The sequence below is a fragment of the Strongylocentrotus purpuratus genome, unplaced genomic scaffold (assembly GCF_000002235.5).
Source record: "Strongylocentrotus purpuratus isolate Spur 01 unplaced genomic scaffold, Spur_5.0 spur5_scaffold_14, whole genome shotgun sequence".
Lineage (NCBI taxonomy): Eukaryota > Metazoa > Echinodermata > Echinoidea > Camarodonta > Strongylocentrotidae > Strongylocentrotus > Strongylocentrotus purpuratus.
The window spans coordinates 27,438,761-27,565,198 of record NW_022145599.1 but is presented as its reverse complement, the minus strand read 5'-3'; the positions used below and the strand labels follow the sequence as shown (position 1 = coordinate 27,565,198).

General features: G+C 37.3%; 5 protein-coding genes and 1 long non-coding RNA gene across 6 annotated transcripts; 2 read left to right on the top strand and 4 right to left on the bottom strand.

Moving 5' to 3' along the window:
- Positions 1–6,514: 6,514 nt before the first annotated feature.
- Positions 6,515–36,911, bottom strand: LOC100888117. The gene is made up of 6 exons (XM_030984620.1): positions 36,735–36,911; positions 30,360–30,523; positions 26,556–26,645; positions 20,599–20,689; positions 11,634–11,768; positions 6,515–10,978 (listed from the first exon to the last, which is right to left on the bottom strand). Exons 2-6 carry the CDS (start codon positions 30,486–30,488, stop codon positions 10,098–10,100), a joined length of 1,326 nt encoding a protein of 441 aa, XP_030840480.1. The 5' UTR covers positions 30,489–30,523; positions 36,735–36,911; the 3' UTR covers positions 6,515–10,097.
- A 6,874-nt stretch (positions 36,912–43,785) lies between these two features.
- On the top strand, positions 43,786–46,837 carry LOC580629 (cytochrome c oxidase subunit 6B1). The gene is made up of 3 exons (XM_780676.5): positions 43,786–43,917; positions 44,995–45,195; positions 46,142–46,837. Exons 2-3 carry the CDS (start codon positions 45,001–45,003, stop codon positions 46,193–46,195), a joined length of 249 nt encoding a protein of 82 aa, XP_785769.2. The 5' UTR covers positions 43,786–43,917; positions 44,995–45,000; the 3' UTR covers positions 46,196–46,837.
- Positions 46,838–48,198: 1,361 nt separating this feature from the next.
- Positions 48,199–85,849, bottom strand: LOC580565 (protein KIAA0556). The gene is made up of 29 exons (XM_030985184.1): positions 85,752–85,849; positions 85,033–85,217; positions 84,364–84,596; positions 83,403–83,568; positions 80,609–80,836; positions 79,963–80,100; positions 78,537–79,425; positions 77,503–77,656; positions 76,112–76,186; positions 75,404–75,447; positions 73,534–73,740; positions 72,756–72,977; positions 71,461–71,542; positions 70,869–71,010; positions 70,001–70,198; positions 69,202–69,296; positions 68,960–69,002; positions 68,479–68,629; positions 66,734–66,940; positions 65,787–65,964; positions 56,138–56,303; positions 55,577–55,755; positions 54,630–54,694; positions 54,116–54,226; positions 53,505–53,644; positions 53,057–53,158; positions 52,192–52,352; positions 51,394–51,494; positions 48,199–50,605 (listed from the first exon to the last, which is right to left on the bottom strand). The coding sequence occupies exons 2-29, from the start codon at positions 85,108–85,110 to the stop codon at positions 50,553–50,555; spliced, it is 4,608 nt and encodes a 1,535-aa protein (XP_030841044.1). The 5' UTR covers positions 85,111–85,217; positions 85,752–85,849; the 3' UTR covers positions 48,199–50,552.
- Positions 85,850–87,852: 2,003 nt separating this feature from the next.
- On the bottom strand, positions 87,853–94,935 carry LOC105441939 (protein KIAA0556-like). Its single transcript, XM_030985183.1, has 10 exons — positions 94,776–94,935; positions 93,844–93,908; positions 92,753–92,823; positions 91,725–91,882; positions 90,828–90,937; positions 89,959–90,022; positions 89,033–89,220; positions 88,590–88,808; positions 87,958–88,014; positions 87,853–87,870 (listed from the first exon to the last, which is right to left on the bottom strand). The coding sequence occupies exons 1-10, from the start codon at positions 94,837–94,839 to the stop codon at positions 87,853–87,855; spliced, it is 1,014 nt and encodes a 337-aa protein (XP_030841043.1). The 5' UTR covers positions 94,840–94,935.
- Positions 94,936–103,414: 8,479 nt separating this feature from the next.
- LOC575786 lies at positions 103,415–122,467 on the top strand. Its single transcript, XM_030984619.1, has 13 exons — positions 103,415–103,518; positions 108,623–108,965; positions 110,324–110,572; positions 111,727–111,836; positions 112,629–112,720; positions 113,288–113,317; positions 113,999–114,094; positions 114,789–114,896; positions 116,781–116,807; positions 117,922–118,034; positions 119,520–119,664; positions 120,233–120,478; positions 120,921–122,467. The coding sequence occupies exons 2-13, from the start codon at positions 108,633–108,635 to the stop codon at positions 121,037–121,039; spliced, it is 1,668 nt and encodes a 555-aa protein (XP_030840479.1). The 5' UTR covers positions 103,415–103,518; positions 108,623–108,632; the 3' UTR covers positions 121,040–122,467.
- LOC115923596 lies at positions 112,376–115,254 on the bottom strand. The gene is made up of 2 exons (XR_004063986.1): positions 114,772–115,254; positions 112,376–114,086 (listed from the first exon to the last, which is right to left on the bottom strand). It is a non-coding gene; the product is annotated as an uncharacterized LOC115923596 (long non-coding RNA).
- Positions 122,468–126,438: the final 3,971 nt, after the last annotated feature.

The following is a 126,438-nucleotide window of genomic DNA, read 5'->3' as shown; positions in this document are numbered from 1 at the left end:
TATAGGATCTTCTGTATTTTTTTCGGTAGGGGTGGGGGGGGGGGGGGGGGGGGGGGGGGTGGTCACCAGTATTCCTAGATGGGTGAATTGCCATAAGCATTTGAGTGAGGATAATGGAGGAGAGAGGTAGTTTTTTTTTTAGTTTGCCCGTCTTCCTGTATAGTTCTCTCTCGCTCTCTTTCTATCTGGAGGTCTCTGTAAGAAGGAAAACAATTCATTTGAACCTCAATAGAGGGGATTACTCATCAAGGTAGAGTATCATAATTCGTGTGAGGACTCAGTGATGCGGTGCTTTATATTCACTTTTTATGTCAAAGCTTTAAAAATGATGTTGCCCGTTTTCATTCGGTATCATTTCCAGCTCATAATGCTACCCCCAAAAGACGGGAATGGGTCAATTCATGGAAAATATATTACTGTTTAGCTCCATCTACGAGAGATGTAAGATATTAGTAACGCCCTTCTTCTCTTTCTACCTCTCTCTCTCTCTTGGACACATTTCTCTCACCCGTCTCTAAATCCAGTCTGTAGTACATTTGCACTTGCCCCCTTCTCTATCTCTCTCTCTCTCTCTTGCTCTCTTTCTGTCCCTCCTTTTCTCTCGCTTTCTGTCCCTCCTTCTCTATCTCTCTCTCCACACACTCTCACATTCAATACATGTTTATCTTCTGCCACCCCCACCCACCCCCCCCCCTTAAAAAAGGAGCCCTGCTTATGTGGATCTTCCTTAAAATCAATCTACTAATGGCTCAATTTGATTTGCTATTTTCGGGAATATGGTACATTCCTATGAAATATGTTTTGTTCACTGAAGAAGAAAAATACAAATACAAATAACTACATAAATGTACTCAAAATCAGAGATACAAGTATAGATTCGACTTTCGTTCGAAATAAGAAAATCCTCAAACTAATGAATAATACAAATTATTTTCAAGACACCGTAAATGTGGATATGATGTTTTTTTATTACCAACATTTTGAATGGAGATACTTTACAGATTACATCAACATTCATAATGGAAATTATAGTTCACTAGTATACAGAATTTGAAATGTTAAGTTGGAACATCAGTGTCTCATACATACCACCACCAGTGGACTATTCAGAGTCAGTAAATACATATCATGTGTGTTTGGAGCCAGAGGGAGTCAAGTTTGAGTTCAATATATGTGTTACTGCCTCCTGGCTCCAAACAGACGGTATATGTAAAATGTAGATCATGAAGATGTAAAGGAAACTTATGGAAATGATAAAATGAATGAAAAATAGAAAGCAACAATGACAAGAAGCATCAAATGAATGTGAAAGAAACTTATTAAATCTAACACTACATTTGACCATCATTTACCGGATATACATTTTACATATATCCACAAGACGTATCCATTTTCTAGATAAAAGCAAACTTTACAAGTTCAAGCATGCAAAAACTCAACTGTACATCCTGTATTTGTGCACTCTCATTTCCATTGAAAATAGTATCGACTCTAAATGAAGTGCAGAAATATTTCAACCCATTAAGGTGCAGTAACACTTTCTAGTTTCAAGATGTTCTCATTGAATGTTGGCATCTAGTATGTTATGAATAGCAACATAATACATGTGCAGAAAGACAAACAGCCAATCACAAACTTGAATCCATTTCTGTTGCAGTTCATCATGATTATAATTTTGAATAAGAAAGTTATGAACATTTGAATAAAAATAACTCATTAAGATCTTTAAATTGGATATTGGTTATGGAATTTTCAATCACTCTTTTCATATGATTGCACCCCCCCCCCCCCCCCTAACACAGGTTCCTACGGTTTGTATGCACTTAACTGTTTAAAGAATGCAAAAAGGGTCAATTTGAAGAGGAAAAATTGATCCATTCAGATCATACAAAAATTTGGATCCTTTTGAAAATGCATCATACTCTAAGAACATGGCATGATCACTTCGAGAAGATGCAGAACATGGTAAACAAAACCCTTATATCCAGTCTTTTACTGAAAATAGATACCAATTTCAATGTTGGTTGTACTCTTGTAAAGAAAGTCCTTGAATACTGCTACATGCCATGACTACTAACATGCTCATCCCATCCAAAATGTCCTCCCACATGATGCATCTATAACCATCTATTCTGCATCTGAAGTGTTTGAGAGCATGCTCCTAGAGTAATTACTGAGTGCAGACCACTCTATGTTCGAACCTCTGTAAATATTTGCTCTGTGACATGTTCATTACATTAAACACCACACAAGTGTAATACATGTTCACTCAAACATACTGCAATATGCAATGTTGTTATCGGAAATGCAAGTTCCAGACAAGAACAAAAACAAGGACTGTTGTCACTTTCCTACTGTAGAAAGACATCAATGTTTTTGGGGAAAAAAATGTAAATTCAGTTCAACATGTGTTTCTTACATAAAGAGGAAAGAAAGGGAATGTGCTTACTTTATGTACAATGTAAGGAATCTGATTAAAGAAAGAAAATATAATGCATGCACATATTCCCTGAACAAAACAAATATTGACGAGCTTCATCCTCCATCATCTCTTCCACCCTTCCCTATCCCCTCGGCCTATCCTTCCCCTTCCCCTTTCCTACACCTCCCCTTCCTCCTCCTCCTCCTCCTCCTCCTCCTCCTCTTCATTCCCCTCATGGAGTACAGTGCAACCTCATAAAAAAGAAACTCCTGTTATATATAACAAACAAAATGTTATTATACAGAAAGCCTATACATTATAACAAGGTCACGTGCCTGGTTCCAATGAGTTTGCTATAACAAGGTTCCCCTGTATTAATTCAAGTTAATCATATAATGCTAGATTTAGAGGTCATACACGACACTGGTAGTCGCACTCTAAGTAATTGCTATTTGGCAAAATATTCATGAAGGTATACTTTCAAAAAGGCTGTCAAACTTTCTCAAGGTAGCTGTATAATACATGTGCATTCTTTCCACACACAACCATGATTGTTCATGACTTCCCAAATGCTGAATTCATTATAATCAAGGCCCCATCTTATAAAGAATTGTGGTTGATTACAAATTTAAAAATCAATTACAAGTCCTCCAATCAATGGCAAGTTTGCATTCTTTTATCTCTCATGTACACAATTGCGATTAATATCAACTCTTTTAAAGAGAAGGTTGAGTTCTGGGAAGAGGTGACAAATAATTTGTGAGCATTACTCATTCTTATTATGCAAGTGTGGAAGAACATCAGTTAAGACATGTTCCTTGAAAAGCATGGCTCTTCAAATGCCTTCATATTCTAAATATGCATGTAACATCGTAAAAATCGGGGGCCGGCTTTTTACGCCACGTGTTCGTGTAGTCCCGTATACATCTTTCTGTGCAAGTGTTTGTAACTTTACCAAGACTTGGCCACATTTCTTATCATTTTGATGATTCCACAACCTTGCATTACACACAAATTCTTATATGCTAGATGATCAACCTTTTCTGGTCCGTTCCACACCGTTTCTTTCACAATGCAATTGCATGACCAGAACTCAACTTCATCTTTAAGACAGGGCCCAAATCTGTAAATAAACATGTGAAAATGAATTACAAAAAGGGCTCACAATATGTTCTACCTAGTGACACTTCAAGCAGTAACTTCTAGCAAATTTCTTATTGTAAAAATCAAGTGTTTTCAAAGAGAGGAAAAATTTGATCACAATAAAAACTCAATACCTACCAATCATAGAAATCATATTCTCTGTAGCAAATATAGTTTCATGTCTTTGCAACATGCTAATGTCTGTATGCATGTATTATGTAATTTTCAAAAATAGATATATTATATATATATTTCTATTAAAGCCAACAACTGGATGGAACCACTTTCAATATCTAACAACATACATGTATACATATACAGCTAACAACTGAATTATTCATACAGTAACCAAGTTTTGTAAGTTTTTAAGTACAGGTATGTGAAAAATTGATTTGTCTAGAGTAATGTTTCTTGAGAATGTGACCTATTAAAGCTTACATCTTAAAGTATTCAACAAAGGCCATAATTCAACAAGCCCACCTTTCATTCTTGAATTGCAAAAAACTAAAAACTAAAAAAAATTACAAGGGGTATGGATAATATAGTCGTTAACTGTATGTGCTTGGTACATCATTCTTCTGCTGAGTAACAGAAGGGCATCAACTCCATTTAAAGTGAGAGAACGTCATTCTGGCTCTCAACAGATGGGATGCTTTCTCATTTTCTTTTTGGTTTCTAGAAATGCATCATACAGTGTTAACTATTCTTTTACAGAAATGTGCAGTTCATACAAAAATATCAAAGAGATGCTCAAACTTTATGTCAGTGAGGTGAAAATTTAAAGTCATTTGCAGAAGTTTGATCTACTTATCAAGAATTACCAAGAGTCTAGTTTCTTTGACAGAGCTTCTTTGATTCTTACAAAAATATGGAGTGAAATATAATCTTATCACATAATGAAAAATCCCAATTTAATACTTTCTTCATACAAATTGGCAATTTCAAAACTTTACTTGGCTTATGTCCCTGTATATTTTTTTCAGATGCATGACTTTGAAAGTTTGAATGTGAAAAATTACATTAAAAAACAAAAGCAAACAAACTATCAGTGTTGACAATCTGAGGAAGAAAGTTGATTGATTTGTAGCCCTTACAAAACACCTGTTCTGGAAGGAGTAAAAAGATTGCCATTTGTGAGGAACCTCCTTGATAGCGAAGACTCCATGATTGAACACTTGAGCCTCATATTGCAATGCCTTTCGCCTCAGAATTGTCACATCGATCGATCACTCAATGTTGAAACCCTCCTGAACCCCAAATGATGCTACTGAATTTCAAACAAGCTTTTAGTAGGGATTTTAAAATTCATGATAACCACTCTACATTTTAAACGTACCAGTGACCTAATGGGGGAAGAAATAAATATCATTCATAGAAATGACAGACAGTAACGAGGGCGATTCTCTGGGTCTGATGTCTTGTAACCAGTTATTTCTCTTAAAAAAAAAAAAAAATCTCCAAATGATTATTGACTCAAGGTCATATCTCATATACATATATAACTACTATTAATAAGTGGACCTACCAAGAAATTTTTACTTCTGGATGAAATAGACATACCGGTATATCACACTGAAAACATTGCAAAGACTCACCCAAAACTTTCTTACAGCATGCAAATTTCCTTTTTGTGTAAAACAGGGAAAAATGGTCTAAACACTACTTTGCTAGGGGTAAATACAAAAAGACTGAGGTCTTGATACTGCTTTGCAAAGATTTTGTAAAGCTACATGTATTTACATTTTTCCCTAGCACGGCAAATCCCCTAATAACATATAACAGAGAACCATACTAAACACTCTTCATACACTAAATGTATTTTAACCAGATTAAAAACTAAATGTAAACTAGAAAGACAGCATGGGGAGTGTTTCACACAGACTAAGATCAACTTCATGGTAGGATGTTCATGCTGTTTGCTCTCACCATTATGATCTTTAGATAATATTTCTTTCCTTCAATAGGCTAATGAATTATCAAAAAATGTAAATTCTGTAGATTTGTGACCATGATTTGTACGTCCCTTGAGAGACAAACAGTGGCATGAATGGCATGAATGGCCTGCCATATTTAAGTCTAACTTAAAGTCGATCTTAGTCTTTGTGAAGGACTCCCCTGGTCTACTATCTGTGCTAAACTAGCTTCTTGTTATTATAGTGACTCTACTATAATGTGGAATTCACCTGTATTATTGCATATGAAATTCAATCCTGTGATTACTGTTAATTGATTTATTAATTGTATTTACACGTTTGTATCATACAACAATATATATGTACACAAGCATATCAAGCAATACTTTTAATATTTTGAAATAAAAACATCTATTGCAAATGCAAGAGCCTTAAAACCAATGAGGATTAATGATTTGAAAAGTTGAATTCCTCAGATGATTATGAAATGAAGTTCAATCATGCATATGTTTGTTCTCTCAAACATGGGCATTGTGTACTCTCAATAAAGAGCAACATATCTGATGTTTCTTCATTAATCTAAGGCTGCGTTCATGCTTGATTTTGACGGCCAGAATCAGGCATCTGTTACGCGTTTAGTTTAAAACACGGTTGCGTCTTAGCTCACTTTTGTAGAATCACCGAAAAACGGTGATCACGATCGCCGATCGTAAACTCACAAAAAGATGCGTTTACAATTTGTAAACGCGTTTAAATGGGGTCAACGCACTGACCTCTAGTGGGTCTACGTAGCATGCACAGTGAAGGTTTGCGAATCCAGCTGGAAGACCAATTAAGGCCACACACTGAGAATTGCCTGGGGGAGCCAGAGAAGTAAGCATGAACACTACATCGTGGAACTGCGATCACGATGAGCGTTTACGATGAGCGTTTCAGATCGCTCATTCTGCCTTCAAAATTTAAGCATGAACGCAGCCTAAGAGAAAGACAAATTCCTCTGAGACAAAATTGTAAACTCATGACATTGATGTTATGGTCAGCCCGCCTATATCTCTTCCATCTTGTCTATAATTACGGTACATATAACCAACCCTCAGAATCAGCATATCATGTCTGTTTCTCATGCAGCATTGAAAATTAGATGCATCAGATGGGGCAGATCTAGGATTTATCAAAGATGGAGGAGGGGGGCACAGTTCCAAAAAAGGGTATCATAATTTTCATGTGCTAATTTACTTTTAAAAAATCAAAGCAAAAAAAATAAAACAAAAAGAAGAAAGACAAATAGATTACCTCTATCTAATGCATTGGATTTCAAATTAAAAAGGGGACACTTTTTCTTGGATGGAATGGAGGGGGGGGGGGGAGGCTTACAGTATGTCCATTGGGGTTTAAAGGGGATGGGGAAATGGATGAGTTGTGCCCTTTTAATCCACTTAATAGCATCAGTATCAAATAACTTGTCTTGTATTCATTGTCCCAGATACATGCACATGTCCAAGGATCAGATTGTCTGTTCACAGACAAAAGGGTGTTAAATCGGTGTTACATCTGAGAGTTATTGCCCTTCCGGCTCCAATTGGATGAATAATACACTGAGTAAAGCAGGAATAATTCACTGATGTCAGAGAGGTATGTGATGCTGATTGGAATACATAATGTATATAATGCCCACATAACAGCATTGAAACATCAATAAAGTAAAGTATGTCAGAATGAAATGTTCTCTGTCTATGATCACAGGAAAGAAGCAAGCCACATGTACATGTATATACTTATATTCTGTTTATAATATGGTAGATTGCATTGTGGCACATCAGATATCACTTATCTCTCTTTTTCTTCCTGACAAAATTCTGAAATCAACCTCCAGGGACTTGAGCAATTCTAATCAAAGGAATGACTTGGGAATTTAGAATTGATTAAGGCCATCGATGGGTGACTCTGAAGGACATCTTTAATGCATTAGAATTTTCATAACTAGTCCAGCACGACGATAGATTTCAATGAAAAATTCATGATTGTTTAGGAGGGTAGGAAGCAAGGTTGCAAGTGATGAGGCAATCAGGTAAAACATATTCAAGGAGAAAAACCAAGGATGCGGAAAAAGTAACGCATGAAATGACAGGATATAAATGTACATCATATTCATAAGGCTTAATAGGGACTTTTCGATTTGCACGTTCACTAGTGGACTGCGACGTATGTGGTCACTTTTAAAGCAGTGCGCATGCGCATTGACGAGCTCATCGTTTGTAGCAGAATTCTCGAACGAGTTCGCCCTTGTTTTGCCGTCGTTCGCAAGCTGTGACGATACATGTTCGTAAGCAATCTTTTGTAGGCACAAAACATCACGTTAAAGTCACAAAATGGACCCAATTGACCTAATTAAAGAACCGGAGAGTGGTGGAAGCATGAATTTTCTTAAATTAACACATTTTTGTGTCTGTAATTTCCCTCAAATCAAAATTGTTACAGAATGATTCATAAAATGAACACATTTTATTTGTGCATCGCCAATCTGCTGCAGCATAATTTTCGAGATCAGTCCCAGGCACCGAATTTGGTGTGTTGAATCTTTAGCTTTTCGATTGAATTTCGCGCTCACTAAGCAGCATAATTTTTTAGAACAGTGCCAGGCACCGAATTTGGTGTTATATCTTAAGCTATTCGATTGAGTTTCGCGCTCACTAAGCGAGCGTTGTAGTTGTGTAAAATCGAAAAGGTAACGAACAACTGTCAGCGTGCCTCGTCAACCCTGCTTAAAAATGAGTCCCTAATGTTTCATCGTGGTGGTGGTAAACGTAGTATGATCAAACTGATTAGAAAAGTATTTCTGTATATTAACGAAAGAAATCAAATTCATACAAACTATGAGTTAAAGATTACTCTTGACTTGCGTTAGTAGAAGACAAATTTTTAACATAGGAAAACCTATAGGAATGTATGAGGGAATTAACTTCTTCTACGCCACAAAAATCTCTAGATAATTCCAAAAAGAGATTTCAAGAATCAACTTTCAAATTCAATTCTTTCATTAAGTTTTCAATTGGGCCTAAAGCATTTTCTATGGGAGTATAATGAAATATCATTTTTGTTCAAAAAATGAGAAAACAGGACCTTAATATGGACATGCATGACAACCATCAAATTTAAGTTTTGGATAACAAAAAGGTTAGAGTTTATTTCATCTAGTTTCTACATGCAAGCAATGGCATGTCAAATGAGAATTGAATCTTCTACAGCCAAGTATAGACTGTCATATATCTCTTCAAAATATCTAAATAACAATACTATAATTCTATCGTTTGGAATTGTCTTGAGATAAAACAGATAAGGGAACCTGTTGTGCGTCAATAGTGCAATTAGCAATTCAACACCGCCAAGAGCCAGGATGATAAATTGACATTAACATAAAAATCCTCTTAGAATGTCTCTCCGTCTGTTAGCAAATCTGCCCCTTGGGAGAAATAAAGCAAACTATGAAAGAGATTATTCTCAAGAGAAAGATGAAAAGGAGCTCTTCATGATTTTTTGTTGATTTATTTTTTGAAAATTATATCAAAATGAAAATGCAGATCCAAATTGAAGTGATTGGCTGAAAATGGACAAGCGACCAGGCATCTGTTTTGCTGGTCAGCACTTCTAGTGACCAGTCATTAGCAATTTTTTTTGTGACCTGGTGGTTGATCATCCAGCTAATACTTAGTACTTGACACTAGCTAATATATGAAATATGGGATGAGGGTGATCTATAAATTGACTTACTAACCATAAAGAAACTTATGAAAACAATTGAAGAAAAATAGGTACAAGTGGTGGTATAATATTTTTTTTAAAGGGAGAGAAGAAAAAAAAATTGGTTTAAAATTGAAAGCTTCATGGGCTGCTCACTCACGGAGGTAGGAAATGGGATTACATGTAAGTATCTTTAATAAGTATCTGTTTTATCTGGATTTACATGAGTATACAGCTATCAAACATTTGATATTCATAATACATTCTCTCTTTTCAATAGTCCGAACCTAAGCACCTCCTTTAAAACTACATTACAAATACTTTAAAAAGGGTGGCGTGCAATTGTGGGTGACATAAATTTGTATTTAGTGATTTCTGTTTCATGACTCCTATCAGCATTTCATAATGCAGTTGGTTTGTTTACTTGACTAGAGATGCAAACAAGTTCAACCTTCTGAGTTTCATCAGTGCCTCCGCATGGTAGGAATGTAATATGGCAAGGTATTTATCCACATTAGCTACTTCCAAACAAGACAGATTTGCCACTCTTGAACAAACAGGTACTTGGTTATAAGGAATTCCTCGAAAGCGTTAAGCGACCCCATTGGTAACCTAACTAGCTCATGAGGAGTGCTCTGAGCACCTAGGGCAAGGTGGTCTAATAATCCAATATTATTTCTTATCTCTATCATTAGAGAATTTCCCTAAGTTCACATAAGCACAAGTATGTAGTGTTCTTCCTGAAATTCATTACAGTCTCAACTCAACTTGCTCAAGAAAGTCAATTTTCATTTCTTACTTGGCCAATACCATCAATACAGTTACAGACTTTCTACAAGTTACGTAGAAATCAGCCATGTGGCACTCTTCCTGAAATACAATCAAGTCTCCACTGGTTCGGGGAAGTCAAATTTAAACCCTTCCTTGGCCGCAAGTTCTATCTTAGGACTCTCTGTCAGGAGAGCCTCCTTAGGAGATGTCTTTGAATCGCTCTGTTGGATATCCTCATTCTGTTTCTGCTGCTGTTGCTTCCGCTTACCCCTGTTGCGCTTGCGACTGGCCCTCTTGGTGGGGGTGCCCCCGCTGCTGCTGGTGCTATCACTGGCGCGGTTGTCCAAACCTCTCATCATGTGGTGAGACTCTAGTCCATCGGACTTTGGAGGATGGGCAGCGAAGGGACGGCTTCCTCCCAGAACATCCATGTCCTCTTCCTTGATCTCAAAGTTGAAAGAGAAGAGAGACGCGCAAGAGGAGAAAGTGGAAGATACCTGACTATGGTTTGTATCATCGGTATCCGTCGGAGTCCTACTCGGTATATTCTCCTTCTCGTTCTCCTCCTCCTCCATCTCTCTCTCCTTCTTCAATCTTTTCAATGAGTGCAGTGCCATTTTGTTGTCAATGAGAGGTTGTTCATCATGCTGGAAAGCTGCACTCTGTGAGTCATCCCCTGCATCCCTTGCAACATGCGCATCCTCTGATTTGCATAGATGCATATCCATCGTTTCAAGTTCTAAGCTCTTCATCAATATGTCCTCCTCCTCTTCCTCAACTGGCCCATCACTTTCTACTTTATGGGCTCCTTGTTCATTTGTTTCCGTCTCGCTTTCTTCATTCCCCATCTCAGGGATGACAGGTTGGATGTTGCAATATCTTGGACCACCATATGAAGAAGGTGACATTGACGATGAAGCTTTTCTGAAGAACGTCGCTGAGCTCAATTTCTCGCATTCTACAGGTGCAAAGCTCTTACCTTTCACCATATCTAAGAAAATGAAGAAGTAAATGAAAAGAAAAAAAGGGTTAGATACCACCTCACCACACCAGCCCTAACATGAAAACTGCCAATATGATAATAGTAACATTTTCTTTGCTGCTCCAGAAGTTCTATTTTTATCATTCATAAACAAATTGATCTGTTATATTATGTTAAAAAGTTCTGAAATTGTTCCTGGCCAAAACTTGTTTATGTAATAACAAGAGGATTACTTGACCTTATGAAAGGTAAATTAATCAATGAGGGCCTACAACACTACTCCGGAGTCCATGCCATGTGCAATTGTATACCAAAACAAACAAAACTATGTCAGACTTCTTGCCATAAGAAGCTTGTTGATTATACTAATCAAAATGGAACTTGAAAAAGACATACTGCAGGGAGGTAGGTGAAGGGCCCAGAGATTTGACCATCATATATCCCCTAAAATAATGACAACTGTATAAAAAATGTTTTGCTTGTTTGTCAGACCACCTAAAAATAATGCTTCAACTCACGTTCAAATTTTGCAGATTTTTAATCTTTTAAAGTATTTTTGTATTCCTACCCCCCCCCCTCCCTCCTCCCTCAATGCTACAATTTATATGCATTGTATTGCAGACAGGTTTGCGGAAAGATTGAAATGTAGTGTCAAATGATGTACCTTCTGAGTGTTTCTTCTCCTCCTGCTGCATCCTGGCTCGGTAGTTCCCAAAAGATGCCCTCATCACCTGCCGCTTCCGGGCCATCGGTGCCTTGGAGGACTTCAAGATCTTCAGTAATCGCACTGCCTCAGGAGCTACAGCCGGGAATGGACAAACGAGAGAAAATCATCAAAGAATGAATGGAAGAACATCACTTTCATGTGCCATACAATTAATTTCCATATGCCACATTATATTTATCATGAGATAGATATATACCAAAGGCTTCAAGATTATTTTACTTTTTTCCAGTGCAAGATTAATCTACACAGGGGGGTGTTTCACAAAGATCCTAAGTTGAACTTATTTTTAAGTTGGACTTAAAAATTATGGAAAGCCGTTATGAATCTATGAAAATATTTTGTAATGTTATTTCAAAAGGCATAAAATGTTGATTCAAATCATTCATATTTTCTATTATCAAGGAGATTTCATGTTCTTGATGTGGAATTTATAAAAAGTCTAAAATACTTGAATTTTTTGCTTTTTAATACATTTAATTTTAAGGCTACAAATGGCTCTCCATAATATTTAAGTCCAACTAAGAGTTAAGTTTGACTTAGGATCTTTGTGAAACACCCCCTGGTGTTATAAGGGTTGCCATGGAGGTAATCAAGACTGGAAATGGGTAGTTTTTCAAAGCCATTGTGTTGCACAAAGCAATCCTTCTGTCATTTAGTGTCTCTTGTTTTCAGTGTGCAAAACTGCATATGTGGTAAACGAGGGCCCATGCAGAGATGTGAAGAAAGCAACCGAAGTGTTAATATTTGATGTTGAATACTTCACACCATGCAGCCTTTGTTTCAATGCATTTTACTGAAGGAGCAACAGTGATATCATTTTTATAAAGGTTAATTATTGGTGATGTTCAGTTATGTTTACAGTAATGCGAAACTGCATACATGAACATGTGTATGTTTAAGCCCAATTTAAGTGGCAAGGCTATTCCTAGACATTTGATTAATACTGGAATTGAAGGTATATCATCTGTATTTTGTCCATGGCACAGTTTCTCAGGTGACTAAGTTTCAATAGTTATGTTAGATAATGACACCGCTAATTAAAACAAAATGTACATGTATATGTAGATAGAATAATGTAGATCACATCAGGCTAATTTTTAGCAAAGAAATTTCAGGAAAGCATGTACAGTTGTACAACCAATTATTCAATGAATTCATAAACAATTTTATATTTTACTTCTTTTAATTATAATTCATCAGGACTAACCATACATGTTTATATTACACTGCAGCTCCAGAACAACTGACTAGACTCAAGTGTTATAAACAGAGCTGCCAACCTCTGAAACCAAAATCAGTAATCTGAAAGCTAAAAATCAGTAATTTTGGATGGAAATCAGTAATTTCAAGCGCGGCGCTTTCAACATCAAGAAGACTGCATTTGCACGTACATTGTAGAGCTGCACACAACACCACAACACAAACTACTAGTACCATGGTAATAGCATCACTCTGAATGACAGGACTTGAAGTAAAAACAAGAACATTCTGTTTATAACATCATTTTAAGTGCTATAAAAAAAACAATGGTTATTAGAGGATTGATGTATCATTACCCTGTTTCACTTACGTGTGTATATTCACTTCAGGTTTTTACAATTGCAATTTTACTGTCAGGGAAGGCATTTTTGACAAGTTGTGAAAGGTGGTCTGCTGCTGAAAACGCGATGTTGTGCTCTATCAAAAATTGAGTAAACTTCACTTCGGCGTTCGTGACAGAATTGTCCTTTGCGACGAAAAACTGGGCGATGTCATGACTGCGGGAATTGGAACTTGCCTCCGCCGCTGCAGTCCGGTGCTTCACCGACTTCAGATGTACCTGGATATCGTTCGAACCGCCATGACCAATTCCAAAATCGGATGAGCAATGTGTACAACAGGCACTGTTTGTATTCCTTTTCGACGGAACAATGCATTACCATTTCACCTGAGAAGGTTTGCAGTTTTTTAGAACGCTTCTTCGATGAAGTTGAAGTCATTTTTCTCCGTCGGTTACTCGAAGTTTGACGCGACCACGGCCGACCTGCTGCACATGCGGTAGTGTAACACTCGGCCAATGCATATTTCGCCTAGATAAATATCGTGCCACTTGTTTCAGCACATCCACCATGCATGCGCTTTCGTATCGGTCAAAACTTTGTGTGTCAGCTCATTCAAAATTTATTCGTGTATCATATTTTGTTATCAACAATGAAAAGGGGTATATGAATAAAATGAAATGAATAAACATGATCCAACAAATAATGTGAAATAAAACACAATGACAATAATTGTTGAATATAAATTCAAGTTTAATCAAGGAAGTACATTCATTTTCCTTATGACAATTATCATCATCATCATCATCATCATCATCATCATCTTCATCATTAGTCGAGTCGTACTTTTATTATCATAACAATGAGAACCCATCACTAAGGGGAAAAAAATTGTAGACCTGCTATAAACTACACATGGACATGGTACCGTACGGGTTGGTTTGCAAGGTGGCTAAATGGACTTGTGACGAGTTTGCCGTCTCCCCGATATATATTGCATGCTGAAAGCTAGCACACGCAGCCCATATGGGCAGGGCGGTGTGCATATCTTTCGATGGTAGCTACATGTGTGTGCAGTGGTCGTGGCTGAGGCGCGGATGATATTTCCGTGCGCTCAAAAGTTAACCACCGGGCCAGGGCCGGGAAGTATCGCGATCATTACCGCTAAAACACTCGCATATGCATAATGCATGTGTTAATACATAGGCATGTCCAGAAATCGGGGAATCCGTAATTTTTGAAGGGGTTTCCGTGCTTCCGTAATTGCCGTTGATTTCCGTACCAATTACGGAAAATCCGTACTAGTTGGCAGCTCTGTATAAACACACTTGATTAAAATGCCAAGGTCATCAACTCAATTTAATTGCTCATCGCCCGATCATGGTCACTTGACAGACCATTGAATTATAAAATATATTCCATTATAAAATGTACCAGAACATACAAGTCTTCTTGTTGATTACACTGTATATTATCTATTATAAAATCTAGTGTTTCCAAAAAATTGCATTTTGTTATTTTCATATGATTGTCAATAACTCAACTACTGTATGTAGATGCATACTGCATACAGTGTACATTGTGTGCAAATGGAAACTATTCAATAATGACACAAACATACATCTGTAAAGTAATTATCAATGAGGTTAGTGGGTGTAGTGGCTATATGATCAAAGCACTTACATACATGTACATGAGTGCAGATACTGTCACTGTAAGCCCATTTTTAATAGGGCAATATATCATAATTATGATAATAACAGAATTATGTCTTTGTGTAGCGAGCTAGCACATGGATACAAAGATTGATGGATGAATATGGAAATTATATATTACCCTAGCTTTTAGCTCTGGTAGCCACCATTAGCTCAGACTGCACAGTGCATACCGAGGAATAAATCTTGCTATGCATCTATACGCATGCCCACACACACATTCATTAACTACTAGGAGTCCAGAACGAGAGAAAGAGAGAAATATCGATAGGTAAAATGAAGTGTCTAGGGGCGCGTTCATGCTTGATTTTGACGGCCAGAATCAGGCATCTGTTACGCGTTTAGTTTAAAACACGCTTGCGTTCATGCTCACTTTTGTAGAATCACCGAAAAACGGCGATCACGATCGCCGATCGTAAACTCACAAAAAGATGCGTTTACAATTTGTAAACGCGTTTAAATGGGGTCAACGCACTGACCTCTAGTGGGTCTACGTAGCATGCGCACACAGGTTTGCGAATCCAGCTGAAGGCCACCCAAGGAGAATTGCCTGGAGAAGTAAGCATGAACACTACATCGTGGAACTGCGATCACGATGAGCGTTTACGATGAGCGTTTCAGATCGCTCATTCTGCCTTCAAAATTTAAGCATGAACGCAGCCTAGGATGTAGAGACGGAGACTGAGGTAATTTGACCCGCATCCTCTTGATTGAAAGTCAAGTGAATCAACCATTAAATATCTGTGCCAAAGTGCTTGCAAGCAGGTTAGTCCACAGACTCCATCTACAAGGAGTTTAAAGGAAACCTTATCCTGAAGAATAAGTTTACATAAAGGTTGGTATGCTGGAAGATGAGATTTATTCCTGCCTTTTGATGCACAATAATCATTACGAAGAGATATACTGTACATATGACAACATTTTGGGCATGATGCCAATAACATGACATGAGCGCAACTATTTTCTTGGTAATGTGAAGTACTGTACCAGGAGAACTTGTACATGTATCATGCGCCAAGCTTTAGTTGGAATTTTGGAAAGGCTTAGGTAATTAATTAAAATAACAAAACCTTTACTTTTCATTAATGAGGGAAAATCATAGCACACAAAGTTAAATTATATTTGGTGGAAATTATATAACAGGGGAAAAAATGTAACTCATTTACTGAAAAATACTAAAATATAGCAGTTGATAAATTTATTTCATTTGTATATGCAAAACCTTCCACCCAGAAGAGCAACAACTTATTACAGTTGTACTATAGTACAAAAGATAATAGCAGGTGAATGAAATACTTAATCACCTTTTGAGAGCACGCATTTACACTCCAAAAATAAGTGAAATTTTGCTGGTGTTTCTGCTATGCAACTTCCTACATAACATCCGGAATGCAAGTAATATTGGCGAATTTTCCTTGCAGCGTAAATGCAGCTAAAGTTCTTCCCATTCACCTCATTACTGTCTATTCACATTTCCTTCATACATCTTTAAGCAGAGCTCTTTACAAAATCCATTACCTCTTTTTTCTTATTAGTTCGAGGTCCATTTTACCTTGAGAATGGCATTTAATGTACATGTGGGAAAACCGAATGTGCTGAACCTGAGTGCATAGAATATTTCATTTATGAAGTTCTCCGGAAGAGAGCATCTTTTTATCACTTTACTCAACAAGAATAATGTCACCGACCATTCTTTCCACATTTCCTGCACTTCCCCTGCCATCTTATCAGGCAATTAAATGGCACTCTAGAGCTATAATGAATATTTGATAAAGTATCATTAAAAGCATATTCCGAATGAATAATTTAAGTGACTAGGACTTTCCATTTCCATAAAAACACAATAGCGACAAGCCGTGTACATGTATGTATGGATAGGGTATATATTGGAAGCTAGGATGCAGTTTTAGAACACTTGACTGAAAATGCAAAGGTTGTGGGTTTGAGTCCCAGTAAGGCAAAAATCCCTTTTTCAAGACAATCTTTGCCACTCTTGACCCAGATAAATGGGTACTTGGTAAATTTATTACGAGTTGGAATTTATCAATAAAATACTGATTATTTCATGATACACAATTCAGTATCAAATAATGTGCCTGCAAGCTCTTAAATTTTGCAACTAAATCAAAAAGGTGAAAATGTTATTAAAAAATATATAGAATAATTTTGTTTTAATCCATCAAAATATAGGGTGTTGATACTGGAGATTCAAAATGTAGTGTACAAATTGTACATCTTTAGCCAAGCTCATATTGTGGGCCGACATGTACATGAATTAAAAAACCAAAGAAAAACGTGTAAATCAGCATTTTCAAAAATGGCATCTAGCTAACAACATCCCCCCCCCCCCCTTTTGAGTGAGAAAAATTGGGAAATAATAGGGAATAATAGATAAAATGAGGGGAAAATCAGGAAAATCAGGAAAAAATCAGGAATTGGGAAACCGATTTAAATCAGGTTTTTATCAGGCCTGACATTTGTGTATATGTACAGCACTAGAGTACCGTAAGCAAATGCACCTTCACTATCTTGTATCATGTACAAAATGTACATGCACCTCCACCGTGCATAATACTTGAACTGGTTTAAGCAGCCTCACTGCTCATCATAATTGAAACCGATGCCACAGTTGTCCCAAGATGAAACTCAAAGCTGGAAAAATATTCATTCCAGATATTAAAGGTACTGTTTAACAATGCCAAGTCTGAGAAACATGTTCCCTACGTGTGTTATCAGCGTCTGTGATATGGTTTAATATTGAAGCCCTTCAAAATGATCATGAAATGCCTTTTGAGTGATCGGTTTTAAAATACTCATTTTTCCCAATAGACTGTAGTGTTATACAGGTGTAACAACCGTTGGGAAAAAGTTTTTTTTTAGATTTCGAATTCCAATCATAAATATCTTGATAATCAGACAGGCGAACGGCTTGTAAACATCATGGGATTCCTGACTGACCTAAAGATTTATAATTATGTTAGCAGCATGAGCTAAATCCAGGATTTTGTTTAGAATCTGAGACAAAGATACCCAATCACTTTAAGTACTGTACATGTAGCCTACAAATGAAGTCTGATTCCTCTATAGGTTTCCTCCTGGGGATGGCTTGTGATGAGCTACAATCCTCTACTTTAAAGATAAGGTTGGCTTCTGGTCATGTGATCGCATTGTGAAAAGAACTGCGTGAAAGCGATTGGAAAAGGTTGATCATCTAGCAGATGAGAATTGATATATAGGCCTACATTTTAATGTGCAGTTTTGGAATCATCAAATGATAGGAAATTAACTCGGTTTAGCTGAAAGCAACATATATTGTACACAGAAATGTGCCATAACATAACTTAGAAATCTTAACATTGTTTTGATCACATATATCATATTTCTTGGATACCATTACAATTTTCATAACTACATCTATTCAGTAATTGCAAAGCGTGGGCTTAAAAATCTTGTGCAGTTGTGCTGTATACCAAATGCTGTATTTTTCATCTGAAGTTTCTGAACCCATCTCAAAATTCAAACAAGAACTTAAGCTTTCAAGAACTGCTGTACATCTTTCCCCTCCCTAGCATCCTTTCCCTCGAGACATAGATTTAAACAAAATTGCTGAAAACAAGTGTTCCTTTGCTATTTTCAGTCCCTAATACCTCGCAGACATCAAACAACCGCGAGCACTCATGTAGCCATGTGCCGGTACTGTGCATGCAGCTAAGAAACGTGATCACTATTGATATTGATCACGTAAGGAGGCACACACATAAGGAGGCCTGTCTTCATCAACTCACGATTGCCAAATAGCCCGCTATTTCTGATTTAATTAGGAAATCCTGAAGTTACAAATTGCGTCTTCATCAGCTCGAGATTTGACCCCAAAACTTGAAACTCGAGCTCAAGAAATTAGCTCAGCGTTCGTGAATAGTGCGAGTCTTTGGGCTGGTGAAGGCGCACCGGACAAATAGCGGGATATTTTGCAAACTAGCCCGAGATATCTTGGGATGATCATCTCGACCAAATATCCCACTACACTTAATTGCAAGTTCAGGCTGATGAAGACTCAAATTTACTGGATGATTTGTGATCAGGATAGTTCAAATAGTGTGATATTTGGCAATCTCGAGCTGATGAAAACAGGCTTATTTAGACACGACCAATAGAGCACTGTGCATGCCTTGAGAGGTGCTATGACTGTATTCTTACGTAAAACAAAATCAATTGTGGCCGGAGAAGTAATTAAATTGAACCTTACTCCAGGCAAACCTAATTTGCTTAATGGATTTTTGCTTCTGCTAGAGCGTTTCAATAAAGTTAGCGATCTTTACAGTTATACATGTAATATGACCATGTCAAATACAACGACTATGCTAGTATGCATACACGTATTGATATTTTGTTGAGAGTACCGGTAACTAAATTGCTGTTTTAGTTTTACCTCTTTAATAAAAGAGAGACAGGTTTACAATACATCACAACATCTTTAATAATATCTCAGATAAAATTTGCTTGCAGCCTTGCACTACTGCCATACTTTCTAACATTACAAAAATTTAAAAATACTGTACATTCACATTTTTTTTTCTTTCTCCTTCTCCTTGTCCTTCTTAGAAAAGGTTTTGACTTGTTATTGGTTTGCAATTACTTTGGGAGCACCGTTGGTCTCATACCAGAAATCCTAGGTTCTATCCTTATTTGATGATTAAATGGACATCCTGGGAATGGGATACAGTAAGTTATTTCATCCAAATTTGCCACTCTCAACCCAAGAATACATGCATTACATGCAAGTGATACTGGACAATGTACCAATCACCTGAACAAAAATAATTTGTGTACAGCTAGACTGTATAAAATCAACCTAAATAAAACTCTTCACCCAGCATTCTGACAGCAAACAGAAAAGAAGTATGAATACATTTTAACACTTTAATAATAATTAGAGAGTCATCAGGATGAGCAGTGTTGTTCTTACTGGTGTGATGTGGTCAGGAAGACCATATTGTGACCATACATGTACATGTACATGTATGATCATACTACAAGGGCTGAAGAAAGCATCTCCCCATAAATACATGTATGTCAACAACCTGCAAGAATGTACTTTACCGTTGGGAAATCATGCAGGCCCCTAATGAACCCTGGGAAGAAAGCTGTCTAGGTGATAATGGGCCGATGGCGGTTGTCTAGTTTGCAGGCACATATACATGTACCTCAAGACGCTCATAGCCATCATACATGTAGGTCTGATCTTCATGTATCCATACTCTTAAGACTAGCCCTGATTGGTAATAGGATCAGGTACTGTCTCTGGTGATACAATAACCATTGAAATTGGGCTGGCCTCAAGGCACTACATACTGAATATGGAATATTGTTGAAGTGTTAGATAGGGTCTGCACCTGCAGACAGGATTACCCATAGGGTATCTGTCCCAGTCTCATCCCATCATCTGTTCATAGCCAAAAGGGCATTTACTCTGTGTTACAGTATATGTGGTAACGCCCTTCTGGCTCCAAACAGACAGTATCGTCTGGTGCAAGCTAGGAGGGCATTAACTCTTTGTAAAATGATAAGAGTTACCGCCCTATTGGCTCTCGGCGGATGATACCAGAGTAATTCTAGAGTTTAATTAAAAGGTGAGGAGGGAAAGTCTACCTTTCTGTGAGCCGGCTTTCTTATTATCCAAGCCCATCTCTAGCTGTTGTATACACCAGCACAACTCCTTCTGAAATTTACAGGCTGCAGTCTGTAGGCAGAATGAAAAGAGAGAGAAAAAGATGAACAATCCACTTTACTGTATTTGTTTTAATAATCAATGTTTCATTTTCTGGCCTTAAAGTCTTTAACTGTTGGGAGCCCCAAATTAGCCTTTGCTAATAATTTGCTGGCAAAATTTCACTTAAATTGCATCTAATGTGAAAGAAGATGACATTTGAGAAATTACTTCTGCAAAGATCCCCCCCCCCCCACCCCCCAAAAAAAAATAAAGAAAAAAGAAAAAAGAAAGAATGTGTCTGAAGACAAATATTGATAAAAAGAATACATAATTTGTGTTTTCTCTGTTGTACACAGAAAACCTAAATTTTGTATTCGATCGTTAATATTCGAATTCAAACACATTTGTTTTGAAATCCCTTGCAGAAATGTTTCTTAAATGACATCTTCTTTCACATTATGATACAATTTGAGTGAAATTTGCCAGCAAATTTGTTGGGCTCCCAACACTTTAGAAGGCCTTTAAGAAATGTACAACCTGTATCTCTCCATTCGATATTTTCAACACATAATTATATCAAGCATACATGTAGTTATGTGAATTGCCAGTTATTGACAAAAATGCACTTCCGGTATAATTAAAGTGCACTTACATCAGACATCTCAATTATTAGTGCAGAAAATAGATTCACACCCAATTTCATGTTTTTATTATCAATGTTTCATTTTCTGGCCCTAATGGAAATGTGTCTCTCCATTTGATATGTTCCAACACATACCGGTACTAATTTCAAACATAGTTAAGTGAATTGCCAATTATTGGCATAAATTGCACTTAACTTCAAACATATGAGTAAACTCTCATAAAATCTCAATTATCTGCGCAGAAAATGGATTCACAGCCAATTTTATGAAAATTGCATTGCAAAATAGAGGATTTAAATTAGTGCTGTAGTCAAACGTTTAACCGTCCGGTATCCGACTGCCCATGGCGGATTCCGTTTTCAATTGGACGTTTTCGTTTTTGTCGTTTTTTTATAATTTTTTTTTTTTTTTTTTTTTTTTAAAGTTTAGATTTATGCCCCTCCACCTGGCACTATGCCTGGCAATGTCTCCCAGCTCAGTAATCTGTGTGTTGACTCACCACTCTGAAACTAGAACAACACTCCAATTTGTATGTCATCTTGGTTTGAAAGTATCTTTGTAATAGATCTCAATATGTAGTTTATAATAATATTCATCCAATTTTTATACAAGGCATACCACAAGATTCTATCCTAGGTCCTCTGTTTTAATTTACATTAATGATCTTACACATTCTTCTAAAAATGACATTGTTACTATTATTTGTGACAAGTTCGCAAGCACAAATCGGCGCCTTCCCGCTTTTTCACACGGACCTGGCTTTTTTTAAAAACCGAAAACCGTCCGGTTTTGACTGGCGGTTAAACGGAATTGGAGATATCCGTGATGTTACAGCACTAATTTAAATTTGTCAAACATCGTAATGTACATCAATAATAATTAATATAATGTAGCAACCAGGATGTGCTCTGAAAAGTTAAGTATCTTATTGTCTAATCATACATTGTTCAGACAATCAAATTTATTGTATAGATCTAGCTAGGTAGCTTACAAACTGTACCTCTCTAATATTTTAGTATTAGTATTTTATTTTGTCGTAGTCTGAAAACAAACATTTGAATATTATTTAGAGCAAAAGCTTGATCACGGACAGCGTCTATATTGCTAGTGTAAACACTAGATTTTCTTAAATGTAAATAGTGCTCATCAAGAGCCTGCAATGATATAACTGGTTACACTGAGCAATGCCCATGACAAGCTGACGCCAAAAATACGGTGTAAACTGACCTTCCCAAACTATTTACAGTATATCTTACAAAGTTCTTATCCAGTGTTTACCCCTTTCTCACAACATACATGTAGCCCAACACAATAAATTTCCCTTAGTGTGAATGCCATATGATTGACCATGAAGGATTAAAATTGATGTCAACTTCAGCTCATAGATTGTCACAAATTAAAATACACTTCCCTTTGATGCTAGCGAGAAGGAGAAGGAGAAGAACAGATAGAATTAATGGATCTACAACCAAAAAAGATGAAAAGATACAAGGAGTTCTTCCATTCAAGTTCAAATCCAGTGTGTACCCCATTCTCACTAGATAGTCTAAAATGATTCTCTATATGAGTTTAAATTTTTTCGCTAGTGTGAATGCCATGTGATTAACCATGAAGTATCTAAATTGATGTCAACATCAGCTTGTAGACTGTCACAAATTAAAGATACTCTTCGCTATGATGCAAGCGATAACGAAAAGAGTACCGGTATAGATAATGGATCTACGAAAAAAAGATGAAAAGTTACAAGGTGTTGCATTCGAAAGTGATACAAATGAAAGACATGGCATGGAAAACTGGAAATGGGTTAGTAAATGAGGATGAAAATGGAAATGAAGGAAGTGTCAGTTGTAATGGGTGTCATCATATCTCTACTTTGTATCAACATGAACCCATCGACTACTGCATTCTCCCATTTCCAAAGGCTTTATACAGGAACTACCAAGTTCAGTAGGCAATGACTTTTCTTCTATTCATAGCTCTTTTACACACACATACATAGATGCATGGAAAAACTCCTCTTTCTAGTTACTCATCTTAAAGGTAAAGACCAGTATTGGAAACGCCCCAATTTCAAAAAATGAAATGGAAGCTCTCATTACCAATCATGTGAAAGAATATGTTTTGACTAATACATATATTTGGTAAATTTGTTTCTCTCATGGTCTGTGAGAGATATAGGGTAGTCCCATATACATCTTTCTGTGTATAGTGCTTGTAACTTTACGAAGAATGGGCCAAATTTCTTATCATTTTGATGATTCCAGAACCTTGCAGATGCTAGATGCTAGATGATCAACCTTTTCTGATCTATTCCACAACGTTTCTTTCACAATGCAATCGCATGACCATAACTGGTCTTTACCTTTAAGTATTGTAGTCCAGGCTCTCTTTTTTGCACGATGCTACTCATTTTTTGTATCAAGTAATCACTTTCTCTGAAGTAGAATTCATTGAAAATGTCATGCCTTCTTGTTCATCTCCAATCTATTACATGTACGTACATGTATTGATTACTTTTTTTTCTGTCTCATGGCAATTCTGAAATCATTTATTTTTCATGTAATACATAATGTAAGACAGCTTTTATTCACGTCACGAAACTTAAAATAGTTTTTTTCTCAATCAATGTGTGATAGTATTAAGGATAAGACAGTCATTTCTTTACACTCTCCCTAATTCTTTACCCTCAGGAACTTAGATAATGTACAGAAAAAGAACCTCGCTCACTCTCTCTCTCTCCCAATTGTTTGCAGTAGTTCAATTTAATTCACCCTTTCTGTCGAATTTAATACAATGAACACTACATGTACGTCAGAATAACTACTGAATCAAAAATGTTCAATTTAATTCACCCTTTCTGTCGAATTTAATACAATGAACACTACATGTACGTCAGAATAACTACTGAATCAAAAATGTAACTAAACCCCCAATGGAATAGTTGCAGAATGTACGTACTATCCACATTGATAATCCATTTAATTTACAATATCACCAAGCCCTTTTTATCCATCAACGGCACAAATTATCGGGCATAAGGTTGTTTTCCTGATTAATGAAAAGAAAACTAGTGCATACAAATGCAACGTCTATAACTCAGTAATTTGTGTGTTGTTGTATTACGCACGCACATGGCAAACAACGCTTTTCGACTTTGTGGTTTAAATGATCCACAGTGAGGTATAAAAGGCAGAACTTGAGATGAAACTTGTCGCCTGTCCTCAAGAAGGCCATTACTTCCATCATCTACATGTACATTCTTAAATAAAACCCTCATGAAAATAACAGCTTACATTTAATATAGATCTGAAATTTAGATGCAAATTCTGAGCAAAAGTGCAAGAAAAGAGTTTACCTATGTTGAGCTGAAGACACATGTTTTTCAGTTTTTTAATCAACCAGTCATTATTTCCTGAGAAGATTACAGTATGTATACCCCTGGTACATGTTTCATGCCTCTAGACTCTAGTAATGCATCCACAAAATAATATTACACATCAATAATTCATTCATTAGATCTAGGAGGGTGGTTAATATTGCAGCCAAAGTACGAAGAGGGTCAATTTCAAACATCTGCAGACAACCTCCATTCCTTTCAAGTAGAATTATAAGGTGTTTTGACATGTTCAGACTGATGGATGTTTGTGACATTCAAATACATTTACATACACCTGTACATGTATTAACACATACTCTTGTGATACCAATTAATTTCTTTCAATTCAGGTTCTTTTAAAGATGAGTCTTGATTGTTTTAAAACTTTGCAACAGGTGCAAAAACAGAGCAACATCTAATGTTGTACCCTAAACTACATGTAATTCTCGCTACCCCAAATAGCGATTCTGCCGAGATCCGGGGAAAATCCTGAAAACGCGCATTGCATTATGGGATAGCTTTTCGACATTACAGCTTCCTGTGCAGGCGCTATATTACTAGGCGCGATAGCGCAAACGTAAAACACAACGTGTATGCACCGAATATGTCGTCTGCTCGGTCTTGTTTTTTTTCCGCAAATATTTCAACGTTTATTTGAACATTTCATTCATTGTTTTTTGCGTCTTTTGACATCAGTGACGATGGTTTTCTTTTGTGAGGCTGCACAGTGCTGGGCTCATGATTCCAAGCGTAAGAACCCTGATTTTAGCGTGCGTGAAAACTCTGCACAGCGAACACAGGCGCTAGCGCCAGCGGGATGGGACTCTATACCGGAAGTTGTAGTGACGACCCGAGAGAGTGAAAATTACCTCGTCTCGCGAATTTCGAGATGAAGCATGTTTCTTGTCATAATCAAGTGCAAATATATGAGGAGTAAACTGTCTCTGAATTCATGTATTTCTGTAAATCTAACATGAAAATAAATTTCAATGTTTTTTAAACATTATCTACAAATTAAGTTTATAAATCAGGATTGTTAACTTCCTGATGAGACAGGGTTCGTACCAAGACACATTTAATATACTATTTTTGTCTTCTCCAGTCACTTTAGAAAACAGACATGTTGATGTTGTACAAACATGTACAGTATACATGTATGAATTAGTAGACCTTTCTAACTACCTTGTTCAGTGTTCACATCTGAGTGCAGTTCAAAGAGGCTTAGAATATTCCATTTGTTTGAAATGGTTGCTAAGGACCAGCACTGCTATTAGAGCAGATGGAGTTCATATTAAATGCCACTGATGAAGTCTTAATGTACATGCAGGGGACTCAAATAAAATTATGAAATATCCCCGTCTCATACATGTAGTGCACCAATGGAAAAGGTTTATGAGAATGGTTGGCATGGAAAAGAATGGCATCCATCATAATTGAAGAAGAAAAAAAGACTTATTTGAAAAATGCAAAAACTTTACTGCAAGAATATGATTAAAAAAACAGTATGTTGAAATTGCGATAATATAGTAGGATGAGGCACCCATGTCTGAACTTACAAAAGACAAAGTTTAAAGATCGACATTCTTTGAGACAAATAAACTTTTAAATAAAGGAGTACTCTCCAATCTATACAGTATACATACATTGGGGTATACTTTAAAAACCAGAAAATTTTGGGCATATATGCAAGTGGTAAAGATTCATGATGAAATGTCCTGCCACAAAGTGGATGATCACAACCGAAGCAACACTAACATTTTGTGATTTTCACAAAAGTTCTTTGCAGTTGCAATTCATTGTTGTTTACAATTTACAAAAGTTTCTCATGTCTTGCATGAAACCTTCTACTTTGACAGCAAATAGTTGAACATCTTACCTCTTCCATCTTGGGTTCTTCCGCTCCTTCTTTCTCTGGGCTTGGTGATTTCTGTCCCGTCCTTCTCTTATTATCTCTCTCTATAGCATCCTACATGTACATGGGAGAAAAAGGGTGAAAGCCACAGAACTTTTATTTTTGGACAGAATATTATGTGAATGTCAAATTTTGCTCATTATTCCTTTGAAAACTCCCATTTGCTACAAGTTATCATTAATTTCCATGACTCTGCTTTTATAATCATTTCCTTGTGGTTTTACTCAAGATATAGCATTCTGTTACATACAGTGTATCCTCCAATTAAAATGAATAACTTTCTCAGTAAGCAAAAAGTGTCAAGAAAGTTATATTTTAGTTTTTTTTTAATTGTGAATTTCTATCATTTAATATTCAATTCAATTCAAATTATTCAATTCATTTCATTCATTTCCATTTTCAATAAAAACAATAATACAATGATAAGCATTTGCAATATATAAGAAAATGAAAATAGGGAACTAAAAAATAAGGCCAAATGGCCTTGTGGAGGCATAGTTCCCCCGAAGCAGAAACACACTTTAATGTGTATCCATCTACAATTCTACATATTTAATGCTTTTACATGTACGTACATGTACATCAATCAACATGTACATGTACATAACTTCTACACCAAGGACAAATATGCAGTCTATAAATTCAACATTTTCACAAACATCATAACATCATACTTTCATTTTATCAAACAATTCCTCTAAAGAGATCCCTCCACAGGATAATCAAGTTTGTCAAAGGGTGCGTTTCATACACGTATGTATATCCCTGAAGATGATTACATTATGAAGTCAATGCACATTGATGAGCTAGACCACACCTGCATGAACATGGCTGATTAGGCGATATCTGTAAATTGCCAGACATGTAATTTCAATTCGATTCAGCACTTACAGTAAGTCTGCATTAATAGAGCATACAGTATCCATCAATAAATGTAGCACAGAAATTGTATTTTGATTTTCACTTTTCTGAAACCTTGCTAACTGGTCTTAATTAAGTTAGGATTATTTTGTCACCCCCCCCCCCCCCTCCCCTTCAAATGGAAATGACCCAAACTCCCGAAGGGTACCAATCACTAAAATATATTTTGAAAGACATGTTTGAGATTCGGATCCATTCCAATATATTATAAATATAAGCTTCAATATTACATCTGTATTTGTGTAAAGGTAAATATGACTTGTTAATAAACTTTAGTAAACATACATGTACATAAAATATAGGCATGAACACAAGCAAAATTTATCTTAGTTTCACTTTATATAAAATGTGTTAATCATGGGTGTCGATCCCGGGGGGATGGGGGGGGGGGGGATATATCCCCCCCAATATTTCAGGTGGGGGGAATGGCCTGTACAATCATCCCCCCCAATAATTCACCATAAAAAATTTTAAAAAATGAAGAGAAAAATTAATGATGAGAGCCCGATGAGAGTAGCTAATGGTTATTTCTCGCAAGATAACCATCGATATACACATTTTGCTATCTCAATTTCATTATACATACATATATACAAAGTAATTGAGACAACTGTATATGAGACAAGAATAAATTGAATTCTCGCTCAGGAATTGATGAATTTATTCAATTTGTTAAATCAACAGCATCATAGAAATGCAGTGCGCCAAATGCAAATTAGACGCAGCATCAAAAAGCAATGAGCTAAATGTTAATCGCGAAGTGCAAAAGTAGCAATCTGCAATGCACATCAGACAATCCTGGACAGTGTAAACATAGATGAACTCTGTGACGAATTGGTGATGAGATAGGAGACAAGGAGAACGATTTTCGGACATTAGTATAACTTATAAGATAGTTCACTAGTTGTTATGTTGTTTCCGTTCACCCTTTTTAAAATTCACGTCATTGTATCTTTATTTTTATTTTTTTCACTCATTTTATTTCCTGATATTTCCTAAAACATTTTTCATTTTTGGAGAAAGATTATTATGTCACAACTTATTTTTGTTTTATTGAAAAGCTGATGTAGGCCTATGTCACTGTCGTACTGGTGGGGGGGGGGGGGGGGCGCTAGCCCAAATAAAATCCAACCATGACTTATTTTCGATTTCATACAAGTAATTTATAAATGTTCGTGATATCACATGATTTTCAACAAAATTCGCGTTTCTCCATTTCTGTTGCAAACTGACACATTCCCAAATAGCCAGGAAGAGCATATATTTTGTATAGTCACTAATGGGCATAATTAGTGGCCGTTAATACTAACAGTAATATACAAAGAAGCTATTGCGACAAGCACTGCCGGGAGATAACATGCTACCCACCACTCGGGCTGTGCATGCAAAGATTTGCGAACGTTCCATACGTACATCATGTGGGGAAACTGAATTCAGACAAGGATTAATATAGAGAACAGTACAACGAATCGTCTTCTTTCTCTAATAATTTAGTGAAACGGCAAAGCTTCCGCGCTTTGCACGGAAGGGGGGCAACTGAATTCAGACTAGGATTAAGAGTAGTAATCAAATGAAACGTCAAAGTACACGATACAACGAATCGTCTTCTTTTACTAATAATTTAACGAAACGTGAAAGCTTCCGCGCTACGCGTGGGATGGGCGAAATTGATTTCAGACATGGATTAAGAGTAATAATCAAATGAAATGCAAAAGCTTCCGCGCTTTGCGCGGGAGGGGGAAACTGAATTCAGACAAGGACAAGATACAACGAATCGTCTTCCTCCTCTAATAACTTAATGAAACGGTAAAGCTTCCGCGCTTTGCGCGGGATGGGCGAAAATGAATACAGACAAGGATTAAGAGTAATAATTCATTGAAACGTCACAGCTTCCACGCATCGCGCAGTAGGGGAGAAAATAAATTCAGACAAGGAGACAATACAACGAATCGTCTTCTTCAGTCTCTAATAATGTAATAAAATGTGAAAACTTCCGCGCTTCGCGCAGGAATGGGCGAAATTGAATTCAGACAATGATTAAGAGTCGAGAATGGTACATCGAATCGTCTTCTTTCTTAAATAATCTATAATGAAACGTCAGAGCTTCCGCGCTAAGGGCGGAGGAAGGGGAACTTGATTAAAACAAGGATTAAAAGTCAAGAACGGCCAACGAATCATCTTCATTCTCTAATAATTTAGTGAAACGACAAAGCTTCTGCGCTTCGCGGGGGAGGGGGGAAACTCCCCCTCCCTGGAACTAACCCACTAGGGAGCGTGTTTCGCGTGCTCACTACCGCCCCCCCCCCCCCTAAAATGAAATCCTGGCTACGTGCTTGGGATGGGGTGCAACGTACTGCCACATGCTTCTACCTCTTGGTGGCTTTGATCCATTGCCGAAAATATTTTGAAACCTATCATCCCCCCCAACCACGGATACAAATCGACACCCTTGGTGTTAATAGTATTGATATGAAAATAATTTTGTTTCTCTATTTTTTATGCCTTTAATTCTTAACAATTCAGTGTCCTAAATTTTATTCGAGGTTGATTTTATGTCTTATAACAATATTCAACATTCTTTCATTTTTGTAATTAATACCCTTTAAAGTGAGTCTCCAGTTTAGACAACAATACAGTATATGACCCACCCCCCCCCCCTTAATAAAAAACCTTTGGAGGAAAAATGGGATCTACCGGTATGTCAAATTTTGTCAAACGTTTCATTGCAAGATTACTGTTCAAACAATTCATCACTGCTTTGTTTGAAACATTAAAAGAAAATTTCATGCATGTGAAAATTCGATTATAAAGTGACCCAAAGAACAAAGGTCAAATGTCAAAACCTACCAATCTTCTCATCTCCTTCTCTTCCCTCAGCTTGACCTTGTGAGCATCTCGTTTCCTCTGCACCCTCTCTCCTAGTTGGTTGTCCTTGGCGTCATGTATGGCATAGGCCCAGCGCATCATAGGATTCATGTTACGTTGCGTTCAGGACTTCCACACAGTTTTGGCTGTATCATAATAAAAATGGCACGAAAAGAGTTGTTTCAGATCATGCATTTTCTTTCTTGTATTGTATGGATCAATTGATTAAACTTATCTGGAACCAAGTGGTTCATGATTTTGATAGTTAGGCCCCTACTGAAAATTTGGGCATTCTCGTGATATAAGCCACCGGTGGACTATTTCCCCAGGACACTATTTTCGCTGAAAATGTGTCCTACTACGGAGAGTAAACGAATGAGTAACCGACTTACACTCTCGAAAGCCTATTGGCGGAAAGTTGAGACATGAGCGAAACTTTCTCTTATTCCGCGCGTCAGTCGCGCATCTCTCTAGCTCTGAAAACGTGCACGTGCACCATGACTTGTTAACTGTCTTATATTGATCGTGAAATAAGCCACCCCTGTGTACAAGTCTATGGAGCGATCTCCATAGACTTCTACACAGAGGTGGCTTATTTCACGATCAATATAAGGGATGACCGGATATGAAACTGTCTATATGTTGGTCGTGAAATAAGCCACCTCTGTGTACAAGTCTATGGAGCGATCTCCATAGACTTGTACACAGAGGTGGCTTAATTCACGACCAATATAAGACAGTTTTATAAGACAGTTTTAATAAGATTTATGATATCTATAAGCTACTTCAACAATAGGTAACTGTCTGAAAGCGGCAGTGTGGTCTTGAAGAGGAGGGAAATGAGGGGTAGATAATATCAACGGGTTAATTGCCTATTCAGTTTATGAAAACTAAGGGGTGGCTTATTTCACGACTAGGGCGTTATATCACTCGATTTGGGCATGTTGCTTCTTTAGAATAGTCTGCGGTGACGACGGAATAAAGTGATTTAAACAGGTCAATTACCTTCAGTTTTTCAAACTAAGTCTGGCTTATTTCACGACAAATAATATGATCATCAAATAATCCACCTCCATGTACAAGTCTATGGAGCGATCTCCATAGACTTGTACACAGAGGTGGCTTAATTCACGACCAAATATAGAGAGTTTTAATAAGATTCATATGATATTTACAAGCTACTTCAACAATAGCTAACTGTCTGAAAGTGGCAGTGTGGTCTTGAAGAGGAGGGAAATGAGGGGTAGATGGAATAAACAGGTTAATTACCTTCAGTTTATCAAACTAAGGGGTGGCTTATTTCACGATTAGGGCGTTATCACTCGATTCGGTCGTGGTGGATGACGGAATAAAATGCTTTGATGATACATAATATGGGACTAAAACATGGTGATTTAGAGCTTTATTTCGTCATGCATACTTTGGTGACTTGCACATTAATGAAATAAAGTTGAGCTAATAATATGGGATTAAAACATGGTGATTTAGAGCTTTATTTCGTCATGCATGCGTTGGTGACTTGCACATTAACGAAATAAAGTTGGGCTAATAATATGGGATTAAAACATGGTGATTTAGAGCTTTATTTCGTCATGCATGCGTTGGTGACTTGCACATTAACGAAATAAAGTTGAGATACTTCAATATTAAATATAGTCTGTATAATCAATTAATTCCGTTCTAAGGAAACTATCATTTTACACTGCACTGATTTAGTTAATCCGCCGCGGCGCTGCAACTAGAACACAATGACGGAATAAAGCCGGGTATCTCTCGCCAAATGAGTCACTTCGCCAGTGTTTGTAAACAATAATGTGAATCACTTTATTTTTTCCGTCCTGCTGTCCTGCTTTGGAACAATACCAAATGACGAAATAAATCGATATTAATGGCATATGGTTGGTAACATAATTGATCTAGAGCTTTATTTCGTCATGACTTTTTTGTGTGCATATTATATCGTGACTCCCACAATGACGAAATACGGCGAGTGACTTTATCAGAGGCCGTCTGATTTACACAATCTTGATTTATTTCGTCACAATTGGAAGAGTTGAACTTCCTACCTGTGGCATCATCTTAAGGTGACATGTCGGCACGTGCATCATGATCAATCGGCTCGCCCATTGGCGGAAACGAAGCATGCGCAGTCTTTTCAAATGCAATATCTAGATGGAACCGTAGATCGGCACGTGCCGCACTGGCGCGTGCCTGTTCAAGCTGTCAGTCATAGTAAATTTCACTGCTTTGCGAGCCATGCTGTCAATCATATAGTGAATTTCACCGCTGCGGCATGCGCCGAAATACTGCGTTGTCAATTCCCTTTCAAAAGGAATTGACTTAATATGTAAATTACAATTCCACACCTTATATTGATACAAGACGCGTGCAGTCATGTACAACACAAATAAATATATGCATAATAAGTAGGGGTGGTTATTAAGGCCCATGCTTTCAAAGTACAGTTTGACATTGACAAATAGGCTCATTTTCTCCATCGGATTCATACGAGGATTATAATATATTTCATACCAATTACCATGCCTTTAACTAGGAATCGAGAGATTTATCTTTTATGGACCGACATACAGGACATTATTGGGGATGCTAGGCGTTGGCCAGTGCTAATTCGAAGACATTTTTGGACTAAAAATTTGAAGCATTGGAATCGAATCTTGGTCGCGGCATTTGTGCATGTGAATGGATTGAATCCTCTCGTATTTATGGAATGGGCGAATCTAATAGGACTTTGTAGAGACAGAGCTAGTGTTCGGCATTTTGAAGCCCTCTTTAGACTTTTTGAAGGTGGAAGAAATTACAGACTGTATGCTTGGAATAATTCCACAGGACGGTACGAATATTTAGATGGGCGACCTCGGTATTACTAACAATAAGGTAAGTGCATTAAACTAAACACCCCCGTAATATAATAGATATGTCTAGATCTAACTGTAGGCTCAATCTTTAAATGACCAATGAGCGATGCGTAATTTCATATTATGCAAATTAAATGTCAATGATGAAAAATTCCTTCAATCAGCTTTGGACAGCCAACAGGTAGGTCAGCTAATTTTACAACACATGGCCTTGAAGTGAATTATTCGTGATCCGGCACCCACAGTCACTAGACTTCACATTCTCTGTCAACATGTCGTGGAGCAAGAAGCTACAAGACCCGACTGCGGGGGATTTCTCGCATTGGCGAAATCCCTTTGATTTCTACAGACTATTAGATATAGAGGATGGAAAGTTGTACAAGTGGCTTGAAGACCACCGCCTCATCGCTTCGGCAATGAACTGTCAAGTGTGCACAAGACCTTGCAAAAGTGTTGGAAACAGTTCAAAGAAAGGTGGCAGGGTATGGCGATGCAAGGGGTCCGTCACATGGAAGCACGAGAAGACATACTCGGTCCACAAACATTCTATTTTTGAAGGGACACACTTCGATGTGCGGGACATCTTAGTCTTTGTCCGTGAATGGATCTTGCAATCCTCCCTCCACCGATGTGCCATTCAATCTGGACTCGACTACAAGCGCACATCGGTGGATTGGGCCAATTTCCTGCGTGACCTATGTAGGAAATTTGTCGACGGCCTATATTATGGAGGCACGGAAATGATGTTTCGTGGAGAGGTAGAGATTGATGAGAGTTTGTTTGGCCGTCGATGCAAGTACCACCGAGGCGATCCAAGAGGGGGCTCAAAAGTATGGATTTTCGGAATGGTGGAGAGGGCCACAAGACGTATCATCCTCTACCCTGTCGACAGGAGAGACGAGGCTACCCTCATTCCCCTCATCGAGAGACATGTGGAAAAGGGCACCACCATCTACACAGACGGGTGGAGAGCCTACTCCACTTTGAACGATAGAGGATACCGGCATTTTTCCGTAGAACACACTCATGCCTATGTGCAGGTCTACAGAGAGGTAGCGACGGGCGAGGAAAAGACCGTTCACACCAATACCATAGAGGGTAGTTGGAAACACGCAAAAGATCACTTCCGGCGCATTAATGGCACCAGCATCGGAAACTTCGAGGGGCACTTGAGTGAGATCCTTTGGCATAATCGCGTGGCGGTAGCAGGAAGTAATATGATCGAAGCATTCTTCTCGCTGATCATCGAATACTACACGTTGTCACGCAAGCCATCCCTGTGTGTCCGTGATCCACTCTTTGACTCCTGGTCGGCACGACACAAGCAAGACAAGGTCATCAGGGAGGAACAGACCCTGGATGAGCCTGCGGTACCGATTCAACCAGAGCATCAACCAGAGCATCAACCAGAGCATCAACCAGAGCATCAACCAGAGCATCAACCAGAGCAGCCAATCGGTGATCCACATGACCACGGGATACTTCCTGAGCCCGACATCGAGTTCGACGTCGCCACGACTTCGCATGCACATTTCCCGTCAAACTCACCAGATGCCCATCGATCGAAGCGACGCGACTCTGCATCACCCCCACACCGCATCCTCAAATCAAGGAAGGCTGGAAGCCCAACAAGCAAAGCCAAAGGAGGGAAGAAGAAATCCACCAAAGCAACCAGCAGACGCAGCACTCTCTGTCATCCACCAGGTTTTGAGCCGAAGTACACAAAGGGCAAAGTGACTGAGCCTCGTCCATGGAGCTACTCAAAGTCCGACTTCGTCTTCGAGTTGTCGTCGGACAGCGACTTCCAGTAACCGGCGTCAACGGAAATAACATCATCGACTAATTCCATGTTGTTATATCCACGAAATTGAATTTGATTGAGTTGCAGCGACAATAATGATTAATCATCCGTAATCGACGTTGACTTCGTTTGCCAGTGTGTTCACGTGTTCTAACAATTAGCCAACTCTGCGTTTTGAGGAGTGCCATGTTTTCATCCTTTTCGTCGTTTTTTACCTTATGGATTATTGACATATATCTTGATGCCCACACATTTTGTGACGATGAATCAGAACAGCACATCGCGGTGATGACGTCCCCGCCAGTTTGACAACATATTGTTCGTGGAGTAAAAAAGTAAGTATATTTCTACGGAGCTTTGTTACCATTTTCCAGTTCTAATTTATGTGCTTTATTTCGTCACTGCCAAGATTTTGTCTTAAAGTAAAGTATTCAGCGTCCCATCTCTCTTTATTTACTTAATTGCACACTCATTTCATTATTATCGAAACAAATTCGACGAAATCAATGATGATGCACTAAATTGATTGCCAAGCAAATATTTCTTCTTGAATTATATCTCTGTATCCCAATTAGAACTCAAAATATATTCAGAGAAAACGCTTATTTCGATAAAGTAAGGGCACACATCTTTTTGTGCCATCTACCATGCTATTCCCTCGTCCAGCAAAAAAAAAAGAATAGGCCTACACTTCGCCACCAAAGTTATCTGAATAACCTGAACCCTTTGATGATTACCGTATGTTTTACACATTATGTGCAATCCACTCACTAACGTGATCACAGTGAATCCACCTCTGTGTACAAATCTACATAGCGTCCTCTACAGACGTGAATGCAGAGGTGGCTTATTTCACGACCAATCATAGAGAGTTTTGAATGAGATCTATGATATTTATTAGCTATTTTAAGAATAGGGAACTGTCTCATATTGTTTGGTAAATAATATTAATAATATTTTATGATCAATTATACTTTATAGAGAGTTTTTTAAGAGATCTACGAGTATGAAATTCATTAACTACTTCAAGAATAGGTAACTGTCTTATATTGGTCGTGAATTAAGCCACCTCTGTGTATAAGTCTATGGAGCGATCTTCATAGACTTCTACACAGAGGTGGCTTATTTCACGACCAATAATAGAGAGTTTTCCATGGATATACATATCTAACAGTAATATGAGATTGAGATATGTATTGGTCTCCAGCGAATGCTGTGTATGTGTCGTGTGAAATTGTGTCCTGCCCAGTAATTATTTGTATCAATGCGAAATCGTGTGGTGGAAAGAAGTCCCCGCGTGCGAATGTCTGTTTGAGAAGTTTCGCATCGATAACAAAAGATTTTGCACCATATCCTTTGAAAATCACTGAAGCCGTCATTTCTTTTGATTGTGTCCGTGAATTTAGGTAGGAGTTCGATTAGGTCCCCAGTGGCTTATATCACGAGATGGCCAAAATTTGAAAATTGTAATACTTTCAATGAAAAAAATTAATTCTTACTCTTCCAAAGAGCCTTCCACTTCCAGGATAGTTTATCTATACCACCATGCAGGGCCGTGTCGTCTTCACAGACTTCCGTACACATCCTATTCAGACTGATTTACCTGTCTTGTTTAATACAAACAACAGTAGATCTATCTCGTACTCGGTTCATGCGCAAAAAAATAAATGACATTCTTACCGGCTACAAGCAATTTTTCTCTATTGATGCCACATCGTGTTGACTTTCATCCATCTAACAAGAAATGGCGTCAAAGTAAGAAGAATCTATATCTACATGAGGATGCAGTTCAGCAGCAGCAGTCACCATGGAACCTCCTCCCCCACGATAGCTCCAGTCTGTCGCTGTGCTCAAGGAGTATCATGCATGCATTATATTACTTATGGCATGGTATCTCGCATGTACCTGTATGGCGCACGAGATCGAGAGCGGCGCGCGCGAAGTGGGAAGAGCTGGTGGTGAGGGGTGCATGGTAATGGGTAGTCCAGCCTCTGTCCAGCCTCTGTACCGTTTTCGTTTAGCGCACCAAATCAGCTGATAAAATAACACACCCTCAACGTTGAAAGTAGACCTAGCCATTCCTCTAAATCTGGGTCCTGAATACGGTCCAGACGAATCTGCCATTCTCCCCCGGAATTCCGGGGGAGATTAACTCCGCCCACAAAGCTATACACGTTCGATGTACGCTGATTGGACGAAAAACCTGACAATCACTTTGGTGCATTACGTAATGCTCCGCCGCCGTCACGAAGCTACTATTCTCATTATAAGGATTTCATACTTATTTAAAACATTTAGGGTGGAGTGTTTATTACGTTAATGCATTTTAAATTTGTATATGATTAAAAAATCCTCTGTTTGTTGAAAGAAATAAAAGTTTAAAGATTGTGGAACAAAACATGAACTGACTATTGCAAATTAAAAACAAACTGAACTATAAATACTGACGTCCCGACGCCTGATATCGAGTTTACACAAACTGTGCTCTTCGAGTTGGCTTTATCGAGTTGGTTTTCTGAGATTTACATTTACATTTCATGATTTTTGTAACTGTTGTTATCATCGTTTGTTTACCATAATCTGTAAGAACGTCTGTGGATAATCATCATCGTTTTACGGAGGAGAAGATTGCTGAAGCTTTGAAATATGGAGCTACGAAACTGGGACTGAATGACTCTCGAATCTAACATTTATTTATGTTTTATTTATTACAATGGATAAAACAGTGAAGGGTATTCCGATTAAGTTAAAAGAAACTGCTTTCCAACGGAGCCCTCCCTCACCAAATGATACAATCAAAATCAGTCAACATAAAAACAAAACATGAATGAAAACATCAATACAATTCAATATATATAAAAAATAAAAAAAAACATGTATACATTTTGATTAAACTATACATGGAGCGCACATGAGATGCACGGCGAGAACCCCCCTACCCCCTACCCCCCTTCCCCCACAGTAATCAGATTGTCGAGTTTTTTTAAGCATGTTAGAGAACTGTTTACATTGTTTCTTGAAATTCGATATCCCTGCTTTAAAAAACCTGTGGTTTTCCTGCATTTCAAATTTTCAATTTTTATTTGTTGCTCTCTACACATTTTACAGTATAGATACAGACATAGAAATAGAAATCATATAGCTATGGTAATGGTATATAATCAAGTTACAAAGAAACTCAATTCACATGTACGATTAAGTACGGGAGCCTATTCACATACAAGCTATTTATTTAGGCTCTCCACTGTCCACATTTTACATTGTTCTACCTTGCCCGTTATATCTACATATTTCGAAATTTCGTACTTATTTTCCGTACATTATATTTGATTTGAAATCTTGAATTGTTTTTCTTCTTGTGTGAAATCTACTCTTATAATAATATATGCCTGTATAAAAATAAAAAATTGAAAGAATATAAACTGTTTTTCTGTGAATGTGGAATAAATAAAACTTCAAGTAAAATGTGAGGAACCTATATTAAAAAATGGTGCTTGTGGATTATAGGTTCCTAATAAAAATAGACATTGTAGATTATAGGCGTAGGAAGCTTTCTTGAAGTTGGGGAAGGGGCGTTGACTAGGAAGCTCTCACCCTGAATCACATCACCAGCGCGATGTGTGAAGTCCCTTTATGCTGGGGTCCAGGGCCTTGGGAGCTCTGGGATCCTAGATTCTCTCCGGTGCAATATAAGCCTTATTTTAGTGCATTTTATGACATTTTTCAGAGCAATTTACAACCAATTTATGAATTTAAAAATACCAAATGGAAATTGTAGACATTATATGGGGAGTATAGCCATGTGAGATTAGGTTTTGTTCTTCGAGATTTAATAGTTTCCTCTTACCGTGAACAAGTGCCTTGGCGGAGCAACTTCCTAAGTAGGGGGGCACCAACAAAAAGGGTACTTTACGGAAAAACGGGCACCTATACAAAGGGAAACCTCACAGCACAAATATACAATTATTGCCATATTGTACCCCTACATTGTGATTAGATTATTAGGGATGATTTCATCGTTTGTTTCTCTCTTTAAATTGTCCAATAAACTGCTTAATCATCATACTTTGCAGTTGGGTGTGATGGTATGAACATGACTTTGTATTCGTGGAATTCTGTCACACTTAAAGATGAATTAAGTTGAGTTCTGGTCATGCGATTGCATTTTGAAAGAAACGGTGTGGCACCGACCAGAAAAGGTTGATCCTCTAGCATATAAGAATTAGTGTGTATGGCAAGGTTCTGGAATCATCAAAATGATAAGAAATTTGGCCAAGTCTTGGTAAAGTTACAAGCAATGTACACAGAAATATGTATATGAGACTACACGAACACGTGGCGTAAAAAGCAGCCCCCCCCCCCGATTTTTACGATGTTACATGCATATTTAGAATATGAAGGCATTTGAAGAGCCATACTTTTCAGGGAACATGTCTTATCTGATGTTCTTCCACACTTGCATAATAAGAATGAGTAACGCTCTCAAATAATGTTTCACCTCTTCCCAGAACTCAACCTTCTCTTTAATGTGAACCCATTCCCCATACTTTGAACATACCGAAGAGCTTTTTGATTTCGTTTCACTGGCTTACTACAACAAACACACGGATACTTGATCCCCATATCGAAACATGAACATCAACATTGATTAAATAAAGAACAATATAACACCATTAAGATAAATGATGTAGAATATAACGTCTATCATTATCATTGTTATTATTATCATTACTTTTTTTAAATCTTTTTTTTTGTTGTTGTCATTATTATCATTATTATTATTAATCTTATTATTATTCGCAATTTAGGTTTATTCCACCTTTTAATTGGAACATGAACTATGCTCTATGAACGTCAAAATAAACATGTCCAAGATAGATATAATTTACATATTATTCTTCCTCCATCCGTCTCTTTCGTCCGCAGATATCTGTTCGTTCCTATTTTCACCACTTCCCACTCAATATATTGCCTCATTAAAGTCTAAGTGAATGAAACGAGGCAACATTTACAATACTGTTCACAGACTAGGTTTTCCGTTATAATATTAACATGAATAATGCTCTACAAAATAAGACCTATTTCTAAGCGCGAATGGTTTATTATTTTAAGTCGAAGAGATTTTTGAACCGGGCACAAACCTTTCAGATTTAATGAAGAATATCATGAGGCTTAATATTTTTTTTTATATCGCATAGAACTTAAATTCCAAATCCTTCTTGAGACTTAAACTGTTTTAAGTATTTAAAGCTTCATTAATCGAATATACGGTTAAAAGTTTTAATGAAAGTAACTTTTGCAAATAAATCATTGAGGACTTAAAAACTTCTCGTACAATCTGATTGATGTCACTTGCGCGCTCACAGCCAAAAGTAAATCGTATTGGACTATCCATCAGACTTTTTGCCGCTCTTTGCTCACTCTCTATAGATGCAAATAAAATAATAAGCCAAAAGAATTGGGAATAGCTAGCCCACTCTTTTTCTTCTTAAACCACGAATTTTTTTCGTCCACTGATGTTCGTTCTTATTTTACACCTAAAGTATTCCGACCCCCCTGTGGCCTGTTCAGATCATCGGTTCCCAAACAAGATTTCCCCTTTTCCCGTCCTTCGGGAAAAATAAAAACGTAAGAATGATATTAATCTTGGTGGTCCAAATTCCTAATACTAGCTCAATATGCCCCAAAGAAAATATGAAAGTTTGCCCCGTATAACAAATACATATAAAACAAGTACGAGCCTGAACGAAATTAGATGCCTGAGCGTTTTTGTGTTGAATTAAGTGACCTTCATTATCATTATTATCATTATAATTGATAGTATCATTATTTCGTTAAACGAGGTACATTAACAAAAGTCAAAATATATATTATGATCATAATCATTACAATCAAAAATGTAATTTCAACTTCAATTGACAAATGCAGGAGACCACCATCTTAAATTTACTGCTGATTTATTCATGCAACGAGAGATAATGGCAGTGATTGCAAGTCAGAATCTTATTGAATTCAGACAAGAATACCGTTTGCATGCATGTGAAGAGATCAGGGAGTTGGGCTCCCTGGTAGTAGGCCAAACACCAGTAAGTATTGCTAAAACCATGGACTTCCACTCAATGTTTTTAGTGTTTTCCACTGCATTGGGGCAGTGCGTGTAGAGTTTCAGCATGGTCCAAGGTTTCAGGCAGGGCTGACCTAATCCTAATGCAAACAAAGCTCGACGATGTTACTAATGCATATTCATTGGGGCATAAGCGAAGGCACTACGTCAGCATACATTAGCGTGAACCTTTGACCCCCGACACTGGCAGATTCGTCTGGACGTTCGTGTGGACGAAAATTTGGGGATTGCGCGATCAGTGGAGAGACCGCGCTGTGTGTGGGGGATAAAAAGAACGAACGGACTGAATCTGGACTAGGTAATGGGGTGTGATTACCCCTCTTCAACTCCCCCAAAACGTGGACTTGATATTTCATTGTAGGTCTACATTGTGAATATACATATTATAAAGGTGTTTTTAATAAGTTTGGAGTTGGAAGTTTACGTGGTTTATGAAAGAAAACAAGACCGGGAATGGGGGCCGAGGGCTGGAGGAGGGGGGGGGGGGGGGGGGGGGGCATCGAATTACCGATGGACAATCGCTATTAAACCACATTAAGTTATCTAGACCTTGGTTTTGGAGGGAGGGGGGGGGGGCATCACATCCAAGCCAATAGACGGCCACTGGTGCTTCGGCAGAAAATTATGAATTTGTAAATTAAGAGCTAGCTAGGGGAGGGGCCGGGATGGATATGTTCCTGTCTGTCTTTCATGCATGTTTACATGGTAGGTCACTTTCCTCTCTTTCTTAAAAAAGGATAAGTGTATAAGCTTTATAAGCACCGTTTGTTATTATTACCATTATTATTATTTTAGTGTATTCGACTAAAACGATCAGAAAGATCTTAAAGACAATATTTGTATTTCCATCACATGTGAACATTCCAATGACTGAACCAGAATTTCTATTGGATATGGGGGTACTGACCCGAGGAGGGGTTGGGGTACTCACATTTTAAAGACATACAGGGATGTCACCCGCTCTAATCGGGTCGCTTTTTCACAAAAAATCCTAAACATAGCTAGGTCATTTTTTCAAAAATCTCAACAAAAATCGGGTGTTTTCGAAAATTATGAAAAATGGGCCTTTATTTTTGAGAAAAATGCCTAAAATGGGTACCTTTTCCTGCCAAAATGACCTTTTAAAAGGAATAGGGATTTCGAGATTTTAGCGGCACACCCCGTCCAAACCAAATCTGAGTACTCCCCCCCCCCCCCCTGGTACTGACATTGCCCTTGAGTTGAATTCGCGTCGGAAAATATTTTGTCATTGGGAAATGATAAATCCGTTGCTGCCCACTTTTTGTGAGTGAGTGAAGAAAGTGAGCTAAAGATCCAGACAGATAGGCTATGCTTATAATTGCGTTTTGAATTTAAATTCTTACCAAAAGAATGACATTTATTTCATTCCCTGTTGCTTTTCATTGCTACTCCCATATTACTGATTGAGCCGAAATGCATACTGTTTACGAGGTCTATTAGCAATTGAAAATATGAATATCTTCGAAGAAAATAATTGATGATTGACGAGGTTTTGAAGTGTAATAAAATATGCCAGTGGTATTAAAATTACTTTGAAAAGTTTACCTTTTGAAATTACTGGAAAGTCAATAATATATTTTTTCCGTTGAATATTATAAATTTGTTTGGAAGTTTCCCCCTTTAAACACGCTATCATCGTCGGCATGATTGACATAAGGTGTATAATTATATCGATATTCATTCCTCTCCTAAGAAATTGGATACACCATGTGGCTTTTTTCCCCCTCTTCTTTATTCTTCTTCTTCATTCTTTTCTTCGCTGTCTTTTTCGATCCTACTACTTCTTCTTTTTCTTTTTCTTCTTCATCATTTTCTTCTTCTTCTTCCTCTTCTTCCTTTTCGTTCTTCTCCTTTTTCTTTTCCTCTTCCTTTCATAGAGACATTCAATATAATGTCTGATTAAAACGTAATTTCTACTAGTTTTGCAACCTACAAAAACGGAAATTTATGATGATAACAAAGAATTACATTTTTTTGGTGGAATATAAGTAAATTCATATTTCACTAGTTCACAACGAAATAAAAATATCAGACTACAGACTAACTGAGGATCTCCGTCTTCTCAGTTGAAACTGGGGCAATTTTTATAATGAAAAAATGAATAAATACATTTTTTTTTTAATCTGGAAAAGGGCATCGTTTATTTTACCTGAATAAAATGAGAGCGATATGAAAAAAAATGTATTTATGTACTTGATAGCACCTTTAAATGACAAATTTTACATGACAATAAATTATCTGGAATCTTGAATCTTGAAAGAAAAATGGACAAGAAAAAAAAGAAAGAAAGAAAGAAGAAAAAAAGAAGGAAAAAAAAGAGGAAAGAATAAACAGTAGGTGGGCAGAGGGGCTGCGGCCCCTGTTGAGAAACTAGTTCCCCCCCCCCCCTTTGACCGTCATACTTACGACACATGGCCCCAATTATGTGAAATGTACATACTGGTATGTGATACCCCCCCCCCTTTTTTGGAGGAGGAGGGGGGGGGGGGGTCAGATCTTATGCCCTCATAGCACATAATTTATATCGAACGCCTCAGCTCAGTCGACGGTCTTTGTTTGTGTCTGAAATAAGACTAAAGATAAATCCTGAGTTTTTATTGGTCGACTGTAGAATGACCTCGACTCATCGCCAATGACCTTTCGCCATTGCCGGTATCTCACACTGCACGAAGAAGTGCTCAATTCACTCCAAAAATACCAGCTAAATAATTACAATACGTAAGTATTACCTTCTCTGTTCTTTTCTTTGTTTCCTCTTCATATGATTGGATATACGATCATAACATATATCGTCGATACGCAACCGCAATCCATATAGAAATGTTGGGAGTTGGAAATATGTCAGATTTTGGTGTAGTCCCACAAACCAATATCGGTGCAGTCAACATTTCTCGAGCAGAAGCAATTCACAGTTGAACATGTTAATTTTTGTTATACTTTATAGACGGAATTTCCTTCTCGTACTTCTCGGGTCTTTTTATTCTTATATCAATTTTGTTATTTAATTCATGTAAATACAGACGCACAGTGTACTTTTTGAGTTTTTGTAGGAAAAAATGAAAATCAAAGCCAAAACAAAGCCAAGGCAAGGGCAAGGGAAACATTCATTCATGAAAAATTAACGTTGATTTAAAAAAAAAAACACAATTGTGTCGTGACTTTGTGTAGGCCTAGTTGTGTAAGACTTTTGTGTAAGCATGGTGAGTTGTAATTTATGCACAAATGCGGTCACCAATTATGTTAAGATTTATAATCTAGAATACAAAGTTCAGAAATAAAATAAACATAAAATAAAAGACAGAAACATTGATCAGATCTCGGTTGAGTCTTTGCTCATTTTGAAGAAAAACAAATTTGGGTGGAAAAAAGAGGAGATCTCAAAGCACATTCTCAAAGTGAAACAGAAGCTACTCTGACATCCAGTTGATTTGCTTGAATGCAGAAAAATACTAGTAAGTGAAAAGGATCATTGATGGTTTGTGATAATCTGATGCCGTGATGGAGATTAACAAAAGTTGTGAGCTTTAAAAAAAAAAAACAGATCTTTATTTCTTTACCAATTAAATTCACACTGGTTTTTTTTTTCTGTTTGAGCTGCTGTCCATTTGTTAGGTAGAGAAATATTCAATACTTGGTAATGTTTTGATGTGGAAGTAATGAAAAGTAATGAATTCATCATCATAGTTCTTTATGTGTCTAAGGCTAAGCCATTAAATTAACCGTCTGTCCTTCTCTCTCTTTCTCACCTTTCGCCCCTCTCCCTCTTCATACATCTCTCTATATTTTCCTCAATAGCACAACATGGCTGATATCAAGGAAGTACTCGAAAACTACAAGACGGCACCTTTTGATGCCCGCTTCCCCAACACAAACCAGACCAAGAACTGCTGGCAGAACTATGTGGATTTCCATCGGTGCCAGAAGATGAAGGGTGAGGACTATGAGCCATGTGAATACTTCAAGAGAGTCTACAAGTCATTATGTCCAATTGCCTGGGTGAGTATGACACACTTTTATTCCAGAATGTGCCTCAAGGTAGCTCGTCTGAAGCTAAAACAAAATAATTATACTTTGAAAAACGCAATTGAGAATCTTTGTTTAGTAGCTGCAAAGTATAAATGGGCATATTATTATTATTTCCAATTATGATTCAGAATGATTTTTTATTTTATGTTTACCCCAAGCATGAGATTGCAGTGCATGAGGTGCACATTCTGTACTCACTGGCAAACATGCCGGCCAGTTGCCACATTGCACTAATTATTCCTCATACTGCGTTGGTGTTAACATTACTTGGTAGTTTAGTAATATACACCCATAAAAAAAGAGAAGCAAAGTAAATTTTCATGTGTACTTTTCAATTAAAAGTCTCACTGCAGGATATCTGGGCACTGTTGAGATTACAGTTTCAGGATCGTATCTACCTTTTTATAATGACATGTAATGTCTCCCCCCCCCCCCCTCATTTCTTTTTGTTTTTGACATATTTTCTCTGATAATGTCTGAATCCTACAATTAAATGAAGAGAAGGTTGAGTTCTGGTAAACATGATTTGTGAGCTTATTTCATTCTTGCATGTCAGTTCAAATGGAAGAATGTAATAGTAGAAAAAAAAATTCCCTTGAAAATTATTGTTGTTTAAAAATGCCCACATATTCAGTACATGACAAAAAATAGCTGAAAGGGACCATACATGTATGTACCCATTTTGTCTGCAGTGCATGCGTTTTTCAAAAAGAATGAAGGAAATCCTTTTCATTTTGATCATTCCAAAACCATGTACATCAATTCTAATGTGATACATAATCAACCTCTCCCAATTGCTTCCAGACAGTATATGCATGACCAATACAACTTTATTTCTTTGATCCATCTCCTGTCCTGTCAATTCTTTTCTAATCCTCATGAAAAATGTTCTTCTCTTTCTGTTCGTTTGCTACAGGCGGAGAACTGGGATTCTCAGAGGGAAGAGGGAACGTTTGCATCCAAGATTTGATGTGCAACATGGCCTGTAGATACCGTCAGATGTTTATATTCTACTAGACTTTAGCACCTGTGTTCCATGTACCTCCCAGTCAAAATGAAGAACATTTTCATCATATCTTAATAATCAAACTGCAAAGAATCTCATGAAATGGACTGTTTAATTCAAGAACATGCTATGTGCATACATGTCATTCCTAAACATGACTCCATACAATATTTGACCTTGGTTTCACCTTCATGACAATATTTTGACACTCCAATGAGTAGTCTTGATTAAATGCAATACATATTGTGAATTGTTATTTAGAGCCTCATGAGCTTTACAAAATTGAGTGAAGTTTATTTCAATGCAATAGTGATATTGTGTACAAGATGAAGTGGAGTTATGATGGTAGTAGATTTCTAAAATTGGTTTTTATTCCAAGAGCATTTTCCTTCGCTCACCCAAGAATATGGAGTACATCTGAAATTAGAGACATTGCTTTTTTGGTTGCAATAGTGTAAATACTATCTGACCAACTGTTCTTCACTACTTCAGCCTCAGGTGTGTTGTGCTTACTGTGGATTCTAATTAATTAAATTATCGTAAGAGTTGATGAAACATGAGAGTTTGAAACTGATATATGAATAAATTTTAAACTCTTGAAAGAAATTCTCTGAAAATTCTCCAAATGTTTGCTTGTATTGTCTCACATGTTGGTATTGTCAGGTTTCATTTGTGGCAGTAATGTGAAAACTAGTTGTGCCGGTGAATCAATTTGATTTTTTTACATATCAAATTTTTTTTCTCTACAGCTTTGGATGAACATATCTTAAAATGGGGAATGCCATTGACAGTATACTGATGAACTGAAGTTGTAGGATCACACAAACTAGTACTAGTATTAAGAATAGCCAAAGGCAAGCAAGGTTCATGAACATTTTGGAAAATGGCTCGAGATGGAAAGGAGATAAACAAACTGGAGAAGAATGGCAGTAGTTAAGTTAAATATTTGGAACTGATGAGAGAAAAAGGGGAAGGAAGAGAGAGGGAGAGAGAGAGAGAGACAGAGAGAGAGTGAATAGAGAGAGGAAAAAAGGGGGGGGGGGGGAGAAAGAGAGGAAGGAGAACAATCAACTGAATCAAGAAATTAGTAAACTGGTTGTGAGGGTAGACATGATTGGTAGAACTGTAGGGAAGTATGAGAGGGGGATGTGTGGCCATCAGACAAAATGAATGAGATGAGGAGAGGTGGGATGGGAGTGTATGACTGTTGCATGGTTATGCACGGAATACCGGTAGGGAGTGGGGCACATTATGATACAGGTTTACTACACACTCAGTCCATAAGGATGCTCAGTCCATAAGGATGACTTGTTCTGGTAAGTACATGTGCATAATTCCTTAGATAGCTTAGCAAAATGTAGCGGCACAAAAGGACTTGTCCAGAACACAAACTGCATAATTGTTAAAAATCATGGTTTTATCAAACGGAGGTCAGACCACAGTGTAAGAATATGAAGCAGTTAAGAGTATTTACCACTTCAATGAGGCTTTAACTACAATTACACTCAGAAAATTCGAAAGCAAAAACATAATTAGCAGACATGGCCATCTAAAATTTATTGCATTCTGGACACGTCTTTTTATGCCACTAAATTTTGCTAATAAATCTAGATTAATATTCACTTTCTCTTTCACATCTTTCTTTCTCCCCGTCTTGCCCTCTCTCTGACTTTCCTTCTCTCTGTCTTGCCTTTACTCTGTCTTGCCTTCTCTCTGTCTTTCCTTTTCTATAACCCTCCTGTCTTTCCTTCTTTCTGTCTTGCCCTCTCTCTCTGACTTTCCTTCTCTTTGTCTCCCTCCTCTGTCTTTACTTCTCTGTCTTGCCTTTACTCTGTCTTTCCTTCTCTCTGTCTTGCCTTTTCATACTTTGTATTTGCAAGAACATCGAGCTTTATGCTCTATAGCGTCTTACATGCAATGCACACACCTTGCTGTTATTGGACAACATTGAGGAAGCTTTAGTCAAGTTTAAGGTGTTGTACATGTTCTGTTCATTATCAAATGCAATCTAGCACATCAACACAACCACAACACATACACACAATGATACATGGAATACAACACACATACATTCTGCAGATGAGTTTCTGAACTCTGAATACTGTACTGTTCACATGTACACATATGGATACATTCTGCTACTCTGCATTGGAATACACTTGCTTCAAGTTAAAACACTCTAATATATTACCATCTACATGTAGGCAAAATGTTTAGCATTGTAATTTTATTTTTTTAAATTCAGTTCCGATTTTTTTCTAGCAAGATTTATCTATACTTTTGTAAAGACCTTAAGCAAACATACAAGTACTACAAAGTATAAGTCGCAACTCTAGGCATACCGTATTTGACTTGTGAAATTTTAAAGTGAAACATGTACCTAATTATTTTCTATGCGGTCTTTTCATATATTAGTATGCATGATGCATGCCTTGTTCTGAACAACCCTCAGACAGGACTTACAACAGCCATTTGGCCCACATTGTGTGACGTAGCCAGGTGAACAAGCCTTCTGTTTGGAGCAAAGAAGTATACTTTAGCATAGAGTCAACGTCCTTCTGGCTCTAAACAGATGAAGTTTACAATGTGCATTTTTTCTTATCATTCCAGGTGAAAAATCTGTTTCGTGGAGTACTAGTATATATAATATACATGTATATGCACATATACATTTCTGTCGCACAAGGAAACATTAAATTAGAAGAAAAAAAATCTTCAAATTTGGGGTGACGTATATGAATACTTATCACAATTATGTCACGTAGACACTGCAGTATTTTGCAAGAACATTACTCATGCAGCTTTTTGAATTTGCATAACCCCAAATTGCGTGTGCTCCTCCAAACTATGTTTTGGAGAGGTATATACATACTTGCAATCTAGTCTACCTGGTACTGACCAAAGTTTATGCATATCATCTACATCAAGAGTATGCCACCACAATTCAATATATCAAGGTTGACTAGTACAAATACTTTCACATAGAATTTCAGGAACAGCTTAAAATATCACAATTTTACATTTGAAGAATAGATTGGGTCCAGTACTTTCCAATGCTACATACTTCTTCACAAAATGTCAGTTTTATTTTCAAATGACATGTACATGTAGTGTATTCTTTGTTACGACATTAACCATAAAAGCATTAAAATGCAAGGCATTATAGATTTCACAGTGCATATATAGTGATTATTAAAGATCATATTAAAAACTATTCAGTTGCAATCTAACACGTTAAAAAAAGAAGTCACAAAAAGGTGTTGTGTCCAAGGCACTATATCTATTAGTGAAAGACAGTGAAAATTAGAGACGAATACATTATAATATTTTACATGTACTGTTTGATCTTCATATATAGTACTTGGTGCAACATTATCACGTGTCCATCAGCAACATGTACAGTGGAACCTCTTTACTGCAAACACGGTCATAAGAAACTCATAAACTTGTTCTAGTAAAGTAATTTTGTCTGTCCAGCTTCTTTGTAATCTGTTTTTTGAAGCCCTGAAATTATAACAAGGCTTAAAATTATAACAAGTCCCATTGGGTCTGTTCCAATGAGATTGTATTGTACAAATGATAAAAAGCTAATACTATCTCTTATACATAGATGCACTAGTTTTGTCTGAATACAAAATTTGAATGCATATTCCTGTACGCTACATTACTTGGCACATATCTAAGAAATCATTCATTCTGATTCTAACTCTATCAGAAGGACGGATACTTTTCACAAAACTTGCTCAAATCAATAAATATTAATCTTATGTACAGGTCTTTACTATTATTTAGCACAAATGTAATTTATATCACAATCTAAAACAATTCAATGTACTTACATGTACATAAAAAATGATGAATTTAATATTTAACTAATGTACAAATATATATAATTTTGTGTGGAGGACAAAGTTAAGAATTTTAAAAAGTAATTTTTTGTTTCTTAACATATTCATACTTTCAATTTTAACCAACAAACCAATAACACTGGAACAACTTCCTTCATGCACACTTGTTGAAAAACAGTGTCTGTGAAAGTCATAGATCTGTTTTTTTCTTATTACAGGTGTTCAATATGGTCCATCCAAAAAACAAAACAATACATACCTCAATAATATATGTTTTCTTTTTCAAATAAATCCGGGTGAAATGTAAGGCATGGCAGATCATCAATTTGATCCATGGGTATGCTCATATTTTCATAAGGAGAGCGAAATGACCTAACAACATTGCACTATGGCGAGAGTGAGAGAACTTCTTATGCACACATCTACTGTCTAAAAACCATTGCTGCACTATAGTGAGGTCCTTGAAGCCAAAATCATCTTCTCCTAGTGGTACCCTGTGGATTGACGCTTGTCTTGGGTCTCAGAGCTAAAAAAGAAAAAAGAAGACAGAATATGAAGTTGAAAGCGGGGGTAGAGCTGTTTATTGATGTAGATTCATATAAAACGATGCACCATGATATTGGCATGAAAACTGTCGGACTTGACTTTGACAAAATAGACTTGCTGAAAAAAGGGTTGAGGGCCTAAAAATGCATCTGTACCTGTTATTGATGGTAAAATCAGTGAATATTTAATGAACAGTGCCATAATGGGATGATTTTGTCTTTTTTCCACATGCCAGTCACATCATGGCAACAACACCAGACTAACAACAGACAAAATAATGAATTTACCCCTAATGTCTAATAATCGGTCTGGAGTAGGTTTGGCAGCTAGGGTAACTGAGATATCACAAACAAATAAAACCTTTTATTAAACAAACACAGGACATGATGAGGAAGAGAATGGCTAGTCTATTCTCCCTTTTCACAACAGTAGAAACCGATGTTTGATTAATGAGAAATGCATTTGTTTATCAAGACAGCCTGGTTGACTGAAGAGGATTTCTAATATCGAGGGGTCAGTGACACAAACTCCATATTTTGCCAAAATGAATATTTGATATCCAAATGATCAGAAAAATGTGGGCTTTCCAGGAAACACAAAGACTTAACTCCACCCAACACCCCATTGAAGTCAATGGCTAGTGAAACATAGACTTAACTTCCTAAGGCTCAAGTGCTCAGTGACACATAAACCACTTTTTCTCAAAATGGCCAAAACAGAGTTACATCTTTGTGTCACTGACCCCTCGATATGCACACTGTATCTCACCTTGATCTACTGTCTTGTTGGTTGACTTCTTAGGGTTTTTGAAGTGGGCTATGACTTGATGATCATCGGTCATCTGGACATCCTGTTCCTGTTGCTGATTCCTGACAAGAGGAAAAGATCAACACTGGTGGTAAATCTCATGCAATTGGACATTACAAGCAATAATGTTTGTCCTACCTAGTATTCTGACTATTGAAATACAATATTTTGTAACAGGTTAATGAAATAATTTGTTACATGGCTCTTAACAACGATTTATGCATTAGATTTGATTACATTACGAATATGGTCTCCTGGAAAATTTAAAAAAACAAACTCTATGTCTGCTACATTAGTCCATCAGTACATTCCTTGAAATTCCATGTTTCTCAACAGGCTTATGGCACAAGGTCAACTGGCACAGGTGTAAACAATATTTTAGTTGACTAATAGACTGGTTTAAAAATGTATTCAAATTCATGGATGCGCTCCTTCGGACCTAGTGACGATTATTCCATTAACCTGTTATTTATTAATGAACTACAATACTTGAAATCCAGTCTGCATACATTATGTGTCGTTATATCGCACAAGCCTTGGGCAGGCTTGTTGTCTAGAACAACCTTTGTTTAAAAAGTATGCATACAATTTGAATAAGTTTATTAACTGGTCTATTGAGGCTGATGACGTCAAAGGTCGGTCCCCAGACGTAAATAATCATATCTGATTGATACACGTCTGTCTGTAAAAACCCAATTACAAACACAATGAAGCAATAGCCTTCATGCACTCATATGAAATATCAAACACTGTTCTTACTGGAGAATGGTGTGCCGCTCCCTTCTCCTGAGTTCTGCATTGTCAGCGAACAGGATGGTGTGGTATGGGATAGGTACATCCATACTGGGTAAGATACCCCTGGCTGCCGAGGTCACCTGACCTAAGATACCTTGATATACCAGCAAGTCATCTACCAACAGCTGTGGGTGCAGGAAGAGAGGGACGGTGAGAGGGGGAGGAAGGGAGAGAGAGGGAGAGAAAGAGATACATAGAAAGAGAGATAAAAGATAAGTGGTATGCAGAGAGGGGACAAGGAGGGACGGAGAGAGAGTGAGAAAGGCAGGGGAGGAGGGAGCGGTAGAAGAGCAAAAGTATGAAGAGAGGGAGGGATGGAGAAAAAGAGGAAAATAAAGGAGTAGATACAAGAAATACAAGGGAGAGAATGTGAAAATGAAGGAGAGAGTGAGAATAATAAAGGAAATGGAGTGAAGAGAGAGCATGTGTTAGATGAAGATATTGGTGTGGAGGGAGAAGGATGAAGAAGAAAAAAAAGGCGAGGTAGTGACAGAGAGAGAGAGAGATAGACACAGAGAGATAGAACATTAAGCACAGAGGTAGAAATAGACACTCAAATATTATTGCTCCAGACTTATTTTCATTTAAGACTATTTATTTAAGACTGATAATTTTCTTTTTAAATATTGAATTCATGGTCTTGTTAAAATGCATCTTTATTTTCATTTGTATTCATCAAACAAATTACAGATTAAAAAGGGATCCTAGAATCAATCATTTATTCCATAATAAAAAACAACAGCAAGTGTCCCATTGACAATCAGATATCTTAATAGTACATGAGCATCGTAAAATATAACTTTATATAACAACAAAAATGTGAACGTACCCCAAAATCTTTGACTCCTCTGGTCGGAGTCTTGCTGTAGTTCCACAGCTTGATCATAGACACAGTAGCAGGCTCATCAAATATCACATACACACGGTTGATCTAATAACAACAAAATACAATCGGCAATTAATGACCCTGAATACATACATATACATGTGGTATGGCAAAAACATATGCGAACACAATGGTCAAAATACTAAATTCAATTTTTTAAAAGGGTATGTCCATATACATAAAATAGAATTGTTATGGATCCACATATATACAAGTACACATACTTAATTAACAATCATTCTGAAAACACTTTGAGATATTGATATGATATTTCATAGCCTTATGCATGGCACAAGGAATGGTAGATGCCACATTTTACAACTGCTTTGCCAATATTAGGCACATATCACTCTACATGTCAAACTCTTTAAATACGGTACATGTTACTTACGACAGTTGGTAGGATGGGGGCAAGCCAGATATGACCTCCATCCACAGTGTTGTTGACCCCATCAATAAGCTTCTCAGGGGTCCTGGTGTCATCTGATACACCCTCTAGTACATTCACACTGGGTGGGTAGGCAGCAATGTCTGAACAGTGAGGTCAAAGTTCAAATTTCAAAATAGAGAGAGTATTCTTCATAACATTTTTTGTTTTCCTAACGGATTTTATAACACTATAGTCTATTGGGGAGTAAAGTAAAACCAGCCACTCAAAGATTTGTATTTTTTGAGGCACTTCATGACTATTTTGAAGCGCAACTTTTTTAGGGCTTCAATATTATACCATATCACAGACACTGATAACACGTAGGGCCATGCATCTCAGATTTAACATTGTTAAACGATGCCTTTAAGGACCATTTTCCACTAATTCAGTTAAACCCAGCCCTTGGTCTAAAATCACATTTAAAATGGAAAACAGGGACCTCAGATCGACTGACTTCCTTGTTAAACCCGCTTTTTAACACGAGCCTAAACACAGTGTCAGGCTTAAATTTCAGAATGCTGGTCATCGAGTCTACTTTTGAGACAAATAACAATGTTGAAGTCAAAGGATACTTGATTCGGTGAGCTCCATCTTTTCTCCCTGTGCATCGTAAAACTCCAATCCATTCAGTCCCACATAGTAGAGATCACCGTAGGTCGACAGGAGCTGAAGCTGGAAAACAACTGGTAATAAAACAAATAAGTTAAGGATATCAAATAGTTTCTTTGTTTATTATTTCAGAATATTTCACACAAGTTAATTTTGTATAGTTTATCTTTTTGTTCATATGATAGTTTTGAATTCCTGGGCTCGTATTCATAAAACCTTACTTTGCGTAGCTGTCAACTACAGTAACTATGTATTTAAGTCTACTGAACCTTATAAATATGGGCCCAGTATACTTAACAGCATATCTTTCTGTTTTTACAACATATAAGCACACGCATGAATTTAAAGGTCATGTTATGAACATGAATTGAGAGCAAATGAATTGTGGCATACAATTATTTATAGTTTTTAATATTCATGTTTGGGGATAATGATAATATTATGCAATATCTACTACTTCTGTTGTACAAAGGATACATCCACACGGCATATGCATCGGTATATATTCCTGACTGGGAACCTCTAACGCAACTTGGCTTTGCCTGAGAAAGAGAAAAAAAGAGATAACAGAGAAACACAAATGAAAACAAATATTATCAATGCTAGAACTTGTACTGTACGTTTCATGTGTTGTTTCTTTCACTATTTGAATGGACTAGGTCAAATAAAAGATTAAATCATCTACACATAGCAGAACCAAACAGTTCCTTAAAAAATAGTACAAACATGAAAAATGAAAAAACCTGAATAAGATTGCATCTTTAATATCTGTTGGCTAATTACAATGTAATTCTCTTTTTTATTCCCCAAAGCAGAGTTCTCACAGAAATTTAATAACCACATTCCTTGACCCATTTTTGCCTTTTCCATGACCAGATACATGTAAGTACCATTTTTGAATCAAAGCAGCGTACGATTACCATGCACATTGTCACTGGAAGGCTGCCATACCCACACATGGCGCACACCCACGATCAATTTCCATGACTTTGTGGATTAATTCTCCTTCATTTTCCATGACTTTCAGTTTTTCGATTACCCCTGCAAGGCTTAACACAAGAACCATACAATTCCTAAAGCAATAGACCGGTTTACTTAAACGTGTTCAAATTTATGGATGTTTTTTTCCTGGGATCTTAGAAAGGAGTTTTTCCATTAACATGTTATTAGTGAATGAACTACAATACTTGAAATCCTGTCTGCAAATATTACTTGATGTTATGTCGGGCAAGCCTTGGACAAGCTTTCAGGTCATCAAGAACAACCTTTGTTTTAAAAAATATACATAATATTTGAATAAGTTAGCAAACAAGTCTATTGGGTTAATGCTACAAGAATTTGCTAATTTCAAAGTAACAGATCACTATGACAATTGGTAGTCATTACTATCTGTGCAGATGTCCGGGACCAGTTGCAAGATTTACCTGAGTGAATCCGGCACTGCCCTCTGTTGCCGTCCAACGACAGCTTGCCAGTTTGTCTGGCTGACGAAGCTGATGTCCTGAGCAAAGTCAAAGTAACATTTCCCAGGTCCCTTGCGGATGAGATAGCCCTCTGCTGGTGAGACCTGCTGTCCGTCTATCCAGACGTGTACTATCTTTGCCTGTAGTATGAAGAATGGGTAGATAGGAATTAAAGCGCAATCCAACCTTTGTAATGAGTTTATTTGTATGAATGAAGAGAATTAAGAAAAAGAATGATGAAGTTGATATAAATCAGACCATGCAAGGCAATAAGAGAGTTATGAATAATTGAAATACAAAATCACTAAATGTGATCTATCAAATTTGCAATTCAGTCATTGGATTGTGACCTATGCAAGGACAGCTCTCCCATTTTTATTGGGTTCTTTTTACACAAAATACACAATTTTCATATGAAATAAAGCTTTCCACATCATGTTACATTAACCTGTGCAAGGTATTTCCCCTACTCTGAACGATTACAGATCTCCTGGAAAATTCCTTCAAATAATAAAACCTTACCCCTCTGTAAGTATCTTCAGGTGACTTGTTGTAGTTCCATATCCTCAGCCCAGTCATCTGTACTTCCCTCCCAAAGTCAACGGTGAGAAAATGGTCTCCCCCTTCAGAGAATGGAATCATCCACATGTGCTCGTCCGATGATGTTACATTGGTACCGTCTAGGAGTCTGAAAGAAGGAAAACAAACTTTCCTTTGGATTAGGTTTTCAATCACTATGACAAAACAAGTTAATCAAAATGTACACAAATCTCTGATGAAAACATGTCTATAAGAACATGGTACAAGTGATCCGAATATCCACAGATCTGTTCAACATGGAGAAGTCCCACTCTGTGCCGTTTAGAATAATCTCTGCCAACAACATGAAGGTCCATTTATTTGCCCTCTTCAGAAGAATACTGCCACCTGTGTTGCATAGTATGTACCGTTAGTGCATGTTTTTAATGTAGGAAATTGGATTTATACGTGTTTTTCTTATGCAAATGACTTTGTATAATTTGCATAAAACTGCCTTTTAAAAATACGGTGAATGAAATGTAGTTCCTCGATTTATAAGTTTGTTTTGGTATCTTGAGGAAGAATTGTTATATTGTGAGTCTATGTAAAAAAGGAATAAGATTGCATATAATGTGTAATAACTTAATTTTACTTTATTCAAAAGGTGTTTGTACAAGAATAGCAAAAAGAGGAAGGATATTTTGTTTATAGAATTGTGATAGGTCTTTATATGTGGGCGCGGGAATCTGCCTGACATAGCAGATACGTAGGCACACATTGCATCTTGCCACGGGCGAAGGAGGTGGTGCGTGTGTCGGGCTGTCTATTAGTGTGCAACGCCCTTGTTACGTTTTACACCTTTGAACGAAGTAAGTTGTTTTCTTTAAATGTCACTTTGATAGTAAAGATTGTAAGCTTTGATACATGTCTATGAAATGTTTTTATGTCCTTCAGGAGAGGAAAATAAGGATTATTTTGGAAGGAGAATGTATTTGATTTTGTACTTGACAACTTCCGTTAGTCAGAATAGTATGTCTTCATAGGGATATGGTATCCAGTTAATCAAATTACATTGATCGTTTAAATAAATGTTATTACATTTATTCTATATGATGTTTAGATAAATTGTCATTTAAATGGTTAGTGGTTAACGCCTACCTGTATTTAGTGCGTGAATAATTGATTGTAATGATTTCGCCGTTGAGGGCGAATGGTGTTAATATTGTGATAAAGATGGCGGCGCCCATGGAATATTTGTATGATAATTTAATTGGTGAGTTACTTTATATAATATGTTATTAGTATACTATAAGGATGTTTTAATGATTTGTTATAGACGACATGCTAGCGAGGTTTGCTGGAAGCTGTAGTGTGGTCTAGCTGGGACTGCGTTGTATTTTGGGAGCCGGGAGCTGCTCCGGCTTGTTGCTTCAGAGACCTTGGGTAGGATATGATTTAATACACACATTGTTTAATTGGTATAATGTTGTTTATTAATGCATTTTGAATATGTACTTTCATATAATATGTGTTAATTAAAGACAATGATATTGTCTTAATTATTATATTATCATTGATGTAGAATACATTAATGCCACAGTTTATGTAATGTAAACCAACAGCGTGATAATTTACTGTCTGTTTATCTCGCCCACATTGTTGTATACTATGAATCAGATATATGTTGATAAGAATCTATACTTGTCTTGTATTTATGTTTGGCACATCTGATTGATTTGCAGGGTTTTCTTTATGCGATGATGATGATCAACAAATAAATGGGCTCATCACCCAACCTACCATCAAGCTGCTCTCAAGTTTCTTTATTGCTGCCTTATCCGTATTACGACAAATGGCGACGAGGATGGGATACGGATGTTTGTGGATCATCGCAGATTATCGCAGATGCTACGACTGAGTTCATCAGCTGAAGGAGAAAAACCCCTTGGTCAAGAAAGACACTTGGAGTGTCACAGGACTTTAACGAGTCAAAGTTGTTTTTTTTTGCATGCAATATTAATTTGTTGCAGTTCCAAGTATTGGTGTAAGTTTAGTTGTAAACACAGTCATTATTGCCAATAAATATAATTATTGCCAATTGTTTACTAACTTGTACTTGCAGTTTTAGTTTCATTTAGCCCTTGTAACGATGGCTGAAGATACGAGTATGGCAGAGATGCTGCAGGCGTTGACAGGTGTCATGCAAGGACTAGCTCTACGACAGACAACTCCTGCACCAAAGATTAAACTTCAAAAGTTTAAAGGTCCACCAAGAGCCCCAGGGGAACCTTCATTAAAGGAATGGCTGGATGATTTTGCTGTTTATGCCAAGAGGTACAGGCTTGAAGGGAAAGACAAGGCTCAAGCATTGATCGATCATCTTGTCGGTGTCGTGAAGGAAGAAGTTCTGTGTAGGGATCTGTCAGTAAGAGAGGACTTTGATCAGCTAGTAGATGTGCTAAATTCACTGTTTGGACCTGCAGAATCTGTTCAGTCACTGAGTGCTGAATTTCACACAAGAATCCAGAGAGAAGGTGAAGGTCTTGCTGATTATAGCCGTGTATTGATGAGACTGTATTCACGCATGGAAAAGGCAGCCTCCTCTACAGATGAGAGGAGGGCCCTTGAGCTTCTTCGCGACAGTTCTCTAAAGGAAAACTTTGTACGGGGAGTGAGAGACACCGGGATAAAGAGAGAACTTCGACGAATAGAGATGGCCTCTAAAGGAAAAAAGTTCCTGGAAATGCGTGAGGAAGTGTTGGATCTTTTCAGGGATCAGGAGCCTTCAACAAAAGTGAAAGTCCAGGAAGCACTGGTGGCAACCCCCTCAACTACAGAGAGAAATGAAGTCAGAGAACTGAAGGACGACCTATCTTCTTTAACGAGACAAGTGAGTGAATTAGTAGAGGCTGTAAAGAATTTACAAAGGAACAGTGGTGGACAGAAGGAATACAGTGGTGGACAGAAGGAATACAGTGGTGGACAGAAGGAATGGCAAGGAAGAAAGCTCATTTGCTACAACTGTGGTGAGAAGGGCCATCACAGGAATGATTGTTCATCTAGCAGAAGGTGCTTTTCTTGCAAGATGCCTGGGCATCTTAAGAAGGACTGTCCCTTAAACAAGAGTACAGAGAATACCCGAGAGAACTCTCAAGCAAACATCAGTTTGATCCAAGGTCAGAAGGAGGGGTCAGTAGATCCATTGATAAAGAGACTTGTATCACGAAGTCCAAAGTCGGTAGTGACCATCGGGGGCTTGGACATAGGATGTGTATTAGACTCGGGAGCGGAAACATCCATAATACCCGCTTCGGTATACCATGAACAGCTGAAGGTACATCTGGGGGAGCTGCACTCAATGTCTGGACTATTTCTAGATATCGTGGGAATCGGTGGGATAGATATCCCAATTGAGGGCTACATCGAAGTCCCAATACACCTGGAAGGATATTCCCTCCTTGGAAGTTTTATGATTGCAGCGGACAGGGCATGCCACAATGCTACGGCTACTACACCGGAGTATCCTGTCCTGATAGGGTGTAATATCTTTGACACTATCGGTCCGTCAGGGTTAATTGATGTTCTGAAGTCTGCGAAGCAGAAAGTGAAGGAGAGAACAGCGGCCTCCTGCTCCCCTATCCCTGTACAGACTGGGCGTGTTGAAGTTCTCCAACCCTTTAGCATAAGAAGGGTAAGGTGTCAAATAGAGACAGATGGTCATTCAATAGGAGAGATATTGGTGAGAGATGCAACACGCCCAGTCTACGCAATCAATGCCGTAGAAGGGTGCCAAGAACCTGATGGGAAATTAGTGGAAGTGCTGCTGGCTAACAGATCGGAGAACATTATTCATTTACCATCTCACACTCAGGTAGCAGAAGCAGTAATGGTCCAAAGAAGGAAAGAGGTTTGTCTTGACCTTGAGGAGGATAAGATATTGGTTTCTGTTCGTGATGTGGTTGCAGAAGAAGCAGAAGATGACAAGGTATCTGAAAGTGTAATGTCGGATATTGACATTAAGGAAACAGATGACGGTCTTCCGGATCTTCCTACTGGAGTCAAGTTGGACGGACTTTCCAGCGAAGCTAAGATGTTGGTGACACAGTTGCTCGACAAGCATGCTACAGTGTTTTCATCAGGAAGCTTTGATTTAGGGGAATGCAGTGTTGTGCCTCACGTGATACAGATGACTGAAGGACCTACGATTAGGCTCCCTTACAGGCGCATATCCCCAACGTTGGTCAATGATGTCAAGAAGATGCTCCAGGAGATGTTGGATCAAGGGATAATCCGCCCATCAAAGAGTCCGTATGCAAGCCCCATTGTTCTTGTGAAGAAGAAGGATGGATCACTCAGATTATGCATTGATTACAGGAAGGTTAATGAACGCACTGTAAGAGATTCGTTTCCATTACCTAGGATAGAGGAAACTTTGGATGCACTGACAGATGCCAAGTATTTCTCCACAATGGATCTAGCACATGGCTACTTCCAAGTAGTGATGGACCCTGCATCAGTGGACAAGACGGCTTTCCGAGTTCCTTGGGGACTTTTCGAGTTTACCAGGATGCCCCAAGGACTTTGTAATAGTCCAGGTACATTTCAGAGAACGATGGAGTATATTCTGGGAGATCTTAATCTTAGCCAAGTTATATTGTATCTGGATGATATTTTGGTGTTCTCTTCTACTCTTGAGCAGCATTTGGAGAGGTTGGACTTGGTCTTAACACGACTTGAAGAGAACGGACTCAAGGTGAAAGGCAAGAAGTGTGAATTCTTCCGCCAAGAGGTCAAGTACCTTGGACATGTAGTAACAAGTGAAGGAGTCAGGGTAGATCCTGAAAAGGTGAATAAAGTTCAGGAGTGGCCACGACCCAAGAATGGCAAGGAAGTTAGCTCGTTCTTAGGATTAGCATCCTATTATCGTCGCTTCATGGAAGGATTCTCTCATATGGCTGGTCCTCTGCATAAGGTTGCTCTGAAAGGGAAAAGCAGCAAGACAGACTTCGAGTGGGGACAAGAACAAGAAGATGCATTTGTAAGTTTGAAGTCGCAACTTACTAGTGCCCCAGTGCTTACCTACCCCAAGTTTGACAAGGACTTCATCGTGGAGACAGATGCTTCCCTGAAAGGCTTAGGGGCATGCTTACTTCAGAATGGAGATGATGGTCGACCCCATCCTATCGCATACGCAAGCAGGAGTTTGCGAGGGGCAGAGAAGAACTATGCAGACTTGAGCAGTTTCAAACTTGAACTACTTGCCCTTAAATGGGCTGTGACGGAAAAGTTTGCACCCTATCTCATGGGAGCTCACTGTACTGTGTTGACAGATAACAACCCTTTGGCGCATTTAAACTCAGCGAAGTTAGGAGCCACTGAGTCCAGATGGGTCGCACAACTGGCACCCTTTGATATAGAGGTGAAGTACAGGTCGGGTAAGAGTAACCGATGCGCTGATGCTCTTAGTAGGAGACCAGAAGACATGTCGAGTGCAGAAGTCGCATCAGTGCTAAGTGAGGTGACATGTTCTACGGAGCTACCCAAGGATGATCAATCTTCTTTGAGAGGATGTCAGAAGATTGAGGTGAGAAGGGTTAGTGAAGAGCACAGTGTCAATGTATTGCCCTCTTACAGCTATGCTGAGCTTGCGGATCTCCAAGAGAAAGATGAAGTTCTGCAAGAGGTCTCGCGTTTGTGGAAGAAGGGATGGATGCCTGGTCAGGACTTCGATACCTCGATGCCGTGTTTATCTGGATGGCTGAGACAGTGGTCACGATATCGAGAATATCGAGGGGTCTTGTATAGGGAGGTGGATGATGCCATTCTTGGCAAGGTACGACAGCTGTTAGTACCCCAAGTGTTGAGAGAAACCATGCTGAATTTGACTCATGACAGATGGGGCCACCAAGGAGTGGACAGAACAGTGAACCTACTGAGAGACAGATGCTATTGGCCAGGAATGAGTGGGGAAGTAAGACTTTACATCAAGAAGTGTTATAGATGTACTATGTCAAAGGTACCTACGCCAGCTATCTGCCCTCCCCAAAGGCATCTACTTGCATTTCGGCCCCAGGAGATAGTAGCTGTTGACTTTCTGAAGCTGGATAAGGGCAGAGGTGGTTACGAGGATGTGTTAGTAATCACGGATGTATTTAGCAAGTATTGCCAAGCAGTGCCCTGCAGGGATCAGACAGCGTTGACAGTGGCCAAGACTTTGCGTGATTCCTGGTTTACACATTATGGTATTCCAGGAAGAATCCATTCCGACCAAGGAAGGTCTTTCGAGAATACGATTATTCTGGAACTTTGCAAGTTGTATGGCATGAAGAAATCACGCACTACAGCGTACCACCCTGCTGGTAATGGTCAGTGCGAGCGTTTTAACAAGACGTTGTGTGGGCTGATTCGATCTCTAGAACCAGGGGAACGACGTCGATGGCCAGAACTTTTGCAGCATATTGTCTACATCTACAATACCACCCCTCACAAGGTAACCAGGGTCTCACCTTACTTTTTGATGTTTGCTAGGAAGCCGACCCTACCCATTGATCAACTTTTGAACCATGTGTCCAATGAATGGGAACAAGACTATATCCAGACACAAGCAGACTTGATCGACAGGGCCTACCAGATTGTTTCAGATAGACTGAGTGAAGCAGCTGATAAGGCAGCAAGAGCGCAAGATGATCACGTCACTAATCCTGCATTGGAAGTTGGTGATAGAGTGCTCCTGAAGAGAAATGCTTTCACTGAGAGACACAAGCTAGAAGACAAATTCTATGAGATACCTTACGTTATTGTCGAGAAGAATGATGAGAATGATCTCTTCAAGATACGACCTACCATGGGAGGAGTACCTAAATGGGTGAATCGTAGAAGGTTGATTTTGGATCCTCGAGCAGAAGTAAATGAACTAGATGAAGTACTACCAGATGATGGCAGAGACGATATTGACAACTATCATGAGAACGATGTCGAAGAAAGTGACTCAAGTAGTGATGAAGATGATGACAGTAGTGATGAGGATGATCAGAATGACTTTCAATGGATATACGATGGTCAAACTGAAATAGAAGATTCACAAGTAACTGTCAATCAGGAAATACCTAATCCAAGGCGATCAAGTAGATCATCAAAGGGAACGCACAGTAATCCTCATCAACTACCCAGATCGTCGATAAGGTAGCGCATTGTTGTGAGTTGGAAGTGTGTATTCTGAAACAAGCGGGGAAGAGCTTGGACCTGTTTGTATATATTCTACCCTTTCCTATCCTTCTACCCTTTCCTATTTCCTATTTCCTATTTGCTGAAATGTTTGCGTTCAAATTCAATACCTTATGTATTTTGTGGAGTTGATGAATATGCAGTTTAGCTTTGAGTATTGAAACAACGTATGTCAACTATAGGGTATATATATATATATATGTGAGAAGAAGAGAAGAAAATCACTGTTTTGATGATACTTTGCGTATGTATGCTTATTCTATTGGCATTTAAATTTGTATGTGTAAATGCATAAAAAAGAATATCGTTTTATCAGATGTTTGCATACAGGTATTAATGTTGGATTACAGATTATTTCCAGGTCATCTGAGTGCAACAAATTGTATTAAGAGTGTTTTGGAATGTAAACTACATGTATATATAAACAAAACTGGTATGTGTATAACATATGTAAAACAATTTATAATAATGTATATCATATACAAGTATGTTTGTAAACAGAGATGAATTTGAAATTTACCTGTAATTCATTTTATTCTTTTGTGGCCAAAAGATTCCCAAGCGGGGAAAATGTAGGAAATTGGATTTATACGTGTTTTTCTTATGCAAATGACTTTGTATAATTTGCATAAAACTGCCTTTTAAAAATACGGTGAATGAAATGTAGTTCCTCGATTTATAAGTTTGTTTTGGTATCTTGAGGAAGAATTGTTATATTGTGAGTCTATGTAAAAAAGGAATAAGATTGCATATAATGTGTAATAACTTAATTTTACTTTATTCAAAAGGTGTTTGTACAAGAATAGCAAAAAGAGGAAGGATATTTTGTTTATAGAATTGTGATAGGTCTTTATATGTGGGCGCGGGAATCTGCCTGACATAGCAGATACGTAGGCACACATTGCATCTTGCCACGGGCGAAGGAGGTGGTGCGTGTGTCGGGCTGTCTATTAGTGTGCAACGCCCTTGTTACGTTTTACACCTTTGAACGAAGTAAGTTGTTTTCTTTAAATGTCACTTTGATAGTAAAGATTGTAAGCTTTGATACATGTCTATGAAATGTTTTTATGTCCTTCAGGAGAGGAAAATAAGGATTATTTTGGAAGGAGAATGTATTTGATTTTGTACTTGACAACTTCCGTTAGTCAGAATAGTATGTCTTCATAGGGATATGGTATCCAGTTAATCAAATTACATTGATCGTTTAAATAAATGTTATTACATTTATTCTATATGATGTTTAGATAAATTGTCATTTAAATGGTTAGTGGTTAACGCCTACCTGTATTTAGTGCGTGAATAATTGATTGTAATGATTTCGCCGTTGAGGGCGAATGGTGTTAATATTGTGATAAAGATGGCGGCGCCCATGGAATATTTGTATGATAATTTAATTGGTGAGTTACTTTATATAATATGTTATTAGTATACTATAAGGATGTTTTAATGATTTGTTATAGACGACATGCTAGCGAGGTTTGCTGGAAGCTGTAGTGTGGTCTAGCTGGGACTGCGTTGTATTTTGGGAGCCGGGAGCTGCTCCGGCTTGTTGCTTCAGAGACCTTGGGTAGGATATGATTTAATACACACATTGTTTAATTGGTATAATGTTGTTTATTAATGCATTTTGAATATGTACTTTCATATAATATGTGTTAATTAAAGACAATGATATTGTCTTAATTATTATATTATCATTGATGTAGAATACATTAATGCCACAGTTTATGTAATGTAAACCAACAGCGTGATAATTTACTGTCTGTTTATCTCGCCCACATTGTTGTATACTATGAATCAGATATATGTTGATAAGAATCTATACTTGTCTTGTATTTATGTTTGGCACATCTGATTGATTTGCAGGGTTTTCTTTATGCGATGATGATGATCAACAAATAAATGGGCTCATCACCCAACCTACCATCAAGCTGCTCTCAAGTTTCTTTATTGCTGCCTTATCCGTATTACGACATTAATGAGTAATGATGACAGAACTTTCATGAGCACATATCTTCAGTATTTGATTCAGTGTTTTTATAATTTTGATAAATGACCTATGCACGCCCTGTATCTACGAACTGGATTTATCAAGTTTGTTTCCCCTCTCTCCATCTCCTCTCAGTTCGTGGAGTCATTGAGTGAGTTACTCATTCAGAAGTGCTTCAATTAAACTCATCTCTAGTGAGAACTGAATCCCTAGACAGCCGAACCATGTACATGCTCCACTGACATTGTGCCTGAGACAAAAGTTGCTCTTTCCAAAAGTAAACAGATTGGAAAAGACTTGATGTGAATCTATCCATACATTTAAAATACATGAATAATTAATTCATGTCAAAAAATGTTTTCCAGTGTGACTTGAGTAACCTGTCAATACACACAATTTATGAGCATTGCAAACTCATATCAAAGACAATAAGCTTACTTGTCCAACGTTCTGTCATCAGTGCCATAGTCTGGTAGTTGATTGAGATCACGAGGGTAGGCGTCGATCATGTCCATCGTCATGGGGATGGCATCACCTTCGATGTCCATGATCTCGAGACCGGTCATGCCGAGGTAGTAGATATCTCCCCAGGTCACTGTGAAGTTCAGCTTCAGATCTGTTTTGGTAAGATCGATCAAAGCATGTACAAGTCATTTTTCAATACATGTTTCCATGGAGATGAGAGAGGTTGAGAAATCTGGGATGACTACTTTTTGGTAAGAAGAGTTGCTAGGAGGGATGTTTCTCTCAACAAAAAATAAACTGTTGACAAATTTGCATACTGAAGAGTTTTTGGGGGTTGATTTTTTTTTCTTTTATTTCAAATTTGAAAAATTCTGCTTTTCTGTCAGCAAATTTGTCATCAAATTAGGTATCCCAACATCCTCACTGGCAACATTCTAAATATTTACCAATCAATCAGTAGTCAAATGAACAATGGCAAGACTGAAATACAAAACATCATACACATTTTAATCATTACAGATGACATTCAAATTGGTGAACTACATGTAGGTTTCATTATCATTCCTCAATCCTAATTACAGTACAGGGGGGTGTTTCACAAAGATCCTAAGTTGAACTTATCTCTAGGTTGGACTCAACAGTTATAGAAAGCCGTTAACATCTATGAAAATATTTTTTAAAAGTTATTTTAGAAGGCATAAAATGTTGATAAAAATCATTCATATTTTATATTATCAAGGAGATTTCATGTTCTTGATGTGGAATTTATAAAAAGTCTAAAATACTTGAATTTTTGCTTTTAAATATATTTTATGTTAAGGCTACGAATGGTTCTCCATAATTTTTAAGTCCAACTTAGAGTTAAGTTCGACTTAGAATCTTTGTGAAACACCCCCAAGGAATCCAAAACACATCCTTACATCTGCCTCTGAACACTGCATCCTGTGGTTGGGTCATCCATGAGGACTCTGCTCCAGGATCGGCCCTGTGCAGGGCGTGGTCACTGGTAGTGGTATCATGGGACTTGGGAGGAGGGGACTTCCCCCTGGTCGGCCAGACTCTACCAGCGTGGGTTCTGATTTTGCGGGACGGGCTCTGTTCTGCCGGGCAGTCGTCATTGGTCTCTCCTAGAATGATCATAATAATAGTGTAAAAACCTTCTTCTTGAGGATACAAAGCACTGAATACAATGAATTTTAATGAGAGAAGGTCTTTTTTGTCGTTTCTCTATCATGGAAATAGGCAGGGTGGGGGTATTACTTTAATAGAGGATCAACTGGCGTTCTTGGAAAGGAGATGATTGTGTCAAGTCATTCTTTCTCCCCTCATACATCTACCTTGGGTAAAACATGTAGGTCCTGTGGAGGTGACTTTCCAGGGTATATCTTCATACATGCACTATTACACAAAATAAACACATAGTGAGTTGGATAACATATACATTATAAAAGTAAAATCAACAAATACATATATCGGTATTTGATCGTAGTCTTTAATCCAGTCTTTCGTAATGCCATACCTTTTAAAAAAAAAATTAAATCTGAGACTAAAGAAAATGTTTATTGAATAAGAATTGTATTCCTGGAGAAAAATTGTGTAGACACAAGAATTAAGTCAGGATATATTTTGTACAGTGTACATCATCCATGATTTGGCCTAGAAGTAGTGAGCTTATTAAAAGACTGTTATTGTACAACAGATTTTGGGGAAATATTTCTGACTGTGGCCCTCACAGAAATAAAAAACTCCTTTACAGCAATTCATGTTCTAAATCACTCTAAAACCATCATGTTCCATCTTGCCCATCACAGCATCTCACAAGACAGATACTTTTAATAAATGCATGTATACGCAATTCTTTATTTCATCACTTCTTGTGCACTGCAGTATAAACTCAAACTCACATCTTACAGATTACATGGAATAAGACATGTACATTTACGTCCATTGCAACCAACTTTCAAAGATATTCAACACCCTTTATCTTACCTCAAAAATATTTTCTAGTCCCCAAACTCCAAGTTTTGGAAATTTCTCAAATGGAAAATATTGCAAAACACAAGCATGTAAATTCATCCAGCTTTGCACATGATGCGTTATGAAGAAATACAGTGTCACATAATAAAATGACAAATCCCATTATAATCCAAGTCCTCTATTTACGGTCCTGTACTATTCTTGTACTATTTACCTGACTGTACACGTCAGGTCAATGACACCCCCCCCCCCCCCCCTTCATGAAAAAGTTTGTGATAGAGATATCATAGATAACATACCATTACTTCTTTTCCCATGGGTTCTTGGAATAAAAATCCCTTAATATGAATACACTATATGAGATGATGACGTGGATCCTAATCAAATGAATGGTTGAAAGCGAACATGTGACCAGGCATGCGTAATTTGAATAACGACCGGTCATTATCCAATTCTAATGACCGATCATTATCCATTAATAAAACATCATGTTATAAAACAAATATAGCATAATCTTATCAAACAAAATAATACACATCACTTTGGTCGGGCATTAGTAGAATTACCCAAAGCCTCAGGCATGTTAGACTGTTCCAAAGGTACCTTGTGTGGTAATTCTTACTAATGTCCTTACTGCTGTGTATTATTTGTATATTAATGAACACCAAACGATTCTGTCACATGATACCTACCTCACTGACATCAGCCGTGCGTGGTCTAGTGGGCGGGGCCGCATCATCATCCATGCTGGAGCTAAACCAATCCTCCGCTGCCACATATACCTCATCATTCTTAGAGATTAGTTCTAAGATCTCTTCATCTTCTGTAAACAAGATGGTCTGTCGGGAAGACAATCGCAAAGATAAAATAAAGTCCTATTAATATATTTCAGTTGTTCCACACTGTTAAGTATTTAAAATTCAATCTTAATATGAATAATCAATGATATAAAAGAAAATACAAAAGAATGAAATATATGTGCATTTCAAGACCTAACCAATCTTTAAATCACAATTATAATCATAATAATTGGATTTATATAGTGCCATTTCATGAGGGTACAAGGCACTGACCCTTTAATAGTCTCTCAACAAATTATAAAGAATTATTTTCTAAACAGATTTTTTAAATAAACATCTAATAACTGACACAATTTCTATCATACTTACATCGCCAAATGAGCTGGGGTCTCCCTGAAGTGCCCCTGATGCCCTGCAAAAAGAAGGAAAAAAAATGTTTTAGAAAAAATTGATGAAACTGTTATTTACAGGTTTTATACACTGACTCAGTGTTATCTTCTTTGAATATATCATGGTATGAATTATCATGTGTACTTCTTAATGATTTATTTACATTATCATCAAGGGTTCAATGATATGCAAATATAAATACTAAATTAAACAACACTCACCTTGAAATTTCTCCTTTAAAGATGTTGTTGTCATCTAGAGATATCTCTATATCCTTGGCACCTCTGAAGGAATGTATTCTGGACTTGTTGTAATTCTGATCAATAAAACAAGAAAGGAACAGAAGAGAGGAGCATGACAACAAAATGAAGAACCAAAACATGGTATTGAAGTCTATTGGACATCATTATATGGTATCAGAAGGCTTTGGAGGGCAGTCTGATTGATGAAGATGTATACAAACATTAAAACTAATTTTCTTTTAAATGCCGTCTGTACTAGTTTGGCTAGGAGGGATTAGACCACCCAAGGTGGTCACTGACATGTAGCTATCTCATCAAATCAGCTCTCAATTAACATAAGAAAAAGAGGATCATGGGGGACCAATGGTCACCGATTAGGCATTGTTTTCTATATAGAGGGAGCAAGTAGTTACAAGTAGTACAGTGGGGCTTTAAGACATACACAATTAGGCAAACTGGACATTTTACTCTATTAATCAATCAGGATCCACTGTGTGATACCTAGTACATTTAACCTTAATTTTGATTAATTAATATGACAAATGAACATTTTGTCTTTTAAATGTAGCTTCCAGGGTTGGTAATTGATTGACACTGATTCAGATAAGTGATTTATATCACATTTTTTGGAAAGTTAGTGAAAATTTGAATGGACATTAAAACTGATCAGATCTAAACTGATTACCTTTCTAAAGAGCATCTATTTGAAGACCAAACTATTTAAAGAACAATTTTGGTGAAAAATAGTTTTTTTTAAATAAACCACATAATTTCTCACCCATATCCTGATCATGGCGACCTTGACAGGATGGTCAAAGGTCATGGTGATAAGATGCACCCTGCCTGGTGTGAACGGAGCAAGCCACATGTGTATATCATCCCTGGTGCAGTTCACACCATTAATCAGATTCAGCACAACCCTTGGGTCGTTGGTGTGTTCAGGTAACATGTTCAGGTCAGAAGGCTCTGCAGTAACCTGTGAATATTTTTCAGACAGAATGAAACAAAAAATTAAAGCCCATGTTTAATGTTTGCAGGCCCTACATATCCAATAATTAGAGGACCTTGATTTTAGCAGATGAATAGCAAAACATCAACAATCGCATACATGTATTAGTATGCATGAATACCTGCAAAGTGAAAAACAAATTAGATTTCTCTTCACCGTCTGAAATACGATTTGCTTTCGTTTTGGATTGATGGTCTTCGTCAAATATTTTCACGAAGGATTGTGAGTAAATTACAACAATAAGAATTTGAAGGCAAAAGTTGAACAGGTTAATGGATTGTTTCATCATATTCATAAGTATACTAGACTGCACCGACTCAATTTGGCAACAAATCAATAAAAGCAGTGTTTGATAGCAATATAAAGATTTCAGTGCAAGTAGGATTTTGTGAACATCGACTCCTGATTTCTATCATTTGTATTTTTTAAGTTACTCCAGGTCGATAGTTGTTTTTTCTATAAAAAGTGCAGACATCAAAAGATATATTGCACTCTTTGTTGGTACAGTACATATTTCTTAGTTACCTTAATTGATATCCATAATATTTTCTGTTGTAGAACATCTAAAGTTGAATATTATCTTCAATCAACACAGAATAATCACAATGATATCTTTCTGCAGTTTACTGTTTCTTACCTTGGAGACTTGAACATGTTCTCCACTACTCTGAAAGATCTCTATTCCATTGAGACCAACATAGTGACGATCTCCCCACGTCGTCTTGATGTTAATCGTCATGCAGTGCCCAACAGGTAAGAGAGGGATCTCAAATTCCTCACTATCGAGAAACAAGAAGTTGAATTTATACAAAATGAATGTCATTAAACAGTTCACATATAGGAATAAACATCACACAGTGAAAAACTGAAGGAATTAGTGGAAAATAAATCAAAATGCATTTTTGTTCCCCTTGTCAAAAGAAACTTTTAAATATGTATTAAAATTAAAAGAATTAAGACAACTTATTGAACAGATCACAAATTTTAATACATGAATAAGGAGACAGCTTATAAAGAGACAGCTTATAAAGGTAAGAGCCTTATTGGTGCTGCCATCAAAAACAAACATGACAGAGTATAAAAGAGAAGCAAAACAAAATGAAACAATACAAAATAACAGAAAAGCCTGAAAGCTTTATACAGAAGAAGAGAATATACATTTTCAAAAGGCCAGACAGAGAAAAGGGTTTATGGTCATGTATCCTCATATCCTGTCAAATTGCTCTAACCTGCTAGTATCATCATTATCAGCATCCTCCTCCTCCTGAGTCTTAGATCTTCTGCCTGACAAGATGGTATCTAGAACATCACCTAGTGGAACAGAACAGAGGACATGATGAGGTGCTTTGTATGAAGCTCTCATTGTTACTCATTATGTAAAGGATGCTTGTACAAATGTACATGTATATGTAGCATATGATGCTACATCCACATGTACTTACTATTACATGTATGGTTATTGCAAAATTGTTTCAATATTTAACTGAACAAGGGAAACGCTCTCGGCGGTCTCGCCTGCATTAGGCAATTCGATATGATATAAAATTGAGGTTGGGACATTATTTATAAGTAGGGTGGCCCATTAGCAGGCCCCCAAAAATGAAATCCTCTGGATATAATCACAATTTTGAAGTGAATATTGATTAAGAATCATGAACAAATTAAAATTGATTCATTTATTCTCATATTAAGTTGTGAAAACATAATCCAAGCCTACTGACCTAAAATGACCTTTGACCTTGTTACCTGGAATTTGTGTCATATGACTTGTGATACTTGATAACCCTTGGGTACAAGTTTCATGGAGTTTGAACAAACACTTTTGAAAATATGCTAAAAATTCAAAATCTTGATATTGATGCCACAAAAAAGTCTAAGTTTGTTGACCTAAAATGACCTTTGACCTTAACTTAGTGACCTGAATTCTACTCACATGATTGGGGATACTTGATAACCCTATAGTCCAAGTTTCACTGACTAAGAACTTATACTTTCAAAATTATATCAAAAATTCAAAAACTTAACCTTAGGTTAAGTTTTCGATAATGATGCCACAACATAGTCTAAGTCTGTTGACCTGAAATGACCTTTGACCTTGACTTTGTGACCTGAAATTCAACTCACATGATTGGGGATACTTGATAACCCTATAGTTCAAGTTTTATTGACTAAGGAGTTATACTCTCCAAATTATATTAAAAATTAAAAAACTTAACCTTAGGTTAAGTTTTTGATGTTGACGCCGTCGCCGCCGCCGTCACCAGAAAAGCGGCGCCTATGTCTCGCTTTTTTTGCTACGCAGGTGAGACAAAAATCAGTAACGTTTTGTAACTTTTTGAACCTTTTTTCTGATTTTTCCCCAGGACTTTTTGAAGATACAAATATGCAAAAGCTAACCATAAATACCTAATAATGTCATGTATTCTATTGGTATCCTGTTCTTAGAATTTTCTGTTATTGATATCTATTATGTATTAGTTAGATTATGCATAGAATATCTATGGTATCTTTGATCAACAAATACCTTCTACATCGAGGTTCACATTCGATGCTAGTCTTCCCTTTTGAAACTTGTCAAACAGAGACAGTGATGTCCACGACTGTTCTAAGCTCGACTCCTGGTGGCTTCTTGACTGGTGAGGGCGCTTGTCGAACCTGGCCGGGGGCGACATGTGATCTTCGTCACTCATACCGCCCTCCGCGGCCTTCTGTCGCCATCGCAGCTCCTCCATGTCATCGGCCATTGCTGGGAGAAGAAAGATCAGTAGCTTGGTGTCATAAAATCATAACATGAAAGAATAATGGAGTAGTCTAAATACCATAGTACGCATTAGAAGTTAGCTTGGCTTCATATTATAATTAACCTCACTGGTGATGATTCAGTGTCATAAGAACATTTATTCATCAAAAATGTAGAATACATCCATCTTCAATTCATCAGGTGATACAGATAAGGCATTAAAGTGACTTGTGCAATTAAATTGCATGACTATGCAAAAAACAATTATATATGCATAGAAGTAAATTTCAAACACTAGATAAGAATAAACATTTCCTTCCAGTGGCAGTGGTGTATAACTCAAGGTGCTTTTTTACAATAATATCTAACTCTTCCATTTATCAGATGTTGAGAGCCGGTAGGACAGTTTTGCAAAAACTTTTGCATCAAGATTTATTGTTCTCAGCAAACGATACATTATCCAAACAAAGCATATTTGCACCAAAGCTCATGTTTATGTACAATGTAGTCTCGCTACTAGCTGAATGGACCATCACTCCACCATCTAACATTAAATAGTAACCTGCTATCTTGGGTTGATTTGGGGCCTGGTTCCTGCTCCTCCTCCCTGTCGGTTCCAAAGTGGTCTCATCATAGTCCAGGATCTCTTGGGAAGGTCTCCTATCAGCAGAGCTTCGTCTCAGCATCCCAGGCCAGGGGTTGCCTGTATCCAGAGGGTCAGCCTCTTCCTCTTCTGGGATACTGCTATCGCTCTTATTGACTTCATCATCTGCAAAGAGCAAGATTGTACTAAAGAAAGGTACATGCATTCATGATTCATATCAAATATGATTTTGATGATACTGATTATCCAACTACTAGGAAAGGGAATGGTTTGCTGATATCTAGGGGCAGGGAATAATTTCCAGCCAAAAATTTGCATAGCAAATCTGCTACACAAAATAATTTTTGCATAGCAGTTGGATGAACTTGTATAGCAATTTTTTTTCATGTTATAAATTACAGTGCAAAAACAATGACGTCACAACATCTGGTCATGAATGCATACTTACTACATTTTATGTACATTGATTCTGGTGTAATCTCCCAGCACTTTCTTCATACTCGATCCATTCCCTTTTCTGGTCTAAATCCTTAATCCAACCTTCCACAGTAACTACACGAATTGACACCATGTTTTGAAAATGACAAAAATATTGGTCCAACAATAAATCCAGAGACGAGTCGAGTCTTAAATCCAAATAAATCCAGTAACTTTGAATCGTATCGAGGGTAAACAACAACACGTAGTATTAGCTCGCACATGAGCGCGATTGAGCCTGCCCTGGATATATAATTAGTTCACCACGTGCGTGCATTGTTGTCTGCATCGCAACAACACTCACGGCTAAAAGGTGACCGTAGACACTCATCGCCGATAGTGCGCTATGTAGGTGTGTGTAGCTTCACGGTTAGAAAGTGACTGTAGTACGCTTAGCGCTCAGTGCTGGCCAGCCTGGCCTAGCCAAGCCTGCCTGGGATATATGGATCGGATATCGGAGCGTCGAGGGTGTATGTAGTTTGTGGATTGGCGGTCTGTGTATATGAATGTACGTTTGGCTTGCATCGCAGCAATTGCGATTCATGAAAAAAGATACGTCGCAAATGGCTGAAAATACATCGCGAATTGCGATGCGATACCGGGAAAATTATTCCCTGAGGGGTCAGACTATTTTCCTTCTGCTATACTGCTATTGCTCTTATTGACTTCATCTGAAAAGAGCAATGTTATGAAAGATGAATGTATGCATGGTAAATATGATATTGATGATTTTTATTAATTTTTAATTGACTGCTAGGAAAGAAATGGCTTGCTGATATCCAATTGTCAACTTTATTTTCTTCTGATATACTGCTATTGCCCTTATTCAACTTCATTATCTGCAAAGAGCAAGATCATAAATGATGATAAAATACACATTTGTTCCATTCAACCCTGAAGACTGCTGCATCTGTGGACTGGCTCAATAAACCTTTAAAGGTCCACTTATTCTGTTAGAGAGAATGGATTGTTATGGGTTTATATTGGCTCAATTAGTTTACTTGAAATGTTATCATGATTTAAGGGGTCATTATCCTCATACTTTGTTGTGAAGCAGATAATACAATACAATACAATACAATAAACATTTAGGGCGCCATTCCCATAAGGCTCAGAGCGCTAACATCAAATAATATTATTGGTCACAGATCACATGTTGTAACTGCAAAGTAAAGGCGATACTCTAAATACTCTGGATAAGAATAAGATTGGAATTAGATCAACAGCAAATAACTGTACAATGCAAATCAAAGAATGTGAGTCTGATCTGAATATATCTACATGTAAACAAATCATTACTAGTTCAGGCAATTTAAGGGGGAGGGGGAATGTTATCCATTTACCATCTTACCTAATAAATTCAGCCATGGTGGTTTCTTCTGTTTTGGTTTGGTTCTAGTGGAAAAGATAAAGAAAAACCATTCAACAATCATGACAGTTATAAAAAAGCACCTCTGCAAAACATCCAAATTGTTATAAAAGTATTTCGAGATTTCATCAAGGATTTACTTACACATTGCATAAGAGTTGCGTGTACATGTACATGAAGGCTATCAGAAGAAAGAACTGAAATATACTTAGAGAGCAACTGAAAGGTTAATTATAGCTACAACAAAGTGAAAGAGTCTGCTGAAACGTATATACTGCATCTAATTCAATAGTTTATTAAAAGAAGGAGTTGTGAGATAAAAATATGCTAGGATGATGTACTTTGATTGCAGAGAGAGAAAAGAGCAAATCACACGGAAAAATGAAAAATGGAGCAGCTAAATGTTTTTCAGAAAAACAGGTTCAATGCTACAAAAATGAATAGAAAACTTTAAGTGAAATATAATAGCGCATGATATGAAATGACTCTTCACAGTCGGAAAAGGAATTTAAAGAGAATTTACAGAGAAGTTAAAGAAGACATTTTGTAGATGAGGGTTGATTATGGGCTTTACAGTATTAACAAAAAATAATCTTAATGTTTATCTCATAAAGCAGTCTCTCAACAATGTCTATATGAATACATGTGTTCGGGAGTTTGGGTGGGAGGGGGTGATATATTGTGACTTACGCCCTCTTTTTCTTTGAATCCTCTTTGAGCCACGAAGGCTTTTCATTGAGAGGGCGCTCACTCTTAGGTTGTTTGCTGTTAAGGTAGAGAAGACAACAATAAGCACATACCAACAACATGGAAGAATATCAAATGGCCACTGCACATCTTACATCTCAACTAAGACTTGATTTGAAGAGAAATAGAATAGGATTATATACAGAATTTCAATAACACAAGAATTGTATATGGCTAGGGTCCAAAATGGTCATATCAATATCAATATCGAAACTGCAGATCTTTGACCCTTCCAGAAAGGGATAAGGACAGGTCAACTACAACAGTCTTGTGACTCATTTGGTGTGAAGTTAATATGAATCACAACCTATTTGGCCTTATCTCTGACCAAAAGGCCCACAATATCCCACAGTTTGGTAATGATATTCATGTGAACATTTAGGACCTCACTTAGGAAAAATGTACCAATTTCAATATTCAAACTTGATCTAATAATTTTTTTCTTTCAAAATCTATTCATAATTGGGTCATAGGGTATTAGTTTGGTCATAAGATAATCAGCCACAGAACACACATACCAAGTTGGTTCTCAGAGATACCACATTCAAAAAAGAAAATGCAATTCTTGTATTTCCTTGTAATAGTTGCATATCGAAATGAAAGAAGAAAATAAAAGGATGATTAAGGTACGCACTTGTACCAGGCTTTAAAAGCCAAAGTGTAAATTCCACTTGAGATTTTACAAAAGATGACAACAGAATATCTGAGAGCAGGGATGGACAATCAATTTACATAGCTGCCAACATCATTTTGGTGAAAATGGAATTTGCTTGAGGACAAAATTCACAGATATTGGCTTCTTACAGGTATAAATAGAACAGAAAATACTGAAATATTTCTGAAAATACAGTTAAGAGTTAAAGAAAATCATGACCCAAAAAAGAACAAGTAAGATGTCTTCTCATAGAAATATGTGTAGAATAGTGATAATTTAGCAGAACAAGTAAGACTAAAAAGATTTGATAAAAATACTCATTAATATATCAAAGGAAGAGGCACACTGCACTGAGCTCACCAAAGTTCTACATGTAAGGAGTAGACAAACCATGATAGGTATGATCAAATGCACAAAGAAGGTCAAGTTACTCAGTAATCAATAGACAGAAAACTTCCCTAGATACATGTTCATATTAGTTATTAATAATGTTTACAAGAAAACTTAGTTCACAAAATACCAACATAACAAAATTAACATAGCACGGTGTACAAGACAATAAAAGGATAGCATATTCTTACAATTTGTTAATGATTTTTTTCAACTGGCACCACTCTGAACATGATACATTTACATTAAATAGATTTTAGAGTATAACCTCCCACAATATCCAACTCACCCAGTCAACTCTTTAAGTTGATCGAGCATGGAAGGTTCCTCCTTGTCAAAACTGGTATCCTGCTCACTAGCAGTAGCTTTCTTGTTTGGAGACGATGACATCGCCATGGGAACTGCTCTTGGAGTTATATCATCATCGGCAAGAGGAGTTTTCTCTGAAACGGGAGAGTATAACAAAAATTATGGAATGTCAAATGAAAATGGATTGGAATTGGTTGTTTAATCGATTCTTCTTCAAATTAAAGATTGCTTTTGAGAATCATCCTAAAAATGTTTTTATGAAGTTACCTGATTTGTGAAATTAAATAGTCTGACTTGTATATTATATTGGCAGAAGTTTTATTTTTCCATGTAGATAAAAGATGTATTTCACTAATCTATATACCAGTAAACATACTTCAAACTTACTTACATGTAGTATATACACTCAATATATTAAGATGAAGGTTTTAAAATCCCTATTCAGGGTACAAATTGCCAATCAAGTGTTCAATCAATCATTTAATCAAGCAATCATGTAATCAATTGATTAATAAATAAAGAAACAATTTAATTAATCAACAAATCAAATTATCAACCAAACATCTGTCAGTCAGTCAGTCAGTCATTCTGTCAGTCAGTCAATCAGTCAGTCAGTCAGCCAATCAGTCAGTCAGTCAGTCAGTCAGTCAGTCAATCAGCCAGTACGTCAGTCAGTCAATCAATCAATCAATCAGTCAGTAAGTCAGTCAGTCAGTCAATCAATCAATTAATCAGTCAGTTAGCCAGGTAGTCAGTCAGTCAGTCAGTCGATCAGCCAGTAAGTCAGTCAGTCAGTCAGTCAGTCAGTCAGCCAATCAGTCAGTCAGTCAGTCAGTCAGTCAGTCAGTCAGTCAGTCAATCAGCCAGTAAGTCAGTCAGTCAATCAATCAATCAATCAATCAGTCAGTCAATCAGTCAATCAGTCACTCAGTCACTCAGGTAATCAGTCAATCAATCAATTAATCAATGAACCAACCAACCAACATACAAGTCAATCCAATGCAGCGGCCTTACCTCTGCTTGCATCGAGGGAGGTGTTTGGTGATGCATAGATCTGAATGCTGTCATCCACCACCGGTAGATCTAGACTGGTATCGGTGGACCGCATCAGTACTCTGGTCTCACATCGAATGGTCTGCCTGGGGTCCTCAGGGTTAAAGCTTTCCGAGACACTGGGTCTCAGTCCAAGGTCTTGACTAACTCCAACGGAATCCTTCACAGAAGGCTCCACAGATTCAGACAAGGCTGGAGTAGCATGTTTTGGGTCTACACTAATCTTGGGGTTTTCCCCTTTAGGGGCTGAAGACGTGCTAGAATGTGGTTTTTGAGGTTCTGCGGCACTTGAAGGTTTAGGCTTAGAAACTGTTTGCCCTTTAGTCTTTTTCTTGTCAATGAGCGTCTGAGTCAAGTCCCTGCTCAAAGTCTGATCCAACTTAGCATCTTGGGCTGGTTTTACTTTGGAGGGGAACAGATCCAGGTCTATATCAAATGCTATGCTCCGGCGTAACTCTCCGCTCCCATCCTCATCCTCATTCCCATTGCTGTTTGAGTTGCTCTTGTTTGGATTCAACAACCTCCCTTCCAGTGACTTTGACTGAGGCTGCTTGCTTCCTAGGTTCTTGTCACCAGCACCATGCAACCTCTGCTCCACATTTTTCACTTGTTTTGATTGCTCAGTTCTTTGTACATTTGGATTCATTGTTGCAATTTGTTTTTCCTGGTTTGATGCATTTGATGGAACACTGTTACCTAGAATGTCTTTAGTAGTTGCATTTTCTATGGGTATAGGAATGGTTGTACTGTAATCAAAGACTTGGTTTCCACACCCCTTGTCCAATGTTCCTTCCCATATAGTCTTATCTTGAAGAAGTATCCTGGCCTCTTTGATACCAATGCTCAAATCCTACAGGAAACAGATGAAAACAAAAAAACACAAACAAATGTTTGAGTACAATCATAAATGATATGCCATCTTTGATTATTACTTTAGACACAAAAAAGATTTTTAGGTTTTAAAAGTTCTCTTCTTTATATTTGGCAAATGTTCACTTCAAACCCAGTGGAAATCCATATATTATGATATGTTAAAACAAGACTTTCTTCAATTAGTTACAGATTGATAATAGCTTAAAAATGGATAATAATTCAGAATAAACTCTAACAGAGGTCCATTTATGCAATAAGTCCAAATTTGCTCCAGTTCATGGCAGTGATATATACTATAAGTTGTTAAGCTTGTTATTTTGTGTAAATATTGCAAAATTTTATGAAATACACACATGAAAATGAGCTTGCAATGCAGGTGCAAACATGTACAATGTAGAGTAGCCCGTGTTAATCATTAAGAATACAACTTTCATCTGCAAGAAATATTTTGTTCACAAAAAATGGCCTCATGCAGTATCAAGCAAAGATGGACAAATAATAATCACTAACTAACCTTCAGAGTCTTGTTGAAGTTCCATATCCTCATTTTGGAGATACCACTCCCTGCTGAAGAGGCTGGTATCCTGAAGAGCAGTAAGACTGGAGAACCCTTCTCATACTCACAGCTCCACATGTTTCTTTCTTTTGTAGTCTGTAAATGAGAAGCAGTACCATTCATATTTTGACTGCCAATTCATCAATCATGGTGAAAATAAGCATATGCTTCCGAAACCAATTCCGGAAAAAGCAAACAACATTGAACAGAATGTTTTACAGATTATGATTTGTTAAAAAGGTTTGAAAAGCCTTCGTGGCTCAGAGAGGATACAAAGAAAAGAGGATGTAAGGTCAAAATATCACCCCCTCTCACTCAAAGCTCAACTAGTATTTTTTTTATAGTTGTATTACTATTTTTTTTAAAGTGACTCACATTATGTGGAGTAAATTAAGCATCTGTAACTGCAAAGAAGTGGATAAACCAAACACATGTGGATTGACACAAAACCTACCCATTTTCCATCAAAGTCATTCTATCCCCTAGAAACACAAAATAAAGAGTGACATTTGTAAACAAAAATAATAATACATCAATTGGTAGTATCTGCAATACTTTATTTCAGGAGAAATATTATTTTTAAAGAAAAAAAATGTATAGGTACCTTCATCCTGGCATTGACAATGTTAGCAAGCTCTCCTTTGCTCTCTGAAGCATTCCGAACATCCAGGCCTGATGGTTGGAGGGTTAACCTTTGACCTTCGAGGTCAAAGAACTGCACCTCTGTGACCCCTACTCTAGATGGATGACCCCAGTTAGAGTTGATCTCAATGATGACCTCAAGGTCAGAAGATGACGTTTCAAGTGAGCTTGACTTTGAGCTTGATGCACTCTGTAGGGATAAAAAGAGAAGAATTTTTGTTGTTGTTGAAACACCATTGATCTAGAGGCCATCTTCAAATGAAACATATTTTCTGTACAAAAACCTATGCACCTCACCTGATGAAAAATACTGTTATTACTTTATTTTCAATATTCGTAAATAGCTCTTGGATATCTTAACACACTAAACCGCAAATTTGATTACATTCTTATGTATACTGCTTGGATGAGTAAATTTGATTGTTGTGAAACACTCAGGTGTTGTGGACGAGTGGATATGTCACCGGACTGTGGATCACAAGATCCGCGGTTCAAGTCCCACCGCGGCACTAATGTCCTTTGTCAAGACATTGGTCTATATTTGCCACTCTCCACCCAGGTGTTAATTGATATTTCTATCGCTGGTAAACAACGCTCTGATGGATTTCGATCAACGGTGGAAATATGTGGACGATTTGAGCATTCTTGAGATCCGCTCCACTTCTGGCGTCTCGACGTTAGCGGATCATCTCGACAAGCTGACATGTTGGAGTAAGGAAAATGACATGAAATTCAACGTTCAGAAAAGTAAGACCATGTCAATTGACTTCTCCAAAAACAGAGCGAATCCTCCGAGCTTACATCTGAATAATCAACCGATATAAGACACGAATTGCCTGAAGCTGCTTGGCGTTCTTATACAGGCGAATCTCAAATGGGATAGCCATATCTCCGACGTGGTCTCAAGAGCTGGAAGGAGAATATTCATGATTTGTCGTCTGCGGAAAGCGTCAGTCCCGATGCACGACCTAGTGAATATATATTCCACATATACTCGTCCGTTATTAGAATACGCATCTCTATTGTGGTCTACAAGCAAAACAACAAATCAAACCAATGATATTGAGAGGATCCAAAAGCGTATATGTCGCATCATCCTGAGGGATCAGTACATCTCCTATGAACACGCTTTGGAAACACTTGGCACCAATCGCATGTCCGAGCGACATGAGCAGTTGCTGCTCTCCTTTGCCAAGAGCCTGTTGGCTTCTTCCAGGCATCGAGACTTCCTTCTGCCCCTACGCAGCGAAATATCCTCCCGGCGTCTACGTCACTCGCACCACTTGGATACCCCCATGTGTAGGACTGCTCGGTACCGCTCGTCAACAATGCCCTCTGCAATAAGACTGCTTAACGCGAATCTATAAATCGTTTCATTATTTTATTAATTCATTAGTGTTCCCTCTCTTTTTAAACTTCAATTGTATGCCCTTGCTAAATATTAATGTTGTGCTTTTTATCTCTAATATAATGTGCAATATCTTATACGAAATTATGTAATATTGTTATTCAAATATCAATTTTTTCTTGTTTCAGATGAATGAGGTCATTACAATTAACAATAGCAATTGTTAAATACACTCTGTACTATATTTTTTAGACAAATAACTTTCTTATTCTCATGCACATTAATAGATATTTGGTTTTAAACAAACCGGTATAATAATACGTCTGCAATATACACTTTTATCCAATTTACTCTCAGACTGCCTAAAACTGTAAACATATTTTAATCTGTTGTTTCATTAGGTCATTAGTGTTCCCTTCTTTTATATATTTTTTTTAATACAAGTTCATGCCCTTGCCAATTTTTTGACTTGGGTCTTTTTCTCCAAAGTAATGTGCAATATCTAATTCGAAATTACACTATATTGTTATGTAAATACTCATTTTAATTTTATTTGAACAACTTTCTCGATCTAGATGAATGCTGTCATTACATTTATATTAAAGGGGAAAACGGAATCTCTATTCATTTTGACTTTTACGGTTTAATTTCATCCCATCCAATAGGTTTTTTTTTAATGCTTAATTTCATTTTTTGTAATAGAAATGTTTGTTTAGCAATTGTTAAATACTTTCTCAACTCTTTTGCTCAAACAACTCCCTTTTTTCTTCTCCATTCTCTCCTTCCCACCGTCTTGGTTCTTCAACATGAAAGTATATTATTACATTACTGTATAACTTTGTTTCGCAATTTCGATTTCATCTTACAATGACTTACAATATGTATTTTAGTTTTGTATATGTTTATATCTCTCTATATTTTTAATTTGTTTGTAAATTGAACATTTTCAGCCTGCGAGCTGCTTGTTTGATGTGATTTCTCAATAAACCAAACCAACAACAACAATTGCGTACCCGGTTAGATGCGAAAGCTAATGTGCTTAGCTTAGCAAGTGTGCGCTTGTAAAAATGACGCCTTGCTGGAATACTCCCCAGGGAGTGGAGAACGTGCATACATTGTGTGCAGGTAAGCCTGAATCCGATGACCGGGGTAATAATATATATATACATGTATCTGTAAAGTTCGAGAGGGCCTTCAGTCCTGAAAAGCGCTATATAAGAACAAGGTAGTATTATAATTATTACAAGTCGAGCCACAGCGTTGAGAAGTCATTGATCTTGTACTTGTACGGCCCCCAGGCACCATGTCACAAAACCATCATCCCATTGAAATGGGTGTTGACTTTTTAGTCCATGTTTAAAAGGGATGTCGAAAGAGTTCCCAAGAGATTAAATTCCATGTTTCGCACCTTTGAGCGAGGAGCCAGCTTAGGTCCTGTGAAGATATCACTGTGACCAGCGCCCTCTGTAGTTGACTGTCCTGGTGGCTGGTGTCGTCGAGGCGTGTTCCTGGATGATCTCGGGCTTGTTGAGTCCTCTAACCTGCCAAGGACCTTGAGTAGTCTCCTCTGTGACCTGCAAGAGTGAGAAAAATAGATCCTATTAAAGCCTGTATGCACTAGTTTGGCCAGGGGGGATTAGACTTCCCTGCAAGGTCACTGATAGGTGGTTATCTCACCAAATCAGCTCTCAATTAACATAATAAAAAGAGGATCATGGGGGACCAACATCCAATAGGCATTGTTTGCTATATGGAGGGCGCAAGTGGCTTTAAGTAGTGCAGTATGGCAAAATTCAATCATAAAGCATCATAATAATAATAATAATAATAATAATAATAATAATAATAGCCTAATAGTCCACTCCAAATTTTATTAAACCGAAACGGAAATTATATCATAAATACCCCATGCGATTAGAGTACAAATGTTCAGTTTATCGTATTTGTAGCCTGGTCACAAGAGCTTGGAACCAGAAATCAGACTACTATATGCATGACAGTAAAACCAGAAACAGCCATTTTCACGGCAAGAAACTATGCAACTTGTAGAAATTTGCTGTTGTGTCTATCGTGATTAAATTATTTTGAGGTATGAAACTTTCACAAATGTGAACCATCAAATTGAAAACATATAATGCAATTTGTCAAATGTGAATGCACAGTTTATGAAACTATAAATAGTGCTAAAACCCTTTGCAATGGATTTAAAATTTCACAGGGTTGTTCCTAGATCCAATTTTTTCTTTCCGTTTTCATGTGTCATCAATCTTTAGCACTGATACAACAGACACGGCCATAATTAGTCCTCTCCTGCTGCCGCTCTCAAGGTCAAAATAGCCCTGCTCCTTTGAAAAGGCAAACATACTCACTTAGCATCCATATCTTTGACCTTCTCTAGGGCCATGGCTAGCTTCAGGTCATCGAGATTCTGAGAGTTGAGCAGCGGGTCATGGCTTGAGGAGTCGGTCGAAGCACTCAACTCTTCAGTAGTCTCCTTCCCTTCAAGGTCATCATGATCGATGTCAGCTTGGTCTTGCTCACCATGGCGAAGGATGACAGTCACAGGTCTCTTAGGCATATCAGCAGGTGATGGTGATATTGGCTATGAGAATGGGATAAGATATATTTATTTCAATATTTGAAAAAAAAATGAAACTGTAATACCTATACATACTGAGTTTATACACATTGGAAAATTTTCGTGACATTTATCACAAAACATCAGATTTTTTAAAGAAGGGTTTAAGAAAAAAAAGAAAAAAGAAAAAACAATGACGTACAATATCTTCAGATTCCCAAAGAACTATTCTTTGCCATACATCACATCAATACAAAAATATGTCATGTCTTCATTTTTTCTTATGAGGACAATGATTTCAAATTTCCTGAAAAAATGCAAATATTTAAAAAACACCCCAACAGAGTTAATTTGATATTATGTTTACACTTTTGCTAACAGCCTTGCTCAAAAGAAGGAAGGATTTTTTTTCTTCCTGTGATAACATTAATGCAAACTAATGCAATACAGGACAACTAACCTTGGTTTCTTCCTTAGGAGCTGTCCTGGCCCTGCTCTGGGTTCGTGTTGCCTTGGCAACCTTGTTCTCTGCAGCCATGGCTCTCTGGATGGCTGAGACGTCGTCCTTGGGAGTGCTTGCCCACTTGCGGGTCTCTTCCTCTTTCTTCTGGGTTTGCAGGGAGGTGGATTTTCTCACTGCAGGACCTAAAGGAACAACACACAAATACCTGTAAGCATTGACCAGTACAGACCATGGAGTAGCATCAAATAGATAGATAAGTACAGTGGCCATCCACCAACCAACTTGAGGAGAACACCAAGGATGTGCTACATCAATATGATGTGGTCAAAAGTGGGAACAGGCGAGGGAAAAAGACATAATGCTGACAAACATGTACATGTGTTGTATCTATACTCACATTAAAAATGTTAGATTTACTGTTTTAAACTCTAATGACATAAATTGCAGTATTCTTGAATCCTAAAAAGCGGCAAAAGTTTACTTTACCAAAACTTGCAAGATTGTAAATTTTAGAACATTACAATATTTTATGATAAGTGTTCTTTTGTTATCATATCTATTATGTTGTGAACATCAAATATTAGATCTATACGGCTGTGTCAAACATAGTCTCTGACCTAAAGAAGAATTAATATCAGTATTTGGGAACAGTCGCATGCAATATATGTCTTGCTTTCCTTTTTCACAATGGGGCCATGGTTCTATCAGAATCATACCTGCATCTAATACAACATCCTTTTGTTTCTGAGCTCCCTGTTTCCTGAAGTCTTCTTGGCTTGCTCTTGAAGGCAAATGAACTTCGTCTGCATCTTCTTTCCTCCTAGAAAAATGAATTGGATAATGAGGTTTGTAAATCAATTACTGCTTGTTCATGTGTTTACTTATTCATTGCAAGTTTATGTGATCTTTGGAAGGACTTTATGATGCAATGCTCAATCCTCTCTTTAATTAATGAGTAGGAAATTTATGCTTCCAGCTTGAATAGTGATGACGATTGTTTATTGCCATCTACACTCTACAGAATTCATGATGACTACATGCATACTAGATTACTACACTGTAATAAATTTTAATAATGATTTATATTGTACACATAGGTTATGTGAATGTTGATGGAAAAGATATTAAAGAAAAAAAACCCTGTGTACTTACTTTGCCGATAGTTCCTTGTTTTTAGCTACACATGAAGAAAAGTAAAAGAGATATATTTAATAGAAACATTTCATACGCATCACAGAGTAAAGCATTCCATAAAATAAGTTATTTGTTAAAGAGTTTCCTATTAAACCCAAAAAGTTTTTTACACAGCCCTTAACCCTTACTGTACTGGGCTATTTTGAGCACCCACTGACTGGGGGGGGGGCCTGGGAGGCCCCCCCCCCTATGATCTCGGCCGTCGATTGTCCGATGAACACGAAAATTTGCATGTTTGTAGATATTTACGTAAGGAACAAGATGGTATAATTAGTTTTTTCCGAATATGCAAATTTTTGTCGTTAGCCTAATTAATTATGCAAAATGCGCTAATTTTATGCATTTTACCGAAAACGTGTCAAACTCCACTTTTTGAATGTTGAAACTCATTATTCATATGAAACTTCTTTTCTTACACAAAAAAGTTGTTTTAATGTAATTAATAATGATAATTTATGCAAATTTTGATGCGATTTTCATTTTTTTTTTTTTTTTTTTTGATGACATGCGCATACTAATTGTTATGTAACGCCTTACAGGTGTATCTGATTTCGACAAAAATGGTATCAAAATGTGCGTAAGACTTGAGGGAAAAAAGTCATGAAACGACAATTCAAAATTCCAAGCGGTTGCGGCGCAATCTCCGAAAATGTCGAGGGGGGGGCCTCCCAGGCCCCCCCCCAGTACAGTAAGGGTTAAGAATTGGTTATATATGTATCATCACAGAACTTTCACTCCTTTTATTACTTCGTATATCAATGATTTATTAAGCAATCACACAACATTACAAAATGACACATGAAAATATGTGCATATCAATTGATAAATATTCAAACTAAGAGCACAAGACAAATGAAAATTTAAAATGATTTACATTATAAGAAAACTATTAATTCAGTGAACTAGAGAAAGACACACATTAGAAAAAGAGAAACATTTTATGACAATCTTCCAATGCCAATCGAACTGACAATATTTAGAGAATATCTTTTCCATACGTTTCATATGTGATGCAAAGTCGAGGACTATCATATCTCCTGGCTCTATCTTCATTTTTTCTCCGCTATCCCTCCTGCCCACATCGAGGCTGTCATCAAGGACGTCCAAGTCTTCCTCGATCTCATCCTCATCCTCCTCCTCGATGTCATCTTCTGAGCTTGACGATCCATCGTCAGACTCTGTGCCCTGTTCACATGAAAAATTAAACACCAGTTTGATATACAGGCGCCTTTTATTAATGACAAATGACAAAATCAGTGGCATATCTGCTGATAACCAATCAGAAGCAAGGATTTCAGTAGCTTATAACAAAAACTGTCATTTTTCGCTAATGACAAGTTTTGTGAAACGCCACCCTGGTCATTTCAAATTTGATGCTTTTTATTCAAAGGTATAAAAGTCAGTGTGTGTACATCAGAATTATTCACATGGGGGTAAACTAATGAAAAAAATGTATTTCTGTAATTTTTCATACTTCTGTCCTTATGGTAGAAAATATTATTTTGCATTGTAATGTTACTAGAACAAGAACATTCTTGTGGGCCACCAGGTTTTTACCTAGCCCAATATGTGCAATTCTATATTTGCACACTTAACTGTATGCAATCCTTCATCAGAACTTTGTTACAGTCCTTCTTCTCCCTGCAACCTCACGATATCAAATACATTTATAATCAATTCTCATAATAAAATATCACTACCTCTTTTAGAAATATCAGAATGACTTACCTTTCTACAGATACTTCTCCTTATGTGTGGATTAGCCTCTAAACTCCTCCTTAGTGTCTGTGTACAGAAGGAACAATGATATAATCAGTGGGTAATAGACAGTGGAACAAATAGATCATAGGTATACAGAGAATTATCCCAATATAGCATACATGGCCCAGGACAATGGACTTGCCAAAGCAGGTCATAACATATAGACATAAAACATACAGTTGTATAGATATGTAAATATAGTTCAATGAGATGATACAGTAGTTAACATTTCAGAAATATTAGTTGAATGGAAACAAAATTAATTTGAGCGTTTAACAAAAAAAATAATAGAACAATTCAATTTCAGAAACAAGCAATAATTGAAGTTTAAAACCCAGAAAAGAATGAAGAAAAAAAAATCTCACTCACTGAAGAGTTATAATACTCAAATCAATTAATTGGTAATATTAATTTTAAAAGCTTTAAAACAAATATTGTTTCAATTTTTATAATTACAAATAAGTTTCATTTTATATGCTTTATTGCAGATGTCATTTTAGGTATAAGCATTTTGTTCATGTTTTGACCGAGTTATGGAAATATCATTATTGGAATTGAATTATATTGAATTAAAACAAAATAACACAATAATCAATTACCTTAACATCTTCAATGCTGAGAAGCAGTTGCTGGTTTACAATACCATCATAATCATCTTCTTCTTCATCAACCTCCTCCTCCTCCTCCTCACTTCTTCCATCTTTACTCCTTCTCTTCCGATGCCGAGACGATTCCTTGGTGTATTGACCAGCATCGATCTCCAGATCACTGTCACCATCCGAGCCTCCCTCTAGGATCACTGTCATCTGCTTTGTCAGCTGATTGCAAGAAATACAAAATAAAATAAAATACCTTGCCATGGTGAGTTTCAAAAGATTGATTGATAGAATGCATTGTTGATCAATAGCATAATGTAAATGATACTTCAGATTCAAATAGAGTTAAGTAAGGTATTGTAATCTTAAATGGTGTAATTTGCTGTGGATTTATCAGGTGAAGAATAAATAACATAGGATGATTGTATTGTCCTTGCTTTACATACCTGTGAGTAGTCTTCTTCATCCTCATCATCACCATCAGTACTTTTATCTCTTTTCTCCTCCTCATCCTTGACATCTTCTCCATCTTCCTCTTCATCTCTCCTTCCTTCATCATCATTCCCATCATCATCCTGATCAGCCTGGGAAGCCATGCTCTGGTACACCTCAAAATCTTCTGAATACTCTGGAGCTACAGAATCAAAAAGGTAAAATTTTTAAGGAAGACTTTAATGGTGTATATGCAAGTAGTTGTGTAAATAAGTATTTTAAAAGACATGTTGACAGAAAATCCCACAGGAACAGGTGAAAATTAAATTGAACGCCCAAAATATAGAGTAAAGTCATCACCTGTGTACAAGAATAAGCCTGTAAAGTCTAAGGACGCACACAGGTGATGACTGAGCGATCACAACATTTCAAAACGAAAAAGTTTGAAAACAAATCCAACAAACAAGAGGCAAACATTGAATTGAAATCTTCAAGGAGCTCTAATCCGCATACAAAATGACAAATCTGGGGGGGGGGGGCGTTTCACAAAAACTAAGATTGACTTTAAGTTGGACTTAACTATGGCAGGCGATTCATTCCACTGTTTGCTCTCACCATTTACTGGCATTCGTCTTTCAGGTCATGTTCACAAATTTACAGAATTTATATTTTTTGATAATTCATTATTGAAGGAAAAAATATTATCTAAAGATCATAATGGTGAGAGCAAACAGTGGCATGAACGGCCTGCCGTATTCAAGTCCAACCTAAAGTTGATCTTAGTCTTTTTGAAACACTTCCCTGCACATACATTGATGACCCTAGTCAGGGTAGATCATGTAATCTTGAAGATTCTTTTCTTCCAATCCTTCAATCGGAATCACATCTTGTATCAATCGGAATCACATTTTGTGCTCTCAGCAAAGCTGTATAATCCTACCTTGGGCAATTCTTGACTTCAATTTCAACCTCTCTCCTTGGTCTGTCTTGATATCAACAGAGACCTGAATGATATCAAAGAAATATACAAGTTTATTTGTCTAGCATAAATCACATGTACAAAAATATAAAAGAGTATAATCATAAAAGTACAAAAGTATCATCTATACGCTGTATTCAATAGCACACAATGTAGAATAAAGAAAGACGACGAGAAAAATATCTAATTATCATTCTGCCAGAAGAAAAGACAAATATCAATTACAGCTAGCACTATGTATGACTCACATTAAGACAGACATAGCATTAACAATACTATTTTACGTAGCCTAAATTGCATGTGTGAGTGTTATAACGTTTTCAGGTGATCCCCTTACAACTGTACAAAAAGAATAAAGAGGGTTTGCAATCTGAGAGAAAGAGACACATAGATATACAAAGAATGAGAGGGGAGCAAGGAGCAGGGAGGAAGATGAGGAGAGAGAGAGACATTGTGGAGAGAGGGGTAGAGGAAGAGAGAGAGAGAGAGAGAGAGGGGGAGAGGGGGAGAGAGGGGGAAAGAGAGAAATTATGGAGAGAGGTAGAGGAAGAGAGAGATAGGGAGAGAGAGAGGGGGAAAGAGAAATTATGGAGAGAGGGGTAGAGGAAGAGAGAGAGGGAGAAAGAGGGGAGAGAGGGGGAGAGAGAGAGGGAGAGGGATAGAGAGAGTGGAGAGAGAGAGAGAGAGAGAGAGAGAGAGAGAGAGAGAGAGAGAGAGTGGAATGGAAAGGGGAAAGGAGATGTGAAGGGAGGGAGGAGAGGGGAAGGGAAGGAGAAAGGGAAGAGAGGGTGATAAATTGGTAAAAACAGATTTAAATAAAATTTGGCTACCTGGGTCCAGTTCTTCCGTTGGACCTTCCCTGGTGCTGTCTTAGCTCTGTCGACCCCATCTAGATCATCCTCTGCATTGATCTGACCAATCACAGCTCTCCTTGGGTAATCTATGTAAAACAACAAATATCACTGACATGCTAAACCGTTATCATTATCATTAAGAATTTGGTGCCATCTGTATCTGATCTGGGGGGGGGGGGGGGGGGGGGGGGGCTCACTGAATGACTGTAACCCATGGGTCTCACAAGTATTATTGGTTGGGATGTGGAAATGTAACACTGCACTGCAGTTTAATTTCCTCTTACTCTAATACAAGGAGTGCAGCCAAGATCTTAACGTGTAAAGGTTGTGACTCTCCTACGTACAGGGCATATATTTAATGTAATTATAATAATAATAATAGCTCGTTCTTATTTAGCGCTTTTCAGTACCGGAGGCCCTCACAAAGCGCTTTACAGATAAGTATATTATTACCCCGGTCATTGGATTCAGGCTTACCCGCACACAATGTACTGTTAACAGGACGGGGTACTCTCCACTTAAACCTAGTCTGCATCCATATGAAACAGGGGAGGGGCACATAAACTTTTACTATAATGCAAGCCCTAAATCAAACACCTGAGCAAGATTCAAACACATGATATTCGGTTCAACATGCAGACCCTTATTTGACAGATTCCACTTGCGGCTGAAAAATAAATATTGTGGTAGAAAAATTACTTTCCTATACTCTATAGTGACCTATACTATACTAAAGATGGTTTGAAGGCACAAATATTACGATGTAAGCAGGGCCACAGTTAACAACTTGTTTTGTTTTACATTAACAACACTATCAACCAGTAAAGTAATTTAAATCTTGATATCTAAACAATGTTATAGTTTTTGACTGACCTCCTGCAGTTTTGGGCTTCTTTGTGGTTGGTTTTCGAGGGGAATGCTTGGCTCCAGCTAGGTTAGTATATGCCCCATTGACATACAGTGAAAACCCTTGCTCTTTTCTCTCCAAGGCTATCTGCTTTTCATCCTTGGCTTTCAACTGCTTCAGCAACCTGTAAAAACGAAAGAAAAGACATGTACATAATACTAATAATAACAAAAGATACTTTCATGGGCACGAATTCACAAGATAGGTTTAAATTTAACCCATGGTTTAAACCCTCATTTACATAAACCCATGGTTTAAAATTAGCGCAAATTAAGCGTACCTTGCCTTGTGGGCATATAATATTGGATCTCTGACTGTGTGGCGCTTAATCTTGTGCTAATCTTAGACCATTGGTTATGTAAATGAGGGTTTAAACCGTGGGTTAAATTTTAAACCTCCGTTGTGAATTTGGGCCAGATTGTGCACATATAGCAAACTCAGGGATGCTTGAGGCGCCTTCACAGTACTATTATTAGACTGGCTCAAGCACTAATTCAAGCCAGGTCGAGCGTACTTGCACCAATTTGACAAGTTTTTTTCTCCATTCAATTCTATTCTGTACAGGCTCGATCACAGCTGCATTAAGGTGCAGAAATCACTTAAGGAATAAACTCCCACCAGGTACCCATTCACAAAACCTGGGTGGAGAGTGGCAAATGAAGATTAATGTCTTTCCAAAGGAAATTAGTGCTAGGCATGGATTTGAAGCCTGAACCATGTGATCCACAGTCCAATGGTGGTTCCACTAGACAACAATTCTAGACACACATAAAACATGATCAATGCAAAGTATAATGAGGAACTGTAGTAGAGAGCTTTGCCAATAAGGAATACCAACAGAATAAAGGGTAAGTAAAGAAAATTGTAAAACTCATACAAGGACATCTTGTATGCATTACAATTAACTCTGGATAATTTAGCTTAAAACACTTGTGATACATTGTCCTCAAACTTATCAACTTCCAACATGCAGGCTTGGAAATGTTCAATTTACCTATTCTTATGCTGTAGCTGTAGCAAGTATTCGTCGTATTTGTCTGGTCCCTCATACTGACCACGTGGGGTCTGCAAATGAAGAAAAACATACTTTAAGGTTCCAAATGCTAAATGATGAGCAGACATTCCTAGTTTGGAGTCATATCACTAAAGCATGGTAACAATATTCAGTGAAAGTTACACAAATTTGCTGATGGGTAGAGAACTTGAGATTAATTGGAAAACACCAAGTCAATAGAAACAAATTAAGGAACAATTGCACATAAAGATTGAAATCTTGACAATTGATTACAATTTGCATTATTGCACTTATTCAACAAAATTATAATATCTTCAAATGTAATTTAAAAAAGCACAGGATGATAACATGACCAAATGCCGCCATTTGTACCAAATCAGTTTAGTGTTTAGATGGCTGAAAATCAGAATTCAACATGGAGAAATGTTTTTGCAATTATAAAGGCTAAAGAAGGGCAAAGAAACAGGAAGAATAGGTTTTTTTTTTCAAATTTCAGTTTGACATTTTGAAGAAAAGAAATTGCAGAACTCATTGCAAAAAGTTTAATTTTAAAGCAAAATATATTTTCTCCAAATCTTTCATGAAAATTACTTAGGTCTACTCCATGCACCAGTTAGATCAAGATTTCCTCCTTTTGTTCAAACAAGTCATACAATCTCATAGCATGCAGTAGCTTCAAGAAAACAGACATATTAGCTGAAAGTAAGTCCTTATGTTTTGATGTTTATATCATGATCATTATTTGAACAATTGATTAAGATTAAGTTGAATTTTTTGTGTATGTTTTAGTAGGGTATCTTCAAGCCAAAGTTAAGGGTAAAAAATGGATACGAAAGTACACTAGCTCCTATTTTCTTTCCAATCTACATTTTGTCTAAATCAAACTGTTAAGTATAAATAACAAAAAAACAGAAGGCAAACTTTCCGCCAGATTCCAGGAAACGTGCTAGTTAGTCTCCCCCCCCCCCCCCCCCCACGTTGTGCAGTAAGGTTTGCCATCTGTGTATGGGGAGGGTTGACAAATTCCCCATATTACCAATCCAGATATTTATTTATGTTTATCAGTATACCTGATTTGCATCAGCTATCTTTGGTGGACTAGGCGTTCCTTTCTGCCACTGTTTGCGTTGACCCCCTGTGGAATGAAATAAAAAACACCAATGATATAAGACTAGAGTGGTAGAGACATAACATTGTGGCGTGCGCCTGTAATCCAGCTAAAAATGGAAGTTACAAACTGATTCAGCCGAGGACGCAGGTTCGAAACCGAGTCACGTCTTTCGGATGGTGACTTTACAGGTCAGTCATCAGACGTGAATAATCATATCTGATCGATACACGTCTGTAAAAACACAGTTACACACATGCACACACACACTAACTGCGTAAAATGCTCTCAAACATCACTGATGTCTGAACATCATATTTTTGTCAAAATGCATAAAAAAGTAAAAAATAAATAAATGAGATCAGCACAAAGTTTTATCCCTTTATCTTGTTTATTACATGCTATTGCAGAGAAATATTTTGAATGTGTACATGCAGTGCACCACTTTTACTGATCATTCATGTTCCCAGTAATTTTCCATCACGCTACTTATTTATATTCATTTATTCGGACCATGTGTGTTTACATGTATTTTTTCAATCACGCACCGGGGTTCCGCGCACCCGTTCACCCGCGTATTTTCAACACCACAAGTTTTTCTTCACTCCTGCTTACGCCTCGGTCGAGTCAACAACTCCTCTAACATCTCAGTTGAGTCCCCACGTCTCTGCATGATTTTCTCTCCGGGCTGATTCTCTTCTATGCCTATCCCCTGCTGGGAGCTACCAGTTTCTTCACCGGTAGCCTTTCACCCACACGAGCTCAATTCACCACAGCTCATCTAAACATTCATCATTGAAGTTCGGCGCATCAATCGAGCAACTCACTGCTCAGCACCACTACCGGCTTTGATGTCTGCATTTCTACCTTGGCTTCCGACATCGAGCGACTCACCGCTTTGTCGTCGAGTGCCACATTCTTCTCTTCTCTTCTCGCCCGAGAGCTCCATCATCATCATCACGATCGTCAGCGTAGAGATTCTTCACGGCTCTTAAGCCACGACGACGAAGCTACATCTCCACCTTCAAGCCTCTGCATCTTCATCGCGTGAGCCCCTTTCTTCGTTTTATCCGTCATCATCTTCATTGGACTTTCGATGACATTTCCACTCGTCGTAAGCTCTATCTATTCATTGCATTTATTCATCATGTCCATCTCATTTATTATTGGCCAATGTAACTCTGTGCAATATTCACATTTACCATTTATGCATTCTCATTCCAAGTCATCAAAATGTGCTTGACTACACTTTGCAAGTGTACAGTCAGCTTTATTTATACCTCAATAAAATAAGAAAAGGGAATACTTTTATTAACATATTTTATTGTCAGTGCAACCTTGCTTCCTCGTAGGCGTAGCTGAAATAAAAATAGAGTTTTGTTGTGCAGCCGTGTGATCAGTGAATTTGATTTTGAACACGTTTTCCAATTTCCATTCTTCTTCTTCTTCCTTTTGATAGGGAGGCCAATGCCCAAATCTAACTTTTTAATTACTAATTTGTTTATACTAAAACTAAGATTAAAAGAAAGCATTTACTTTCACTAAGAAAATCCACCCATCTGCCGACTCCAGAAGTTCCATCAAATAGGAGATATCCAGCTCTTTTTATCCAGCTTCCTTCTACGCCTTTCCGTACGTAAGAGCCTTGAAACAATTATATTTCATGTCGCAAAGTTACGTTCATAATTAGACAGGCCCGAGGGACAAAGTTCATGATGAAGTTTAAAACTTCGCGCGAAAGTGCAATCACTCAACAGCGGCTAGCCTTGAATCGGTCGCACACGTACACACCTTCTTCTTCTTAGTTGATCCCTCCACCGACACAGGCAAGCCCCGATGCAGGCTGAAGTCCAGCCATCAATGTGCGAACGATTACATCTTCTACTACTACGAGCCGAAGACGATGGTTCAAAAAAGGAAAGAAATATATATAATTCATTGATATTTACCTTAGATGTGTATTCCAATAATTCGATTTCCTCATGAGTATTCCTTATTATCAACGATCGAGAAGTTACGAGGTCCAATTAAAATCCATCTTGCAGCGAACACAATCATAGCGCACATCCATGCATGCATGTCGTGTACTAATATTTCTCTCACACTCTCTCTCTCTCTCTCTCCCTTTCGCTATACGTAACATACACACTCACTAACCATGTATCATACAACACACACCTTCAAATCATGGCTTTCATTTCAATTCTCAATTGGAGTATAGACTGCTCACGTAGACTTTTTTTTTTACTGAAATATCTTTTTTAACACTTCTCATACATTACTGCACGACACTCGTATCTAGTGCTGTGAGAATAAGGTACTAGGGTCTATAAATAAGACTACGCTTTGCGCACGATCTGACCGGAGCTCAGATTATGTCGCAATACCCTTTATTTTTGGCGCGAACAATGACGTCACTGTTCACTGTTTTCCTTCTCATTTTGAGATGGATGTAGCTATAGGGCTCAAACCAACGCAAGATTGACAGAAACATCGTACTCTATCTACTTTCGAATGTTCAGTTTGTAAAAATCTGTATTTAAAAAGATAGAATCTTTTTTCTTTATATTTTCTAGTTGTTAGAAGTGGCAATTGTGAACATCTGAAATGTTGATCTCTATCAAAAGTTCTTTACTCAAAACGGATCCCATATTTTTAGGGTCTACCTTCTGCCAATGAGAAGGTTTTTAGTGAGCAAACCTCTACGCCCTCTAGGATTTTCTTAGTCGGTGGTGCGAGTGCGTCAAGGTCGTCTGCAACCACAATTATTGGATTAAAAAACGTCAAAATCTGCAAGATTGTCAACAAATGGTGAAAGACTGTTACAGATCCGTGATTATAGGTATGTTGTGAAATGTATAATTGTATTTTCTTTTCTTATTTTCTTCAATTTTTATTTTTACATCATTTTTTTCCCTTTGCTAATTTTTTGAAGTGGGCGACGAGCGCACAAATCGTAGGTGTAGAAGCCTTACGCCCGGGCATTGGCCTCCCTACTTTTGAGTAGACTCTACAGACCTCTTTACAGAGACAGAGTATTATCGTACTATACAATACCTCACACACTTATCTCTAAAATGTCTTTTCTACTATTGTCTAAATTATCTACACCATTATCACTGCGATACTGCACGCTGCATTAAACTTCGGAGCGTTGCGTGATGTCATTGCATTAGACCTACATGTAGACGTTATTACGTTGTTCCCAACTCTTGCATTTGAATAACGTGATTATATTAACGTGGGACTGATAGAGGAAATACAAATTGATTCCTCGCAACATTAGCGTTTAAATTGAGCGTCATAATTTCCCTAATATGTCTGTAAAGACTTTTTTCATGTGAGATAAGATTAAGAAACCACTTACTATCCATGATTACTTGTAAACTCCAGGTATGGCTCTATTTTATAGAACATTCTGAAGGCCGTAGTTTTTCAGAAAAAAGCGTCCCCAGCGATGTAATCCGTAGTCTTTGTTCCAGTGTAAATATGGACATCTTCGTTGCAATGCAATGTACACAAAATAATATGGAGTGCATTTAAAAATATTTAAAAAAATGAAGAAGAAAAAAAAAAGATTGCACATTCGCCATATGTAAAGTAAACTAAAATTAAGCAACAAATATAACTGTATAATATTTATTTGAAAGGCGGGCATACTTAGGCCAACGGTAAAAGACAACGGTTTTCATGTCTAGATCTAGACTAATATGCCATTTATGTTTTGCAATTACTTATTTTGGCATTAAAATGGCGAATGTTGCTTGGGGACTTAGGGGTTCTTGCATTAATTTTCTGCATGTGCCTCGCTTATATCAATAAAGATTGCACGGGGGCTCGAAGAATTTGAGGCAGTGGGGGCAGGCTAGCTAATTGAGCCCCCATGCTCAGAATGCAGCCCCCCCCCCCCCGCCCCGCCCCCGCGATGTTGAGTTTGCCGCCTTAACTTATTTCAACGATTCGCCCCCGTATACCCTCCTTCCACTCCCCCCCCCCCCCACCACGCACACCTTCATGATGATGACATGCATATTCCAACTGCATAATAATCATCATATCATTTCATGGAGGAATTCTATTAATACCTATTTTTATTTACATATGTATATATTTATTGTTTGCGTTTGGTATAGGCCTATGCCAATAGGAGCTCGCAAGCCAATAAATGACATGATGCATAATGGTCTATATTTTCTTTATCTTTGATCTAGTTAGGCCTGCCCTTTGATAAAGGAAACACCACCCAAACCAATATCATTAAAACGGTCTGAACTCCGATTATTTTATTTAATTATCCCCCGGCCCCCACACCACTTCGGCTTGCTTATTCTCGTGCAAAATGCTTACTTTATACTCCTCCTTTTAAGAAAAATGGGGGGTCCGATCCCCATTATCCCATAATGTATTCACCCCTAGATAGTTTGGCTCACCCGGTTTCTCTTGACCCGACATTCCCTCGGGATGTCACATACTCACATTTCCCTGTTCCATGCAGAGCTAATCAGAAGTTCGGAGGTTTAATGTTGCACCTTAGTATGAACAAAACAGATTATAAAAAAGGAAGACATGACTAAACTTAACGAGGACAAACGAAAAACCAGACTAACATATTAAAAATCTTTTGGCTTTATACAACTACCCGATAAAATGCCCATACAACACTGCCGAAGCAGAAACGATGTGGGTTGATGAAAGGTGCAAGGACCTTCTAAATTTAAGCCAACGCTATATAAAAGGCAATGTATACTCTTCGCGTACAGTTATGAAGCATTAAAACAAGAGGAATTAATTGGCATGATTCTCATTCCTTTTGAAATCGTCATCTTGAGTTAACGCCTCTACGCCCCCACCCCCCCCCCCATCATATTAGGGTGGTGATTTATTTCATGCTCGGAGGAGGTGGGGAGTAGCCCAAGCGAGTGTGTCGCCATCGATCAGTCGAACGGGAGTAATTGTGTGACAACATTACTATTTTGTGTTAAACACCAAGATGCACCACCAACAGTAAACGTGAAATTATTCTGTGTTTTAACCCTATTATAAACATTAGTGTCAATGATAAAAGAATAAACAAATAAAAAAGAATAAGGTCATATTAAATTCTAGGTGCTCGTAAAAGGTTGTCTTCTCTATAAAGAAATAGGCAAATGAGAGGTGATACTCATGTTAGATTCGTGGTAGGTCATCTAAATAGCCTTTGGTTTTCCTTCATTTTAGGCGTATTCCCTGACAATGTCATTGTCCACTTGATTAAAAAGTAAATGATACGTGTCATAATGTGAACACACAAATACATACCGGTGAAGCATACACAAGTCAAACAGGGGACCATGTCAACTTGAAAATACACGTATACAGTCAAACCTGTCTTTTAGGGCCACATAAGAGAAGCTGGTAAACTTAATCGTGTCACTGTAGACAGTTGACCTTACTATACAGGTTCTACCGTTCTACAACAAATGAGGGAGACAAGTGATGGGACCAATATGGACATGAATGATAGACAGTAGACCTACTTGAAAATATTTTGTTTGCTTTCTTAATATTGTTACAATTTTTTACCAAAATGTGAGTTTGATTTTATTGGCAGGACAAAGGAGTCTTGAGAGGATGAAAGTGCAAATATAAAAACGGGGCGGTATGGTGATGCAATATTATTGTTTACTTGGTCGGAAATTTGTGAGGATGTGGGGGGGGGGTGGCAAACTAAACCCTCGCTTCTTCAAATTCACTAGACAAGAGTGGTCAATGATAACTGTGATGGATGTTTGATTGATAACTCGAGGTTAAATCTGGTTCGGAAATGGATTAGATAGCCATATTGCTCTTCTTTTTTTTCGCCTTGCACACCCATCGCTATAAATAAACTGGTTATCGTTTACTGGTCACGGCGTCCTTATATTGACCTCGTAGAAGTACGTGTATACGTGGTAGTCATCAGTCCCAACGTCCGATTTCTATTCCATTTTTTTCCTGTTTTCAGCCTCGGGGTTATTTGGTAGGCCTATATGATTTTATTTGAGGAATGCCTTGAGGACAAGACACCCAAAACATACCTAACATGTCCTCTTTTAATTTTCGAAGTATTTGAATTACGTGTTGAAGAAATGACCGAAAAACAGGGAGTGAAATGGGTTTTATGACGGACCAGAGGCGGAATTTTGTGGATTTTAAAACTAAATATGGAGGCACGATTAGAAATAAAATTCGGACAAGGTAGAGGATCGAGGAGAATGAAAAAATAAGAGAAGGAATGATAGAAGGAAGAGAAGGAGGGGAAGTAAAAAAGGAAGAACAAAAAGAAGAAGGAAAGGACTCTGAAAAAAGGAAAAAGAAGAAGAAGGGGCACATTTTGTTGTGTTGTGTATCAAAATTGGGGGAGGGTAGGGTGCATGGAACGTTGCTCACCGTAAACTTGGCAATGGATGTTACTCTCGGCCTGTATCTCATCCAAATCCACCCATTAATTTTGTAAGGTCAAATGAAACTGCAAGTGTCTTAATTTTCTAGAAAATACCTAACAGTCATTCCAATTTAATCTAGAATTAACGGATGAAAACTAAACTATATATCTAATCCACTTCGTGATGATATGGAAGCGGAAAGACAGACACAGAATTGAGTGAGAGAGAGAGAGAGAGCGAGAGAGAGAGGGAGAGAGAATGAGAGAGAGAGAATGAGAGAGAGAGAGAGAGAGAGAATGAGAGAGAGAGAGAGAGAGAGAGAGAGAGAGAGAGAGAGAGAAAGGGGAAGATGTACTAAGAACAGTGAAAAATATATATTTACGTGGGCGGAAACAAATGACATTTCGGCATAGGCATGACAGTATTATTATTATTATTACCCCACAAATTATTATAGTTTTCAACTTTTCTTTCATGCATTCATCGCGGCATGGACAAAACCATCCAGATTTTTTCTGTTGACTCTTGAAAGTGCAAAGGGTATAGACATTAGGCTGTGGTGTTTGAAGGCCATTGTAAGTAGGCTAATTGATTTACTTTCGACGATTAGCTATTTATCTTATCACAGTATAGAGAACGTGAGGGCCCCAAGTATGTTATTTCCAGAGACTGAGTTTCTGCCAATTTGAACTGTACCCCCAAACAGTTATATTGTAATGTCCGTTATGATTATTGCTGTCAGATTTACCCATATATCATTTGCCATAATTAGCATAAAATATTTATATGAATTAGCGTTGTCACAATCTAAACATTTTATCTTATTTGGAGTAATGCAATAGTTGTTCAATTATTTATTTGTTTACATGAATCTTTCAAACAATGTCTATATTTGTAATCAATGTTACGCATTATATATTTGTATTGTAAAACAATATTCATGTACCATGTGAGTGCTGTTTAAAAAAAAAAATATATAAATATAATTGAATTCAATGTGTGACATTAGATTGGAATTGGATTTAGTGTAGGGCAATCGATGTTCATGGTTTATTTTATTAATGTGATCTAACTACCACATTTTTCTATTTGTCTGTCTTTCTATCTGTCTGTCACTGTCTCTCCATCTCTCTCTCTCTCCATCTCTCTCTCTCTCTCCATCTCTCTTTCCCCCTCTCCATGTCTGTCTCTGCCTATGCTTTTGTTATTGCTCTATGCCTCTTTTGCTGTTTCATACCTTTCCTTTCCTCTATTTTACTTTTTTTTTGTTTCTTGCTCTATTTATAAAACCCTTTTCAAATCACATATTGCCCCCCTCTCTCTCTCCCTCTCTCTCTCTCTCTCTCTCTCTCTTCTCTCTCTCTCTGTCTCTCTCTCTCTCTTTTTCTCTCTCTCTCTTTCTCTCTCTCTCTCTCTCTCTCTCTCTCTCTCTCTCTCTCTCTCTCTATCTTTCTCTCTCAACATGCACTCTGAGAAAAACTGTTATTTTGGCAGTAAAAACGATTAATATCGCTAACATGAAATGGGGAGTACATGCATCGTACAAAGTTTCTGGGAATAGAAAAAATAAAAAATCCTCCATCAGAAAAAAGAAATGTTGTTGTTTTTTCATCTGTTTATTACGATTCCACGCAATGATAGTCACCGAATTTCTTTTATCATGTCATCGTATTTTCAATTTTGTCACCACATAATCCGCTTGGCAGCATGATGAGTGATTTCTATAAACAAAACCCTGAATTATTTGTTTTTTCCGAGGGAAACCAAAACAAAAGTTATCTCTCAGCCTATATAGCTCCTATTAATGGCAGCCAAAGGGGTAAAATGGAATTACAGTGACTGGTAATAATTGAAGTTCATGGGAAAGAGCATTGTCATCCTGTAGGTTCGAAAGTTACAGTACTAATTTGAGTCCTAAATAATACAGCGTTCATGGGCGTCGATGAGATGTAATTTGTGGGAGGATGGAGGGGATACAGGAACGTCGAAAGAGTGGGGGGGGGGGGGGTGTTATTATCCCCCTGTTTTTTGAAAAAAACAACAACAACATGATCCTTAAGGCAGTCGTGTCTTTTATACACTTTATACAATGTAATTACTTATTAAAGGCACTTTAAAGGTATTATAATTGTAGTGATCACAATTCTCGATAAATATGTGGATTCTTTTGAACTTGTTTCCAATAGTAAGGAAAGAAGGGAAGTTTTGACTTAGAGAAAGGCATTCAAGATAACAGAAGCCACGTGACGTTTATCGTACGCCCCCCCCCCTTTTTTTTTTGCTACTACAAATTTCAGGTTGATAATTATGGTCAATCGTATCTACTTCGTGAAGTTGGTGAGAAAGTAAGTTCAAGCAGCCTGACAACAACAAAATCACTGATCATGCAAAACTGAGCATCAAATGTAAATGTAAATTTCAAACGAATATTTGAAGATTTTTTTTTTTTAAATACAAAGACATAATGAAAAGCAAAGTATACCTAGGCTTACTTTTCCCGCCCTCGTGTGTATCAACCACCTGTTTTCCGCAAACTACCACTATACACCAACTTAAAAAAATAACACAATCAGTTATCATTGTCATTTTGTTGGCATTGGCATTTATCAATCCGATGCTATCACTTCCATATGTGATGACACTAATCAGACATAGGACAACAAACATAGGTCAACAATCAGACTACCTCGTTCAGATTACACAGATTCGTCGTATAGCTATACAAAAAAAAACTGTGTTTAGCTCTACGACGAGTAATGATTTTTTTTTCCCCAGTAAAAACGTCGTATAACGAAACATGGTATTACGAAACATTGTTAGCGAAACGGAGTTTTGATCATCGTTTCGAACGAAAACTCGATAAAGAACAAGGGCTCATCTTCTAAATGTGAACGGCGTATCTGATGTATATAACTGTGTGAATTATCTGGGTGGGTTATCGTGAAAGCGCGCTGCATTTGTCAACTGACCTCTTCACAATAGTTTCTATACATGCACTACTTGTTGTCTTCGAAACTGTTCACACGATTGTCTACGCCCATTTCGCTATACGATGATTCTTTATACGAAGTTCGTATAACTTTCCTGTAGTCTGAACGACTACGGTATTGCGTGCGACTCTGTTCCATCCGTTGTCATCATTAGGCATTCCATCTTTTCGACCTGGTTGTTCGTGATCATAAATTCTATCATCATCGGGCGAAGAGCAGCGATCTGTCCGAGGGTCCAACAGGGTAAGATCGGAATTTGATTTGATTTTTTTCTTCTCTTCATTATCGCTTTTTTCCATTTACTTTTCAATTGATTACAACATGAACATGGTTAAGCAATTAATACAAATAATACAAAGTGATGATTTAGAAGACAATTTTCGTTGTGGCTAATTTTTAGGGATGAAAGTTCGGTCTAAACCTGTACTTGGCAACCCTACTACGTCATGGAGTTTTGTCCGACATAGCAATAACTAATGTTTTGGTAAACACAATGATTAAATCAAATTAATGACGATACTCGGTGTGATTGTTTTAAGCGTTGAAAATGTAACACGCCAAAAGCAAGAGAGAAATGAAGCAAGTGGCCATTTATTTGAATGAACTCTCTTGACTCAGTACATAATATACTTAGGTTTGGTTAGCTAGATATTATTGGAGTTCATGTATATTGCGTTTGGAGCCCATGCATACATACACGGTTAAACATACTTTTTAGTGAAAAAACGTTCCTCAAATTTAGATGAAGATTGTTTGTCATGAAAGTAATCTGCACCCAAGAACCCCACTTTTCAAACTGTGACTACACGCAATGATAATGAGTAGGTTATTCGCCGGGAATTCTGACTTCAATAGTATAGTTCTTGAATGCAGGTTGACTGTTTTGGTTGATATATTCATGCAAAGGTATCTAAGATAGGAGGGCATGAAGTGTTCGTTATCGAATTCGGAAACGGGTATCCTCCATTCGACAGAACATTTATATTACTCTTACTAGGGGCGCATTTATCGGGGCTTGCCACTAGATATGTACATAATCGTACCCCACTATTGAACCCCACTATCATACCCCACTTTACGATCGTGATTTGCGGGATGTCGCGTTTATCGTCCCTTCACGATTAAAAATAAAGGCCTTGTGTCTGCCCAGCTGTTTTGACCCGGGAAGCAGACAGTTTCTCGGAGGTCAACTTCACACACATGCTTGTACACAACACCAGGGTGGTCCTATTTGTATGTGAGGTTCAAAACAGCTTTGCGTTTATCGATCTCTCAGAAACGTGATTCTGGCTGTATGTCACATACAAACACACCTTTTTGCGTCTTTAGATATGCCCATATCTAAAGCCCTTTTAAAAAAGGCTTTGCGTTTATCACCTTCTAAATTTGCCAGAAATTTAAAGACGTTTGAGAAACCTGATTCTAGCCAAAAATCTGGTCGATAAACGCAACCTAGAACTCTTATACTACGGAAATAATGTGTTAAAACCCTTTTAACATTTTATGGCAATCAAATTTATCCACATATCTTGGCAGTAGTATACTTTTCCGTGATTTGAAGAAATTCACACTGCGCATTTCTTTCTTTTTTTTGAAGATAAAAGGGTTGGAGCGAGAGGTGGGAGACTCCTACTGGGTATTCCAAATTAAGTGGTTGGAATTCAATTATCCAATTTCTTTGAAATGGTGCAGCTGGGTAAAAGGGTAAACTTTGAGCATAATGAATCACTGGATCCTTGTTACAGGGGCTGTGTTATTTACCCGCTTTACTTGATCACTGACACTATAGTATGCTTAGCATGGCTCTAATTAAAGATACTATGTCCCTTTTGCAGCCAACATCAAATTCTGTGAAACTTTGCAGGAATTATAAATATGTCATGTATGTCCTATCTGTGAAACGTTAGCAGTGTCCTAATATTCAAAATATGCAAGGAAACCTGTTTACTTGCTAGACTTCACTGTCAGACACTATTGAGTGAATGGCTGGCTTTTTTCTTCTTTGGTAATAATATCCATAACATGAGCTGTAAAGGGTACATGAGAATTTGTCTACATCGATAACCCACTTCTTGTACCAATGGCCGAAATAAAACTGATTGAATTTTTGCGCAGCATAAACGTATACTACAATTCGGTACAATGGTTTGAAAATCAGACTTTTTCTTACTGACAGTATAGCTCTTTAGTCGATTCGTCAACTAATAGTCGTTATTTTCCCCTCTTAAAGACATTGTTAAGCCTAAATTAGTAATATCTTTCATATGCCGTTGGAATTTAACCTTTTCATTTCTTTTGGCCTTTAATGTGAATGAAATAAATAAAATTAACTCATCACTTGATTAATGTTCTATGTAGATATTTTTTCTTTAATCAGAATACATCTTTAAGGAATTGCTCAATATAAATTTTGATGATCGATTTTCTCTCTCTTATTCCAATCTTCTTCTGCCTTTACCTCATCGCTCTCCGTCATTATGGTCAAATTCGGAAGAGGGGCGCGTTTTTCATCTATCCGCGACCGTAACCTTTGTCACTTCACCTCTGGTTATGTGATGTTCAATGGATTCCATGACATTTGCTCCGGCGACAATTGCTCCGCTGTAAATTTCATACACTAATCGAATGGCTAACTTCAACCCTGGATTCAACACTATACCCTACCCTAAACCTAACCCTAAACCTAACATAAAACCCTATTGAAACCCTAACCCTAACCCTACATCTTAGACGAAATAAAGCCCGGAGCAATTGTCGCAGGAGCAAATGTCGTGTCACCGTTCAATGCAATTTACAAAATAGGAGCGTCAATAATTCGCATTTGTTTGAACACAACAAAAAGACACGAAATGCGGTGTAAGGGTTTGGGATGGGAACATTTGAGAACAAAGAGCCAAAAAAAAAAGAAGGAATTAAGCCAAGCTACGTTGAATAAGTTTAGCACTGAAGTGCCATGACTAGAATGACAAGTTCAATATTTAAGTTTTTCTGGGCTCGATCGCCACGCTTCCTCGCATAACAACGCATTAGTGTTTAATTCAAAGCTCCACTTTAAATGTCATGTATCTTGTGCCCATATGAAGAAAAAAAATCTGGCCACGCGCCGATGAATATAGATGAAGAGTTCGTGACCTAAGCGAATTGCAGAAGTACATGTATTACAGTTGAATGTGATTTGGGTTTGGAAAGGTGCCAGAATAAACCTGTTGGACAGAACTGTCCTACGCATTATCAAAACTGACAAGGTGGTCATTAATCTACTCATGAAATGGTTTTCAAGATAATACGAACAAAATAGAACTTCTGCCTATTTCCTACAAATTTTCTCTTTGATCAAAATACTCCCAGAAAAACAAGTTCGTGATTTTTTTTGGGTAAAAAACAACTCAAAACATTCAATTTGTAAGACGTTCCAGGAAGATAATATAGGACCCACCTTTTAAAGCAACACTTCACAATATCAATGACTCATGATGACGGTATAATATAAAAACCGCGTGATTGTGTAGGATTCAGAAGAATAAGTGACTGTTTGCTCCATCTTAAATAAGGTTGATCATCCTGATACCAAGAAATAGCGGATCTTGGCTCGGGGTCGCTATCACCTCAGTATGACATGTTGTTCATCCTTTAAGAAATACAAGGTGACGAATTTATTGACCCAATCACAAATCAGATTAGTGCTGGTAGTATCCGGTTATCTGCAGTTGCTGTCCTTTTTTTTTCTTATTCATCATGTTCATGGAGTTTAAGGGTAGATACTTTATACACTGTTGGTCATAATGGTGGAATAATTATTTTTACCCCAGTTTAGGGAAGGATTTTAAAAAATTATTTATTTCTAATAGATCTAGATAATGGCATACATTCTCAGATTTTATTAAATATTGATTTGCGAGTGTTTCTTTTGCATGACTGCTAAATCATATTTGTGCTACTATGCTAATCAGCTAGGGAACCTACGTCCTTAAATCATAATTGACAGTAATGAGGATTAATGCCTCACAAAAGGGCACTTATATAGCTGATCGACACGATTTTTATCCTGGGGCCTCACAGTAACGAGGCCATTGCTTAGCCCCTGAATCATGACTGTACGCAGTGTTTGCTAGGGTACGCGGCCGCCCCCACAAATCCCCCAAAACGGAGAAAATGCAATAAATTGTCAAAAATTCATTGCAATTTCCCCCCGCCCCCAACAGGAAAATTTCTCTGTGTGGCCATGCCTTGAACCATAATGCATGGCCCTACAGAGGAATTTTTCCTGTTGGGGGCCGGGGGAAAATGCAATGAATTTTTGACAATTTATTGCATTTTCTTCGTTTTGGGAGATTTGTGGAAGGGGCCGCGTACCCTAGCAAACACTGCGTACAGTCATGATTCAGGGGCTAAGCAATGGCCTCGTTACTGTGAGGCCCCAGGATAAAAATCGTGTCGATCAGCTATATATCAGTGCCCTTTTGTGAGGCATTAATCCTCATTACTGTCAATCATGACTTAAGGACGTAGGTCCCTTAGCTGATTAGCATAGTAACACACATATGATGAAGCAGTCACGCAAAACAAATACTCGCAAATTAGTATTCAATAAAATCTGAGAATGTATGCCATTATCTAGGCTATTAGAAATAAATCATTTTTAAAAATCCTTCCCTAAACTGGGGTAAAAATAAATATTCCACCTTTATGACCAACAGTGTATAAAGCCGAAGCAAATTCATATGTTGTTAATTTTTGAAGAAGAATCTACCAGCAGCTTTGCCTTTTTCAGCGGGACAACGATATACTTTCAGGTTTTTTTACACGATATAACTTTGATGTCTAGTCTGAGTGAAGCTGTCTAATATACTTATTTGAGTTGTAAGTACTTTCGTATAGTGACTGAGTAGTGAATCTGAATCCTGAATTATTTCCGTCATTACTTCCGCCATTAAAATTAGTTTTCTTCAGTAATAATTCTTCTGTATTTCAATTATTTGAAAATTTAGCAGAAGAATTAGTTTGAGAATATTTTGAAAACACTTTTGAACGTAGTAACCATGCTTTTTAAGTGATATCCTACCTTATACTAGGTAATTGAATTCATCTCTCTCTCTCTCTCCCTCTCTCTCTCTCTCTCTCCCCTATGTCGTTTGGTCTCTATGCTTTACTACTCCAACATTCTCTTAATACTCTTTCTCTCTCTCTCTTTTCCTCCTCTATTGCCACTATACGTCTTTCCCCGTTCTCATTATAAATTCTCCCACCCCCTCTCTCTCTCTCTCTCTCTCTCCCCCCCTCTCTCTCTCTCCTTCTCTCTCTCTCTATCTATCTATCTCTTTTCGTATAATGTCACTCTCAAACAAAGGAAAGGCATCATGGCTCTTGACATCTACACCACACTATCCATCGTCACCACCATCCTCATCTTATCGTGTCATGGTCGTGAGCTCACCAAACGCCAGGCCGAGGAAGACGCCTCGGCATCGACGACCACGGGTCCGATCAAGTCCTTCAAGCGGTTCAACGTGACCGAGAACGAGGCCGAGAAAGAGGAACTACCGTCCGGCTTCGGCGACTACAACTTCGCCGGATACGAAAACGACGATATCGTGGAAAGACACAACTTGCTTCGACGACGACCAGCGGCAAGGAACGACTTTGAAAGGAACGATCCCAATGCGATTACGTCTTCAGATATGGAGCACATGGTGAGCTGTCATTTTCTACGATTTTTCTCTTTTCTAAAAAAGATTTGTGCATTTAGCCTACTTTATGTATTCTTTCTATCTTCTTCCTGTAGTTTCTCTCACAAATTGTTTAAAGCACTATTCTATTTGACGTTTTGGAAACTTTCTCCTTTTGTTTGTGCTGAAGTAGTGAATTCGTGTATTGGAAATGAGAGATGTGTCTATTTTTTTTTTGGGGTAAATGTTTGCAAAATCGCAATTGATTGAATTCTTTTTTAATTGTGTGTGTTTGTGGGGGGGGGGGTGGTCTGTAGGTGTTGTATACCTTCGTAAATTTACTGCCAAAATTAATTAAACTGATTTGGGGTCATTATTTTCACTGTGAAGAAAAGAGAGAAAGTGGGAAAGGTAAATACTGTAAGATAGAGAGAAGAAAAAGAGATTGAGAAAGAGACAAAATGGAGATAAAGAGGGATAGAGGGAGAGATAAAGAGAGAGAGAGAGAGAGAGATAAAGAGAGAGAGAGAGAGAGAGAGAGAGAGAGAGAGAGAGAGAGGGGGAGAGAACGGGGGAATAACGTATAATATTATCTGCGTAAATGATTTAGTAATCTTGTCTTAAAATATTAGATTCTCATTTGGAATAGCATAACGGATTTTAGTTTTAAAAACGGGTACAAAATAAAAAGAGGCTCATAAGGGGGGAAAAAGAAGTGAAGCGGGTAAAATCTTAGCTATGTCTTTACAAAGTTTTCAAAAATAAGGATTGTATGATGACGATTACGCTGAACCTCCACAACTTTTGCAAATGCTGTAACTCTCCAATTTGTCTAAATAACACTGCAGTTCCTGTCTGACCAATCAATGGTCTACACGATCAAATCTCACAAAATATTAAATGATATTGAGATGATGATGGCAGTATAATGCCATAGGCACTAGAGGAAACTTAGCGGGATGACTTCACGACAGAGGACGCATAAAACCGAGTCGTTCATTATTCGGAGAAGGGCAGATATAACAATCTTCTTCAACCCCTAAAAGCAATGATCGGTTCTATTATCCGACAACTATCATATGCCCATGTTGTCTATGGGCGGCACAAAGATCTATACAATTGAGGGGGTGCAAATGTTGCCCCGATACAGAATAGTAATTTGTGTCGTGCGCCAGGATCTTAAAAATGGAGGGGGCGCAAATTTGTACCGATCCAGAATAGGAATTTGTGTCGTTTTATCCCCCATCAACAAAGAAAGTCGGTAAATTAGACCCGATTATCATTAAACATTAAAAACGATTAATGCAACTAGTTTCGAAAAATAAACTTTTTTATAAATGATTTTTGTAATTTATTCTAATTTAATCTGTTGATGCATACAGACTTGGGATGAGGATCTGGCCTACATGGCTATGGGGTGGGCCAGGTACTGCAATTTTGCTCACGGCCAACCCGAGAACGTCTCCCCATACAGTACAATAGGCCAGAACCTCTGGGCCTATACAGGGAACTCGAGAACACCACTTTCTGGAGCCGATGCGACACAGGACTGGTACGATGAGGTGACTGATTACAACTACCAACCTGGCTCCGGTGGTTCCTGCGGCCGAGTGTGCGGTCACTATACACAGGTACATCTTCAAAGACCTCTTGAAACTTTTTATTTGTTTTATATATTTTTTAAATCATTAACATGATTCGTTAATTGTCGATAAGCAACTGAAATCCTTACATTTGATTGACTATGAGCAGAATTTGCCACAAATCTGCTGCAGTTATTATTAATAACAAGATTTATGAAACAGGACCCAGATCCATTTGCCCTCTTCTATCATTCTACCCAGTAGCATTTCTAGAAAGGAGCTTGCCGGGGGACTCAAACCCTCCATCCCCATTTTCCTTGTTTATAAATGAATTTAAGCGAGGCCCATGTAAAAAAAAAATGAATACAAGAACAGTCTAGGCCCCCCCCCCCCCCATCTCTCAAAAATAAAAATGTATATATTCTGATAGAACAGCGCCTGTTTCCACCAGCCTCTCGCTAAGGGGGCATTTGGAGTAGTGTGTGGGGGTGATACACTTCCTAAAAGTTCAGTCGGTATTTACTTGCTTGTTGGAAAAAAAGGGTCACCCTTCACATATCCGCAACAATTTTTCAAAAACAAAAGAAAATAGGACTGCTGATATACATATTTTTTTTAGAATGGCTTGTTGGCTAACGATTCTGGAGACACTATTTCTTTCTTTTGTTCCTACTTACACTTATTTTCGAACCATAGAATCGTTTCCATCTCGGTAGCAGTTAAAAAATATTCTTGTTTTTAATGTTACCACCTTTTAGTAGCTCTCAAATTTCTTTCTGTCCGTTTCTTTGTCATTTTTTTCTCCATTTCGTTTCTCCTTTTCAACAAACCAGAACCAGGTAGTCCTTTAATGAATACATCCATCTCTCTCTTTCTCCCCCTGCCCCTTCTTCTGTACTCTTATAGTCATGTATTTCACCTTACTTAATCATTGATGGGAGCCCTAAGTTCGTGACCCCCCTGTTTTTGGTACTGTCTCTTTTGTGTGTGCTTGGCACAGAATTGTCGGACAACTGTTACCCCCCCCCCCCCTCCCGCCAGAGAATTCGTGATCCGAAATTTATGATTTGATCATTCCTGTCACGAAGTCACATTCCACAATTTTACTTTCTCTGTCGAGAATGAAACGAATCTTTTAATACAATATGAAGCGACTGGTGTAAGTGTTTATCACAAATTATAAACATGTTTTCTTCACACAGGTGGTATGGGCCGCTACCAACAAGGTTGGTTGTGGACGGATGTTCTGTCCCTCTCTTGGTAGCACGGGACTTAGAGACGCATGGTATGTCGTTTGCAACTATGCCCCTGGGTAAGTACAATGTTGCTTTGTATATAGGCTCGTTCAGAGATGACGCGGCATATACCCAGGTTGAAACTGGCAAATGGGGTTTAACGTCTTGCCAAAGGACGTTAGTACCCGGCTGGGATTTGAACCCTAAACCTTTGTATTAAGAATCAATTGAATGAACCACTGAACCACTGAACCACAACACTGCATCCTCCTGAATATCTAGAATGACTGATTGGTTGCCTGATTGATAGAATGATCATTATTTGATTAACTGATTGATGAATAAATTACTTTTTTAATTAAGTAGTTGATTAACTAATTGATTAATTGGTTCATCAATCGACCAATCAATTGGTTGAACAATTGGTTGGACAAATGAATGATTAGATGTTTGGTTAATTTATTGGTTACTTAACTCTATATTAAGAACCAAAATGTTTTACATCAATGTTTCCAAATACCTATGAGGTGGATCCTACTCATGCATTTAAAAATGAACTAAAATCAAAGACAATTACGTTATACATCACAAAGATCAATTGTTTACAATTTTAATATAAGATAAGATAAGATCAGATAAAATATTTATTCGTCTTTCTTTCAAACGTCACATAGAGCATAACATTAAATCATTACACATTATGATAAGAAATATAACCATACTTGCTATATATAATTCGGTAGTGTTTAAGTTTAACACCATATCATGTTCTATAATTGCAGTAATTGTCCTGATTTGAAAGTGACATAGTACTATAAATCAGTATAATGTTATAATCAACTTATGTTTATACTATTATTCCAATTTAGAGGAAACTATCAAGGTGTCCAACCATATGCTATCGGAGAACCCTGTACTAGTTGTGCCAGCGGGTCGGGGCAATGCTATAATGGGCAATGCAGTAAGATCTTCGTTTTTCAAAATGTTTATATATTTTTTTATTTTCATACTCATGAAAACATGAAGAATAATGGTTCATTAGTTGTTTGAAATCATCAAATGTTGAAACTCTGAAATATTGAAGTAATACAAATTTTCTTAGATACAAAAGAGGGCTGCAAACATATCAAGCTTCAAATTTACTTGGTAGCCTTCCTATATCGCAGTTATGTTTGTTATGGATTCAGCATGTTAATTTTATTTCACACGTTCTAAGTAGGCCTCTATACTATACACAAAAAATGTATAAAATATATAATTATCATGATCCTGGAAATGCATGTTTACATAATGGAAAAAGAATATGCTCAAAGATTGCGCTGTGTGATAAAGTACTTCGTGATTTCTGATATAATCGAATGATGATTAAGACATCTTTGGAGTTTTCTAGAGGAATAATAATGCCCCCAGTACTTGCAAACCTACATAGTGATGAATACAAAACATAATACTCTTCAGGAATTAAAAAAATTTATCAAATCTAAATGCTGAGGCATAACACAAATCATTTATCTCTTTCCAAACTCAGGGTCATGTGCAGAACATAACGACGTTTGTGGTGAGTGGAAATATCTTATTTCCTATCATTTATTTCAAACTCATTTTCCATTTTAAAAAATGCTTAGTTACAAGAATAATGCTCTTTTGTCATGACGGGGTATCACAATTAATTTACTTGAATGTTTGTATGTCCTTTGATTTCGTTTCTTCTATTTCCATCTCCTCTTCTTCAACTCTCTACAAAAAAATTAAATGATGCTTAGGGAAGAAAATATCCAGCCAAATTTGACAGATCTATGATCATATTAGAGGAGTTGTTTGGCGGTTCAAATATACAGGCAAATGTTCACCTCGACCTCGTTTTATATTTATCCTAATCTTCTGATTTTCCATTCTCCTCCTTCATATTATTTCCTCCTTTTGCTTCTTCTTCTCCTTCTTCTTTGCCTTCTTCTATTTTCTCTTTATTCTTTCTCCCTTCTTCTTTAACTCCTCCTCCATGCATTCTCGTTGTTTCTTTATTTCTTTATTTTTTCCTTCTTCTTATTTTCCTTTCTTTTTTCTTCTTCTTCTTCCTCTTTTACCTTCTTCTCCTTCTTCTTCTTCTTTCCTCCTCCACCCTTTTTTTCGTCACATCCTCCTCATTAATCTCCCTTTTTTTTCTTCTTCTTCCTCTTTTCCTCCTGAACCTGCTTCTTCATCATCATCCTTCTCCTCCATCTCCTTCTACCATGAGTAGAGTGTTCCCTAGATTCATGTGAGAACTGCGGTGTTGTGGACCGATCAACGTGTACCTGTAACTGCCCTGATGGTTTCTTTGGAACTACCTGTCAAGGTAAGAATAAGTCAAGTTTGTCGAAAATATATTTTTTTAAACATCATGAATAGTATCGGCACCCACCCACATTTAATTGTTTTAATCATTTCCCTCTTATTTGCTATTTCACACGAATGTTGTCCAATTCATGTCATACATGTATATGACCTTAGTGACGAAACATGAACAAAAATCTTCTCTGTCATGAATATTTAAAAAAGGATGAGATATAATAAAAAATCATTCTGTCAAAAAATTACCATTTTTGTAAGTTTTCACTTTCTTTCCTTTTTGTATCTCCCGGAACAATATCTTCCAAGAAAAGTGGCCCGATGAACATTTATTATTTGAAAGATAAATACGATTACGCTATGTTAGAAACCAATACCGACATAGTGCATAATCATGAACGACCAATGTCACGTTTGGAGCCAGGTCCTAATAATTCTAATTAAAACATTGGTGATGAGTATCATATCAACGATAATATGGGTGATAGGTTTCTTTTATAGTTTCCGATTGACGCCTAATTCATTAAACAATACGAAGCTTCATGGTTGTTTCCATACTTTCATCAACGTTGTTATGTCTATAGAGTTAGACTTCATGTTGTGTTCGTCGATTGCTATTTCATTGAATATTTATTCATTACATAAATCTATTATTGAATTATTGATAATTACATTTTTTCTTACCTGTATATATATAACAGAGCGATGTGTGGATACATCCAGCCGGTGCTATAATACATGGTGGCCCCAGTTCTGTGCCGATTACCCGCAGGTTAGGGAGGGGTGCCCTCAGATGTGCGGCATATGCAGTAAGTCCCCTAGACACTCTCTCAATATACATGAGTGGAAATCCATTCTTTGAGGGGTGGTATTCGGGATGAGTTTGTTTTAGGGGCGGAAATCAACGTTCAAAATAATGGAATCAACTCTCGGAAGAGGAAGTCAAATCATTACTTTGGTGTGGATTCCATTGTAATTTGAGTGGATTGAACCCCATAAGCGAAATGAACTCTAGTACCGCTCCTAAAAGGGTGGAGACCCATTCCCCGGCATTAAGAGAGCGGTCTTTTGATTCGTTTAACCAGTCAATGGGTGTGCGAAAAGAAGGTGCTGGACCTCTTTGGTTTCCTCCCTCTCCATCTGAAGAAGATAAAATAGAGAGAAAGTGAATTTAATTAATGAGGAAAAAAAATCGTTGATACTGTGAAGATAAACATGACATGTTTTTTGTTGTTGTATATTTTACTGACATGATTGTGAATCTAATTTATGGATGAAATGGGGAAGAATACAACAACAAAAATCTCTCTCTCTCTCTCTCTATTTTTTTAGAAACTTTGAAATAAGGGGGGGGGGGTGTTATTTTGACTTAAAGTATAACGAATTCAAATCATATACGAATGGATTGCTTTCGCTATCAAGTACCCATGGTAAAAACTGGAAGTAATTCCATATCCATTTTCTTGTCGACAATCAAATAATCTTAATCAAATAATCTAGCTTATCATAACGTTTTGGATGATTATTCAACATCGTATCCGGACACCTACCCCCTGGACATCCACCCCGGACAATTCCCCCACGACAACTACCCCTAGGACAAGTACCCCCCCCCCCCCCGGATATCTACCCGGACAACTACCCCCTGGATAACTACCCCCTAGGATAGTTGTCCTAGAGGATGGTTGTCGTAGGGGGTAGTTGTCCGGGAGGTAGATGCCCGGGGTAGTTGTCCTAGGGGGTAGTTGTCCTAAGGGGTAGTTGTCTGGGGTAGTTGTCCGGGGTAGTTGTCCGGGGGTAGTTGTCCTAGGGGGTAGTTGACTGGGGTGGTTATCCGGGGTGGATGTCCAGGGGTAGGTGTCCTAGAACCATTCAACATATCTAAAAGGCACCTTTAACATGGCTATTCACATAATTCCTTCCTGGTAATTCCAAGTAAACTGCAGAGGCGGTGCTCCCCCGAGCAAGGGGGTACAGTGACCCCCCCCCCCCCCACACATACACGTAAACACTTTATACAGTATCCCAACAGTGCCTCTTTTACGTAGGAAAACGAGTGTATACAGATGTCTGAAATTGTCTAATTTTTTAATTTTTAGATACCTTTTGTAGATGCCCCCTTTTTTCAGACAGTGCATATTTTTAGTGCCCCACCCCCACTACTTTGAAATACACTACGCAGCCACTGGTAATATGAAACGTGATTCCATCCTCACTTCATATCTCACAAACGTAATTGATCTCTAGTAATGTGGTTGACATTAATGACCTACATTTCCTCATTTTAGTTTCACATTTCTCTTTTTGTCAGCGAGTTATAATCACACACAGTATAATTATAGCAGATAGGTTAAAGAATGACATGGAATTTTAGGCTAGTAGATGACTACATAGATGTCCTTTTTAGTTTAAAAAGCGTGCAATTTCCTTAATGGCACAAAAACTGTACATTTCGTTTTGCATGAGATGATTGACATCGTTTGTGGTGTTGATTTTACAGTTATTCATTCAGATCATTTATATTATTTGTATGTTTCTTGATTTTCATCTCTAAAATTAATCACAATCATGATAAAGGGATTAACGTAAAATTATATTCTATTCATTATAATTCATTTATTCAATGAATAAATTCTGTTTACCCCTCAATAATGACACGCAAACCTTGTCATCTTCAATGCATTTTCCAACAGATGCCGCAGACCCGGACTTCGTTTGCCGTAAGTAGACTCAGTAGTCGTTACAGAAAATTGTTCTAAGAATTACTGAATCATCAAGCTATTATGAATAGTTTGTTGACACTGCTCCACATGCCCGACCAACAGATGACAAGCTGAAAAACAGATAACCGCAGGACCTTATAATATATTAATGATAATAAGAACGTAAGAAAACCATAACATTTCCCGCGAAATTAATAGATGTCTGAGCAGTAGTGTTGTTGAATTTGTTTTATGAAGTGATTTTTATCTCTGTAGATTCGTTAATTTTCTCGGAAAGAGAACTTTTATGAAAATAATTATTAGGAAAACAATAGAAAGTATTAAAGTAAAGCTGAAAAACAGAAAACCGCAGGACCTTATAATACATTAATGATAATAAGAACGTAAGCACACAATACATTTCCCGTGAAATGAATACATGACTAAGCACAAGTATTGTAGAATTTTGTTTCAGGAAGTGATTTTTATCTCTGTAGGTTTGTTAAATTTCTCGGAAAGAGAACCATTAAAAGTAATGGTACTCATTCAAACAGAATTGCCAATACGCCTTACAAAGATTTCGCAACGCGATTAATTGTTGTACATGCAATATACAGGTCATAATTAAATTATTCATACCCCTTGTAAATGTTTTTTGTTGTCCTTCGTAACTCAAGAATGAAAGGTGGACTGGTTGCATTTGGGCCGCTGTATAATAATTTTAGATGTAAGCTTCTCAAAAAACATAAATCGGGGAAATCATTTTTCTTTACAGACTGATTTAGTTATTAACTGTAACTAAACTAATAAAGATCCATCAAAATCAAATTATATTACGGAAATGTGACATACTCGTAGGCAGATAAAGGAAGTCCAAAGTTTCATGTGCACCTTAAATTACCAAGTATAATGAATTTGAAAACATATAATTGAAAGTATTATTCTCTTTTACATTAAGTCTAATCCAAGCTATAAACTAAGTAAATATTTCTTGCATAAAAATCTTTGATGTGGTCAGTATTTCAACAATACACTTTTGACTTGTCAGATTTAGGAATTGTGGTAAAGTTCTAAGTTAGAGCCTTTTCCTGCAGACTGGTTTTTACTTTATTTTCTTTCTTTCTGGCTGAAGGTCCCGGTCCAGAACCACCTGTTCAACCCCCGGTTCAACCTACCAGACCAGAAGTATGCGACACGAAATTCACAGCGGCCGCATACATCGGGGGAGTTCTTCACCTTTTCAGGGTACAAACAAAACTAACCGAATTTTACTTTAAAAAACAACAAAACGATTACGAAACTAGCCAACAAAAAAGAAAATCACAAATACACTATTTTGTATATAACACGGTCGCAAAGACATCCGAAAGATAATACTGAGGCATTTGCAATAGCCTTGTCCGTCAATTTTTAGATATGAAATCTTATTCGAAAGTGATTCGAAAATGATTTCTATACAATAGGGTAGTGATGATAGTGACATTGTTATCAAGTTGATTACTCGCAAGTCTTTCCGATTGTTTTACAAGATGAGGGATTTTTAAAGTACCAATATTTGGGCAATTATCATCTCATCACGGGCATCAATGATGTCATTTTCTAAAGTTCGTAGGATTTTTTTTGACAAAGCACATTTTCTCTTTGGAAGTGTGTCCTAAATAGAATGAGAATGAGAGAAGTTGATATGCAGGCAAGAGACGTGAAAGTACAGCCCCCTGGAGAAGTTGTGCCCGTATGTTTATGATAATAGGCAATTCCATTCGGTTAGAAATATATATCGACAATGATTATGCAAGAGTGGTTTATGTTGTTACAATAAATATCTCTATTATGATTGTATTATAATTGTCTTAACATCAAACAATCGTTTTGATAGCAACTTTAAAAAGATGATGATGAAATAATATGTTAGTAATAATATTAATGACAATATTGGATATTTTTATAGCGCACATATCCACCATGCAAGGTGTTCAAAGCGCTCTAATATTACACAGTAAGTTAGGAATTCCTTCCTACTGGTACCCATTTAACACCTGGGTGGAGAGTGGCAAACGTAGATCAATATTCCGAGTATAAAATTTTAAGTCGCCATTTTAAACGTAGACATAAGTAGAGGAATAAAGGAGATGTGGTTTTTTTTTAAACCACAATGAATAGTATGTTGTTGAAATTCTTTTGAGGTTAACCCATTCCATAGTCATGTGCAACTTGAAGAAACTAATGCTTATATTCTTCCCATGTATCTTATGAGCTATACCATGTTATAGGGAAACTTAAAGGGATCCGGTAACTTTGTCTCAGATTCTGAAACAAAATTCTGGATTTAGCTCATGATGCAATGATAATCATAAACCTTTAGGTCAGTCAGGAACCCCATGACTTTTACAAGCCGATCGCCTGTCTGATTATCAAGATATTTATGATTGGAATTACAAATTTTGAAAACCGTTCACCTGACGGTTTTCATAACACTACAGTCTATTGGGGAAAACGAGTATGGTAAAACCGGTCACTCAAAGATTTTTACTTTTTTGAGGCACTTCTTGATCATTTTAAAGCGCAATTTTTTTAGGGCTTCAATATTACACCATATCACAGACACTGATAACACGTAGGGCCGTGTATCTCAGATTTAACATTGTTAAACGATCCCTTTAACGGTAATGCTCGTAACATTGAAGCATTACTATGTTCTAAAAATAAAGTCAATGTTCTCATTGGCTTTAGAATGACAGAGTTTGGCGAGTTCGAACCAACGGCGAGTTACTCTCACCGGTAGCTGGGGATCTGGCCACTGATTTCTTCTCAGGTCTGCCCAGCAAAGTCAGCGCCGCCTATGAGCTCTCATCGGGAGAAGCGGTCTTTGCCAGAGGTAAGGTCTCAAGGAAGTTGTTGGGGTTGGGCCTAGTTGGGGCGAGGATTCCGGAGATAAAAAAGAGACCTGTGACTCTCAAAGAATAAGGGCTGACAATACGACACGTTTGAAGTAGTGACAATTTTGATCGATAATAACGGAAACGTTAGTACTTCAGCAAACTGACGTGTGAATTTTATGGTTGAAAGATTAACGTTTAAACAATTTAACTTCTTTAAACAATCAATCAATTATTTGAGGAAGTATTTTGTTTTACTTTGGACAAATCGGATTCAAGGAAGTTGTGCTTTTCAGTAACTGATTCACGACAGAATAATATCCTTAAACCTGTTATTTTATAGCGCCATATTCTGCAAAGAGTCGTTAGGTGCACGTGCTGGCTATAAAGGCCTATCCGAACTTTACATTGTCTTTTTGACAATGAGGGCAATTAAGGCACCAAACCCCAAAATGTCTCTGGTCTATTACCTGCCCGACCTGAGTAGCATAATGACAATAGCCATATTTTAAAGAGTGTGGCAGTTCTTCACATCTTCCATCCATCCCTTGTTCTTATGTTCTTCAGGGAAAAAGCTCTTCACGTACAGAGGCACTGAGCGATCCGCACGGGATGTCCTTCCCAAAGGCATTCCTAAAGGACCCACAGGTGCTTTACACATCACCTGGGAAAGGAATACCTACTTCTTTAAAGGTTCAAAAGTGTACCTGTACAACGAAGCAACAGGGCTGGACAGCAGTTACCCTAGACCCATCTCGGAGGTTTTCCCCGACGTCCCGACCAAACTAACTAATGCATTCTCAGATGCGAGCGGTAAGAAGCTATTTTTATTCATCTTGATATTATTATATTAATAATCTATTGCCTGCCACCACTACAGTTATATTATTGTAAGGCGTGTAGGAAATAGAGGAAGTCAATGAAAAAAAAATACATTTGAAAAAGAAAAAGTGGAATAATTAGAAATGGAGAGTCCGCTGAAAAACAGAGCTTGTGAATTGTAAACCCTCTCAGATAATAATAACTGAGAAAAGGTAGTGTACATAAACAGACAACATGAAAAGGATTGTGGCCAACAAAGACAACATTCACAGAAACACGTGATGACTGGAAACGACGTAAAGGTATAAATTATATGACGAAGAAAGAACATTTGAGGGAAGTGAAAAAAAGGATGAAAAGTGGGCTGCATAGTAGTTGGAATTTATTTTGTTACACCGCCAACTAATAATTTACTTCGCTTCTTTTCGTATAGGTAACCAGTATTTTGTCCGGTCAAAGAAGGTTTTCAAGATCAGCTATGGCCAGCAATCTGTGGACAATGGGTACCCCAAGTTCCTGACTGAGACCTTCATTAACATTTGCGCGCAGTAAACTTTACATAAAATAAATAACAGTTCACATCTTCAGTAACTTCAGAAACTGATAATTATACATGTATATATTTTGTAAAGCTATTGATATTTGTGACAAAGAAACTAACCAACATCTATTTATATCGTTATGTTTATCTATTGTTAATATTTAGTAAATAATTCACATGGACAATTAGAATGTTTATTTAAGAAAATGATATGAGAGTCATTCATAATCATTAACACGCTTATCTCTTTTATCGGATTTGTTCCGATATATTTCAACTCAGTACACAAAACTGAATTTCTACGTGTATAGTGGTAAATATTTGTCATTTATAATTTTACATGAAGACTGCTAAATTATGCAATTTAAGGAAACGAAACGAAACGAAAATCAATATCATATATGATTATTATTTTGTCATCACCATAACGTATATATTTAAAAAAAATTATATTTACGTTCTTTGTAAATTATGTGTGAGCCTTTATTTTACATGTGATCGAAACAAATATCCATGTTGAACGTACATTGGACAAATAAATACAATGAATGAATAATATAAATTATATTTTAACATTTTGCACAAAAGATGTATTCGTGCAACGTTATGATGATAAGTACAAAACATAAAATATGTTTTATTGCAATTATACTTGACTCTATCGCATTGTTTCATAATTGTTGATTACTAGAGAATTATATGCAAAAATGTATGTCATAAAACACAACTAATGTAAAATGTGAAGAGACGGACTAGGTATGAAATTAAAATTGCCGGTATTTAGGACATTCACCATCAATCTGAAAAGTATCACAGAAACTTTCGGTTATTAAGATAGGCTTTTTAATTTTTTTCTTATTATAGTCAATCTTGAGACAAAGTTGCAAAAAAAAACATGCATAAAGTTTAACATAATTGCAAATCAGGTGTAACGTTTTTGTAATATATACTTCCTGGTTAAAATGATAAACACTTATTATTTAGCCAGTACATATGATATATATATATATATGAAATATATAACAAGGAATAATCTTAAATTTGACATGTCTTGTTGACATTATAATATTCAAATAACAATTCATTTAATTGATGAGTGGCTTGTTAACCAACACAGTTAAAACTATAATTGAAATACGGATAATGTATTAAAGTTTTCATTCATATCTGTTATATTACAGCAAATGTTGTGTATGATATGTATTTAGAGTCACCTTTTTTTAATAAAAAGGGGGATATAGATTGAATCGCTCATAATGCTATGTGATCCATAAGAGACAGCATGTGTTATAGGATGCAGCTGAAATGGATTACCCGTGTACTTGTCTCAAACTATATCACGTTTCTTTGTTGTTTTGAACAGTTAAGGTTTCACATGAACGATAATTGTTATTAAAAATGCATGTAATAAAGACCACGAGGAAGTACAAGGAATAATAGCTGTTTGGTCCAACTTGTATTTATTCACAGTGTTTTCTTTATGCTGAGACACACTCCTGACTCATTTAGTCATCGAAAACAAATAAACGAATATCATTTTGCTAAATGATCATGATACTTATTGCAGAAAACCCACCATTTTTTCTCCAGATTTGGCGATCCTCTATTTAGAATATTTTTAAAAAGTTGTAATGAATAGAATGCCGAAGTGCAAACGTAATATTTGCTGGTCATCCGGGTTTTACTGGTTCTAAACAACAAAGCCTGCGCATGATGTTTAGCGCGAAATCATTCAAGCAGCCGAGCCCTGGATCAAGGCAAATTTTTTAACCAACAAAAACTGTTTAGAATGACGTCATACTTCGAAAGTCGATACTCCCATGACCTTACCGCAACCCCATTCAAAGCCAAATCAAATATGAATAGGTGGTATGTGGTTGCTAAGAACGTTTGACGCCATTTTGTCCTTATTCACTGACACTATAGGCAGATCAAATTCTAAACAGTTTGTTTTTGTTGTTGTACCAGAATAGCAAAGACAGAAAAAAAAGTGCCAACGGTTATCATAACGTCTGGATAATTGTCAATTTGTTGTCAAATAGCAATGAGTTCATGAATCATTAAAAATTGATATAGAGGGAATTTAATTTGCGAAGCAAGGATTGACATTAGTTAATTATCTGGGAGCTGGTTTAAAAAGTACATTGCCTCTTGGCCACATGAATGTGTTCCAAAAGGTTCAAAAGTCGTCTTTTCAAGACAGCAGGAATGTTTCGCCTGATATGCTTGATTTGCCACTTTGAATAATTTCGGGAATTTTAAAAATCTTCAATTGTATATCAGGCAGACTGGATAAAATTTAAACGGGTTAAAGGGGTTTTCAGAACAGTAAACTTTGTTCGGGAATCCACTAACCATTTTTCCTTCGTTCATTGTTTTAAAATAATATGCAAAAAGTATACTTGGAGACCCTGAAATACACAATCCATTACAATAAAACATAATTTAGTAGATAACACGCACATACCACCCACCCTTCCTACCCTCTCTCTCTCTCTCTCTCTCTGTCTTTTGTCCTGTTCTTATTTCCAAAACTTGTGAATGAGTTTCCTCGCCTGATATTCCCCTTGTACTATATATTGCGCAACATATTTCCTATCGTCTATCCTTTGTCTTCGGCTAAACTTTTGGTGCAGACGACACACACACTATCATTTCGGTTTATCTCACTCCTGCATGCAACAGGCGACTTGACATCATCATACTCGTTTCTTCCGCATAAGGTAAGATGTTGATTCTTTAGGTTTTTTGTACGTGAGACATTTTTTCTTCGTAGAAAATATATTTGTTTCGTTGTTTGAGTAGGAATATTGTGTTCATGTCATGGTGTGAAAGTCAGTGGTTTTATATGGTGGTATAGCTTTAGTAAAGAGTTGACCACGTGTTCTTTTCGCTCTCTCTCTCTCTCTCTCTCTCTCGAGAAAATGTAGTTCTGGTAAAGGTGAAAGAGAATGTGTGTGATTTCTCTCCCTTCTCTCCTTTTTTTATCTTCCTCTCTCTCTCTCCTCATATGCCTGATTGGAAGAATGTGAGTATAAATATCCATTTAAAAGGGTTGTTCTTCAAATACCTTTCATAATCGAAATGTTAGGAGAAATAGCTGAAACTCCTTTTTATAGTACATAGGCAACCTTTCTAAATAATCTCTAGACAGTTCATTTCACGATGTAGTCACTTGACCTGTACTCAACTTGTTTTTTATTAGCCAGGTTTGTAATTATATCACTCTGTATGATTGATTTTGAATTGAACATTAACCGGTATTAGCTTTCTATGAGCCAAATATCCGGCTTTCGTGAGCATCCTGCAGACTTTTCATGAATGTAAGCTGAACACCATAAATGATACTTTTGGTGTTGATGTCAAGTTGTATAGTAGATTGTTCACACGGGAACCACATTCTAATGAAGCCCACTTTCTCAGACCAATCCAATCACGTTACATTTGATTAAGTGTGTAATAACATAATTATATCTGTATGTGCGTGTGTGCATGTGTATGCATGTGTGTTTGTGTATAAACACTCGTTTCGACGATAAATTCAACTATTTAATGACTATGTTAATTGTCCACAGGTTTTTTTTCCGGGGGAAGCAATGTCCGCGGGGGGAGGGGGGTGGGGGGGGGGGAGTAATTTTCCGTTTGGGGTAGTTTTCCGGGGAGGTCATTTTCCGGGGGGGGGGGGGGATCATTTACCGGGGATGATTGTCCAGGGGGTAATTGTCCTGATACGGCAGTAATGTATGAAGTAAACAAAATCATTGTTCACCCCCGCCCCTCTTCGACTTGTTCCTCTTCTGATACTTGTGCGTAGCTTGTTTACAGGGGTTTCCCAAGCGGCTATTGTCCCTATAGATACTTCTCAACTGTACATTCATTGTATCACTCATTGCCAAAACATGCATGCATTGTCTCGGTATGGCCAAGAGTGTGCTTGGCTGTTTACCATAATATTATGACGGGTGTGAATGCATCGATATACCGCAAGGCGGGAGTTTCCAAGTCGATATCTATTATCGATGTCACCTTGAAGTGAGTCCAAATGCGTTGTGTACATGATTTTTTTTTGTATTGGTCATGTGGTCAACCACTTTATTTAGTCTCTTGATTTCTATTAATAAAAAAAAATAATGGTTTACTGGCGAAATGGATTACCCGTGTACTTGTCTCAAACTATATCACGTTTCTTTGTTGTTTTGAACCGTTAAGGTTTCACATGAACGATAATTGTTATTAACAATGCATGTAATAAAGACCACGAGGAAATACAAGGACTAATAGCTGTTTGGTTCAACTTGTATTTATTCACAGTGTTTTCTTTATGCTGAGACACACTCCTGACTCATTTAGTCATCGAAAACAAATAAACGAATATCATTTTGCTAAATGATCATGATACTTATTGCAGAAAACCCACCATTTTTTCTCCAGATTTGGCGATCCTCTATTTAGAATATTTTTAAAAAGTTGTAATGAATAGAATGCCGAAGTGCAAACGTCATATTTGCTGGTCATCCGGGTTTTACTGGTTCTAAACAACAAAGCCTGCGCATGATGTTTAGCGCGAAATCATTCAAGCAGCCGAGGCCTGGATCAAGGCAAATTTTTTAACCAACAAAAACTGTTTAGAATGACGTCATACTTCGAAAGTCGATACTCCCATGACCTTACCGCAACCCCATTCAAAGCCAAATGCAATATGAATAGGTGGTATGTGGTTGCTAAGAACGTTTGACGCCATTTTGTCCTTATTCACTGAAACTATAGGCAGATCCAATTCTAAACAGTTTGTATTTGTTGTTGTACCAGAATAGCAAAGACAGAAAAAAGTGCCAACGGTTATCATAACGTCTGGATAATTGTCGATTTGGTGTCAATTAACAATGAGTTCATGAATCAGTAAAAATTAATATAGGGGGACTTTAATTTTAGAAGCGAGGAAGACATTAGTTTAATAATCTGACAGCTTTTTTTCTTCAAAGTACATTGCCTCCAGGCCACATGATTGTGTTCTCAAAGGGTCAAAAGACGTCTTTTCAAGAAAGCAGGAATATTTCGCCTGGTATGCTTGATTTGACACTTTGAACAATTTCGGGACTTTTTAATCTTATCTTAGGCAGACTGCACACATATTTAAACGGGATACAGGGGTTTTCAGAACAGTAAACTTTGTTCGGGAATCCACTTACCATTTTTTCCTTAGTTCATTTTATTTGTTTTAAAATATATGCATGAAGTATACTCGGAGACCCTGGATTACACAATCCATTACAAATGATGATTATTTTTTAAACATGTGACATCCTAAACTATAATTCAAAGAAATTCGAGAATTTCTTATTCTCCCTAGAGGAAACCCGTTACAATAATTTAGGAGATACAACACGCACACACACTCTCTCTGTCACCC

Excerpts from the sequence above, each read along its gene's own strand:
- LOC100888117 (XM_030984620.1), bottom strand. The coding sequence starts at position 30,488 with ATGAATCCTATGATGCGCTGGGCCTATGCCATACATGACGCCAAGGAC. Across the intron at positions 26,646-30,359 it reads AGAAGGAGATGAGAAGATTG|GATGCTATAGAGAGAGATAA; the intron begins GTAGGTTTTGAC and ends ATGTACATGTAG. Across the intron at positions 11,769-20,598 it reads GAAAGCCGGCTCACAGAAAG|CTCCTGAGGCAGTGCGATTA; the intron begins GTAGACTTTCCC and ends TCCCGGCTGTAG.
- LOC580629 (XM_780676.5), top strand. The coding sequence starts at position 45,001 with ATGGCTGATATCAAGGAAGTACTCGAAAACTACAAGACGGCACCTTTT. Across the intron at positions 45,196-46,141 it reads CATTATGTCCAATTGCCTGG|GCGGAGAACTGGGATTCTCA; the intron begins GTGAGTATGACA and ends CGTTTGCTACAG.
- LOC580565 (XM_030985184.1), bottom strand. The coding sequence starts at position 85,110 with ATGGCTGCAGAGAACAAGGTTGCCAAGGCAACACGAACCCAGAGCAGG. Across the intron at positions 73,741-75,403 it reads ACCATGGCTGAATTTATTAG|ATGATGAAGTCAATAAGAGC; the intron begins GTAAGATGGTAA and ends TGCTCTTTGCAG. Across the intron at positions 52,353-53,056 it reads GAGGAGTCAAAGATTTTGGG|CTGTTGGTAGATGACTTGCT; the intron begins GTACGTTCACAT and ends CTGCACCCACAG.
- LOC105441939 (XM_030985183.1), bottom strand. The coding sequence starts at position 94,839 with ATGATGATGATGGAGCTCTCGGGCGAGAAGAGAAGAGAAGAATGTGGC. Across the intron at positions 90,023-90,827 it reads AACGGAAGAACTGGACCCAG|GTCTCTGTTGATATCAAGAC; the intron begins GTAGCCAAATTT and ends GATATCATTCAG. Across the intron at positions 88,015-88,589 it reads TCAGCATTGAAGATGTTAAG|ACACTAAGGAGGAGTTTAGA; the intron begins GTAATTGATTAT and ends TTCTGTACACAG.
- LOC575786 (XM_030984619.1), top strand. The coding sequence starts at position 108,633 with ATGGCTCTTGACATCTACACCACACTATCCATCGTCACCACCATCCTC. Across the intron at positions 116,808-117,921 it reads AGACCCGGACTTCGTTTGCC|GTCCCGGTCCAGAACCACCT; the intron begins GTAAGTAGACTC and ends TTCTGGCTGAAG. Across the intron at positions 119,665-120,232 it reads AGAAGCGGTCTTTGCCAGAG|GGAAAAAGCTCTTCACGTAC; the intron begins GTAAGGTCTCAA and ends TATGTTCTTCAG.